Genomic DNA, 121,896 nt, shown 5'->3' with positions numbered 1-121,896 from the left:
AGTGCTTTCTTTCCTTCTCAGGATGTACCAAACTGTACATTTTGCCACTCCTAATATTGTAGCAATTTCTCGGATGGGTTTTTTCTGTTTTCGCAGCTTAAGGATGGCTTGTTTCACCTTCATGGAGAGCACTTTTGACCGCATGTTTACTTCACAGCAAAACCTTCCAAATGCAAGCACCACACCTCAAATCAACTCCAGGCCTTTTATCTGCTTAGTTGAGAATGACATAATGAAGGGATTGCCCACACCAGTCCATGAAATAGCCTTGGAGTCAATTGTCCAATTACTTTTGGTCCCTTTAAAAACAGGGTGGCACATGTTAAGGAGCTGAAACTCCTAAACTCTTCATCCAATTTTAATATGGATACCCTCAAATGAAAGCTGAAAGTCTGAACTTCAACTGCATCGGAATTGTTTTGTTTAAAATTAAATTGTGGTAATGTCTAGAACCAAAATGAGAAAAATGTTGTCTCTGTCCAAATATATGTGGACCTAACTGTATATATATATAATATGTCAGTGACTCATACATATATATGTGTTACATAGATAGATCGAAGAAAAGCCGGTAATTCATCTGCCATGTACTGTGAAATCACAGCAGGAGCAGACAGGATAGAAGAGGTGGATTACACACAGTAAATACAAATAGAATAGGTAAATATATACTGTAGCTGTCAGTGATAAATACAATTAGTACAATGTGTGTGCAAATTACTGTACATGTATTTAATAAAAGATTATTTTACTGAAAAAAATGGTGTGGGCTCCCGCGTAATTTTTGTAACTAGTAGAGGGAAAGGCGATGGCTGGGGGATGATGTTTATAGCCTGGGAAGGGGGTAATACCCATGGAGCTTTCCAGGCATGCGCGGTCAGAAAAGACGGGAACGACGCACCAAAAAATGTTACAAGCAACGTTTTTTGGTGGCGACGGTCGAACGCAACCGTCGCACGACGGTTGCGACGTGTGGCAATGCGTCGCACTGCGTCGCTAATAAAAGTCTATGGAGAAAAAACGTATCCTGCAAGCACTTTTGCAGGATGCGTTTTTTCGGCAAAACGACGCATAGCGACGTGCAGTGCACGACGCTAGTGTGAAAGTAGCCTAATCCATTCTTACAACCTCACCTAATTCCACCGAAGCCCTTGTTCTCCTGTAATAAACCAAAAATAAAAAAACAACAATATACCATACCTGTCCGTCGTTCTATCCCACGCCGTAATCCATGTCTGGGGGATAATTAGTTTTCAACCTGGACAGTGCCAAGATGTGACCATCCCGGCTGAAAGCCACTGGTGAATGAACAGCTGCGAGCGCAGTCTCCGTGAAAAGCAGTGACGTCACTGAGGCTCCATTCCTAGGTGGGATGAACTGCGGTGACCTCGGTGGGATCCCCGCTAGCACCGTGAGAAAGTCGCACGACATGGAGGCGAGTTCACCGCAGCAATAATTATTTTAAAAAAGCCCTTATGCATCAATTGTAAAAATATATCTAAAAAATTATTATTTTCAAAATATGTAAAATAATTAACAAGTGCATAACAATATTCTTAAAGGGAGACTAATTAAAAAAAAGACAGTTACAGTATATAGGGGATGTAGCCCCTATAGAAATCATATGAAGGCTATGTGCACACGTTCAGGATTTTTTGCCGAATTTTCCTGAACAAAACGGGACTTTTTCTGCAGGAAATCCGCATGCGTTTTTTTTTTTCGCGTTTGACGCGTTTTTGTGCGTTTTTTTCCCGGAGCTTCCCGATGCATTAAATAGTGGGAAAAACGCGAAAAATCCACAAAATTAATGAACATGCTGCTTTTTTTTACCGTGATGCGTTTCAAAACGCATCATGTGCGCAAAAATTGCAGAATGCATTAAAAATGATGGGATGCTTAATGTATGCGTTTTTTAAGCTTTTTATAGCATTTTTATTGCAAAAAAACGCGAATAATCCTCAACGTGTGCACACAGCCTAACAGTTAACATTTCATTGTTGCAATTAGTTTGTAAAATCTTAAAATTCCATATGCAAATGAGGGTGCACCCTTGGCGTGGCTGAGAGCTCCGTGCACCGTAACGTCTCCATCAATTCGCATACTGAGCAACGCCCTGACTCTGATTAACAGCGCTCCCTTGTCCAGACAGCAGCATTGATGATGCACACTGACTATGAAGGAGTTAGCGGCGCGCACACAGTGCGGGGATGGGCATGCTACACCCAGAAGTGCTAATATTGACCTATTCTGTGGATGCACTGAACACAGGAGGAACACAAAACTGATTTTTCCTCCTCTCTGAAGCCGCTCGCTACACTTATGGGCGTAGCAAACGGCGGCTACTGACATCTTTTCCATATTTAAACTATAATAGTATAAAAGAATGAATATTTTCAGACAAAAGGCAAACAGTAATATCGGACTCTTTTCTGGCATAGTCATCTTCGACACTAAGAGGAGTAAGACCTGAAGAACAATTTTGCATATTTTACAACAGAAACCTTAAACTGCCACTGAAGATGCAAATTGTAGAAAAAATGCCACAAATCAATAATAAAAAAAAGTGAGGAAACGGAATTAGTGGATCCGATTGTTTTAAAGTATGTCAGAGGAGAGGTGATTCAAGGGAAGGTGTCCTCAGAAAATGACCTCTTGTTTAATAAGGTTTTTGCGCTACATGTATTTTTTTTTTGTAAAGTGGAAATGTTTTTTTTTCCCCATATTATAATCTATGTTAAAAATAAAAATGAGAATTCTTGAAATTTTCACACCGGCCACTGGGGCTATTTTGGACTCTAACTTAGGGCTTATACTCGCTTGCGAGAAACTCGGATGAGTCTTGCACGGCAATACCCGGCACTGCACCTGGCACAGAGGAGCGGAGCGTGCGGCTGCATGTATTCCTATGTGGCCGCATGCTCCGATCTGAATGCAGGCAGCAGCGCCGGGTATTAACATGCGAGACTCATCCGAGTTTCGCGCAAGTGAGTATGAGCCCTTAGTGTTGTTTCAGGAAACAACACATGTATATAGCAACATGTACACAGCCTCTGATGATAAGGCAACTGATGAAATCTCTACCTGAAAGACTCTAAAAAGACTCGGAGGCCAATGTAAAAATGGTAAGATTACTAATTTTAATTTTAAAAATAACCAAAAACAACTGCTAAATTTAATTAAAAAAAACACAAAGAACTAATTTAAAGAATAGTTAATTTTCTAATAACACATTGACTCTAAGGATGAAAGAAAAGCCAGTAGTAGGTGTTCATCGTTCCTTGGCTAAAATTTTGATAAATTTTGTACAATTTGCACCTTTTTTTTCTGTCTTCCTCTGCAGACTGTGTTATGTTTCGGAGATCATATGTGTTACATTCATGAGACACTGAAATCATCTTCCATAGCTTCTTCTTTATTAGAAAGCAGATGTTCCTCCTACAGTTCTGCTCAGAAGTTTGTGCTCTTGCTCTCGGAGATAAACACTCCTCCAATATTTTCCTGTACATCTGCGGCACGCCAGACTCATCCGTCCTTGAATTATTGCTGAGAACATCTGATAGGGATTGAGAACTGAGAATATCTCCATAATAAAAGCAACTTCACACTTTCCTGATGGGTTTTTATGCAGAAAGAGATTAGTCTGACGCCAAAACCTTTCCATTGCACGGATGCAAATACCACTATTGTTCTGCGTCACTTGTCATCTAAAAATTATCCCAGCAATCCACATAGGTTTATCTCACAGTTATCTGTGCAAAACTTGGAATCTGTTCAGCTTGAGCCTCTTGGTTCATGAATAAAATTCCAGAGTTGCAGTAAAGACTGACATCGTCAAAGCATTAAAAAAAACAAGTGAGCCAAAAAGTATGCTAACGTTCTGGATGGTGATGATGGGTGATAGAAAATAATTTTTGGACTGGTTTTAGGTGTCAAACTTTTCATTGATATAGTGGTTAAAGAGTTTGTGCTTGTAAAGTTCTATGGAGAGCTCTAACTGTCATTTCAGATGAATGTTGGTGTCTTCCTCTAGCTCCTCCCTTCTCCATAGAATTTTAAAAGCACCAACTGTCATCTCCTAGCTAAATAATCGGACAATCTGTCTACACTGAATACAGATTTTACCCATGAACTGAGAGAGAATAATCAGTCCAGGAGGAGAACGAGGCAGATTTCTCTTATATGATTTATTACAAAGCTGCTTATTTTCATGTGCTCTATTGAATTATGAAATATTCTTTAATTACGTGATCATAATAGTGCTGGATGGAAACTTAGGGTAGGATAATTAGAAGGGTTCAGAGGGAGTTTTGCTTAATTTTTTTTAAAGGGCGGACATTGGAAAGCTGTGTACGCCTTAAAGGGGAACATTGTGTGTACAGTCCTGTCCTGCCAGGAGGTTATAGAGTAGAGGGGGCTGAGCAGAATGATATATAGGCTTGTCAAAAAAGATTCAGAATAACGAGTATTTAATTCGTGTAAACATTTGCTTTTGATAATCTTAGGAGTCCAGTGGGAGGCGGTCACTGATTAAGACCACCCACTTGACTCCTACACTGAGAAAGATCAGGACAAACTCAATATCTATCTATGTATCAATCTGCTCAGCTAGTCCTGCTCCATAACATGTCACCTGCGGATCAAGCAACATCTTCAACGAGACAAGTGTCCTTTAAGGTGACTCTATTTGATGGGCAGAGTCTGGGGCGCCATCAATGGTTTTCACCCACCATGTAGGAAACCAGGGTAACTCAGAAATGACTGAATAGAATGTTAAAAGACTTTCCACAATAGGACGACTCGCTGCTTTATGTCTCCAGTCTCTGTATTTTTATATGTTGATGTCAAGGGAGAAACGCTGTGTAACATTAAATCAGATGAATCGTCCTCTGCCTTTCACCAGCGCCGTTACTGTCTGTCTCTCTGCCTCCCACAACCATTGTGAATACTATCAACAGCGATATGTAAAAGATTTCGAATTATTGTTACAATGAAATAATCTTAAAAAGAAAAATAAAAAATGCAAAAAAAAAAAAAAAAGTTTTTATAGTTTTTTTTTTTTAAATAAATTAAAGTGTTACGGAACAAAAGTTAAAATTATTGACTATTTTACAGATTTAGTTTTAAATTGTCATCAAAAGACATAACTATCAATAGTTTGCAGGGGATTGGTCACATTGGGCGTGCCCTATTTGCGGGCAGCATGTTAGAGAGTAGGAGAATATATTGTTTTCCGGGCAGGACTCCTGTTGAACTTGTAATATATTGATTTACTTGTATGTGGGATTAGATCTGGGTGGGGGTCTTGCCAGGGCAAAGTATTTTGGTGCCATAGGGGCAGATGAAGCAAATGGGGTCCCTCAACCCAAAGTAAAGGAATGGCTCAGAGAACAGGACCCCTAATGCATATCCTTCCCCTCCGATGCGTTAGGTAGCAAAATCTGATGACCCCTTCCACTAGAATAGTTACCTTTTTCGCAAAAATAGGTTATCAAAAGTAAAAAGGAGTGGTAAAATGTAGGGATATGACTTAACAGGGAGCACAATTTCAAAGTTAGATACAGAATCATTTTTTTCTGACCATTTACCCAATACAGGGGAAAAATAGCGAGATTCATCCCTGACGTCCTGTATTTTCCATGTAGAACCCAAGGATAGTTATGGAAACTAATAAAGCGTAACTATAATAGGGGCTGTTTGCTTTCAATTAAGGTGTCCAGTATTTGGCAAATACCCTAACGGAAAAAAACAGACCCCCATTATAAATAAAGGGATATGTCTCATGGTTTTTGCACCCGTCATGCGACAAATACAGGTTGCACAAAACTGATGGTGGTTCTGGTGATGTATTCATGTAGTGATGGTTATTCTGGTGTTGTATTTATGTAAGGATGATGATTCTGGTGATATGTACATCATCACCAGAACATAAATATGAAGCCAAAATCATCATCAGTACATAATTAGAGCACCAGAGCCGTCAATAGTACATTAATATGGCATCAAAAATATCATCAGTTACTAAATACATCACCAGAACCACTATTCACGTCTGATAGACGCTAATGCGATTGAGACCAGGGAGGAAGTGATGGCCAGGTCTCAGGCAGAGAGAGAGGGGTGAGCTCTGTCAGTGACTGACACTGCTCGTCTTTGTGAACGTACCCCTTCATTCACCGTGCTGAAAATCTTCAGCCGCAGGAAGTTGTCAGGCGACCGCAGAAATTCAGTAATTTTTATTTTCAAACTGTGCTCCATTGGGGTAGGGAGGAGGTAGCACCCTAGGCAGGTGCCTACTCTGCCTACCCCTCGTCCCGGCCCTGGGTCTTACTCAGTGCACACTTGCAAAGAGAGGAGACTGTCACATAGGTGGAGCTTTCTTACTCATGGGTGGGAAAGCAATGACTTGATGCTATCACCTGGGCAGAGCTTTCCTACTCATGGGTGGGAGAAGCACACTTTGTATCGAAGGCAAATGATTTCAGAAGGCGGCCTATCATTTCTGGTACAAAAGTAAAAGAATATTTACCAGATGGACACTGACTCATTTCATTAATACCCTTTATCCTCCAACACCCAGAGTCCTTATTATTTATAGCACATACTCCCCATTTACCTGAATCCTCTCACTTCTCTGCTTTTTAATTGATTGTACAGAGAGTTAAAGGGAATACGTCAGCAGTTTTTTTATTTGTAATCTGAAAGAGTATAATGTAGGGGCAGAGACCCTGATTCCAGCGATGTGTCACTTACTAGGCTGTGTGTTGTTTCAATAAAGTCAGTGTTTTATCAACACAAGATTATCACTACAGGACTAGGTGTCTCGTGCCCCCTAGTCAACTGCTCTGTGTAACCCCACCCCCATCACTGACTGGCAGCTTTCTGCCTATGCATAGTGCATGCTACCACAGAAAGCTACCAATCCGTGATGTGGGGGTGGTTATACAGGGCTCAGACTTCAGAGAACTGCTGGATTTTCAGCAGAGAAAACAGGGATTGTATAAAAATGACAGCAAGCAGCCCAGTAAGTGACATATCACTGGAATCAGGGCCACTGCTATCAGATTACATAGCAAAAACCTGATGACTGATTCCCTTTAAAGGCAGAATGTTGTTTTTTATTTTTTTCAATCCCCTAAATGTGCAGCCCCACCCTAACTGGCACCATAGGCAGCTGCCTACTGTGTCCATGTTTTTGTTTTACCTTATTTCCACCAAGATAAATGTGATTGTGGTGGTTTGTTGTTTATTCATCATTTTGAGATTTTACGTCAATAGTTTATCAGATAATATTGGGTTTGGGCTTTAGTATTCACCAGACATTCACACCATACAGATAGTTGAATATCTAATTATATTGAGGTCTATTTACTTATTCCTTTTAAGGAAATCATCCGAATATGGTATATCCTCTTTTCACAAAAAACAGTTAAACTGTAATACAGTGAAACTTCATTGATTCAACTACCCCAACATTGCACTACACCAACACCGCTGTGTTAAACGCTTCTCTAGACGGGTGGTCTTCTCAAATTAGGATATAAGAGAATTGAAAAACTATCACAAAAACATTTTGTCTACATGATGGTCTTCTGGAGATGTTCAACCATATCTTACAGAGTTTATGTTCTTCTCTGACTTTCCTATGTTCCCATATTGTTTTTTAATAATTTGACCTTGACTTGTCAAGACCCATTGACAACAACCATGATGAATATAAGGGACAGTGCCACCACTAAAAAGCCCCATTGATTTATGACCAAGTACCAACTAATGTCTGTTCCAATTTCTTTTTTTATGTATGCAGATATTCTCTCAGCCATTAAACATGGATATCGTCTGTTCCTCATGCAGCAGTTGAAATCAATACAATCTAATCTTCTGTTCTTCAGCATCTACAGCCCAAATAGTTCCATGGTTCACAAGGACAGGACACAAGGAACACATGCCTTAACCAACTTTAGGACTTAGTGGTTAAGGACCAACGTCAACCCAACTTTTCGATCACCATTCATTGAGGTGGTTTATGAACTTTAGTCGGAGATTTCCAAATCTCCCAGTGAACAGGACAATGCACAATGGCAATAGCTGGAATAAGGGTTACATGGGGTCTGGAAAATACCCAATTTGTCGATCACCATTCATTGAGGTAGTGACGTGACCACAAATGCCATGGCCTTCTCGTCATCTGATGTTTATGAACGTTGGTCGGAGATCTCCAGAACTCTCAGAGAAGAGGACAATGCACAATAGCAATAGCTGGAATAATGGTTGCATGAGGTCTGGAATATACCCAACTTCTCGATCACCATTCATTGAGGTGGTGAAGTGACCATGCATGGACATGGCCTTCTCATTATCTGATGTTAATGAACATTGGTCAAAGATCTCCAAAACTCCCAGAGAAGAGGACAATGCACAATGGCAATAGCTGGAATAAGGGTTACATGGGGTCTGGAATATACCCAACTTCTCAATCACCATTCACTGAGGTGGTGAAGTGACCATGCAAGGACATGGCCTTCTTGTCATCTGATGTTTATGAACGTTGGTCAGAGATCTCCAAACCTCCCAGCGAACAGGACAATGCACAATGGCAATAGCTGGAATAAGGGTTACATGGGGTCTGGAATTTAGGTCTCCACCAGCCGTCCTCTTGTCTTGCTGATTGAGCATTCTCCAGATTGTTCCAAAGTCTAGAACCCACTACTCATCTCACGATTCATCTTGCCACATCCGCTTCCTTTAAAGTCAGTTCAAAAACTAAAGAACAAATCGAAACTTCTGTCTCTTTGATCGTGTTTAATCTGATCACTTGTCAAAAGTTTGAAGATGACAAGGAAAATGATTTCATATTCCGGTCTCGAGCCCCGCGATCCTTTATCTGTTAAATTCAAGTTCCATCTGACAAAAGTAACAATGTTCCATCCTCGTCGTTGGTTCTATCCCTCCCAGACCGAATTGCTCTGGTGACCAAATGCATCTCTATGTGTCTGAGACAGATAATGCCTCAAGAAGTGACAGAGGCAGAATGGGACAAATACAATATTTACAAATGAAAAGATGAAAAGCAACAGTCCAACCTTATCAGCCTGATGGAAAAGATTGCATGAAAGAAGCTGAATATTTCCCTTGCAGAAATTCTCTCCTGTAAGTTTATGGCTCGCTCTCCAAGGAAGCGGCGCTACTCGTATCTGACATTTCTCTTTAAATGGAACAATCAATAAATCTTTGTTTCTCAGTGTCAGGCTCTTTGACCTTATTGTGTTGCGGAGTTAAAAAATGAAAATAAAGGCAGACTGTGATAATAAAATGCCAAGCTGGGGCACGTAAAGCCGTCAGAAGCCGAGAATTTTTTGTTTGTCTTTTTTTTTTCCTTGTAACTTGTTGTTTGTGGCTCATTTCAGATTCTGAACCTCGTGTTATAAGTCACCTCGGGGCAATCATCATTCACATATAGACAAGGAAATGTCAGATGCGGTTGATTGTCAAGCTTGGCCCCCGAGTAGGAGCGTGAGACTGAAGGATCAATTTGTTTTCTTTAGCTAAATCTTCGCTGTCGTTAAACTTCTAATTGATCTCAGACGAGGGGATGATGTGAATATTTCCTATTCCGAGTATTCTTCCCTTTATTTCGTACTCACTAGAAAATGTATTTGTATTTGAAAAAATATATACTTCTTGTTTTTATAAATTTAGAAGTCTTAGAGAAAGAGAAGCTGAAGGTCCAAAATATCAGAGGATCAACCAAATCATGCATATCCACATGCGAAATATGCTACATGTACTATGCCTATACTGAGCATGTGCCTTAGAAATTGCAGCATTAAACGAGGCACTGTATTCCTGATGGCAGGGGCGGACATGCCATAGGTGCAGCCTGTGCAGCTGTACAATGGCCAAGAGGTAAGAAGACCACTGCCACCTCCAGAGAAGAAAACGGCTTCTGTCACAGATACATAATTGGACTGAAAAGGGCCCATATACTATTCTTACATAGGGACCCTCTTCTGCCCCACCTCATGGTAACGCATATCAGTAGATGGCACATGCCACTGGCATACGCCTGACATTTACTGGAAGCTGATGGTGGTAATCAGAGACTGGAGGATGCGAAAAATTAGCAACAGTGCAGTTTTAAAACTTAACTTTTACTAGTCGGTTCTTAAAAAAAGGTATAACACCTCTATAAAATTATGTGAAACAATGATATTGACACACAAATATAGTAACAAATAGCAGATTGTTCAACTCCCTTTTGGAAAATATTTATGACATTCGTCACAGCATAAGAAAGGTTTATGCAAAGGGCCCAAATCCCTGTCCGGGAGAAAATATCAAATAGGACTAACTTTACACATTGTTCACAAATAGAATGTAAATGCAGCAGTAGAGACTGGAGGAGGCCAATCTAGCCAGGAGCGGTGGAGTTAGAGCCAGGACTGCATGACTATTACTGATATGGACGCCACCAAGATGCCTTTTCATAAAGCATGGCATTTCATTAAATTATTTTTAATATTTGAATTGTTTATAAACAATATCACTTCATTTCATTAGGTATGGTGGCTGCAGGCAGTTCCTAGGCTCCCTCTAGTGGTGGCTGCAGGCAGTTACTAGGCTCCCTCTTGTGGTGTCTGCAGGCAGTTCCTAGACTCGCTCTAGTGGTGGCTACAGGCAGTTCCTAGGATGCCTCTAGCAGTGGCTGCAGATAGTTCCTAGGCTCCCTCTAGTGGTGGCTGCAGGCAATTTCTAGGCTCCCGCTAGTGGTGGCTGCAAACAGTTCCTAGGCTCCATCTAGTGGTGGCTGCAGGCAGTTCCTAGGCTCCCTCTAGTGTTGTCTGCAGGCAATTCCTAGGCTCCCTCTAGTGGTGTCTGCAGGCAGTTCCTAGGCTCCCTCTAGTGGTGGCTAATGTCAGATACTGACTCCCTCTAGTGGTGGCTGCAGGCAGTTCCTAGGCTCCCTCTAGTGGTGGCTGCAGGCAGTTCCTAGGCTCCCTCTAGTGGTGGCTGCAGGCAGTTCCTAGGCTCCCTCTAGTGGTGGCTGCAGGCAGTTCCTAGGCTCCCTCTAGTGTTGGCTGCAAACAGTTCCTAAGCTCCTTCTAGTGGTGGCTGCAGGCAGTTCCTAGGCTCCCTCTAGTGGTGGCTGCAGGCAGTTCCTAGGCTCCCTCTAGTGGTGGCTGCAGACAGTTCCTAGGCTCCCTCTAGTGGTGTCTGCAGGCAGTTCCTAGACTCGCTCTAGTGGTGGCTACAGGCAGTTCCTAGGATGCCTCTAGCAGTGGCTGCAGATAGTTCCTAGGCTCCCTCTAGTGGTGGCTGCAAACAGTTCCTAGGCTCCGTCTAGTGGTGGCTGCAGGCAGTTCCTAGGCTCCCTCTAGTGGTGGCTGCAGGCAGTTCCTAGGCTCCCTCTAGTGGTGTCTGCAGGCAATTCCTAGGCTCCCTCTAGTGGTGTCTGCAGGCAATTCCTAGGCTCCTTCTAGTGGTGTCTGCAGGCAGTTCCTAGGCTCCCTCTAGTGGTGGCTGAAGACAGATACTACCTCCCTCTAGTGGTGACTGCAGGCAGTTCCTAGACTCCCTCTAGTGGTGGCTGCAGGCAGTTCCTAGGCTTCCTCTTGTGCTGTCTGCAGGCAGTTCCTAGGCTCCCTCTAGTGGTGGCTGCCGTGTTTAACTGGGCGCATTCTGTTTAGGTTTATTGGGATTACAAAATAAAGGTGAAACCTCACTATCTGATGTTAGGAAGTTATCTAGAATTTTACAATTTGGTACTTTTTCCAAAGGAGAACTTAGTTTCTACAGATATTCAAGGAAACATCCTCTAAATGATAATAATAATCGCTGACCTTTTGCAAAAATATCCCCATGTTAATAGCAGACATGTGCGATAGGTACAGATAAATTATCATCTATTATGTTTCTATCTATCTATCTGTCTATTATCTATCTATCATCTATCTATCTATCTATCATCTATCTATCTATCATCTATTGATAGATGATAGATAGATAATAGATAGATAATAGATAGATTAGATAGATAGATGGATAGATAGATAGTAGATAGATAGATGATAGATAGATAATATATAGTAGATAGATAGATAGATACATAATAGACAGATAATAGAAAAGATAGATAATAGATAGATGATAGATAATAGCTAGATGATAGATAAAAGATAAGACATGTAGATAATAGATAAGACACAGATAGATAATAGATAGATGATAGATAAGACACAGGTAGATAATAGATAGATAGATAGATAATAGATAGATGATAGATAATAGATAGATAATACACAGATAGATAGATAATTGTTTGATAGATAGATAAATAGATAGATGATAGATAGATAATTGATAGATAGATAATAGATAGATAGATGATAGATAATAGATTGATAGATAATAGATAGATAATACACAGATAGATAGATAGATAGATAATTGTTTGATAGATAGATAGATAATAGATAGATAGATGATAGATAATAGATAGATAATACACAGATAGATAGATAGATAGATAATTGTTTGATAGATAGATAGATAGATAGATAGATAGATAGATAGATAATAGATAGATAGATAGATAGATAGATAATGCTGCAGCCTCCAGTGGAGCAGACTCTGCAGCCTTTCCCTGTTCTCTGCCTGGTTCTCCCTGGACTGAGGCTGCTCTGTGTGAATGAAGCTGACATTACAGCCCCGCTTTCCTTCGGAAGTCGCACACTGCCGGCAGCTCTCGGAGGAGCAGATATGAGGGCAGAAGATCTCCCAGGATTTGGGCACCGGGTCTCCCAGGCTTTTGATCTACAGGTGTTGGATCCCGCCGGCTCTGCGCGCAGTGTGACTGTGAGGATCCCCGGGAAGCCCTGTGCTGGGCTGGGAGGCAGGGATCTGCTCCATGCTGGAGTGGGCGACCAGCTCTGGGTACCACCCTCACCATCAATCTGCAGGAGATCCCCCTCCAGCTCAGAGCCGCTGCGGTGACCTCCACACTACAGAACCACCACCAAGAGCAGCAGGAAAGTTCCTGACAACTGGCAGAGTTTGCGAAAGAGGGGAAAGTCAATGACAATTAGGGATGTGCAGAAGCTGGGAGGTGCAGATCTGTGAAGGCTACACGTGGGCTTCTGGTTCTTGGAGGTGGGAGAAGTCTCACCATTGCCTTTGATGCTGACATCAGCTTCTTTTCCCATTCTTCTGTGAGGGATGATGAGACATTGCTGAACTGAGTGCATTAACTCTAATTAGGATTTAGACCACCTAGGGAGGAGGGAGACAAGAAGAGAAGAGACTGCTCTTGTCGGAAGCCCCTTGAGACTACACAGAGGAGAGACGACAAAGTTGGACAAGAGAAGTGGAGTCCTGGTGGCCAGAGCCAGAGCTGAGGAGGTCCAGTGCCAGGAGGCAGAGGAGGTTCAGCACCTTGGAGAGCTCCTAGCTTCAGGACCATCCTAGGCACAGGCTGGTCCTCACCTGACTTCCTTGGTCACTTCTTTTGGTCCATCTTATTTTTTACTTTTTGTTGGTGCCCAGAAAGGCTTCAAGATTTCGTCCAAAAGCAGGCAGGAGGAACGGCCAGCTCTGAGCCGGCTGGTGGCCAGGAAGCGGCTGGTGGCCGCAGGAGCTCTGGGGGTGGTCATGGTGCTGCTGCTGGTCATCCTTATTCCAGTTCTTGTGAACTCAGCTGGCACATCAGCACACTACGAGATGCTGGGCACCTGCCGCATGGTCTGCGACCCCTATGGCACCAAACCCCCCAGTACTGCTACTGCAGAGACGGTGCGGGAACATAGCCTTCTTCAGTCGTTACCCACCTTCATACAAGGACCCAAAGGGGAACCTGGGCGACCAGGAAAGGCTGGTCCTAGAGGACCTCCGGGAGAACCAGGACCTCCTGGACCAGTGGGACCTCCTGGAGAGAAAGGGGAGCCAGGGAGACCTGGTCTTCCTGGAGCTCCAGGGCTTAATGCTGCAGGAGCTATTAGCGCCGCCACCTACACCACTGTACCTAAGATTGCCTTCTATGCTGGGCTCAAGAGGCAGCATGAGGGTTATGAGCTGCTTAAGTTTGACGATGTAGTCACCAACTTGGGCAACCATTACGACCCGACTACAGGCAAATTCACCTGCTCCATCCCTGGCATTTATTTCTTCACCTACCATGTCCTGATGAGGGGTGGAGATGGCACCAGCATGTGGGCAGATCTCTGCAAGAACAACCAGGTGAGCAAGGAGAACCTTTGGGTGGGATTTAGCTCTTTCTAACGAACAGGGGGGTAGTTTGCAGTTATTTATACACAGTAGATCTATTTATGTTTGGGCAATAACCAGTTATGGAACCTCAGGATCACTCACCGGATAGTAACAAGTTAGATTTTAGGTGGTCCGTCTCTGGTTTGATGTCATACTGTGGTCTCCTACCTGTTGCAAAACTACAACTCCCAACATGCTCTGACTTCTGGAATCTGTTGTAGTTTTGTAAGAGATAGAAATCCAAGGATTGGGGAGCACTGCTCTACTCCATGGTATCACTTGTACTTCTCTCCATTGAGATTCATTGCTTCTGTTATTGTTACTTCTTTAGTTCCTAATTCTGATTGATGATAGGTCAGGAGGAGTACAGGTTATTCCTGTCTGTCTCTTCCAGAAGAACCTGACCTGGAAAGAGTCATTAGTTCTGCTTTGGGTTTGCAATGTTCATTGCTTCGTTATAGCCTGGGAGCAAATGCAAAATATTATCCGACAATTAAAGTCTTTAATTTGTAAGCTTAGGAGTAAGTGCAGGAAACAGGTCAAACGTATATAATGTAACCTGTGAATATATAGCACCAATGAAAGCAATGGAAGTCATTAATTTATACATTTAGGAGTCGGCAAAGGAAACAGGTCAAACGTATAGAAAGGAAAACAGACAGAAGAAATATCTCCGACAATTACAGTCTTTAGTTTGTAGCTTTAGAAGACACTATAGGAAAAATGTCTCATGGATATAAAGTAATCAATTAATAGGAGAAACTCAAGCAACACTGAAATCATTGATAAAAAGAATTAGCAGAGATAAGTGCCACTAAGTTTGGGAAGTTTTGGTGATTTTACTATGACCAAACATACATAGGACCATTGAGCAATAAAAGGGTTAAGTAACAAAGTCAGCTCTGCTGTATCTGCGTCTATGGCATTATCAAGTGGAGCCAATGGAGATAGGTGTTCAGCCTGTGACATAACAGAGGCTTAGAGGGATTGATCCATATTCACTTTTGCCATAATGAGGTTTATATAATAGACCTAATTATCAGGTTATATCATCATCTGTATCTGGGTCTTTATATAACTTGCTGTTATTTCATGAGACATTGTCCACAAAGACATTTTATTACTGTGTACTAGCATCATTCTAAAAAAAAAAAAAAATTTCAGTTATTGTCATTGTCGCAATTATATTTGGGTAATGAATTCTTATCCAATGGAAAATAACTTCTGCATGGTATTTATATGTCCTACACCTGATATGGGGGATTATCTCACAATTTCAGGACCATCTTTAGCTCTAGATCAGTGTTTTTCCAGTTGTAGTAACACTACAACCCTCAACATACCCAAACTACTGCAGGTAATGAGTGCATATCTGAGCAGAGGTAACTTTACCTTGGAGCTTGCATGATCTCCAGGATTCTTATGATCAATGGTTCTTCATCTGTCATAGACAATAACACCCAACTTGTCCTGATATCCTTTAGCTCTAGAACCCAGTCCTATAGTCTGCTAGTATTACTTTAGTACTTGTAATTCCAGTGTTCTGAGCTGTTTAGGTGGTCAATAACTTGATTGTTAAAAGTTAGAGTGTAGAGCTCTGCAGATGTGGTGGAACTAAAACTCCTACTATACTCTGACAGCTTTGATGACAAGTCCTGTTGGGAGTTGTAGTGTTCCAAATGTTAGAGGTTGATTTTTTTATGAGCCCATAAGGAACAACTGGAGTAAGTACATTCTCTGTACAGCCCTACAGACCATATCAGCACCAATGTTTGCTCTAAGGAATTTACTCCAAAAAGGAAAAGAGTTAAACTAAGATTTTAAGACATCCCACAAGCTCAGTAGCTCATTTCTGGGGTTTGTTGACTTCACAGTTTCTAAGAGAATGATACAAGTATCGAGCAATGTTGCATTAACCAAAGATTCTTGCCTAATTGGTGTTGTTTAACAATTTTGAAAAAGTTACAAAAACTTTATGAAAAAGAGTTAAGATGGGTGAAATCATGTGTAAATAGGTTCTTCTGTCTTTGAGGTCACCTTGTTTTGGGTAAGTAATTCCATGTTAGAAGATTGATCTCTGCTATCTGCTATGTCTGCCGCCCATTTATAAGCTCCCTTTAGCTTCTTCAGAAGAGACAGAAGGGCAATTTGTCTCCCTGAGAGGTGGAATAGTCAGACAAATTGATATTGTGTTTTAACAGTAAAAATGGAATTTCACTAGACCTGAGACATGGAGCGGAGAATTATCCTGTGCACATTGGGCTCTGCTTCATCTACACTCAGCACATGGACCTCTGCTCAGAGCCTGGACATTGGCTGATTGCATGCAACCCTAATTTGTTATCCCCCTCCTTTTTAGACACTCAAAAGGGGCCAGGATCACTGGTGAGGGTCATATTCCGGGGGAGCAGGTGGTCTCTGGGGTCTTCCTATCCTTTCACCCTGCAGTTACTGTTTCCTGGACCCTCTGTCAGTGTGAAATGAAGGGCAGGAGGGGTGAGGGGGTGAGGGTGGGATATTGGATGCAAGTGCAGTCAAGTCTGACTTTTTAGGTTATGAATTAAATAGATTTATTTACCATATGATAATATCTGGAATCACAGAACTACATCCTAATGTTATGTCACCTCACAGCACACCCCAAAACCAGCAAATAATTCACCTCTGCTAATCATATTGTTCTTTTTTTAAGTGATTGCTGGTAATTCCAGTAACTATCCTAACTCAGCTGGTTTCTAAGAGAATTCCTATCAATTATCTATTTATCTATGCAAAAAAACCTGACCAGCACCTCCTAAGTGTGAATAGGTGCAAGCTGTACTGACTGCAAATTATGTATAAAAAAGCACAGCAGCACTCTGTGAATGCCAAGAGACAACTGCAAAATGTTCCGTTTGTCTGATTTTTCTCTTTATAGGTATATTTTTGAGGGAAATGTAAATTGTTCTTTTAGTCTATAAACTTCTGACAACATGTCTCCGAATTTGCAAGCAATAAATTTTGTATTTTTGTTCTGACAAAGAAAAATGGTCAAAATTTAAAAAAAACCCAGTGCTTTAGACCTCAAATAATGCAAGGAAAACAAGTTCATAATCATTTAGAAACAACAATACTAATGTTTTATCTCAGGAAGAGTTCAGAAATCAATATTTTGTGGAATAACCATGATTTTTAATCCCAGCTTTCAGGCGTCTTGGCATGCTTTTCACCAGTCTTCCACACCGCTTCTGGGGCAGAAATGTAAGCAGTTCTTCTTTGTGTGATGGCTTGTGACTATCCATCATCATCTTAATTACATTCCAGAGGTTTTCACTGGGGTTCAGGTCTGGAGATTGGGCTGCACATAAATCAGGTCTGAACAGGGGCTTACCTAGAGTCGCCAACTCATATACAACCAAACAGATAAAGTAGCACTCTGTAGCGCCATAGCATACAAACATAAAATATGAAAAATGAATAGCACTACTGCACTAGAAATATGAAAAATTGAGAATGCTTAGCGCATAAATTGGCCAATTCATATGTACCTGGCATCCACATTAAGGCATTTCTCATTGCCAGGACCTAATGCCAATATCTATCTATCTATCTATCTATCTATCTATCTATCTATCTATCTATCTATCTATCTATCTATCTATTATCCATAAAAATGAAGGCAGCACTTCAATAGAAAAAATATGTGCGATTTATTGGCCCATGTGCAACGTTTCAAGCTTGAGAAAGGTCCACATCCTGGACTGAAACGTCGCACATGGGCCAATAAATCACACATATTTTTTCTATTGCAGTGCTGCCTTCATTTTTCTGGATAATAGCATGAGGTTTGGTACATACCTGGAAGGATTTTTTGCACCCTTTGTTTTCTTTTGGTGCTGCTTTGTTTTCTTTTTATCTATCTATCTATCTATCTATCTATCTATCTATCTATCTATCTATCTATCTATCTATCATAGCATTTGGTATTATTTATGGTCTTCCATAAGTGTACAATAGAATAATTTGGTGAACTTATATGGCCCGGCTTCTCCTCTCCTGTTCAGCCCTGCTGCTCCCCTCCTGTTCAGCCCGGCTGCTCCTCTCCTGTGTTGCCTGGCTGCTCCTCTCCTGTTCAGCGTGGCTGCTCCTCTCCTGTGTTGCCCGGCTACTTCTCTCCTGTTCGGCCCTGGCTGCTCCTCTCCTGTGTTGCCCGGCTGCCCCTCTTCTGTGCTGCCCGGCTACTTCTCTCCTGTTCGGCCCGGCTGCCCCTCTCCTGTACGGCTCTGCTGCTCCTCTCCAGGCTGTACAGCCTGGCTGCTCCTCTCCTGTGCTGTCTGGCTGCTCCTCTCCTGTACGGTCCGGCTGCTCCTCTCCTGTTCGGCCCATCTGCTCCTCTACTGTGCTGCCCGGCTGCCCCTCTCCTGTGCTGCCCGGCTACTTCTCTCCTGTGTTGCCCAGCTGCCCCTCTCCTGTACAGCCCTGCTGCCCCTCTCCTGTACGGCCCTGCTGCCCCTCTCCTGTACGGCCCTGCTGCCCCTCTCCTGTACGGCCCTGCTGCCCCTCTCCTGTGTTGCCCAGCTGCCCCTCTCCTGTACGGCCCTGCTGCCCCTCTCCTGTACGGCCCTGCTGCTCCTCTCCTGTACGGCCCTGCTGCCCCTCTCCTGTACGGCCCTGCTGCCCCTCTCCTGTGTTGCCCAGCTGCCCCTCTCCTGTACAGCCCTGCTGCCCCTCTCCTGTACGGCCCTGCTGCCCCTCTCCTGTACGGCCCTGCTGCCCCTCTCCTGTACGGCCCTGCTGCCCCTCTCCTGTGTTGCCCAGCTGCCCCTCTCCTGTACGGCCCTGCTGCCCCTCTCCTGTACGGCCCTGCTGCTCCTCTCCTGTACGGCCCTGCTGCCCCTCTCCTGTACGGCCCTGCTGCCCCTCTCCTGTGTTGCCCAGCTGCCCCTCTCCTGTACGGCCCTGCTGCCCCTCTCCTGTACGGCCCTGCTGCCCCTCTCCTGTATGGCCCTGCTGCCCCTCTCCTGTATGGCCCTGCTGCCCCTCTCCTGTACGGCCCTGCTGCCCCTCTCCTGTGTTGCCCAGCTGCCCCTCTCCTGTACGGCCCTGCTGCCCCTCTCCTGTACGGCCCTGCTGCCCCTCTCCTGTACGGCCCTGCTGCTCCTCTCCTGTACGGCCCTGCTGCTCCTCTCCTGTACGGCCCTGCTGCCCCTCTCCTGTACGGCCCTGCTGCCCCTCTCCTGTACGGCCCTGCTGCCCCTCTCCTGTATGGCCCTGCTGCCCCTCTCCTGTACGGCCCTGCTGCCCCTCTCCTGTGTTGCCCTGCTGCCCCTCTCCTGTACGGCCCTGCTGCTCCTCTCCTGTACGGCCCTGCTGCTCCTCTCCTGTGTTGCCCTGCTGCCCCTCTCCTGTACGGCCCTGCTGCTCCTCTCCTGTACGGCCCTGCTGCCCCTCTCCTGTGTTGCCCTGCTGCCCCTCTCCTGTACGGCCCTGCTGCCCCTCTCCTGTACGGCCCTGCTGCCCCTCTCCTGTACGGCCCTGCTGCCCCTCTCCTGTATGGCCCTGCTGCCCCTCTCCTGTACGGCCCTGCTGCCCCTCTCCTGTGTTGCCCTGCTGCCCCTCTCCTGTACGGCCCTGCTGCCCCTCTCCTGTGCAGCCCTGCTGCTCCTCTCCTGTGTTGCCCTGCTGCTCCTCTCCTGTACGGCCCTGCTGCTCCTCTCCTGTGTTGCCCTGCTGCCCCTCTCCTGTACGGCCCTGCTGCCCCTCTCCTGTACGGCCCTGCTGCCCCTCTCCTGTACGGCCCTGCTGCCCCTCTCCTGTACGGCCCTGCTGCCCCTCTCCTGTGTTGCCCAGCTGCCCCTCTCCTGTACGGCCCTGCTGCCCCTCTCCTGTACGGCCCTGCTGCTCCTCTCCTGTGTTGCCCTGCTGCCCCTCTCCTGTACGGCCCTGCTGCCCCTCTCCTGTACGGCCCTGCTGCCCCTCTCCTGTGTTGCCCTGCTGCCCCTCTCCTGTACGGCCCTGCTGCCCCTCTCCTGTACGGCCCTGCTGCTCCTCTCCTGTGTTGCCCTGCTGCCCCTCTCCTGTACGGCCCTGCTGCCCCTCTCCTGTACGGCCCTGCTGCCCCTCTCCTGTACGGCCCTGCTGCCCCTCTCCTGTACGGCCCTGCTGCCCCTCTCCTGTACGGCCCTGCTGCTCCTCTCCTGTACAGCCCTGCTGCCCCTCTCCTGTACGGCCCTGCTGCTCCTCTCCTGTGTTGCCCTGCTGCCCCTCTCCTGTACGGCCCTGCTGCCCCTCTCCTGTACAGCCCTGCTGCCCCTCTCCTGTACGGCCCTGCTGCCCCTCTCCTGTGTTGCCCTGCTGCCCCTCTCCTGTGCTGCCCGGCTGCTTCTCCCTGTACGGCCCTGCTGCCCCTCTCCTGTGTTGTCCTGCTGCCCCTCTCCTGTACGGCCCTGCTGCTCCTCTCCTGTACAGCCCTGCTGCCCCTCTCCTGTGTTGCCCTGCTGCCCCTCTCCTGTGTTGCCCTGCTGCTCCTCTCCTGTGTTGCCCTGCTGCCCCTCTCCTGTGCTGCCCGGCTGCTTCTCCCTGTACCTGCTGTGTCAGTATTGTTTGCTCGCAGTTAATGAGTGTGTACAGCGATAACAGCAATATTACACTACTGGTAATATTCACGATGAACAACCCCCAGTGTGCGGAGGCCCCGTCTGTGTGGGAGAAATGTCTTACAAGTATATTGTGTAATATGAGATTAGATAAGTAGACACTCAGTAATTAAACACTGACAGAGAATAGAAATATTTGCATATCTATCCATCCATCAATGTCATATTTATCTATTAGAAATGAGCCAATAACATCGCAGGACCCGGCCACAAGCCCTGCCGGCCACTGGTGATGTCATGTGTGCATTATGCCATAACAGTGACGTTGTATCAGGCCTAGTGATCATAAGAGGGGCCGGGTATACCAGCAGGTAGGGGGCGAGGGCAGGGTTCATGTCCAGCGGCCACAGAGTCCTGACCTGACCATGGAGCAGGCTCCTGCCGGTCACCTGGCTGATATCTGCTGTCTAACCATTCTATCTATCTATCTATCTATCTATCTATCTATCTATCTATCTATCTATCTATCATCTATCTATCTATCTATCTACTTGTCCATTAATCTATCCATCCATCCATATATCCATTATTCATCCATCCCATAAAATCTGTCCAGCACAGAATGAAGCATATGTGAACAGGTGCCAGCTGCTGACACTGCAGTATATACCATGTGGCCATTCTGTGCACTATATACCGCAGTTGTATCAGTCTTGTGTATAATGGCTGTAATGCCGTACACCTCGGTGCATACACTGTGTGCGCTAAGGTGTCTGCAAACACTGAATACATGGGATGTTCCCGGCATTGCCGCTACATGGACTAGGACCCTCACCATCCCCATCAGACTTGTTTCTACAGAGTCAAAAACCTTCATAATTAAAGGGCAGGAAGGATCCAGCAGGAATTAAGGGCGGCCTAAGGCTTCATTCACACATCCTTGTGAAATGTCCGTCCGCTGTCCAATTTTGTATCTTGCCACACAGATTCATAGAGTTTCATGGAAATAGACACATCTATGAAAATCATGGATCCGAGTGTGAGACTTGGAGCAGGTCCTAATCTGATCTGTGTTTGCTTTCTTGTCTTGCTGTAAGATCCTATGGAGAGGGGAGGAGGTGGGAGGAGCTAGAGGCGGAGCTCCTCCCCCTACATAGAATCTTATCAGCACCAACTGCCATCTCCTGTCTCAGGAATGTAACAATCCGTCTTCACTGAATATAGATTTTACCCGTGAATCGAGAATTTTAAGAATGAATATTCAGTTCAGGAAGAGAAAGAAGTGAATTTCTCTGATGAGATAAATTACAAAGTGACTTATTTTCACGTGGACTATTGATTTCTGAAATAAAAATGTAAACGGCGTTCTCTCTTTAAATCCCAATTAATAAGCAATGTAAAGGTCTCTTAGCTGGTTCCCTGTACATGGTCCCTACAGAAGTAGCAGAGCTGAGTTTGTCATTTACAGGAGCTTTTTTAAACACTTAGCTAATTTAATTATTTTTATGTTTTGTTAAAGTTGGTTTGCTGTGATGCCGGTGATACATGTACCATATTTAATTAAATATTATATGATATGTAGTACATGTTAGAAAAACCCAAGAAAAATAATAATAAAAAATTCCAAAAAAGCGCAAAAGCAATAATAAAAGTCACCCCTATGATTTGTGTCATTAGTATCATAACTCAGTGGCTTTATCTAAAGTCCCATGTAAAACCACAAATAAAACATTCCGATCTGATGAGCAGCACTAAATGACAAACTCATCACTGCTACATGTGACAAACTAGGATTGTTCTACTTAAAGGGAATCTGTCACCAGCGACCCTAATTCCAGCGATGTGTCACTTACTGGGCTGCTTGGTGCAGTTTTGACAGAATCCCAGTTTTCTCCGCTGTAGATCTAGCAGAGCTTTGAATGTTCAGCTGTGTATAACGCCGCCCACATCACTGATTGGCCGATTGTGAGCAATCTGCCAATCACTGGTGAAGGCGGAGTTATATAGATTAGCTTGACTTTCCGGCATGTGACACTTAGTCCTGCAGTGATAATCTCCTGCTGATAAAACACTGATTGTAACGATACTGCAGCAGACAGCCAAATAATTGACACATCACTAGAATCAGGCTCTCTGCCCCTACATAATACTGCTCTCAGATTAAATATCAAAAACTTGCAGACAGATTCCCTTTAACATGCACAGCACAGCAACAAAATACATTACCGTTACTCTATGTTGCCGCATTGTAGAATAAGTAACATAGAAGTAATCAAGAATAATAATAATATTGCTATGTATTGCCATATGGTAACACCACGTTCCACGGCTCCCTACAGAGAAGACTGCTCATTGGTTCCCAGTGGGTTGTCGAAGGAACCCAGAGAAAACCTGACTTCAGACTTCATATAATGTTATATGTTGTCATCTCTAGAATAATAATCGTCCTCTTACAGTATGCTATTGTCATGTAAATGAATCTTAGCATTATGCTATTGATACAGTATATAGAAAAATAATCATTGCTGTAAGTCGTTGCTATGCTGAATAATTGACGCTATATGTCGTCACTATGTAGAATAATTGCTGCTATGTACAATAATAATTGTCGCTAAATATTGTCTCTATGAGGACTAATAATCGCTAGATGTTGTCAATACGTAGAATAATCATTTGTGTTATGCTGTATATTTCATTGCTATATAGAATACTTGCAGTTTTGTTTCTATATAAAATGATAATTGCTGTTAAATGCTGTCGTTATGTAGAATAGTAATCGTCACTATATGGCGTCGCTATGTAGAATAATAATCATTGCTATATGTTGTTTCTAAGTAGAATAATTATTGTTGCTATGTCATTGCGATGTAGAATAATAATCGTTGCTATAGGTCGTTGCTATGTAGAATAATAATCATTGCTATATGTTGTTTCTATGTAGAATATTAGTCGTTGCTATGTAGAATAATAATCGTACTATAGGTCGTTGCTATGTAGAATAACGATCGTTGCTATAGGTCATTGCTATGTAGAATAATCGTTGCTATAGGTCATTGCTATGTAGAATAATGATCGTTGCTATAGGTCGTTGCTATGTAGAATAATAATCGTTGCTATAGGTCGTTGCTATGTAGAATTATAATCGTTGCTCTAGATCATTTCTTTGTAGAATAATGATCGTTGCTATAGGTTGTTGCTATGTAGAATAATAATTGTTGCTATAGGTCGTTGCTATGTAGAATAATAATCGTTGCTATAGGTCATTGCTATGTAGAATAATGATCGTTGCTATAGGTCGTTGCTATATAGAATAATGATCGTTGCTATAGGTCATTGCTATGTAGAATAATGATCGTTGCTATAGGTCGTTGCTATGTAGAATAATAATCGTTGCTCTAGGTCATGTCTATGTAGAATAATGATCGTTGGTATAGGTCGTTGCTATGTAGAATAATAATCATTGCTATGTTGTTTCTATGTAGAATAATGATCGTTGTTATAGGTTGTTTCTATGTAGAATAATCGTTGCTATAGGTCATTGCTATGTAGGATAATGATCGTTGCTATAGGTTGTTCCTATGTAGAATAATCGTTGCTATAGGTCGTTGCTATGTAGGATAATGATCGTTGCTATAGGTCGTTTCTATGTAGAATAATAATTGTTGCTATAGGTCATTGCTATGTAGAATAATAATCATTGCTATAGGTCATTTCTATGTAAAATAATGATCGTTGCTATATATCGTTGCTATGTGGAATAATGATCGCTGCTATAGGTCATTACTATGTAGAATAATAATCGTTGCTATAGGTCGTTGGTAGAATAATAATCGTTGCTATAGGTCCTTTCTATGTAGAATAATAATCGTTGCTATAGGTCGTTGGTAGAATAATAATCGTTGCTATAGGTCGTTTCTATGTAGATTAATGATTTTTGCTATAAGTCGTTGCTATGTAGAATAATAATCGTTGCTATAGGTCGTTGCTATGTTGAATAATAATCGTTGCTATAGGTCATTGCTATGTAGAATAATAATCGTTGCTATAGGTCGTTGCTATGTAGAATAATAATAATAATCGTTGCTATAGGTCGTTGCTATGTAGAATAATAATCGTTGCTATAGGTCATTTCTATGTAGAATAATAATCGTTGCTATAGGTTGTTGCTATGTAGAATAATAATCGTTGCTATAGGTCGTTGCTGTGTAGAATAATAATCGTTGCTATAGGTCGTTTCTATGTAGAATAATTATCGTTGCTATATGTCGTTGCTATGTAGAATAATGATCATTGCTATAGGTCATTGTTATGTAGAATAATGATCGTTGCTATAGGTCGTTGCTATGTAGAATAATCGTTGCTATAGGTGTTGCTCTGTAGAATAATAACCGTTGCTATAGGTCGTTTCTATGTAGAATAATGATCGTTGCTATGTAGAATAATAATTGTTGCTATAGGTTGTTGCTATGTAGAATAATCATTGCTATGTGTTGTGACTATGTAGAATAACGATAGTTGCGAAACGCCATCGCTATGTAGAATAATTATCGTTGCTATGCCGTCACTATGTAGAATAATTGTTGCTATGTCGTTGCTATGTAGAATTATAATCATTGCTATTTGTTGTCGCTACTTAGAATAGGAATTGTTGATGTATCTCGTTGCTATGTAGAATTACTTAGGTGTTGTAGCTATGAAGGACAGTAATCAGTTGAGATCTTGGGGAAATTGGAGACAGGTGATCACCTTGATCTTCGTGTCCTGCCATGAAGGTAGTTGTTTGTCAGTACAATGTTAGGTAGGTGATATGTGTCACATCCACATGATGCCAGCACCTAAGGTTTCCCAGCAGAATATTGCCCCGTCACGTTGCCTCCGCCGCCGGCTTGTCTTCTTCCCATAGTGCATCCTGGTGTTATCTCTTCCACCCGCTTCTTCCATTGCTACGTTGTCCTGTTGTCCTTAGGTGCCCGTTGTAGGTGGTTTCGCCGTGGAAAGGGGCCAGCATGGGCTCTCTGACTGGTCTTTGGCTACAGAGCCCCATACACTGCAAGCTGTGGTACATATATATATTTGTCTTTATAAGTCTGCGCGTCTGTGTTTCCATCAGAGCCGCCTGCATCAAGGGCACAGAGATAGTCGTACACCTGGCAACCAAGTAGTATAAATATTAATGTGATCTGGTGGATACAAGCGACTTTGTAGTCAGCGCCGTGACCAGGATCTCAGACCTTAGATGATACTTGTATTAGCGGGAATAGATACAGGTAGATGACAGCTACGGGCTGTAATATTAAATATATAGACTTATAGCAGCTTTTAGTTCCTCTACCTTTCTTTTTTCATTTCACAGATATCAAAATATTTAAAATGATTCATAAAAGGAGTGTATCATGAAAAAAATAAAAATATGTCAGCATAATAAATCAAAAATGGCCATTTTTTAACAAAGTTTCATGTTAAATATATTAAAAAAAAATGTTGGTGATTTTTTTTATATGTATTACTATTTACAGGATATACATGAAATCTTGCATTTTTCACATTGACCACTGAGCCTTGAAATAGACAATTCCTGATCATCACATTGGCCTAACAGCCATCGGGAGGAATATATATATATATAATGTATATATGTATCTGATCTCTAAGCAATTCCTTATCATCAGGGGCTGGAATATAGAGAAAAGTAACAGCTATGCATAAATAACACAGGGTCCACCATTCACAGTAGGTGGTCACAGCTCATCTCCTCCCCCTCTCTGCACAGTGACCTCTGCACAGGTCACAGAGCATGCCCACGACAGTGAGTCATCTCTGATCAATTTGTGTCTATGGTCCAATTCTAAATGCAGTTTAGACACCAGACAGTCCATGCTGACAGGATCCTGAGATGTAATTATGATACCGAGCACTGTTTATATGTAATACACACCTCCACTGCTGCTGCTGAACCTCTTTTTTGAAGAGTAAGACATACTTTCCTGCTCTGTATTGGTATGAAGTTTTCTTATTTCATTATTAAGATTAAGAGTATGTTACTATGATGTATCTTACTATAAGCTGAGATGTGAGTTGCGATGTTCCGCAGCAGCTGAGGCTTGTAATACAAAAGAGGGACACTGCAAATGTTCTTGTTCTCTAAACCACACCCTTAACTTTATGCAGTCCTCATGTATCCAACCGGAAATACCGCCTTTTATACAGCTGCCCATATTTCCTGCTGGTCTCCTCGTATCCGCTTGTACGTCAAGTGACCATTGCAGCCAACCAGCGGCCTCTGATTGACTGCAGCAGTCAAATAAGAGAAAAGACCAGCAGCGCACACGGGCAGCAGTTTTGAGGAATGGAGAAATGTGGTAGTTGAGTATATTATTTGTTTGTTGGTTTTTAAGATCATCATAAAAAATAGTGGACAAACCCTTTAAGGAATTTTTGGGTCGGAGTTTTAGACTATGTGTGCACAAAAATCTGCGTGAAATGCAATATCTGTTTGCTTTTCAAAACATTTTTTTTTTAAATTGCGTGGGCTCTCGCATAATTTTAATAACCAGCAGAGGGAAAGCCGACGGCTGAGGGCAGATGTTAATATTCTGGGAAGGAGCCAACAGCCAAAGGTTCCCAGGCTATTAATATCAGCTCACAGCTGTTTGCTTAGCTTTTATTGGCTAGTTTACAGGGTAACCCCAGAAAAAATTGACATGAGGTCCTCTTATAAAATCGAACCAGCAAAGGCTAGGCAGACAGCTGCGGGCTGATATTAATAGCCTGGGAAGGGGCCATGGATATTGGCATCCCCCAGGAAAAAACATCAGCTCTCAGACGCCCCAGAAATGGCGCATCTTATAGATGCGCCAGTTCTGGTACTTAGCAACGCTCTTTCCACTTGCCCTGTAGAGGTGGCAAGTGGGGTTCATATTTGTGGGGGTTGATGTCACCTTTGTATTGTCAGATGACATCAAGCCCACCGGTTAGTAATGGAGAGACATCTTTAAGACACCTATCCATTCCTAATCCTATAGTTACATGGTAAATAAAGACACAGACAGAATAAAGTCCGCCACTTTTGAATGTTTAAAAGTTTAGCGCTCTTTACAACTAGGAGGATTAGGCCATGTTGACACAGGACGCAAAATGCTGCAGATTTGCCTATTGGATTTGTGGTCCAAAAATCTGCGGTGGAATAAAGTATCAGTAAAATGGATGAGGTCTAAGTAAATCTTATTCTCATGCTGCTTTAATTTTTGCAGGATGCCAATTTCTGCTGCAAATGAAATAAGGATTTACTGGAGATTTTCCCAGTTTTCTTCACTAGAGCAATAAGAATGAGCAGTTAACTCCTTGCGCTGCAGATTGATGGCTTCTACTTCGAGTAGGGCATCAATGTGTGATCTGTCCAACTCCTCGTACACCCAGAAAGGACGGAGTCCCTGGCGCCTTACTGCAGTGCCCAGGACACAGTGACAGGACTGGATGTTGGCCCTCACAAATCAAACTTTGATAGCCTATCTAAAGATGAGAACTTAAAATTTCCTTTAATGCAAATTATCACCAATAGTGTTTTACTAATTAAAACTACCTGTCATTGTATAGAGGAGGAGGTCAGCTGTGATATCACCTCTTGTGGATCGGGTGTTATCTACTGTATATAGAGGTGTTATCAATCATTGTACAGGAGGAGGAAGAGGTGAGCTGTGACATCACCTATTGTGAATGGTGGATCCTGTGTTATCTACTGTATATAGAGGTGTTATCAATCATTGTACAGGAGGAGGAGGTGAGCTGTGACATCACCTATTGTGGATGGTGAATCCTGTGTTATCTACTGTATATAGAGGTGTTATCAGTCATTGCACAGGAGGAGGAGGTGAGCTGTGATATCACCTATTGTGAATGGTGGATCCTGTGTCATCTACTGTATATAGGTGTTATCAGTCATTGTACAGGAGGAGGAGGTGAGCTGTGACATCACCTATTGTGAATGGTGGGTCCTGTGTTATCTACTGTATATAGTGGTGTTATCAATCATTGCACAGGAGGAGGAGGAGGTGAGCTGTGATATCACCTATTGTGAATGGTGGATCAAGTGTTATCTACTGTATATAGAGGTGTTATCAGTCATTGTACAGGAGGAGGAGAAGGTGAGTTGTGACATCACCTGTAGTGAATGGTGGATCCTGTGTTATCTACTGTATATAGAGGTGTTATCAGTCATTGTACAGGGGGAGGAAGAGGTGAGCTGTGACATCACCTATTGTGAATGGTGGATCCTGTGTTATCTACTGTATATAGAGATGTTATCAGTCATTGTACAGGAGGAGGTGAGCTGTGACATCACCTATTGTGAATGGTGGATCCTGTGTTATCTACTGTATATAGAGGTGTTATAAATCCTTGCACAGGAGGAGGAGGTGAGCTGTGATATCATCTATTGTGAATGGTGGATCCTGTGTTATCTACTGTATATAGAGGTGTTATCAGTCATTGTACAGGCGGAGGAGGTGAGCTGCGACTTCACCTATTGTGAATGGTGGATCCTGTGTTATCTACTGTATATAGAGGTGTTATCAGTCATTGTACAGGAGGAGGAGGTGAGCTGTGACATCACCTATTGTGAATGGTGGATCCTGTGTTATCCACTGTATATAGAGGTGTTATCAGTCATTGTACAGGAGGAGGAGAAGGTGAGTTGTGACATCACCTGTAGTGAATGGTGGATCCTGTGTTATCTACTGTATATAGAGGTGTTATCAGTCATTGTACAGGAGGAGGAAGAGGTGAGCTGTGACATCACCTATTGTGAATGGTGGATCCTGTGTTATCTGTTGTGATTTTGCTTTTTGCTCCCTCTAGTGGTCATTAGTGATTTGACTCTGGAGCTTCTGTCTTTTCCTATATCCTCACCTGGGCCGTTAGTTCAGGGGCGTTGCTATATAAGCTCCCTGGACCTTCAGTTCAATGCCTGGCATCGTTGAAATCAGAGCTAATCTGTTGTGCTCTTGTCCTATGATCCTGGTTCCAGTATTTCAAGCTAAGTCTGCTTACTTGCTTTTTGCTTTTGTTTTGTTTGGTATTTTTGTCCAGCTTGTTCCAATCTGTATCCTGACCTTTGCTGGAAGCTCTAGGGGGCTGGTGTTCTCCCCCCGACCGTTAGACGGTTCGGGGGTTCTTGAATCTCCAGCGTGGATTTTTATAGGGTTTTTGTTGACCAGATAAGTTATCTTGCTATATTCTGCTATTAGTAAGCTGGCCTCTCTTTGCTGAACCTGGCTCATTTCTGTGTTTGTCATTTCCTCTTACCTCACCGTTATTATTTGTGGGGGGCTTGTATCTTGCTTTGGGGTCCCTTTCTCTGGAGGCAAGAGAGGTCTTTGTTTTCTTCTCCTAGGGGTAGTTAGATTCTCCGGCTGGCGCGAGTCATCTAGCGATCACCGTAGGCATGATCCCCGGCTACTTCTAGTGTTGGCGTTAGGAGTAGCTATTTGGTCAACCCAGTTACCACAGCCCTATGAGCTGGATTTTTGAATCTTGCAGACTTACACGTTCCTCTGAGACCCTGTCCACTGGGGTCATAACAGTATGCCAGGCCAGTATTAAATGTTTAATGCATTGCAGAAGTGGGATTATAAGAAAGAAAATTTTGAGTTTTTTTTTTCCCTCTCTCATTTTTTTTTTTTTTTTCTTTTCCCCTTTACCTCAGAGTGGCTTAAGCTTGCTGCAGACATGAATGTCCAGACCTTGATTACAAGTGTGGACCAGCTTGCCGCTCGTGTGCAGGGTATACAAGATTATGTTACCAGAAATCCTAGGTCTGAACCCAAGATTCCGATTCCTGAACTGTTTTCAGGAGACCGATTTAAGTTTAGGAATTTCAGGAATAATTGTAAATTGTTTTTGTCCCTGAAACCTTGTTCGTCTGGAGACTCTGCTCAACAAGTAAAAATTGTTATTTCATTCTTACGGGGTGACCCTCAAGATTGGGCTTTTTCGTTGGCGCCAGGAGATCCGGCATTGGCTGATATTGATGCGTTTTTTCTGGCGCTCGGTTTACTTTATGAGGAACCCAATCTTGAGATTCAGGCAGAGAAAGCCTTGCTGGCTATGTCTCAGGGCCAGGACGAGGCTGAGGTGTATTGCCAAAAATTTCGGAAATGGTCCGTGCTGACACATTGGAACGAGTGTGCACTGGCCGCTAATTTTAGAAATGGCCTTTCTGAGGCCATTAAGAATGTTATGGTGGGTTTTCCCATTCCCACAGGTCTGAATGATACCATGTCCCTGGCTATTCAAATTGACCGGCGGTTGCGGGAGCGCAAAACCGCAAATTCCCTCATGTTGTTGTCTGAACAGACACCTGATGTGATGCAATGTGATAGAAAAACCGCAAATTCCCTCATGGTGTTGTCTGAACGGACACCTGATTTGATGCAATGTGATAGAATCCTGACTAGAAATGAGAGGAAAATTCATAGACGCCGGAATGGCTTGTGCTACTACTGTGGTGATTCTACACATGTTATCTCAGCATGCTCTAAACGTATATCTAAGGTTGTTAGTCCTGTCACCGTTGGTAATTTGCATCCTAAGTTTATTCTGTCTGTAACTTTGATTTGCTCACTGTCATCTTATCCTGTCATGGCGTTTGTAGATTCAGGTGCTGCCCTGAGTCTTATGGATCTCTCATTTGCTAAGCGCTGTGGTTTTATTCTTGAACCATTAGAAAATCCTATCCCTCTTAGGGGTATTGATGCTACGCCATTAGCAGAAAATAAGCCGCAGTTTTGGACACAGGTTACCATGTGCATGACTCCTGAACACCACGAGGTGATACGTTTTCTCGTTCTACATAAAATGCATGATTTGGTTGTTTTGGGGCTGCCATGGTTACAGACCCATAATCCAGTCCTTGACTGGAAGGCTATGTCAGTGTCTAGTTGGGGCTGTCGTGGTATTCATGAGGATTCCCTGCCTGTGTCTATTGCTTCTTCTACGCCTTCGGAAGTTCCGGAGTATTTGTCTGATTATCAGGATGTCTTTAGCGAGTCCAGGTCCAGTGCATTGCCTCCTCATAGGGAATGTGACTGTGCAATAGATTTGATTCCAGGCAGTAAATTTCCTAAGGGAAGACTGTTTAATCTGTCGATACCTGAACTTACCGCTATGCGTTCATATATCAAGGAGTCTCTGGAGAAAGGACACATCCGTCCGTCTTCTTCCCCTCTTGGTGCGGGATTCTTTTTTGTGGCTAAAAAGGACGGATCTTTGAGGCCTTGTATTGACTATCGGCTTTTAAATAAGATCACTGTCAAATTTCAGTATCCTTTGCCGCTGTTGTCTGACTTGTTTGCCCGGATTAAAGGTGCCAAGTGGTTTACCAAGATAGACCTTCGTGGTGCGTACAACCTTGTGCGCATTAAGCAAGGGGATGAATGGAAAACCGCATTCAATACGCCCGAAGGTCATTTTGAGTACTTGGTGATGCCTTTTGGGCTCTCTAATGCCCCTTCAGTTTTTCAGTCCTTTATGCATGACATTTTCCGGAACTATCTGGATAAATTTTTGATCGTTTATCTGGATGATATTCTGTTTTTTTCTGATAATTGGGACTCGCATGTGGAGCAGGTCAGGATGGTCTTTAAAATTTTGCGTGAAAATTCTTTGTTTGTCAAGGGCTCAAAGTGTCTTTTTGGTGTACAGAAGGTTCCCTTTTTGGGGTTCATTTTTTCCCCTTCTGCTGTGGAGATGGACCCAGTCAAGGTCCGAGCTATTCTTGATTGGACTCAGCCCTCGTCAGTTAAGAGTCTTCAGAAGTTCTTGGGTTTCGCTAACTTCTACCGTCGTTTTATCGCTAACTTTTCTAGCATTGTGAAACCTTTGACGGATATGACCAAGAAGGGCTCCGATGTGGTTAATTGGGCTCCTGCTGCCGTGGAGGCTTTCCAGGAGTTGAAACGTCGGTTTACTTCGGCGCCTGTTTTGTGCCAGCCTGATGTCTCGCTTCCCTTTCAGGTTGAGGTGGATGCTTCAGAGATTGGAGCAGGGGCCGTTTTGTCGCAGAGAGGCCCTGGTTGCTCTGTTATGAGACCTTGCGCCTTTTTCTCTAGGAAGTTTTCACCTGCGGAGCGAAATTATGATGTGGGCAATCGGGAGTTGTTGGCCATGAAATGGGCATTTGAGGAGTGGCGTCATTGGCTCGAGGGTGCTAAGCATCGTGTGGTGGTCTTGACTGATCACAAAAATCTGATGTATCTCGAGTCTGCTAAACGCCTGAATCCTAGACAGGCCCGCTGGTCATTGTTTTTCTCCCGTTTTGACTTTGTTGTCTCGTATTTACCAGGTTCAAAAAATGTGAAGGCCGATGCTCTTTCCAGGAGCTTTGTGCCTGATGCTCCTGGAGTCGCTGAACCTGTTGGTATTCTTAAGGATGGTATTATCTTGTCAGCTATTTCTCCAGATCTGCGACGTGTGTTGCAGAGATTTCAGGCTGATAGGCCTGATTCTTGTCCACCTGACAGACTGTTTGTGCCTGATAAGTGGACCAGCAGAGTAATTTCCGAGGTTCATTCCTCGGTGTTGGCAGGTCACCCAGGAATTTTTGGCACCAGAGATCTGGTGGCCAGATCCTTTTGGTGGCCTTCCTTGTCTAGGGATGTGCGGTCATTTGTACAGTCCTGTGGGACTTGTGCTCGAGCTAAGCCTTGCTGTTCTCGTGCCAGCGGGTTGCTCTTGCCCTTGCCTGTCCCTAAGAGACCTTGGACACATATCTCCATGGATTTCATTTCTGATCTTCCGGTGTCTCAAGGCATGTCTGTTATCTGGGTGATATGTGATCGCTTCTCCAAGATGGTCCATTTGGTTCCTTTGCCTAAGCTGCCTTCCTCTTCCGATCTGGTTCCTGTGTTTTTCCAGAACGTGGTTCGTTTGCACGGCATCCCTGAGAATATTGTGTCAGACAGAGGATCCCAGTTCGTTTCCAGATTCTGGCGATCCTTTTGTAGTAGGATGGGCATTGACTTGTCGTTTTCGTCTGCTTTCCATCCTCAGACTAATGGACAGACGGAGCGAACTAATCAGACTTTGGAGGCTTATTTGAGGTGTTTTGTCTCTGCTGATCAGGACGATTGGGTGACCTTCTTGCCGTTGGCTGAGTTTGCCCTTAATAATCGGGCTAGTTCCGCCACCTTGGTTTCGCCGTTTTTCTGCAACTCTGGTTTCCACCCTCGTTTTTCTTCGGGTCATGTGGAACCTTCTGACTGCCCTGGGGTGGATTCTGTGGTGGATAGGTTGCAGCGGATCTGGAATCTTGTGGTGGACAACTTGAAGTTGTCACAGGAGAGGGCTCAGCGCTTTGCCAACCGCCGCCGCGGTGTGGGTCCCCGACTACGTGTTGGGGATTTGGTGTGGCTTTCTTCCCGCTTTGTTCCTATGAAGGTTTCCTCTCCCAAATTTAAACCTCGTTTTATTGGTCCTTACAAGATATTGGAAATCCTTAATCCTGTATCCTTTCGCCTGGATCTTCCTGTGTCGTTTGCTATCCACAACGTGTTTCATAGGTCCTTGTTGCGGCGGTACGTTGTGCCTGTGGTTCCTTCTGCTGAGCCTCCTGCTCCGGTGTTGGTTGAGGGCGAGTTGGAGTACGTGGTGGAGAAGATCTTGGATTCTCGTCTCTCCAGGCGGAGGCTTCAGTACCTGGTCAAGTGGAAGGGCTATGGTCAGGAAGATAATTCCTGGGTGGTCGCCTCTGATGTTCATGCGGCCGATTTAGTTCGTGCCTTTCACGCCGCTCGTCCTGATCGCCCTGGTGGTCGTGGTGAGGGTTCGGTGACCCCTCACTAAGGGGGGGGTACTGTTGTGATTTTGCTTTTTGCTCCCTCTAGTGGTCATTAGTGATTTGACTCTGGAGCTTCTGTCTTTTCCTATATCCTCACCTGGGCCGTTAGTTCAGGGGCGTTGCTATATAAGCTCCCTGGACCTTCAGTTCAATGCCTGGCATCGTTGAAATCAGAGCTAATCTGTTGTGCTCTTGTCCTATGATCCTGGTTCCAGTATTTCAAGCTAAGTCTGCTTCCTTGCTTTTTGCTTTTGTTTTGTTTGGTATTTTTGTCCAGCTTGTTCCAATCTGTATCCTGACCTTTGCTGGAAGCTCTAGGGGGCTGGTGTTCTCCCCCCGGACCGTTAGACGGTTCGGGGGTTCTTGAATCTCCAGCGTGGATTTTTATAGGGTTTTTGTTGACCAGATAAGTTATCTTGCTATATTCTGCTATTAGTAAGCTGGCCTCTCTTTGCTGAACCTGGATCATTTCTGTGTTTGTCATTTCCTCTTACCTCACCGTTATTATTTGTGGGGGGCTTGTATCTTGCTTTGGGGTCCCTTTCTCTGGAGGCAAGAGAGGTCTTTGTTTTCTTCTCCTAGGGGTAGTTAGATTCTCCGGCTGGCGCGAGTCATCTAGCGATCACCGTAGGCATGATCCCCGGCTACTTCTAGTGTTGGCGTTAGGAGTAGCTATTTGGTCAACCCAGTTACCACAGCCCTATGAGCTGGATTTTTGAATCTCGCAGACTTACACGTTCCTCTGAGACCCTGTCCACTGGGGTCATAACAGTTATCTACTGTATATAGAGATGTTATCAGTCATTGTACAGGAGGAGTAGGTGAGCTGTGACATCACCTTTTGTGAATGGTGTATCCTGTGTTATCTACTGTATATAGAGGTGTTATCAGTCATTGTACAGGAGGAGGTGAGCTGTGACATCACCTGTAGTGAATGGTGGATCCTGTGTTATCTACTGTATAAATCGGTGTTATCAGTCATTGTACAGGAGGAGGAGGTGAGCTGTGATATCACCTATTGTGAATGGTGGATCCTGTGTTATCTACTGTATATAGAGGTGTTATCAGTTATTGTACAGGAGGAGGAGGTGAGCTGTGACATCACCTATTGTGAATGGTGGATCCTGTGTTATCTACTCTATATAGAGGTCTTATCAGTCATTGTACAGGAGGAGGTGAGCTGTGACATCACCTGTAGTGAATGGTGGATCCTGTGTTATCTACTGTATATAGAGGTGTTATCAGTCATTGTACAGGAGAAGGAGGTGAGCTGTGACATCACCTGTAGTGAATGGTGGATCCTGTGTTATCTACTCTATATAGAGGTCTTATCAGTTATTGTACAGGAGGAGGAGGTGAGCTGTGACATCACCTATTGTGAATGGTGGATCCTGTGTTATCTACTGTATATAGAGGCGTTATCAGTCATTGTACAGGAGGAGGAGGTGAGCTGTGACATCACCTATTGTGAATGATGGATCCTGTGTTATCTACTGTATATAGAGGTGTTATCAGTCATTGAACAGGAGGAGGAGGAGGTGAGCTGTGACATCACCTATTGTGAATGGTGGATCCTGTGTTATCTACTGTATATATAGAGGTGTTATCAGTCATTGTACAAGAGAAGGAGGTGAGCTGTGGCATCACCTATTCTGAATTGTTGATCCTGTGTCAGATGCGCTACCTGTCACTTAAATCTTGCCTGTGATGATAATGAGATGATTGCTGAGAAATGACCTCTACAGAATAGAAACCAGCAGTCTGATCAGTGGCCAGAATGAAAACTAGGATTTTTTTTCATTTAAAGGGAACCTGTCACCCCCAATATCGGGGGTGAGGTAAGCCCACCGGCATCAGGGGCTTATCTACAGCATTCTATAATGCTGTAGATAAGCCGCCGATGTAACCTAAAAGATGAGAGAAAAAGACGTTAGATTATACTCACCCAGGGGCGTTCCCGCTGCTGGTCCGGGTCTGGCGCCTCCCATCTTACGATGACGTCCTCTTCTTGACTTCACGCTGCAGCTCCGGCGCAGGCGTGCTTTGTCTGCCCTGTTGAGGGCAGAGCAAAGTACTGCAGTGCGCATTCGCTGGGCTTCCTTGACCTTTCCCGACGCCTGCGCACTGCAGTACTTTGCTCTGCCCTCAACAGGGCAGACAAAGTACGCCTGCGCCGGAGCAGCAGCGTGAAAACCAGAAGAGGACGTCATCTCATGAAGATGGAAGGCACCGGACCCGGACCGCCACGGGACCGCCCCTGGGTGAGTATAATCTAACGTCTTTTTCTCATCTTTTAGGATACATCGGGTGCTTATCTACAGCATTACAGAATGCTGTAGATAAGCCCCTGATGCCGGTGGGCTTACCTCACCCCCGATTTTGGGGGTGACAGGTTCCCTTTAATCACAAAAGGTTCTGAAAGAGACTTTATTCCTATGAAAATCATACATCTACTGTAGATTTTAGCAAATTAGTTGTATATAACACCAATTTTATTATATATGTAAGTGATTGGACTTCGGTGCACCGATGGGGTGGCCAAGGGCTTGGTGCATCTTTATGTCCCCTCAACTACCATCCTCCACCTCTCAGTGATTGACAGCTGTCTCTATGGAGCACTGCCTGATAAAAATATCCATCCCTGCACATACTGACACAGCAGGAGCCGAGCGTGCACTCACACAGTGTCAGTGTGTGCAGGTGCGTTCTCATCCCTCTCCTGTGTGTAGCGGCTGCTCGTTGCACACAGAATCATAAAGCAGAGGGATGAAAATGTTGACAGTAGAGGGGATGAGAACACGCACAGTGTGTGTGTGCCCTTATCTACCTCTCCTGTGTGCAGCGTCCGCCCGCTGCTGTGTGGGTCTGAGTGCAGCGAGCGGCTGTCAAACACAGGAGAGGGATGAGAACGAACCTGCACACAGTGTCAGGCGCTAACGCACAACGGTGCACCGAGGCTTTAACAGTGTCATTGGTGCATCGTAGACCCATCCTATTTTTATAAAAATAAAAAATAAAAAAAATAACACTAAATTGCAAAACTCTACGGTGCAAGTATTACTTTTATAGTGGCTAAGTCCATTTTATGACATAGCTCAATTTCAGATGGGGCGACAGACTCCCTGTAAAAACCGGTTTTACATAAAAACTTAAAAGTTAATTTTCTGGTAACACATTCCCCTTAAAACAGAGCTTTACCCTTAAGGACTTTTTTTTAACCTACACTACACAACTGGCAGCAGCGAGTAAATTACTTCTTTGCGTTCCCTTATAATATTTATTTCCTAAGCAATAAAAAAAAATCATTTTCTGGCATTTTTCTTGGAAGGGGCAGAAAGCTTTTTGCTGATATCTGCAGCCTTTGCCGGGCGACGTAATGACCTTATAAGCTGCAAAATTACAACTTTTGTTTTCTTAGTGTGAGAGTAAATAGGCTCCATGAAAAAAAAATGCAGTCGCTTCTTCAAATTTCCATTATTATGCACGAAAAAAAAAAGCTAAAATATAAAATAACTTTCACAAAGCTTCACATTCTCCGCACTGTGTAGTGCATGGCGCTGCCGCATTTCAGATGTTTCATGATCATTACAGGAGAACAGAACCGGGCGGCACAGTGGAAGTGATGAGCCCACACTTATGCTAATAAGGCACATAGAAAGAAAAGCTAAATTATTTATGTCTGGGAACATGGGAAAATATCTACAAAAAACGACTGCAGTGCATGCTGGGAATACTACATTGGTAAATTTATAGAATAAACTGAGAACACGGTTTTCTACCTTTAGGGTCAATTTTTTTTTTTGTTTTATACCTATCACCAGGCCATAAGTGACAGTTTTTGCTCCTGATTATGGAGTTTTATTTTTTTTTTAATCCAACCCAAATTTTTTTTATTTTCACAAGGGGTTTACAGGAAAAAATGGACCCCAAAATTTGTTGTGCAATTTATCTTGATCATGCTGATACCCCATATGTGAGGGAAACCACTGTTTGGTTGCACGGAAGTGTTCGGAAGGGAAGGAGCGTCATTTGACTTTTTGAGAGCCAAATTTCCTGGAAAAATTAACAGACGCCATGTTGTGTTTGTAGAACCCCTGATGTGACTAAACAGGGGAAGACCCACACCAGTGACCCCATTTTGGAACCCAGACCCCTCAAGAAATGTATCTAGATGTGTAGTGAGCACCTTGAACCCCGGGTGCTTCACAGACGTTTATAAAATTGAGTCATGAAAATAAAGAAAATCAATATTTTTCTCACAAAAATGTTTTTTGAGCCCAAAATTTTGCATTTTCACAAGGGAAACAGGAGAATTTGCCCCTTATAATTTGTTGTGCAATTTCTCCTGAGTACGCTGATACCCAATATGCGGGGGAAAACAGCTGTTTGGGCGCACAGCAGGGTTTGGAAGGAAAGGAGCGGCATTTGACGTTTTGAAAGCAAAATTTGCTGGAATAATTAGTTGACGTCATATCGTGTTTGGAGAGCCATTCCCATTTGGAAGCTAGACCCATCAGGGAACTTATTGATATGTGTGCTGAGCACCTTGAACACCCAGGAGTTTCACTGAAGTTAATAAGGTAGAACTGTGAAAATAAAAAAAAAATTACATTTATCTTGTGCTCCCAGCTGAGCACTTATTTTGGAGTTTCCATCTAAATCTCCGAGTGATGTAATTACAATGAAATCCCTGAGGGATCCATTCACTATAATGTGGCTGGATTCTGTCTGGCCTCTATTCAGTGGTGTCCTTCTTTTCAGAAGTGCACAAAACTGTAGCGGACCACTCTTTTATACACACCTAAGAAGACGAACACCGCCGGATCACAGATCAGACGGCATCCACGGTGTCTCCATCTGCCTCACTATAGGGAATCTTCTTCCAGGGGATCAATCTGAATCATGTATTTCAGAGATTTACACAGAAACCCCGATGTAAGCGCTCATCGTAGAGCGCAGGATAAATGTGAGCTGAGCCTAACTACGATCTTTGGGAGGTAGAATAAACAAATCAGAGTAATTGATATAGTATGGATGCTCAACTGTAATGTATACTGCGCTCAGAAGTAAAATAGAACAATAATGATTAGAAAAAAGTTGGAACACAAGAATGATAAGTTGAAAGTGTTTTTAATCAAAAATGACCCAGTGGCGGAACAAATTTTATCCAAAGGAGAACAGATAATATTCATTCGATGTTTCGGCCTGGCACTGCCTTTTTCAAGAAATATCTGTAATAGGTGTCTCCATAGGATATCTATAAGAATGCGTGGGTCTGAGAACAAAGTGTCAGGGTGCTTGGAAGGAAAGGAGTGCCATTTCACTTTTTTAAAGCAAAATTTGCTAGAATAATTAGCATTCTTATTCTTATTTTTTACACTGTTTCTCGTGCGGTATAAGTGATTGGGCGACTTTATTCTTCGGGTCGGTGCGATTACAGCGATACCAGAGTTATTTCGGGTTTTTATGTTTGGCTGCTGTTACACAGTAAAAGACGCTTATTTTTTCAAAAACTAGTCTTTGCATCGTCATCTTTAGATAGCTATAATTTTTCCATATTTTGGCCGACAGAGTCATTTGACTGCTTGTGTTTTGCGGGACCAGTTAACATTTTTATTGGCTCCATTTACAGACACATGACATTTTTTGATCGCTTTCTATTCTGATTTTTGGGAGGCAGAATGGACAAAAACAGCAATTTAAATTGTTTTTTTATGCTGTTCGGCTTGTGGTAAAATTGATAATGCAGCTTTATTCTTCTGGTCAATACGATTACAGCAATTCCACAGTTATATCTTTTTTTTTAATGTTTTTGGCACTTTCCACAAAAAACTATTTTATAGAAAAAATAATTATTTTTGCACCGCTTTATTCTGAGAGCTATAACTTTTTTATTTTTGTGCTGATGGAGCTGTATGGCAGCTTGTTTTTTGTGGGACAAGATGACATTTTGAGCGATACCATTTTTATTTACATTCATCTTTTTGATCGCATTTTATTCTACTTTTTGTTCAGCGGTATGATGAAAAAACATAGTTTTTTACCCCTTCTTTTAATTATTATTTTTTTCCGGTGTTCACTTAATGGGTTAACTAGTAAGACAGTTTTAAAGGTTGAGAAGTTCCAAATGTGGTGATATCAAAATATGGGTAGGTTTTTCTTTTTAAAAAAAATATGTATTTATGGATGCAATTGCAGCGCCCCAGAGTCCTGGTCGTTGCAGTACTATTGCTCCGCCGCTAAGGGGGGCTATGGTACGTCTGATGGCACTGAAGGAGTTCATCTGACCAGGTATCACATACACCAATACACTTCACAGTCTGGCCTCCAGGGGGAGCTAAGGGTTCTATGTATTAGGCCACTCCTCACAGTCTGGTAAAACTGGGGGTTAGGCAGGAAGTTAAAAAGAAAGCTGACTGGGTTGGAACCAGGCAACACCTTGTGGCAGAGGGTGTTGTAGGGGGAAGATTCAGAGGGGTCCCTGTCAGGGGTGGGATCCTGACAGAGGCCTAGCAACCAGAGAGAACGTTACGGGACCGCGCCTGCACGATATAGCGGCAGTACCCCAAGAAAGGACAAGAAGCGAGGTTTATTGTGCTGAGTGAGAAACGAGATCAACGCAACAGAGAAATACCAGTAGGAGTCGTGCTGACAGACCGAGGCAACAATCCTATTGAGGCGCAAATAACCGGTGGCCGGAACGCCGAGGAAGTATAGAACTCCAAGCATTACTTCAAACCTACGGCAGGATAGTCAGTTATAGGCTGGCTGTCTCACCTAAATCACCTAGGAAGACATAGGGGGCAACGTTGGAGAGGGGCGACTCTAGGGTCCCGGAAGAGCTCCGAGCCTACCCGTCATACGGGTACGTCCTCACCATAGCATCTGGGGGACGGAGAAGAAGAACATCATAGAATCGAGTTGTGAGGGAACACGAGAAACAGACACAACAGTTGTGGGGACTATCCCGTGAGCACAGCAGGGGAGGACCACAACACACAAGCGCTAGGGGGAAGGCACAGATTTCCACCTGCAAAGGGTACTCTGGAGGTGCCATCGGACCGGCCGAACTTGCGTAGCCTGGTTAACCGTACTTCGGATTGAGGACCCTGAGACCTTCAGTAAAGAGGTAAAGAGACTGCAACCTGGTGTCCTCGTTATTTACTGCGACCTGCACTGCACCGCACCATAACGTCACCCTCCTACACCACCACTATCTCCACCTATTATTGGGCGCCCGACGGCAGGGTCACGGACCGGGTCTAGCCACCGTGACAACCCCAGAACAGAGACTCAGAGGCCCGGTACCGGGTACCCCTCGGCCCTGCAGCAGTGGGGGCGCTGCACAATATTTATTTTTTTTACATTATTTTTTGTTTTTGTTTTTTACACTTTCTTCACTTTCTTTTTAACTTTTTTACTTTGTCCAACTATGGGACTTTTACTTTTTGCAGACTGATCACTTATAAAGCATAGCAAAACCTTGTTATGCTTTACAAACTGTCAGCGCTGCACTGATAAAGAAACTTGGTCCATCATGGTGACCCAGATGTCGTCATGATGACGTTATGGGGGCGCTGATCGGAGAGCAGAAGGGTCTCTCTCCCTCTGCTTGCCTGCTAAATACAGTATATAGAGGGCTAATGTGCCGGTAGCAGTGCCCGCACTGTGCCTGAATCAGCTGACACCCAGCGGCAATCACGCGCGCACAGACTCTGTGCTTGAATAATCGCCATGACGTATCCATACTTTATAGGTCAGTAGGTACCAGCCAACCATGACCTATGGATATGTCCAAAGTCGGGAAAAGGTTAAAGGGAATCTGTCAGTAGGATCAATCTTTCTAAGCCATCTACATAGGCATGCAGGTCTTAGGAAGTTTAATAAAATGATACCTTGATATCTGCAATCCGATTTTTTATACCAGAGAGCACACTTTTAAAAAATAAGTAAATGAGCTGTTAAGATCTATAGGCCAGGCATAGATCTCCCGGAGAATCTGCCTCCAGAGCTTATTTTAAATGAAAGAAGGCAATACCAGTGTGAGACATGTAGATCAGGAGAGCAGACTGTATGTCATTACATGTCTCATACTGGTATTGCCCCTTTCATTTACAATTATCTCTGGAGACAGATTCTCGCTGAGATCTAGGTCCTGCCCATAGATCTTAACAGCTCATTTACATATTTTTTAAAAGCATGGTTTTCTTATCAGATCTTAGATATCAAGGTTATTTTATTCAGCTTCCTATGATATATTGTACCTGCCTATATAGATGGCTTAGGAGGACTGATCCTACTGACAGATTTCCTTTAACTTGTTCTTCAGCCAGCAATAGACAGTGCAACAAGGACTGTGTAAGGTAAGTTGTGCAAAATTATTGAAGAAACCCAAATTGTCCACTTTAATTCCTTCCCAATATTTAACATAAGTTTACGTCATGGCGATCATGCAGGCACTGGAGCTAGGTAAAAAACAGTTAAAAGAATGGAAAAAATATTTTAAATAAATGGTAAAATAAATTAAAAAAAATATGAAACCAATAAATAGATATATTTACGTAAAGAAAACAACAACAAAAAACCAACATATTTGGTATTGCTGCATTCGGAAAGAATCAATCTATAAAATGGTCACACTAGTTAACCCCTTCTCTGAACTCTGCAAAACACATTAATAAAAAACATGGCAAAAAACTATGCCTTTCATCATACAGTGAAAAAAAATGGAATAAAATGTGATAAAAAGTTGAATGCAAAAAAAAATGATATAGCTGAAAACACTGTTTTGTCCCGCAAAAAACAAGCCGCGGTACATCTTCGTCAGCGGAGAAATAAAAAAAGTTATAGCACTCAGAATATAGTGATGCAAAAACAATTATTTAAAAAAAAAAATAGTTTTTATTATATAAACCCAACAAAACATAAAAAAATTATACAAATGAGGTATTGCTGTAATCGTACTGACCCGAACAACAAAACTGCCTTATCAATTTTACCACATGGTGCATGGCATAAAAAAATTAATAAATTGCTGGTTTTTGTTTATTCTGCTTCCCAAAAAATCGAAATAGAAAGTGATAAAAAAAAATTATGTGCCCGAAAATGATGTCAATAAAAATGTCAGCTCGTCCCGCAAAAATGAAGTTGTCAGATGACTCTGTCAGCAGAAATATAGAAAAAGTATAGCACTCAGAATATGACGATACTAAATCTTTATTTTGCAAAAATAAGTCTTTTTTAGTGTGTGACAGCAGCCAAACATAAAACACGGATATAAATCTGGTATCGCTGTAATCGCACCGACCCGAAGAATAAAAACATCGAATCACTTGTGCCACACGAAACAGCATAAAAAATTAATAAAACTAGTTTTTCACCTGCTGTTGATATGTCAATTCTGTCTCCCAGAGATCTCAGTAAGGCTCGGTGCACATTTATCCTGCGCACTGCTCTGAGCGCTTACACTGTGGTTTTCATATATATCTCTGAAATACGTAATTTGACAGAATCCCTGTAATGAGGCAGATCGAGGCACTGTGGACAATGTCTGGCCTATGACCAGGCGGTGTCAATGTTTATAGGAGTACATAAAAGCGCGGTCCGCAGGGTTAGACATATCATTGGTTCAACCTGTACGGACGCACAGGGGCCCAAGAGGTATGGGGGACCATTTCAACCTCCAAAGCAGGTGAAATGTTGGGCTGCAAAGGGCTCATGCATTTTTCTTGCACAGGAGCCCTCTTCTGTCTGTGTCCGCCAATGGAGGTCAACCACAGTTTTGTGCACCTCTGAAAAGAAAGACACTGCTGAACAGAGGCCTGACAGAGTCCAGAGTAACTCTGCTGCCTCATTATAGCAAACGGATCCTTCAGAGGTTTCATCTGAATCACGTCATTTTGAGATTTAGATGGAAACCCTGGTGTAAGTGCTCAGTGTAGAGTGCCGGATAAATGTGATCTAAAATCTTATGTACAATGTTCCCAATAAAAGCTTCAACTCAAGCCACAAAAAAAGCAAGTCCCCACTTAGGTCCATCATTTGTCAAAGGAAATGTTGGGGCTTCTATGTTACTGGTAGCACAAAGGCTCTGGAAAAGCAAAATGGCTCCTCGTCCCCCAAAACTCATCTAACTCTGCACTCCCAAATCCAAATCCCTCTCGCTTCTGAGCCCCTGTGTGCCTAAACCACATTTAGTGTCCACGTGTTTGGCATTCCTGTAGTGACGAGAGCGCGCTTAAATTACAGGTGCCTATCTCCAGAAGCATGAGCTGGGCATAATGTATTGGCACTACAATGTACTGGGCACTGGAGTTTATGGGCAATACAATGGTAGATTTACAAATTTCACTCGACAACATGCATTGCTGCTTATTTCTGGAAAACACTCATTGAATCAAAATCGTCACTACAGCTGTAAATAAATTCCCTGTGGGGTATAATTCCCAAAATGGAGTCACTTGAGGGGGGACTCTGCTCTTTTGGTACTTAAGGGCTCTGTATGTGGAGTCCGCAAACTGTTCTACAATTTGTTCTCCAAGAGTCAAATAGCACTCCGTTCCTCCCGAGTCTTGCTGTGTAGCTAAGTAGTACTGTACAGCCACATATGAGGTAGGGCCAAGTTCAGCAGAAATTGTGTGACAACTTTTGGGGCCAATTATCCCCATTTCCCCATGTGAAAATGTAAAAGTTGGGGCTGAAATTACATTTTTGTGGTAAGAATGTGATTATTTTTTCCTCACTTCACAATGGTATAAAATTCTCTGACACACGCTTGTTGTGAATATGATCACTACACACTCAGATGAATTCAATGAGAGGTGTAGTTTGTAAAATGGGGTCACTTATGGGGGGTTCTGCTGTGCTGGCAATTCAGGACCTCTTCCAGTGGGACATGGCACCAGCAAAACATAACAACAAAACTGCACTACAATATGGCGCTTCTTCCCTTCTGAGCTTTCCACAGTGCCTGAAAAGTATTCCTCAATTACATTGCACAACAAACTGAACTGAGAGCCCTTATAATAAAATAAAAACTTGGGGCTAAAACAAAATTTTAGTGCTAAAAATGTAATTATTCTAACTTCTCCACACAATGGTATAAAATTCTGTGAGGCATATGTGGTGCAACATGCTCACTGCACCCATAGACAAGTTCATTGGGGGTGAAGTTTGCAAAATGGGGTCACTTATGGGGGGTTTCTGCTGTTCTGGCACCTCAGGGGCTCTGCCAATGTGACATGGCACCCTCAAACCATTACAGCCACTTCAGAACTCCAGTAAGGTAATAAGATGCTCCTTCCCTTCTGACCTTTGCACTGTGCCTCAAAAATTACTTTTTGACCACACATGGGGTATCGTGTACTCCGGACGAATTGCGTAGAAAATGATACCATTCATTTTCTCCTATTATCTTTTTTAAAAGTTGAAAACTTGGGGCCAAAGCAACATTTTAGTGGAAAAAATGGTAATTTTCCATTCACTCAACACAATATTATACAATTCTGTGAATCGCCTGAGGCTTAAAAATACTCACTACAGTCGTAGACGAATTCCCCAAGAGGTATAGTTTTCAATATGGGGCCACTTGTTTGGGTTTCTGCTGTTTTAACATGTCAGGGGCTCTTCAGATGTGTTATGGCATCCACAATTTATTCCAGCCAAAATTGTGCTCTTAAATTCAATTGGTGCTCATTCTCTTCTGAACACTGTCGTGCGCCCAAACAGTAGTTTTCCCCCACATATGGGTTATCAGTGTTCTCAGGAGAAATTGCATAACAAATTGTATGGTCCATTTTCTTCTGTACCCTTGTGAAAATAATAAATTTGGGGCTGAAGCAACAATTTTGCGGGAATAATGTATTTTTTCAATTTTACAGCTCAACTTTATAAAAGCACCTGTGAGTTTTTAACCTTCTGAACACACCTCTAGATAAGTTAATTGAGGGGTGTAGTTTAAAAAATGGGGTCACTTGTGGGGTGTTTAAACTGTTTAGGCGCATTAAAGACTCTGCAAACAAGACATGTCATCCCCTATCTACTGTATTTCAGCCAATTTTGCATTTTAAAAGTCAATTGGCGCTTCTTCCCTACCGAGCCCTGGTGTTTGCCCAGATAGTACTTTTCCACCACATATGGGGTATCGCTGTACTCAGTAGAAATTGAACAACACATTGTACAGTCCATTTTCTCCTGTTACCCTTGTGAAAATGGAAAATGTGGGGCTAAATCAACATTTTTGTGTGAAAAAATAAAATTTAAATTTTTTCCTTCCACATTGCTTCAATTTCTGTCAAGCACCTGAAGGGATAATAAACTTCTTGAATGTGGTTTTGATCACTTTGAGGGGTGTCAGTTTTTAAAATGGTGTCACTTTTGGGTATTTTCTGTCATATAGGCCTTTCAAAGTCACCTCAAATGTGATAAGGTCCGTAAAAAATTTGATGTTGTAAATTTTGTTGGAAAATTGAGAAATTGCTGATAAATCTTTAACCCGCCTAACTTCCTAAAAAAATTATGTTTCTAAAATGATGCTGATAAAAAGTAGACATGTGGGAAATGTCATTAACTATTTTTTGTGGTATAACTCTCTGGTTTAAGGGCATGAAAATTAAAAGTTTGAAAATTGTTAAATTTTACCAAAATTTAAACGTGAACAATATTGACCTCTATTTACCACTAACACGAAGTTCAATGTGTCTCAAAAAGATAATCTCAGGATCACTGGGATACGGTAAGGCGTTCCAGAGTCATTACCACATAAGGTGACCCTGGTCAGAATTGTAAAATTTGGCCTGGTCAAGAAGGTGAAAACTAACTTGGGGGTGAATGAGTTAAAGGGTTTATCCATCCATGAGTACATTTCTGGCATGCCATAGCAGCTTGCCAAATCGTTGTAGTGTGCAATATACACACTGTTAGGATTCAGCTCCTCTTGCCGTTTCATGCGATCGTCATCCGATTGCAAAAATGCCGTTTTCATACTTGCAGTCACATGCCAACTAGAGTCTCCACCGCTTTCCTCCGCCACATACTTGCAGTCGCGTGAGAACGACTGGCACCGCCAAGCAGTGTTGAATTCTTAAATTTGCCAAAAATGTATTAATTGTGGACAATCCCTTTAATATATATCTGTGGAAACAAATTTCTCTACAATTTGAATATCAATCAACTCCCTCACTTTGTGGACAATTTTTACATTTTCTCTTTCGTTTTTTTCCTTCCAAAAATTATAACTTATTAATTTTTCCTTTGAAATACCCATATGATTCTTCAGGTTAGTATGATTATGGCTGTAACAAACATATATATATATAAATATATATATATATATATATATATATATATATATATATATATATATATATATATATATATATATATATATATTTTACTGGTTCAAAAATTTGTTTTGTCGCCTCAAAGCTTTTTTATTTTCCCATTGATGGAGCTGTGTGATGGCTTGTTTTATTGTTTGGCGAGCTATAGTTTTCATTGGTACCATGTTTGGGTAATTATGATTTTATGGTTTTATTTGCTTTTTATTACAATTTTTGAGGTGCAAAAATCTAATTGGCAATCCTTACATTTTTTAGGCTCTTACAGCATTCATTGTACAGGTCAAACAATTTTATACCTTGATAGATCGGACTTTAGCAGATGTGTCGATGCCAAATATTTCTTTTTTTTTTAATGTAACTAATAACTTTTTTATTTTTCCTTCAATATGGCCATGTGATGACTTGTCCTTTGCGGAATGAGTTGTAATTTTGAACAGCTGCATTGGTTTTGCCATATTGTGTACTGGAAAATAGGGAAAAACTTCAAAGTGCGGTGAAGTTGCAAAAAAAGTGCAATTCCACAATAGTTTTTGGTTTTGTTTTTTTACCATGTTCACTAAATGCTAAAACTGACCTGCCATTATGATTCTCCAGGTCATTACGAGTTTGTAGATATCAAACATATATTGGTTGTTTTTTATTTAAGTGGTGAAAAAAAAAAAAAAGTTTCTAAAAAATTTTTTTGTAAAAGTTGACATTTTCCGAGACCTGTAGCATCTCCATTTTTCAGGATCTGGGGTTGGGTGTGGGCTTATTTTTTGTGTGCCGAGCTGGCGTTTTTAATGATACCATTTTGGTGTGGATATGATCTTTTGATTGCCTTTGTTCCATTATTGCATTTTAATGCAATGTTGCGGCGACCAAAAAAACCTTAATTCTGGGGTCTTGATTTTTTTTCTCGCTACGCCGTTTATCAATCGGATTAATTCTTTTTATACATTGATAGATTGGGCGATTCTGAAAGCGGTGATACTACGGTAAATATGTGTAATTTTTTAAGAGTTTGATTTTGTTTTTAAAATTAATTAGCATGCGCAATGAATGCTGTAATAAGTAAATAGTAATATCGGAAATGCCATTTTATGGTCAACTTTCTTTCGCCCCAAAAAATGGTACAAAAAGCAATCGAAAACTCGTGCATGTGATCCTTAGGTATTTCAATTACAAAGCACAGTAAGGGTATGCGCACACGACGCCTTTTTCAGGTGGATTCCAACTAGATCCTGCATGAAAAAGCGCTATAAAACCACTGCAAAAAAATAACAATCCACTGAAATGTAAAAGCTACATTACTGTGCACATGTTCAGTCTTTTGTTGCTATTTTTAATCCTTTCAGAACCTTGCGATTTTCCATTTTATCGTTTTTGTTTTTTCCTCCTCTTCATCCAAAACCCGTAACTTCTTTTTCAATATAGTCGTATGGGAGCTTGTTTTTTTTCGTGGGTAAGTTGTACTTTGAATTACATCATTAATTTTATCATGTAATGTAATGGAAAGCAGAAAAAAAATTCCAAGTCGGTCAAAAATTGCAAAAATAGTGCAATTTCACTATTTTTTTTTGTAATTTATTTACTATGTTCACTATAATTTAAAACTGACCTGACAGTATGATTCTCCTGGTCAGTACAAGTACGAAGATACCAAACAAGTATAGGTTTTTAATTTTTTCACTTTTTAATGTATTTATTAGTCCCCCTAGGGGACTTGAAGCTGCGATTGTGTGATTGCTTGTGCTATACATTGTAGTGTGTCAGCACCAGATGTATATCTAGGCTTTTTGGCTCAAGAATTAAATTTGCCCCCCCAAAAAGCGCATGTGCGATTTGCACACATAGTCTGGTGTGGAGCAGCTTCTTCCACTAATTCGTTCAATGTTCAGTTAAAAACTGAGAGAAGCAGGAAGAGAAGCTCGTTGTCACGTGACCGTAAGAATGAAATCCGTATATGAGTGAAGGGGCCATGTGATGACTGCTGGAGAGCTGGATCCTGACAGTGAGAATATTACACGCTGTTAGGATTGACATGCTACGCTCTATGTGACTGTAAGCTTCTGGATTCTCACAGCGCGTGCACTGCACACATTTAGGATTCTCCCTTGTCAGTGGCAAGAGCAGACGGTCATGTCAGCACAAGCATGTGATTTATATACCGGCCACATTCTGATAGGACATGCCTTGCTCTATTCATTTTTATTGAGCGAGACCACACATGTCTAGTCGGCATGTGACTGTATGTATGCAAATCGCCGGCACAAGAGAATCCTGGCAGCATGCAGTGCTCATTGTGAGAATTCAGAAGACTGCAGTCACATAGAATGACTGCAGACTAATCACACACTTGGACAACCCCTTTAATGCTCCTAACGTAAATAAAAATATGAGAATTAGTATCACAAAAAACATTTACATACAGGTACCTGATAGGTGACGTCGTCTCTGATTGGAGTCGTCTTTCTTTTCTTCATCTTGTCCAGACTCCATGATGACTTTTCTCATCCACAGCTCTTCTCTGCAGACTCCCATCTTCTCTGGTCTTCTGCAGCACATCCCCACACGATGCCCTTAAAGATAGAAGTGTCATTATAATGCTCCTGAGTAAAAAATATCTGCTCTATGTTGTACCCCTGAATAAATATTTTCCCCTCACTATTTTCCCCCACAAAATATGACCCCCCCCCGTCCTTCTTATGGTACATGTCATCAACATTGCCCTCTACTTTCTATACTGGGCTCCCTCTTCACATTGTCCATCACACTCCTCCTCCTTGGCTTACTGTTCCCTCCTGGCTGTGACCTTACACTGTCTCCCCATGCTACACCCTCACACTACTCAGTCTTCTGTATCCACTCACACTCCTCCCCATAATGTCTCCTCACACTATACCCCTCAATAGTCTCCTCACATATTCCCATCCCTCCTCATACTATCTCCTCATCCCCCCCTGCTAAGCATACTGTCTTCACATATATTCACCCCTCACTCTCCATATTGCCTCCTAACACATCCCTCCGACTCCCCATACTGTGTCTTCACACATCTCATCTTCCTCACTCCCCATTCTGTATCCACACCCATCCTATCACCCTCGCTTCTCATACTGTGTCCGCATACATTCTTGTTCTCGCTCCTCATACTGTGTCCGCACCCATCCACCCACTCACCATACTGTTTCTGCACCCATCCCCCAATAGTGCTTACTTGTATATGCCCCATCTCCCCCTTGCTCCACATACTGTGTCTTCAAATTTCTTCCGCTCCCCATATTGTGCCTGCATCTGTCCCTTCATTGCTCCCCAAACGTGTGTCCTCAAATCTTCCTCTGTCACACTAAATCTTCCCCACCCCACTCCCACACTAAATCTCCCCCACACTTTAAATTTACCACACACACTAAATACCTGAACACACTAAATCAACCCCCCCGTTACACTTAATCTTCGGTATCTTCAGCTCCGCTGGTCTGGAGCACTTACCACCAATGTTCTGTATGACAGCAAGTGACCTGATCACTCTGCTGGCATCGCCCTAATCCGACGGTCAGAGCTTCAATTGCAATCACATCTGAAAGACACAAGTACAATTGTTTATTGGGAGCCGACGCTGCATCTTCTGTGAGGCCGGCGTCACACTAGCGTATTGCATCCGATGCGAGAGCATCGGATGCGATATGCTAATGACACTCGGCTCCTGCTCGCAGCAGAGCAGGAGCCGAGTGTCATGTGTCTGTGCTCCGATTCTCTTGCACAGGGAGGATCGGAGCACAGCTGCGGAGGAGGCGGAGAAATGAATTTCTCCATCTCCTCCATTGCTGGGGTCCGCTTTTAACGCACGTCACTCGGATGATGTCCGAGTGGTGTGCGCTGTCTCACTCGCACCCATAGGCTTATATGGGTGCGAGTGAGCCCAGAGTTTTCCTCGGTCCGAGACAATCGCAGCATGCTGCGATTGTCTCGGACCGAAGAAAACGGCCGACAAAAAGTCGGCTGGTGGGAGCTGCCCCATAGCTGAACATTGGTCCGAGTGCAATGCGATTTTTTTATCGCATTGCACTCGGCCGTTTAAAACGCCAGTGTGACGCCGGCCTGAGACGGCTGTCAGCTTGACAGCCAGCTTAGACAACTGCCGTTTCCCAGTTTGAGGAGCAGCAAAATGAAGAGACTCCCAGGGCAGATGCCTCTCCTGACCCCCACTGGTCAACCTTACGAGATATAGCAAAAATCACAATCTAATATGAACACCAGCTAAAGAATGGCTTTCATAGGAGGATCGTAAGGACAGGCACAGGGGTCTTCAGCAGACCCCTAGCTCTCATAACAACCCATTGCCGCACCGCGATCACGTCATATTAAATGCCGCTCTAAGAGTTTGACAGTGGTAATTAACAGGTTAACACCTGTCGATGCAGCTCCACTCCACCCGCGGCTGTTAGAGGCACATGTTGGTTGATTATTATAGCCATCATGTGCCGGTAAAGACATGGTGGCCGGTTCAGGCTCAGATCAATCACATGACGTACGTCAAATGTCCGTAAGGGGTTAACTACTTCAGAGTTTGGAAAAGGTGAAGCGGTTAGAAGTATGTACAATCCGCTAGCAGCTAGGTGTAGTAGCGAAAAAGTACGTCAAAACTGCTTCAGCGAAAACACCGCCGGCTTTCTCCTGGAGCGGCTTCGCCTAAGGCTACGTTCACACGATCCGGATTTTGATCCGGATCCGTAGCGGATTTTCAGCTGCGGATCCGGATCAGTTTTCCATGTTGGTTACAGTACAATGTAACCCAATGGAAAACCAAAACCGCTGTGCTAACGATCCGTTTTTCCGCTGGAAAATCCGCGCGGATTTTCCAGCGGAAAAAAGAAGTAGCATGTCAATTCTTTCAGCGGATTCCGCACCGGTTTTCCAGCAGCTCCAATAGGAAACTGCTATTGGAAACCCGCAGTGGAAAACGCTGAAGAAAAAGGATCAGAAAACGCAGCTCAAATTCACTGCGGAATTTAGCTGCCGTTTTCCAAAAACGGGCAGGAAAAAAAAAGGATGTAAATCCTGATCGTGTGAACGTAGCCTAAGAGTGGGCTCTTGAAGATGTCATGTGCTCAGACTTGTAAGGGACTCAGACAACTGCAGAGAAAAAAAGTTATTTTTACTGCACAGTGAACACTATGTAATGAAACCAGAGCAGAAATAGAACAATTTGCTGATACGCTCCTACTTTAAACCACAAAGAACTTTTTGTTAATAGGGTATATGATAAAATGAAAAGGAGGCTATTAAAGAACTAAACTCATCCAAAAGAATTATATGGATGAGTCCTACTATGGTTATATTGACAGAAGAATAAGACTATTATGGGTAAGTAAAAAAAACAATGACAAATGGCTGCAGCTGGACAGGGGTTCATTCATGCAGTCAGACTTCCACCAGTCACATCTCAGTCCTTTCTTTTGGAGACATGGGACTATTCTGCGGCACAAGTCACCAATACTTTACTATTGGAAGATATACTTAGAATAGAGAAAAGAAGAGATGACTCCATCTGGTCCCAAGAAACGTGTGACGTTCAGCCGGGGATCGAATAAAGTTGTCATGTAGCCCAGGTCCAAAGGGAATCACTCTGATTCCGATAACATGAATGATAGAACTCTTTAATATAAGCCAGTTGGAACAAAGTAATGCGTATCTGGGTATATAAATCAACTTCCATAGGAAACAGTTGTGGACATGCTCTGTGACCTGCGCAGAGTTCACTGTGCAGAGAGGGGAAGGAGGTGAGCTGTAATACATATAAGAATATTTTTTTATTTTTTTCCGATGGTGAATTTTTTAAATTCCATTTTCTGCTAATGACTGTGTGGATGGCTATCTTTCCTAAGCTTCTGTTAATAGCATTCAGAGATGTTTTCAATCAGCCAAAAGAACCATGGGAACCAGGTGTTTGTAGATTGTAATTGGCTTTTATGGGAGAGAGTGGTGGCCTTACTTTATAACCTGTGCATAGCTCACTGTGAAGGGAGGACGAGAAGGTGAGCTGTGACATCACCTATTGTGAATGGTGGATCCTGTGTTATCTACTGTATATAGAGGTGTTATCAGTCATTGTACAGGAGGGGGAGGTGAGCTGTGACATCACCTATTGTGAATGGTGGATCCTGTGTTATCTACTGTATATAGAGGTGTTATCAGTCATTGTACAGGAGGAGTAGGTGAGCTGTGACATCACCTATTGTGAATGGTGGATCCTGTGTTATCTACTGTATATAGAGGTGTCATCAGTCATTGTACAGGAGGAGGAGGTGAGCTGTGACATCACCTATTGTGAATGGTGGATCCTGTGTTATTTACTGTATATAGAGGTGTTATCAGTCATTGTACAGGAGGAGTAGGTGAGCTGTGACATCACCTATTGTGAATGGTGGATCCTGTGTTATCTACTGTATATAGAGGTGTCATCAGTCATTGTACAGGAGGAGGAGGTGAGCTGTGACATCACCTATTGTGAATGGTGGATCCTGTGTTATCTACTGTATATAGAGGTGTTATCAGTCATTGTACACAAGGAGGAGGAGGTGAGCTGTGACATCACCTATTGTGAATGATGGATCCTGTGTTATCTACTATATATAGAGGTGTTATGAGTCATTGTACAGGAGGAGGAGGTGAGCTGTGACATCACCTATTGTGAATGGTGGATCCTGTGTTATCTACTGTATATAGAGGTGTTATCAGTCATTGTACAGGAGGAGGAGGTGAGCTGTGACATCACCTATTGTGAATGGTGGATCCTGTGTTATCTACTGTATGTAGAGGTGTTATCAGTCATTGAACAGGAGGAGGAGGAGGTGAGCTGTGACATCACCTATTGTGAATGGTGGATCCTGTGTTATCTACTGTATATAGAGGTGTTATCAGTCATTGTACAGGAGGAGTAGGTGAGCTGTGACATCACCTATTGTGAATGGTGGATCCTGTGTTATCTGTTGTGAAATTGGATTCTGGGCTCCCCCGGTGGCCACTTGTGGAATTGTACTTGTGTGCATCATCCCCTCTGTTCACCTGCTCCTATCAGGATGTGGGAGTCGCTATATAACCTTGCTCCTCTGTCAGTTTCATGCCGGTCAACAATGTAATCAGAAGCCTTCTGTGCATGTTCCTGCTACTAGACAACTCCTAGCTAAGTTGGACTTTTGTCCTTGTGTGTTTTTGCATTTTGTTCCTGTTCACAGCTGCTGTTTCGTTACTGTGTCTGGAAAGCTCTTGTAAGCGGAAATTGCCACTCTGGTGTTATGAGTTAATGCTAGAGTCTTAAAGTAATTTCTGGATGGTGTTTTGATAGGGTTTTCTGCTGACCATGAAAGTGCCCTTTCTGTCTTCATGCTATCTAGTAAGCGGACCTCGATTTTGCTAAACCTATTTTCATACTACGTTTGTCATTTCATCTAAAATCACCGCCAATATATGTGGGGGCCTCTGTCTGCCTTTTGGGAAAATTTCTCTAGAGGTGAGCCAGGACTGTCTTTTCCTCTGCTAGGATTAGGTAGTTCTCCGGCTGGCGCTGGGCATCTAGGGATAAAAAACGTAGGCATGCTACCCGGCCACTTCTAGTTGTGCGGCAGGTTTAGTTCATGGTCAGTATAGTTTCCATCTTCCAAGAGCTAGTTCTCATATATGCTGGGCTATGTTCTCTCGCCATTGAGAATCATGACAGTTATCTACTGTATATAGAGGTGTCATCAGTCATTGTACAGGAGGAGGAGGTGAGCTGTGATATCACCTATTGTGAATGGTGGATCCTGTGTTATCTACTGTATATAGAGGTGTTATCAGTCATTGTACAGGAGGAGGAGGTGAGCTGTGACATCACCTATTGTGAATGGCGGATCCTGTGTTATCTACTGTATATAGAGGTGTTATCAGTCATTGTACAGGAGGAGGAGGTGAGCTGTGACATCACCTATTGTGAATGATGGATCCTGTGTTATCTACTATATATAGAGGTGTTATGAGTCATTGTACAGGAGGAGGAGGTGAGCTGTGACATCACCTATTGTGAATGGTGGATCCTGTGTTATCTACTGTATATAGAGGTGTTATCAGTCATTGTACAGGAGGAGGAGGTGAGCTGTGACATCACCTATTGTGAATGGTGGATCCTGTGTTATCTACTGTATGTAGAGGTGTTATCAGTCATTGAACAGGAGGAGGAGGAGGTGAGCTGTGACATCACCTATTGTGAATGGTGGATCCTGTGTTATCTACTGTATATAGAGGTGTTATCAGTCATTGTACAGGAGGAGTAGGTGAGCTGTGACATCACCTATTGTGAATGGTGGATCCTGTGTTATCTACTGTATATAGAGGTGTCATCAGTCATTGTACAGGAGGAGGAGGTGAGCTGTGATATCACCTATTGTGAATGGTGGATCCTGCGTTATCTACTGTATATAGAGGTGTTATCAGTCATTGTACAGGAGGAGGAGGTGAGCTGTGACATCACCTATTGTGAATGGCGGATCCTGTGTTATCTACTGTATATAGAGGTGTTATCAGTCATTGTACAGGAGGAGGAGGTGAGCTGTGACATCACCTATTGTGAATGGTGGATCCTGTGTTACATCACCCGTCCTTATGCAAAGTATTTTTTACATAAAACTTGGATTAGATAATCAGTAACGGTTTTTATGAGAATTTTTTTTTTAGAATTCGTACCACTTTAGTCGACCGTCAGATTGTGGCAGTTCCCACCTTATCAAGAGAATTGTCAGATGTGAAGCTTTATCAATGTTTCAAATGTAATTTTACATTTTGTGAAATTTTAATCTAAATCCAAATTTGTAATTTTTAGAGGTTCTTTGCTTTACTGTTTCGTTCCATTTTCTGTGGCACTTTATTAAAAGTTCTGCTGATCATATTTGGAACCATCTGTTAATTTCCCCCTGTTGTCAGACATATGACATAACAGCTGAGCTCCAACGTTATCAATGGCATCTGAGCTCCCATAATGCACTGCTCTTTGGTAAGAGGAATCCTGCAAAATTCTAAAAAGTAAAGTTTTTACAAAGTCCCTGCAGAATTCAAAGGTTTATACTATTACATGTTGCTGATATGCAAATTAGCTCTCTCAGTAGAAAAACTCGAGCAAGTCAGTATTTTACTTCTGGAGAGAGCTAATTTGCATGTTTTTTTTCCCATCAAGCATTGCCAATAAGCAAATTCAACTCATCTTCTTAAACTTTTTGTTACCCCATCTCAGAGCAGCATGATGTAGGGGCAGAAACCCAGATTCCAGTGATGTATCTCCGACTGGGCTGCTTTCTGCAGTTTTGATAAAATTCCTAATTTATCTTCTTCAGATCTAGCAATGTTCTGTCTGAATGCTGAGCTGAGTATAACCCCACCCAAACCAATGATTGGCAGCTCTCTGTGTACACTGTGCATAGGCAGAAAGCCATTCAGTAGTGGAGGCGGGGTTATGTGAAGAATAGGAGACTACACAGCATCAGGTTTACTAGTGATAATCTCCTGCTAATAAAACTGTAATTTTATCAAAACGACAGCAGGCAGCCCAGTAAGTGACACATCGCTAGTATCGGGATCTCTACCTCTATTTTATGATACTAGGGGGCAAACACCAGGTTACAGATTCCCTTTAAGGAGAGCCAGTCCTCCTCTCTCCAAGCCTTTGTCCGGAAGTAAACCCTTGACTCCATAACACAATATCTCCAAAGAGTGGCATTAAAAATTGTCACCAAGGGCCTCTCCATGACACCTTCAGCACAAACTAAATAAAAAGTGGCTTGTGATTCAAGAATATTGAATATTGAATTAGATGTATAAAATGTATATGCAAGAGAGGCAACATTGATAATGAACGTTGGGTCCCCGGAGAGATAGGACCACGTCTCAGATTGGCCTGACCAACCTTCTACCTCAGGGGTGGGGAACCTCAGACCCGGGGGCTATTTACGGCCCCCAATGACCTTTTATACGGCCCTTGGACAGATTCCTGGAGACCGAAATGCTTGGGCCAGAAGCTGCATTTTGATGGCCACCAGCCCATTACTTTCTTCTTGCTCTGTGATTATGCACACACAGTGTGCACTACTGAATGCTGAGGTGCGTGTGCAGCGCCCCAGAGTTCTGGCCGTTGCAGTAATGTCGTTCTTCCACCAGGTGGAGTGATGTTACGTCTGAAGGCAATAAAGGAGATCTTCCTATCAGGTATCACAACCCATACACCACACTTCACACTCCAGTCCGCCAGGGGGAGCCTTGCTCCTATCTACTAGGGCACTTCTCACATTTAGGTAAAACTGGTGGGCTGGATAGAAAGTCAGTCAGAAGCTGACTGGGTTTCACCCAGGCAGTACCTGTCAGGCAGACAGGGGGAAAGAGGAACATCAGAGCTGCAGATGCAGCGCCCCAGAGTCCTGGTCGTTGCAGTACTGTGGATCCGCCACTATGGGGAGCCATGGTGCGTTCGATGGCACTGAAGGAGTTCCTCTGAGCAGGTATCACAGACACCAATATGTTTCACAGCAGGGCCTCCGGGGGGAGCTAAGGGTTCTATTCATTAGGCCACTCCCCACCATAGTGGGTAAACTGGGGGTCAGGCAGGAAGTTAGAGGAGAAAGCTGACTGGATTGAACGAAGCAACACCTTGTGGCAGAGGGTGTTGTGGAGGAAGAGACAGTAGGGTCTCTGTCAGGGGTGGGATCCTGACAGAGGCTTGGCATTAGAAAGAACGTAACGGGACCGTGCCTGCTCAGCATAGCGGCGGTGCCCAAGAAAGGACTAGAAGCGAGATAGATTGTGCTGAGTGAGAAATGAGATCAAGCAAAAAGGAGAATACCAGTAGGGGTCATGCTGTAGGACCGGAGCAACATCCTACTGAGGCGCATTACCGGTGGCCGGAACACCGAGGGAGTGGAATAGCATACAGCTTCAAGCCATACTCCAAACCGGCAGGGCAGTCAGTTTAAGGCGGGCTGTCTACCACATATCACCTATGAAGTCTTGGGGGGCAATTGCGGGAGAGGGGCGTCTCTAGGGTCCCGGAAGAACTCCAGGCCTACCTGACAAACGGGTGCCGTTCCAACCTGAATAACAGGGAGGGATGGAATACGAGAAGAACATCAGTGAATCGAGTTGTGAGGGAACTTAAGAAACAGACACAACAGATGTGGGGTACTTTCCGTGAGCACAGCAGGGAAGGACTACAACACATAGCGCTAAGAAGGAGGGCACTGATTTCCACCTGTGAGGAGAACTCTGGAAGTGCCATCGGACCGACCGGACTTGCGCAGCCTGGTGAACCGTATTCTGGACTGCGGACTGAGAGATCTCCAGTAAAGAGGTAAAGAGACTGCAACCTGGTGTCCTCGTTATTTACCGCGACCTGCACCCCACAACTGCACCGCTACACCACCGTTACTGCACCATCATCATCACTTATTCTACCGGACGTCCCCCACTGACAGACAGGGCCACGGACCGGGTCTAGCCACCGTGACAACCCCAGGACTGAGACCCAGAGGCCCGGCTCCGGGTACCCCTAGGCCCTGCGGCGGTGTGGGGGCGCTCCAACTTGGCGTCACGAACAGGATCTACTTAAGCCTGAAGAATCAGGTCATGTGTGCCTTGGAACTGTGATTTATCGTGCTTGGACTGTGCTTTATTACAAGGACTGTGTGTTGCCACTTGCCGCCAGGAGTTCCCGCCAAAACCGCCGCCATTACAGCGCTAAGGAGAGCGCAGGAGAAGAAGAAGGGCGTGGAAGTGGGCGTGAACAAGCTGAAGAGCGCGAAAGACAATGGCCGCCCAGTCTAAATATCTCGGCCCCTTGAAGACGTGTCCGTCAGCAGCCGAGATCCGCCTCCTGATCCTCAACGGTGGGCAGAGACAGAGAAAACGAAACCGCCCACGAAGGAGAGAGCGGGAAAAGGACCAGGAAGAAGAAGTCAGAGACATGGAGGATGCCATGGCGAGCCACCCGGAGCCGGAGCGTGGGGTCGGAGCCGAGGACTCCCCCAGCTACCCGGAGGGGCACCGCAACCAGGCCTCCACCGCTGACGCTGAATTCCTGCAGGCCGGAGTGGACGAGCTCGGCGACCGCCCCCGGCGGACGCAGCTGAGCACCGAGGCCGGGTGGAAGAAGGCCATCATCAGGAGCCTCACCGGACATCTGTCGGCAGCCTCATCTGGTCCGAAGCTGGAAAGCAAGGCGCTGCCGGGAAGGGGTATGCTGCGAGCAGAGATGACAACGCCGCAGCACAAGGTCCCGCAACCAGCGTTCCAGACCCCAGTGGAGACGGAGCAGACCGGCACCGGAGGGACCGCATCTGAAGCAGGTATGAAGGACGACCCTGCCCTGACAACTGACACCACTCCCGTGACTGCTGGTGCCACAGCTGCTGACCCCGTTCCAGTGACTGATCTTGCAGCAGCCTCTACCTCTGCTGCAACAAATGCCCCTACTCAAGCTGCGCAGATCTCCATCGCTGCGCATGATTTAACCATACATGAAAGACGGATTAACGGCGTTTGTCCAGCACTGGGTGTAACCCTGGACCTCACTTTTCCCAGGCCGAGAAGGGTTAAGTGCCAGGTGCAGCCCTGGAAGCCGTCCAACTAAGCCTCGGAAACCTGAAACTGTAAATAGTTAACTGTTTATTTCCTTGCTGTTTTGCTGCTAAAACCCGTCCTGGGTTAACTCTTAAAGGGATCCCTTTGTTTACCCGGGATCCCTATTGCTTTTTATTTTTGCTTTCATTTTCATTTTTGCTTTTTTGTTCCACAATGTTATAAAAACTGCTGAATCATGAACAGTGCATGATACAAACTGCTTGTAAATAGTTTGCACCTTCTTAAAGGGAACCTGTCACCACGTTTTTGGAAGATGGGATAAAAATAGCGTTAAATAGGGGCAGAGGTGGGCGTTACATTAGTGTGTTTGTTATGCGTTTATTACCCACCTAAGTTGCCGAAATACCTTTGCAAAGTCTCCGTTTTCGCCTGTCAATCAGGCTGGTCTGGTCAAAAGGGCGTTGTCTTCCCCCAGATTTTGCGTAGTTTTCCGTTGGTGGCGTAGTGGTGTGCGCATGCCCAAGGTCCCGAATCCACTGCCAGGGGATTTAAAAGAGCGCGCTGTTCGTTATTTCCTTGGTGATCGGTGGGCGCGGCCATCTTCCTTTGGCCGCGCGTGCGCAGAAGCGGCGCTCTGCTGGCCGCGGCTTCAGGAAAATGGCCGCCGCGATATCCATCTGCGCACGCGCGGCATCCCGCAGCCATTTTCCTGAAGCCGCGGCCAGCAGAGCGCCGCTTCTGCGCACGCGCGGCCAAAGGAAGATGGCCGCGCCCACCGATCACCAATGAAATCACGAACAGCGCGCTTTTTTAAATCCCCTGGCAGAGGATTCGGGACCTTGGGCATGCGCACACCACTACGCCACCAACGGAAAACTACGCAAAATCTGGGGGAAGACAACACGCCCTTTTGACCAGACCAGCCTGATTGACAGGCGAAAACGGAGACTTTGCAAAGGTATTTCGGCAACTTAGGTGGGTAATAAACGCATAACAAACACACTAATGTAACGCCCACCTCTGCCCCTATTTAACGCTATTTTTATCCCATCTTCCAAAAACGTGGTGACAGGTTCCCTTTAAAGGAGCTTCCTACTGGTTTTACTTAAACAAAGACTCTTTGTGAAGATACCGTACCGGAACCTTTGTTGAGCATGGACTGGTAGTCTGAGAAGACGAACTACCTCAGAAAGACTTGATCCTCTCTTAAAGGGGATGTTCATTTGTTGATAATGCTTTAAGGCCAATAGCTATAATGCTGATAAAGAAAAGTGATGATAACGTTTACATGTAAAAGTTATGTGTATGCAATTAGTTAAATGTAAAGAAATGCTGATAATGTTTTTGGAAAGAAGAAAGTGAAAGGTAATGGAAGGATGCAGTGGACCCGTAGAGGTAGACGTGGTGTCCAGCATGCATAGTAGAGAGCAAGTTTAACGTTATGAAAAGAAGATAGTTAATAATGTTGGTAAGAAAAAGAAGGGGGGGATAGAAGGTAGACCCTGCGTTCCCCATCGAAAGTTAATAATGTGTTACTAAGGACAGAAAGTGAACCCGTAGGGGTTAGTGAATGAGTCCTTCTAGGAGCCAAGTAGAGCCGGCTCAGTGTTCTCAAACTGAAAGAAAAGTTATGTTCTATACTGTGTATAGTAGTTGAAAAGGCAGAAGGCCCTGGCTGAACGGGGCGGTCCTGTAACAGAAAGGAGAGGCAGTAGGTCTGGTGCCGATAGGACAGGCGGTCCTGCAGATCCAAAGTAGGAGAATGAAAAAGTTAAAGTGCCTTATAATGTGATTATAGGAAGGTCTTTAGTGGATTTAGAGTGTGAGTCCTTAAAGGCAATGTTAAATTATTGTTCGACAATTTTGCACTTAGTAGAATACCCGGTTGGGTAACAGGAGTTATTTATAGCCTGTAATTTATAATGTTAACCATGTTTGTAACGTTTAAGTGTCCTCACCTCCCATAAAGGGAAGCCTGTTCAAGTATACTTATTGTTTTGCACTCAACAAAATTGTATGTCTTTTTGCTAACCTGTATTGTTGTTTTCTTCCCAGTCCCGGAGTACTGTGTTTAACCAGGGGGGAGTGCAGCGCCCCAGAGTCCTGGTCGTTGCAGTACTGTGGCTCCGCCACTATGGGGAGCCATGGTGCGTCCGATGGCACTGAAGGAGTTCCTCTGAGCAGGTATCACAGACACCAATATGTTTCACAGCAGGGCCTCCGGGGGGAGCTAAGGGTTCTATTCATTAGGCCACTCCCCACCATAGTGGGTAAACTGGGGGTCAGGCAGGAAGTTAGAGGAGAAAGCTGACTGGATTGAACGAAGCAACACCTTGTGGCAGAGGGTGTTGTGGAGGAAGAGACAGTAGGGTCTCTGTCAGGGGTGGGATCCTGACAGAGGCTTGGCATTAGAAAGAACGTAACGGGACCGTGCCTGCTCAGCATAGCGGCGGTGCCCAAGAAAGGACTAGAAGCGAGATAGATTGTGCTGAGTGAGAAACGAGATCAAGCAAAAAGGAGAATACCAGTAGGGGTCATGCTGTAGGACCGGAGCAACATCCTACTGAGGCGCATTACCGGTGGCCGGAACGCCGAGGGAGTGGAATAGCATACAGCTTCAAGCCATACTCCAAACAGCGGCAGGGCAGTCAGTTTAAGGCGGGCTGTCTACCACATATCACCTATGAAGTCTTGGGGGGCAATTGCGGGAGAGGGGCGTCTCTAGTGTCCCGGAAGAACTCCAGGCCTACCTGACAAACGGGTGCCGTTCCAACCTGAATAACAGGGAGGGATGGAATACGAGAAGAACATCAGTGAATCGAGTTGTGAGGGAACTTAAGAAACAGACACAACAGTTGTGGGGTACTTTCCGTGAGCACAGCAGGGAAGGACTACAACACATAGCGCTAAGAAGGAGGGCACTGATTTCCACCTGTGAGGAGAACTCTGGAAGTGCCATCGGACCGACCGGACTTGCGCAGCCTGGTGAACCGTATTCTGGACTGCGGACTGAGAGATCTCCAGTAAAGAGGTAAAGAGACTGCAACCTGGTGTCCTCGTTATTTACCGCGACCTGCACCCCACAACTGCACCGCTACACCACCGTTACTGCACCATCATCATCACTTATTCTACCGGACGTCCCCCACTGACAGACAGGGCCACGGACCGGGTCTAGCCACCGTGACAACCCCAGGACTGAGACCCAGAGGCCCGGCTCCGGGTACCCCTAGGCCCTGCGGCGGTGTGGGGGCGCTCCACAGACAGAGAGGTCCCTGACAGGGGTGGGATCCTGTCAGAGGCCTGGATAGAAGGCTACGGAGCTGCGCCTGCCCCATGTGCGGCAGCATCCTAAGGAAGGACACAAAGAGAACTGTATTGTAGCTGGTGAGAAACAAAGTCATAGCACAAGGAGAGAAAACCAGAGGGAGTTCTGCCCTGTAAAAGGCTGCCTCCTTCTGAGGCGCAGAAGCCGGTGGCCAGAACACCGAGGGAGCAATCGTCTTCAAGCCTTGCTTCAGAGACCGGCAGGATAGTCAATTCCACGTTGGCTGCCCGACCATATACCCAGGAGGCACGGTGGCAACTTGTGGGGGCTGGGGCATCTCTAGAGTCCCTGTAAAAAGCCTCAGGCCACCAGTCATACGGGTATGTCCTATCCACACCATCTGGGGGACAGAGAGGAAGACATAACATCTACAATAGTTGTGAGGACCTTACCGAGAAGCTCAGCAGGGAGGTACTACAACACACAGGCGCTAGAGGAAGGCTACTGATTTCCACCTGGATAAGGAGACTCTGGATTTGCCTTCGGACTGGCCGGACTCTGCCTACCCTGTGGTCCGTACCCTGGACTGTGGATGCTGAAATCTTCAGTAAAGGTAAAGAGACTGCAACCTTGTGTCCTCGTTCTTCACTGCGCCTTACATCGTCCACCATCACCATCTACACTTCTGGGAAGCCCTGGGGACATACTTCACCTGTGGGAAGATATACCATCTAGCTGCCATAACATCACCCCAGCGGACCCCAAAACAGCGTCGGTCACCCTGACCGAATACCACAGGTGGCGTCACGAACATTATCCCTTTAAAGACCTTCCCCATAAGAACTATTCCTTTTTTTGGACACCCCTCCAAGGGCCACGGACCGGGTTGGGCCACCGTGACATCCTCCGAACTGAAGGACCCTCTGCCGAGTACCCCATTGCCCTTATGTGGGGTCGCTCCACGTGCAATAAAACAGTATGTCCTGATATCAGTGCCAGCGTCAGTACGTTCTTTGTGGGCGGAGTTAGTGAGTGATTTGTACGGCCCCTGAGGGATGGTATGAATATCCAAATGGCCCTTAGCAGAAAAAAAGATTCATCACCCATGCAACATTATTTTGCGTTGCGGCACATGCAGCTTACTAATCAGGGGAGGCATTGGGGATGGCACAAGTATGGGATGATTTAGCCATGGACTTCCATGGTACCTATGAGTGGCATATGATGTGATAAATCCGGGCACAGTTGTTCTTATACTCGGAGGTACAATATGGATCCACATGCACAAGCCCTTGGTGCACAATGGCAGCTCACCTGCAGGATTACAGTAGATTCCCTTTAATATTGATCACAGCCGTTGATATCGGACAGAAGCGATGAAAGGCACATGTCTGATACGTGACCTAGTTACAGGCACAGCCTTCCATCTGCAGTGTGGGTAACACCGCATACATGGAGAGGGATGAAAGCCAGAGACAGCGATACATCTTCGCCGAGTGTGTTCTGAACTCGTCTCCTATTACTTTGACTTGCGCGCTGGCAGGAAAGTTGAAGTGTGCGCACAACATGAGATATTTTTTGAAAATGCCTCAGAATCCAGATACTTTTATCAGACTTTCTAAGTTTAGTATTAAAGGGGGGGTGCGTTGTTTGGATTTTTTTTTTCTCAATCCCTTTTTTTTGTCCAGCAAACCTAATTACTATAGTAAATGTAATGTGCTCCAGCCACGACAGCCGAATTCGGCCTTGTTTAAGAATAGATGGATTTCTCCGAAGGTCCCATCGGACTCTTTTCTTCAGTTTCTTTCCCCCTTAACAAAGTATCAAGCGGTGATCATAGATAGAGAAAAGATGTTCCAAGTTGCCTCTTAGTTTCTAAAGAAGGAGGCCAATATAGTTTCTTAAGGTTGAAACAATTCCACCAGGATCAACCTATAAACCCTCCACATTGATCCAGAGGAAGTTAAAACCCCCATGAGGCAGAGGCTTATTGCCACATATTTGGGGAAATTTCCTTCCCGACTCCACAAGGCAATCAGACTAGTTCCTTGGATCAGCGTCTCATCATACGGCAGAGAGTGTCATAGTCTCACTACTCGTAAAGTAAAGAATAAATAGTCCAAAGAAGGTGTAAAGTGATTGGTACTACAATTGCACCTCCTGAAATAATGCACTCCTGTTTAATAAAAGTAACACGCTGCAGCCAAAAATTACCCCAATCTTCAGGTGCCGACCCAAGAAAAAACAACAGTACTAAATGTCCATGCAATGAGAATGAAGGGTGGCACTCCCCAGAATAAAATCCAACGTTTTATTGAGTCACCTGTAAAACATCTTCGGATAAGCAGTGGGACAGTGGACAGTGGAGTGTGAGGACGACGGCCGTTTCGTGCAAATGCGCTTCTACAGGTCACATAGGATCGCATTTGCGCGAAACGACCGTTGTCCTCACACTCCATTGTTCACTGTCCCACTGCTTATCCGAAGATGTTTTAAAGAATAAATACCATCACTGCTCCTACAGTGAAGAATTCATAATTGCACTGCTCTTACAGTAAAGAATCCATAGTCTCACTGCTTGTATAATAAAGAATCCATAGTTACACTGCTTCTACAGTAAGTAATTCATAGGTTCACTTCTTGTACAGTAAATAATGAATGTTTTAATAGCTCTTACAGTAAAGAATTTGTAATCTCACTGGTTTACAGTAAAGAATCCATAGTCTCACTACTTGTACAAAAAAGAATCCATAGACTCGTTCTTTGTACAAAAAAGAATCCATAGACTCATACCTTGTACAATAAAGAATCCATAGTTCCACTGCATCTACAGTTAATCATTCATATTTTAACTGCTCTTACAGTAAAGAATCCATAATCTCAGTAAAGAATCCATAGTTCCACTGGTTCTATAGTATAGAATTCAGAGTTCCGCTATTTTAGAGTAAAGAATCTATAATATCATATCTCTAACAGTAAAGCACATAGAAAATACATTGCTTGAGCAGTAAAGAATCCAGTCTCACTGCTTGTATTATAAATGATGTTTGTCAGCCTTCCCTCTAGATGTAGAGGATGTTCCCTTTTCACCGCGCATCCCTAGGTGTAAAATGATCATTATACAGATCTCTGTACTGTCCCATCTTAAATTTGTACATTGTAATAAGATCGTCGCTAAGTCTTCGTTTTTCCAAACTGATTAACCCAAATTTTGATAACCCGTCTTCTGCAGATCACCTGTTCCCTTAATAACCTTGGTCGCTCTTCTCTGCACCCGCTCTAGTTCCACTATGTTGTTCTTCTACACCGGAGACCAATATTATACCCATTACCCTAAGTGTGGCTGCACTAGTGAATTGTATGGAGGCAAAACTATGATCTTGTCATGGCACTCTGGCTCTTTTTATGCATCCCATCATTTTATTTTCCTTGGCAGCAGCTGCCTGGCACTGGTCACTAAAGTTGAGTGTGCTGTCGTCAACCCATACACCCGAATCTTTTTCAGTTGCGATATACTTGCCGTTTTAGTTCCTATAGGCAGTGATCCCTTTAAGCTGAATGGCCGACAGTTTACCACCCACCTGTACCCCGCACTGAGGGGACGTCTGATCCTCCGCTCTCTCCTGTGAGCGATCACACAGAACTTAGGCCCCATCAATTCATCAATGTGTTTGCTCTTTTTTTTCGGGAGTAAAACATTTCTAATAGTGACTTTTATGTTTGCTTCCCTTCCCTTCCCCACCAGGGATGTCGCTGATTTTAAAACATTTACTAGTCTGGACCACAAGAGATTCAGCCATAAACGTCTTCTCTGCCCCAAAGCAACACAAATCTGGCCATCAAACCCTTTACTGTTCTTACACAACAGGAATATTGGCTTAAATACTGTAACATGGCTGATTTCACACTCACGCCGAGACGTCTTATAGGGGACATCGTCTACAGGGAGAATATCACACCGCAGGTAAAGCTAAGGGCACATATCGCCCCAGCTTACCCTGTGATATTTATGACCTTGTTTACTCAGGCTTGATTGTATGCATCTGGTCCACTCTTAATTCTCTGACCAAGATGAGCAGAGACCACTCCTCTTTGCTTCACACCTGACCGCACTTAGTTTTCCATATATTGCATAGCACAAGTCTGCAGGACTTTAGTCTGCAGTGTGATTTCTAGAAGTGTGTTCTAAAAGTGTGGATTACATTAGAATTAAAACCTGAATTGAAACTGAAGGGAACTGAAGGTAACTGGCCAGTCACTGCAAACAATGTTTCAGTTTGTTTTCACTTTTACCCCTATAATCTTTCACTTTCTGCTACCTCCCCCAATCCCCACACCAAGTAAGGAACTGTTCATCTCCTCTTCAATCCTCCCCATCCATCTCACCTCCTCCTCAGAACTGTTCCTTAACATACAATCCTCTGTCTCAAAGCACAGGCAGCCCCCTCACGCCCTCTCCTCCTCCCACCTGCTAACACTATCTCTGCTCCTTCTCACTGCTGGTGATATCTCTCCAAATCCTGGTCCTCCTCACCATATTCCCACAGTCATTTCTACCTCCCATCCATGCTCCATCACAAACTTCCGTAACCTCTCTAACCTTATACCCATTCGCCCAGCCACCGCTTCCCCTGTCCCACTAACAGGAGCTCTGTGGAACGCTCGCTCTGTCTGCAACAAGCTTTCCTACATCCATGATCTTTTTGTTACTACCAAACTATCCTTCCTCGCCATCACCGAAACCTGGCGCACCCCTTCTGACACAGCCTCCCCTGCTGCACTCTCTTACGGTGGCTTCCACCTTTCTCACACACCCCGCCCCAGCAGCAAGCATGGCGGAGGAGTTGGTTTTCTCCTGTCAGATAACTGCTCCTTCACCCCAATCCCACTGCCACCCTCTGTTACCCTCCCTTCCTTTGAGGTGCACTCTGTGCGCATCTACTCCCCCTCCAACCTCCAACTGGCTGCCATTTACCGCCCCCCAGGGCCAGCCACCACCTTCTTTGACCACTTCACCACCTGGCTACTTCATTTCCTTTCTGCGGACATCCCCACTATCATCATGGGCGATTTCAACATCCCCATTGACACTTCCCTCTCAGCTGCCACTAAACTTCTATATCTCACTTCCTCCTTCGGCCTCACTCAATGGTCTTCTGCAGCCACTCACAAAGATGGTCACACACTGGACCTCATCTTCACCCGCCTCTGCTCCCTATCTAACCTCTCTAACTCACCTCTTCCACTCTCTGACCACAACCTTCTCACATTCTCATCTGTCTCCACTCCATGTCTACAATCCCCACCCCACAAACTTTCACACCCTCGCAGAAATCTTAAACATCTTGACCTACATTCATTCTCTGAATCCCTCCTCCCTCTCACAGACATAAGTTCCATACACAATGCGGATGACGCTGACGCTCTATATAACACCACAATAGCTGTAGCTTTGGAATCTGCTGCCCCACTTACACATACCAAAGCTCGCAAAATCAGCAGACAGCCCTGGCACACCAGCCTGACCAAAGAACTGAGGCGAGCTTCCAGGGCTGCTGAGCGCAGATGGAAAAGATCCCACTCCAACGAGCACTTCATCGTATTCAAACAGTCCCTCACTACTTTCAAGACCACACTCGCCACAGCTAAACAAACCTACTTCTCATCTCTCATATCCTCCCTGTCTCACAACCCTAAACAGTTATTCAACACCTTCAATTCTCTCCTCCGTCCCCCAGCACCTCCTCCCTCCCCACTTATCTCCGCTGAAGACTTTGCCTCATTTTTCAAGCAGAAGATTGATAGCATCAGAGACAATTTTGGTCAACAATCCCCAGAGCCCTTCCTCCCGACTTCCCAGCCCTCCACCTCCAAAACCAACTTCTCCACCATTACAGAAGATCAACTCTCCACTATACTCTCAAAATCGCATCTCACCACCTGTGCACTTGACCTGCTCCCATCCCACCTCATCCCAAACCTCACCACAGTCTTCATCCCAACCCTAACCCATCTCTTCAACCTATCACTAACAACTGGTGTTTTCCCCTCAAGCTTTAAACATGCCTCCATCACACCTATCCTCAAAAAGCCCTCTCTTGACCCAACCTCTGTATCTAGCTATCGCCCTATATCACTTCTCCCTCATGCCTCCAAACTACTGGAACAACACTTTTACCTTGAACTGTCCTCCCATCTCTCTTCTTGCTCCCTCTTTGACCGCTTACAATCAGGCTTCCGGTCACACCATTCCACTGAAACTGTCCTAACTAAGGTCACCAACGACCTCTTAACCGCCAAGAGCAAGCGACACTACTCTGTCCTCTTCCTCCTCGACCTGTCGGCTGCCTTTGACACAGTGGATCATTCCCTATTACTACAGACCCTCTCATCTCTTGGCATCACAGACTTGGCCCTATCCTAGATCTCATCATACCTAACAGACCGGACATTCAGCGTCTCCCACTCACACACCACCTCCTCACCTCGCCCCCTATCTGTCGGAGTCCCACAAGGTTCAGTCCTTGGGCCCCTGCTCTTCTCCATTTACACCTTTGGCCTGGGACGGCTCATAGAATCTCATGGCTTTCAGTATCACCTCTATGCTGATGACACACAGATCTACATCTCTGGACCAGATATCACCTCCCTACTAACCAGAATCCCACAATGTCTGTCCACTATTTCATCCTTCTTCTCCGCTAGATTTCTGAAACTTAACATGGACAAAACAGAATTCATCATCTTTCCCCCATCTCTCGCGACCCCCCCAACGAACCTAACCATTACAGTAAATGGCTGCCCACTCTCCCCAGTCCCACAAGCTCGCTGCCTCGGGGTAATCCTTGACGCTGATCTCTCCTTCAAACCACATATCCAAGCCCTTTCCACTTCCTGCCGACTTCAACTCAAAAATATTTCACGAATCCGTTCATTCCTCAACCAAGAATCTGCAAAAACCCTAGTCCATGCCCTCATCATCTCTCGCCTTGACTACTGCAACCTCCTGCTCTGTGGCCTCCCCTCGAACACTCTCGCACCCCTCCAATCTATTCTAAACTCTGCTGCCCGACTAATCCACCTGTCCCCCCGCTATTCCCCGGCCTCTCCCCTCTGTCAATCCTTTCACTGGCTCCCCATTGCCCAGAGACTCCAGTACAAAACCCTAACCGTGACATACAAAGCCATCCACAACCTGTCTCCTCCATACATCTGTGACCTCGTCTCCCGGTACTTACCTACACGCAACCTCCGATCCTCACAAGATCTCCTTCTCTACTCCCCGCTTATCTCCTCTTCCCACAATCGTATACAAGATTTCTCTCGCGTATCACCCCTACTCTGGAACCCTCTACCACAACACATCAGACTCTCGCCTACCATTGAAATCTTCAAAAAGAACCTGAAGACCCACCTCTTCCGACAAGTCTACAACCTGCAGTAACCACCGATCGACCAAACCGCTGCATGACCAGCTCTATCCTCACCTACTGTATTCTCACCCATCCCTTGTAGATTGTGAGCCTTCGCGGGCAGGGTCCTCACTCCTCCTGTACCAGTTATGACTTGTATTGTTTAAGATTATTGTACTTGTTTTTATTATGTATACCCCTCCTCACATGTAAAGCGCCATGGAATAAATGGCGCTATAACAATAAATAATAATAATAATAATAATAATAGCTGTCAGCCGGACCACCATTAGTCTACAGCTGTCTCCCCCCACTCCGCCACAGACACGCATACATACACACACTTACACATACCCACACACATACACCGTTTCCAAATTATTATGCAAATTGGATTTCAGTGTCATAAAGATTTAATTGTTTTGTTTTTCAAATAAACTCGTGGATGGTATTGTGTCTCAGGGCCCAATGGTTCACTGAAATCAATCTTAAACACATGTGATAATTAGTTTTCCAGGTGATTCTAAGTAAAGGAAAACTACTTAAAAATGATGTTCCACATTATTAAGCAGGTCACAGTTTTCAAGTAACATGGGAAATAAAAAGGATCTCTGTGCTACTGAAAAGCATTAAATGGTGCAATGCCTTGCAATGAAAACATTAGATATTTCACGAAAACTTAACAGTGATCATCATACTGTGAAGAGATTTGTGACTGAAACAGAGCACAGACAGAGTTCATGCAGATAAAGGCATAATGAGGAAGGTTTCTGCCAAATTCATTGGATTAAGAGAGCAGCTGCCAAAATACCATTACAAAGCAGCAAACAGATATTTGAAGCTGCTGGTGCCTCTGGAGTCCCTCGTACCTCAAGGTGTGGGATCCTTCAAAGGCTTTCTGTGGTGCATAAACCTACTATTCGGCCACCCCTAAACAGTGTTCACAAGAATAAATGGTTGCAGTGGGTGCAGACATACATGAAGACTAATTTCCAAACAGTCTTGTTTACTGATGAGTGTCGAGCAACCCTGGATGGTCCAGATGGATGGAGTAGTGGATGGTTGGTGGATGGCGACCATGTCCCAACAAAGCTGTGACGTCAGCAAGGAGGTGGAGGAGTCATGTTTTGGGCCGGAATCATGGGGAAACATCTGGTAGGGCCCTTTAAGGTTCCTGAAGGTGTGAAAATGACGTCTGCAAAGTATATAGAGTTTCTGACTGACAACTTTCTTCCATGGTATAAAAAGCATCTTCAGGAGCAAAATCATCTTCATGCATGACAATGCACCATCTCATGCTGCAAAGAAAACGTCTGAGTCATTGGCTGCTATGGGCATAAAAGGAGATAAACTCATGGTGTGGCCACCATCTTCCCCTGACCTCAACCCTATAGAGAACCTTTGGAGTATCATCAAGCAAAAGATCTATGAGTGTGGGAGGCCGTTCACATCAAAACAGCAGCTCTGGGAGGGAAGAAATACAAGCAGAAACTCTCCAAAAACTCACAAGTTCAATGGATGCAAGAATGGTGAAGGTGATATCAAAGAAGGGTCCTATGTTAACATGTAACTTGGCCTGTTAGGATGTTTTGGAGTTAAATAGCTTTTTTGTTCAGTGAATGTGACCTCCTTAGGGTATGTGTCCACGTTCAGGAAACGCTGCGTGTTTGACGCTGTGCAGAGCCGCAGCGTCAAACACGCAGCGTCCAGATGTTACAGCATAGTGGAGGGAATTTTATGAAATCCCGTCTCCACTATGCGTGGTAACACGCACCCAGCGGCCCTGCGATTCCAGACATGCTGCGTGTCTTTTAAGATCGCAGCATGTCCGTGTACCTTGCGGCGACGCTACGCCGCCGCAAGGTATATCACAGGGCCCTATGTGTGGGGTGCGATGATGCCGGATGTGTGCAATGAACACATCCGGCATCATCACGTCACAGAAGGGGGCGGGGCCTAGGGCGGAGCGGGTTTGCCGCTCCGTCCAAACCGCCGGCCATCCTGAAAGTGGAAACATACCCTAATGCTGGAAATTCCACAAATGAGCATTTTCAGTTCTTTAAAACATATCAAATGTTTAGACATTCTACTGTGCCTAATAATTTGGAACAGTGCATTTTGAGTTTTTATTCATTTTGGAGATTATACTGTTATCATTGGGAGGTTTCTTCAGTAAAATTCGATGTATACTCTAACGGGTGATGACTTTTATTAGACTGACTGTCATTTGCACCGACCATTTAGGAACATCTGAGAAAAATGTCATTTGCATAATAATTTGGAACATGGTGTACGCACCTATACAGTGTATGTACACACTAGCATACACACATACACACACATCTATAATACACACACACACTTATACACACACGTACTCGCAAATACCTACACACATACACATACCCATACACACCTATAGACATACACAAACATCTACACACACACCTGAAGACACACACCTACACTTACACACACACACACATACTTGCACAGATATACACACAAACTTACACACATAAACACACAGCTACACACACTTATACAGACTCACAGCACCATCACAGTAATCTATACCAGGGGTGTCAAACTGCATTCCTCAAGGGCTGCAAACAGGTCATGTATTCAGGATTTCCTTGTATTGCGCAGGTGATCATTTAATCACCTGCACAGAATGATTCCAGCACCTTGTGCAATGAGAAGGAAATCTGGAAAACACGCATGGTTTGAGGCCCTCGAGGAATGCAGTTTGACACCCCTGATCTATACAATAGATAGTGCAACTAAATGTGTAATAAAAAAAAGTTAAGTTGCCTTTTGCACTTCATATATTCTGGCATTTGCTTATTGGCATAGTTTTCAGGACGGCACGATCATTCTGCTTTCTGTGGATAATTTGATTGCTATTTGCTGCCATCATTTGTCCATAGATTTAGATATTGCTGCTGGTATTGGTGTCTGTTTGGGTTATTGCACCCTATGTCTACGTTTTCTAGGCCTCTCATATTTCAGGTTTGTTTAATTGCTTTTATCCGTGTTTTGTTTGTTTTATGCTTATGGAGCGCCCGCTAGGACCGTGGGGTACTCGGTGCCGGGCCGGTTCTTAAAGGGGAGATCACAGTGGCAGTGACCCGGTCCGTGGCCCAGTAAAAGGAGATGAGTGGAAGTGGAGAATAAGTCTATAAAGGATAATTCGTGACGCCACCCATGGTATTCGGCCAGGGATGGCCGACACTCCTTAAAGGGGTCCACTGGGGCTGATGGAGTTGCAGCAGAGTTGGTATAGCTCCCACAGGTAGAGCTTAGTCCCCAGTTGGTAAGAGGGATGATTGACGGCGGGGCGCAGGACTGAGGGTGCAGGAAATAACTGAAGGACATAGGGATAGCAGTTTCCTTTACCTTTTACTGATGAAATACAGGTACAGTCCAGGGTACAGGTAGCAGTTGGTGATGGGGTCTGGGCAGCCTGGAAACAGCTTGGGATCCACCTAACCAGGTGGGTTCGGAGGCCTTCCCTCTGCGCTTTGTACTCTGACCCTTGCTGCCTGAAGCTCTGCACAAGTCCTCTCAGTGTCTGTGAAGCGATGGCTGGGGGACCACCACTGTGCAGGAAGACTACTGTACACAAGATGAGGTGCAAACAACAAAGGGTAGATTTATTGGGAGGCAAGGAAGGAAGGGTATGAGGAAGATGCAAACAGGGGTTAACAATAGCAAAAGACAATATAAATGAGTAATCTTGTCCGTAAAATAGCACGGTGCTCCAACAATTACAGACTCAGAATTTGTCTCACAAGCAACTTTAAACAATAAAACCAATAACGAAGCTACTCTATGTTTAACCTCCCTGGCCTTTACTAAGCAGGCCACACGGCTCCTGTGTTCTGACTACTGAAGCCTGCACTAGGCCCTAACAGGTGCACCATACAGGAACAGACTCACGGTGATGTTGGGGACTCAGGTCCAGTCCCAAGGGGGCCCCCAGCAGTCTATACGGTGGTGCGCACGGCTTTCTGTCAGCTCTGTGAAGCGTGGTCTTCTCCTTGATTCTGGATCTAGGGGTGCTCCTGGAAACTGTAAGTCCCCTTCTCAGTATCTTCGTGGCTTCACAAACTAGCACAGAACAGCCACCTTTGCTGCAACCCGGAAAAGTCTTGCAAATTTCAGAAGTAAACTCTGTCCCAGCCTGGGATCTTTCTTGTAGCAAACAGCAGGCAGTTCTCTCTCTCTAGAAGCTTCTGCTCACACACGCAGTCCAGGCTCAACCCCTCCCCTAAAGCTAGGGCAGTTCATCTTTACAGCCTAAAGCAGGGGAAAAGCAGAACATTCCATCTCACACTAGACAAGGGGGTGCAGTCTCTTAAAGTGACAGCGTGTTCCTTACTGTCCATAACAGCACCACCCTCTTACATGCCTCCCTTCTTAATGATGGTCGTCCTCGGCCATCACAGCATCAGGGTCAAAGTGCAATGGAGGAACATGTAATGCGGAAACAGCACCTATAGGGGAGGCAACAAAGGTGTAAAAACAGACAGAGCACACTGTTCTACATATCGGACTGGTGGAACCCCTGCATTAGACCTCTGGGATCTCCAAAGCTCTTGGCTGTCAGGCAAGGCTTGACTATCTTACAGAGGAACACTTGTTGCAGGGAACATTGTGAGCTCTTGTCTGGTCTCATCCTCGCATGGCGGTACTGGTACATCCATGGGATTACCGTTTCTGGGCGGCTGAGGACCCCCTACTGTGTCGGGGACGGTCCACCACTCCTCATCGATTTGGCCATCAGGCATGACAGATTCAGGAAGTGGAGTGGTGCCTTCAGGCGACAATGGCGTAGAACAGACCTCAGACCGGCAAGGCCGCAGCATATTTCTGTGAAGTACTCTAGGGGTGGATGCCCCATTCTCAATCTGTACCTTGTAGACAGGGCTGTTAGCATACACTCACTCGATAACCTTGTACGGCTGTACTTCCCATCTCTCACTTAGTTTTCCCTTAGGGCGTTTCTCTCTGACCAATACTCGGTCTCCTGGTTGGAGCCGTAACTCTTGAGTCGGTTTGCGGGCCGTATGTTCTTTTTCTTGCAGTTGCTGACCCGCCAACCGCCGTATAGTTTGCAATCGTTGCCGATGCTCTTTCACCCATGAGGTGACAGTTCGCTCCATCAGCTCCTCTGGCTGTTCCAAATTCAGCTCAATGATCTCTCGTCCAGCTCTTCCAAACAACAGTAGATAGGGGGTATAACCCATGGTGGAGTGGACCCGATTGTTGTAGGTCCAGACCAATTCTGGCAGATAGTCTGGCCAACATACCTTCTTATCCTCCTCCAATGTTCTCAGCATCTGAAGCAAGGTTCTGTTGAAGCGTTCACAAGCTCCATTGCCTTGAGGGTGATAAGGGGTGGTCCGGGACCGCTCGATGCCATACATGCGATACAATTCTTCCATCACCTTGCCTTGAAAACATGCGCCTTGGTCAGAGTGGATGCCCTTTGGGCACCCATACACCCGGATGAAGTCTTGACAGATGGCTTGCGCCGCCGATTCCGCAGTCTGGTCTCTAGTCGGAGTAACTACTGCGAACTTAGAGAAATGATCGCTCATCACCAAACAGTATTGCAGCCCCCGGACCGAGTGTCCCACGAGGAGATAGTCGATCATCAAGACTTCTAGCGGTTCCTTAGTTTGTATGGTCTGGATGGGTGCCCTCTGTTCAGTACTCTTAATGAGGTCACATACTCGACATTGCCGGCAAACCTCTTCCACCACAAGCTCCAACCGGGGGCAATACACATACCGCTGCAACCATTGGTAGGTCTTTGCGGGACCGAAGTGCGCTCTGAATTCGTGGGCTTCTTTAGCTATTTCTTGACCCATTCTTCCTGGAATGACCACTTGCCACCTTACTTCCATATCTTTTGGCTGTTGCCTCTTACGATATAGTACTGACTCTCGCACTTCCAGTCTATCCCACTGGTGCAACACACTCCTCATTTCAGAGTCCAGATCATCTCTCTCTTGTTTGCCAGGCTTCCGCTTTTGCGTTACCCACCATTTCATCTGTCTCAGTCCTTCGTCGTTGTCCTGAATGTGTCCCCATTCCTCATTGGTTCTCCCCAGGGACTGGGGTAATGCGCAGGCCTCCCTTCTTGACTGGGCCACAACCATTGGGGGCTTAAACTTATTAAAGTCTGGGGTTTCCTCCTCTTCGAGTTGCTCATCAAGATCCCCCACTGGAGTCTCCACGGGCACTCTTGACAGCCCATCCGCATTTGCGTTTTCGGTAGCAGAGCGATAACGGATGGTAAAGTCGAACTTGGCTAGGCGAGCCATCCACCGTTGTTCTAAGGCCCCCAATTTAGCATTCTCAAGGTGGGCCAGGGGATTATTGTCTGTTCGAACTTGAATCTTGGTACCTGTCAGGAAGCCTGCAAACTTTTCTGTCATGGCCCACACCAGGGACAGGAGCTCTAACCGGAAGGAGCTGTAATTGTGAGGGTTTCTTTCACTGTCTCGCAGGGACCTGCTAGCATACCCGATGACTCTCTCATGTCCATCCTGTATCTGAGAAAGTACTGCACCGAGTCCATGAAGGCTACCATCGGTGTACAACAGGAACGGTTGATCGAAGTCTGCGTAGGCCAAAATCGGGGCCAAAGTAAGGGCACTCTTTATAGCCTGGAAGGCCTCGTGTTGTCCCTGTGCCCAGGGGATGCGCTGGGTCTTCGGCACTCCAGCGGTCCCCCTCAGCAACTCATTGAGAGGACCTGCCACCTTCACGAAGTCTTTAACAAACCGGCGGCAGTACCCAGCGAGTCCCAGGAAGGCCTGGAGTTCTCTCACTGTTTGAGGGACTGGCCACTTCTGGATAGCAGCCACTTTTTCTGGCGAGGGTAGAACTCCATCTTGTGACACTATGTGGCCTAGGTACTCGATCTCCCTCTTGAAGAGGTGGCACTTCTTTGGCTTCACCTTCAGGTTATGGGCCCGCAGTCTTCCGAGTACTTGTCCAAGCCGGGCAAGGTGTTCTTCGAATGAGGCTGAAAACACAATGATGTCATCCAGATAGATCAGGGTAGCCTCAAAATTTAAATCTCCCAAACACTTTTCCATCAGCCGTTGAAAGGTGCCTGGAGCATTGGAGAGCCCGAAGGGCATCCGGTTAAACTCGAACAGCCCCATAGGGAGGATGAAGACGGTTTTCTCTCTGTCTTTCTCTGCCACGGCTACTTGCCAGTATCCGCTTGCTAGGTCCAGGGTGGAGAAGTACTTGGCTTTCCCCAACGCTGTCAAGGATTCCTCGATGCGGGGCAACGGATACGAGTCTCGAACAGTGCAGGCATTGAGTTTCCTGTAATCTACACAGAACCGGATAGTCCCATCCTTTTTCTTGACAAGCACCACCGAGGCTGCTCAAGGGCTCTGACTACTCTGCACCACTCCTGAATCCAGCATCTGCCTCAGTAATGTCTTCACCTCTTGATACATCTTGGGCGGGATCTGCCGGTATCGTTCATGAATTGGACGAGCTTCCCCAGTCGGTATCTCATGCGTGATGGCTTCAGTACAGCTGAAATCTTCGGCGTGACGGGCAAATGCAGCCTGATTTTCCCACAGCATAGCTTCTATTGCTTGTACACGCTCAGGGCCCATAGCCTTCACATCCACTTCCATTTGATCAAGGATGACCAGTCCACTCCACTCCGGGGATGTTTTCTCTTCGTCTCCTGCAGCAACTGCTAGGGTCCACCCCACGCCTTCTTTCGGTGACAAAGACATCTCCTTCTGACTCACCACTTCACCCTTATGTAGGTACACCAGGGCCAGATCTGTCCCTCGCGGCAAGGTGACCTCCCTGGGGCTCACATTCAAAGCTCTTATGGGGACATGTCCTCGCTGGACCACAGCTATCGTATGAGCTATCATGACTTCTTGGTCCACTCCTCCGCCTACCACAGGCTGAACAACGACTTCCAACCCATCAAGGTTGCGGTGAGTCCCCACTGGAAGGTATACTATAGTTTCTTGCTCGGGAGGTATGATTACAGGTCCTTTACCAGGAGCCCTGATGACCCCTACCGTCTGATAAGATGGCACACTCTTCTGCGTCCCACAGACGCGGATCAGTCGTTGAAGGGCTTCCTGAGTAGGCTTATGTGGAGTAGCCTTCTTCCAATATCCAGGTCCCCGTTTGGTAAACATAATCTGATCGAGTTCACGTAGGATATTCATTCCCAGTACTACAGGCACATCTTCCTTGATAGGCTCAGGGACTAGCAGGATCCCTTTTCTCCCAACTTCTTGCCCACAGATTCGAATATTCATCCACACGACCCCTGTGTCTGGGATCGGTTGTTGGTTGGCAGCAAACAACCAGATCAATGTCTCTTTTTCTGGCTTGGCCAGGTCCTGGAAATGCTGCTTGAAGTACGCTTCTGGCATCGTTGTCACTTGTGAACCGGTATCTACCAGGCAATCCACTAGAACTCCCTCAAATTCAGCACGTAGGATGGGACTCCCAGCAATCAAGTGTTCGTTATGATATGGGGCGGCCTCTCTCCTCACCTCCCCCGCAGAGTGCCGCACTACTGCGGGGGTTGGTAGTTTAACGGCGGCTTCCGCTGGCCTTGAGTATAGTTCCGGCAGTCTCTAGCAAGGTGCCCCCGTCCTCCACATTCCCAGCATTGGATGCCTCCTCCTCGCAGGGGGGCACCTCGAGCCTGTCCTCGTGCCTCCGATGCCTGACGGGAGGGGGCTTGTTCCCACTGATCCCTTGTCGATCGGGTTGAAGAATGGTTGCATGAGTGTGGTGGGTCAGGCTCTCGTAGTTCCCCCACTCTTCGCTCCAACTGGGTCAGTTTCTCTTGCACATTAACCAGGGACCGCTGCAAGTCTTGCACTACCTGGACCAGCACCTCTTGATGGTTTGGGTCCTCTTTGGAATTGGCGCCCTGGACACGCATCACCCCAGATGCATAGCTCTCTTCTTTACTGCGGGCCACTGTTTCCACCAGGATTTGACGAAACGTAAGGGCCGGATCTGCCCGGACCCATTCTGACAGTGCTCGCCTCAAGGATGTGCTGTGAAGTCCCAGAATTAATTGCTCCCGGAGTATCCGGTCTTTAGAGCCCATGCCGCCAAATCCGTCTGCCTCCTTTCTCTGCACCTCTGCGAACACTTCTTGCAGTGCTGTTGCATACTGAGAAATTCCTTCTTCTTCCTGCTGCAGCCTAGAGAAAAATTTGGCGCGAAGGTGTCCCGCGCTAGCAGTCTCGCCGTAGATCTCCTCCAGGAACTTCACTAGCTCCTTTAGGGTACTGTGGGTGAGTTCTGGTTGTAGGCAGACGTTTCTGCGGGTTCCCCCTCTAGGGCAGTTAAAGCGATGTCCGCTTCAAGGTCTGGGCTGATGTTATAAATCTTCAGGGTGCTCTGCAGCCGGGACACCCAGTCTGACAGTGGCATATTCTTGGTATAGCTCCCACAGGTAGAGCTTAGTCCCCAGGTACAGTTGGTGAGAGGGATGATTGACGGCGGGGTGCAGGAATGAGGGTGCAGGAAGTAACTGGTCGTAGGGATAGCAGTTTCCTTTACCTTTTAACATAGTAGAAAACAGGGTGCACTCAAGCCGTATATAAAATAAAATAAATTGAGGGCGTGCAGAGCCAAGTCCACTAATGTGTAATTGAAGAAAAAGAAGAGGAAATGGACTACAAGAAGGCTCGCACAGCCATGTATATTATGAAGATGCAAAACATATGTTTATTCAAAATACCACAACACAACAAATAAAAACATTTAAAAACACACAATATCTAATATACCTCACCCACATGCAGTTGTATGAATCAAAATAGGAGAAAGAAACCCCTAAGTAATTGTATCCTGCATATCATGTCACGGACCCAATCAACCACCAGGTATAATACCTCAAGTATCATGACGGCTGACGATCCCCCATAAATATAGTCATACCTAATGGCACAAAGACATCCCTCAGTAGGACCTAGATAAATAAACCATACCAAGGTATGAACCTATAAGAATGTATAGGGTGATGTAGCGCAAAATAGTCGGTCTATGTGGCTGAGTAGCAAAAATGAGCAAAATGCATCACCCAAACCTCAATATACCATGAGGTCTTACATGAGGGTCCAAGTCAGCTGTCCGGCATGTGGATACAAGAAAATAGGGTGATGGACAGAAACCCCACGCGTATCGCCGCCGCAGCGGCTTCGTCAGGGGAAGTGGGTGTAGTGGATATAAGAACTTACATATATATACACATGCCAATCGTCCTCCGGAGTGCCTGCAGCTGGGTCACCGCCATGCAGGAGGCGGAAGTAGGAAGGAACGTGCTAGCCGCACAGAGGGGAGAATGCAGACCGGAAGTGTGTGGGGTCTCCATGGAGATGAACGGCGTCTGTGCAAAGCCGACTCATAATTGAGTCGGATTGCGCAAGCGTCAGGGGGAATGTGCCCAGACCTGGGAAAATGAACCTGCCGAAGCAGGGATAGAGATTACGCAAGCGTCAGGGAGAATGTGCCCAGACCTGGGGAAATGAACCTGCCGAAGCAGGGATGGAGAAGGAGGGGAAGAAAATAGAGGAGAAGGGAGATACGGAAAATGGATGAATAGATAAAAGAGGGGGGGGCATAAGGACTATATGGAGAGTGTAATGGCTGGAGCGATCCCAAAAGACAATCTAACCATAGAGTCAGTGGGACACCTAAAGGCAAATATCAGGTTAGACAAAAGATTATATGTCAACTAGAATATGCATATATGTAGACATGGCAACATATGGACATGGGGCGTAATCCAAACAGCCCGTACAGAACTGAAATACGCAACAAAGATATAATCAGGATACATATAGTATCCATATAATATATACAAGTGGATAAACATATCTCATATGCAGCCATGTCTGCCAGAAAAACCACAGTATAATAAACATAGCCACATACAATCATCTCGTGTTATCCAATTATGAATAGTCAGAAAGCACCACACGAATAGTCCATAAATATTGTCCCAAAGAGAACTCATCAGTTCCTCCATAATCCGATACGACGTCAGAGAGGGTCCAAGGCACAAAAATACCAAACAGGTCATGTACACGAATGAAATATCCAGCCCAATTCCACAGATGTAGCGTCCCGATATAAAAGTTTTAGAGCCATCCAAAGGTAGAGAGGTAGCTTGTCACATGGTCCACAGTCACTCCACCCGTTCTGGAGTCCAGAGGCCTATTCCAATACCCCCCGATCCAATACCAAGATGTTGAGGGAATAAATGACGAAGGCTATCTCAGCCAATAATGCCAACCTAAGGGAAGGATTGTCACATATCAGTCACATGTATTAAACGCCCAGGACAAGGAATAAACATAATATAGAAAGGGCCAAAATTCAACAGCCGAGGAATCCTGTGAAGAGAAGTTCCTCATTCAGTCCAAGGGGAGCCACAGTTTGTAATTGAAAGATCCACCTGGATTCCACCTGTAGAAGATTCTTGTGCTTATCCCCTCCCCTCTCGTTGCGGGTGATCTTTTGTAAACCGACCACCTGCAGATTCGCAGAGGAACCGCCGTGATGTTCCAAAAAATGTTGGGACACTGGGGTAAGGGCCCTTCCTTTCCTTGCGTCTGGAGCAGCCAAATGTATCGTAGATACATGCTTCTGGACCCGTTTCCTAAGCTCTTGTGACGTCTGTCCCACGTATACCTTTTTACATGGACAGATAAGGGCATAGATGACATCCCTAGACTTACAATTAATATATGCTCTCAGAGGGTGCCTACTCAAACGAGTGGGATGGATAAAGATGTCCCGTGTGGCTACCATGTGGGGACAGATATTGCAATCCCCACACGGAAACGAACCCCTAAGGACAATGCCTCTGTTAAGTCTCGTTGTAGGTCTATTAAAGTGACTTCTAGTAATCAGATCCCTCAGATTTGGAGCTCGTCTCGCTGTCATAAGGGGTCGCTCACTGGTAATTTCTGCTGTTTGGGCATCTATTCGTAGAATCTGCCAATGTTTGGCTAAGATGTTACTGACCTGCGTCCAACTACTGTTGAAGTCAGTGATGAATCTGGTTTGTGTCTCCTGACGCCGTTGTCTGGGGACTAAAAGGGATCTCTGATCCTGGCTTCTTGCTCTTTGATAGGCCGTAGAGATAACACGTTTTGGATAACCTCTCTGCTGAAAGCGATCCGTTAAATCCCGAGCCTGAGTGGAAAAATCAGAGTCGCGACTCGAGTACAGTTACGCCTGACACGTAGGAATTGTCCTGTGGGGACACCCACCTTAGTATGCCAGGGGTGGAAGCTTGTGAATGCCAACAACGAGTTCGTTGCAGTTGGCTTGCGATAGAGGCTCGTCACCAAGCCATTCCCCTGAGGAAAGATCTTCAGGTCCAAGAAGGTGATCTCACTAGTAGAGAAGGAATATGTGAGATAAATGTTATAAGGATTGGAATTAAGATTGTTAAAAAAATCCACACAATCCTCTACAGTGCCCTTCCACAGGATAAAAACGTCATCTATGAAGCGAAACCAGGCGTGCACGTGGGTCGCGAATGCCGGCAACGGGTATACACAGGTCTCCTCCCACCAGCCCAAGAAGATGTTCGCATAGGCTGGTGCACATTTCGCGCCCATCGCCACGCCTGATCGCTGAAGATAGTACACCCTGTCAAAAAGAAAAAAATTGTGATGAAGAATAAAGGTCAACAGGTCAAGTAAAAAGGAGTCATGGCCTCTATCCATAGAACTGTTTTTATTTAGAAAGTATGCAACCGCCTCCGTCCCCTCTTTATGACCAATGTTAGAATACAGCGACTCAACATCGCACGTAACTAGAAGATACTTTTCCGGAAGATCAATCTGTCCACAAATGTCAATGAAATGCGAGGAGTCGCGAATGAAAGAGGGAAGGGATGAGGCGATAGGTTGAAGGAAGAAGTCCAGATACTCACATGCTTTCTCGCACATGCTGCCTATACTGGAGACAATAGGTCTACCAGGAGGTATATTTCTATCCTTGTGGATTTTCGGCAGCATGTAGAAAGTGGCTGTAGTCGGATTGGCTACCCAAAGATATTGTTTCTCCTGTTGGGTAATGATGGAAAACTGTAAAGCCCTGCAGAGAAGTTTTTCATATTTGGAGAGAAACAGAGAGGTTGGGTCAGACGGGAGTCTTTGATAATATTGGGTATTATTAAGCTGCCTTTTGGCCTCAGCTTCATATTACATAGTTACATAGTTATTAAGGTTGAAGGAAGACTAAGTCCATCTAGTTCAACCCATAGCCTAGCATGCCCTAACATGTTGATCCAGGGGAAGGCAAAAAAACCCCATGTGGTAAGAGTAAGCTCCATCATGGGGAAAAAAATTCCTTCCCGACCCCACATACGGCAATCAGACTAGTTCCCTGGATCAACGCCTTATCAAGGAATCTAATATATATACCCTGTAATATTATACTTTTCCAGAAAGGTATCCAGTCCCCTCTTAAATTGAAGCAATGAGTCACTCATTACAACATCATACGGCAGAGAGTTCCATAGTCTCACTGCTCTTACAGTAAAGAATCCGCGTCTGTTATTATGCTTAAACCTTTTTTCCTCCAGACGTAGAGGATGCCCCCTTGTCCCTGTCTCAGGTCTATGATTAAAAAGATCAGCAGAAAGGTCTTTGTACTGTCCCCTCATATATTTATACATTAACATAAGATCACCCCTTAGTCTTCGTTTTTCCAAACTAAATAGCCCCAAGTGTAATAACCTATCTTGGTATTGCAGACCCCCCAGTCCTCTAATAACCTTGGTTGCTCTTCTCTGCACCCGCTCCAGTTCAGCTATGTCTTTCTTATACACCGGAGACCAGAACTGTGCACAGTATTCTAAGTGTGGTCGAACTAGTGACTTGTATAGAGGTAAAATTATGTTCTCCTCATGAGCATCTATGCCTCTTTTAATGCATCCCATTATTTTATTTGCCTTTGTAGCAGCTGCCTGACACTGGCCACTGAATATGAGTTTGTCATCCACCCATACACCCAGGTCTTTTTCATTGACGGTTTTGCCCAGAGTTTTAGAATTAAGCACATAGTTATACATCTTATTACTTCTACCCAAGTGCATGACCTTACATTTATCCCCATATATATAATTGCACAGACCATAATACCACATTACCCCCTTTGTCTGCCTCTTTGATAGTAAAATCCCTATTTTCCCGTAGAGCTGTTAAGGCTCGTTTTTCCTCCATATATATATATATATATATGTATATTTCATTCGTGTACATGACCTGTTTGGTATTTTTGTGCCTTGGACCCTCTCTGACGTCGTATCGGATTATGGAGGAACTGATGAGTTCTCTTTGGGACAATATTTATGGACTATTCGTGTGGTGCTTTCTGACTATTCATAATTGGATAACACGAGATGATTGTATGTGGCTATGTTTATTATACTGTGGTTTTTCTGGCAGACATGGCTGCATATGAGATATGTTTATCCACTTGTATATATTATATGGATACTATATGTATCCTGATTATATCTTTGTTGCGTATTTCAGTTCTGTACGGGCTGTTTGGATTACGCCCCATGTCCATATGTTGCCATGTCTACATATATGCATATTCTAGTTGACATATAATCTTTTGTCTAACCTGATATTTGCCTTTAGGTGTCCCACTGACTCTATGGTTAGATTGTCTTTTGGGATCGCTCCAGCCATTACACTCTCCATATGGTCCTTATGCCCCCCCCTCTTTTATCTATTCATCCATTTTCCGTATCTCCCTTCTCCTCTATTTTCTTCCCCTCCTTCTCCATCCCTGCTTCGGCAGGTTCATTTCCCCAGGTCTGGGCACATTCTCCCTGACGCTTGCGTAATCTCTATCCCTGCTTCGGCAGGTTCATTTTCCCAGGTCTGGGCACATTCCCCCTGACGCTTGCGCAATCCGACTCAATTATGAGTCGGCTTTGCACAGACGCCGTTCATCTCCATGGAGACCCCACACACTTCCGGTCTGCATTCTCCCCTCTGTGCGGCTAGCACGTTCCTTCCTACTTCCGCCTCCTGCATGGCGGTGACCCAGCTGCAGGCACTCCGGAGGACGATTGGCATGTGTATATATATGTAAGTTCTTATATCCACTACACCCACTTCCCCTGACGAAGCCGCTGCGGCGGCGATACGCGTGGGGTTTCTGTCCATCACCCTATTTTCTTGTATCCACATGCCGGACAGCTGACTTGGACCCTCATGTAAGACCTCATGGTATATTGAGGTTTGGGTGATGCATTTTGCTCATTTTTGCTACTCAGCCACATAGACCGACTATTTTGCGCTACATCACCCTATACATTCTTATAGGTTCATACCTTGGTATGGTTTATTTATCTAGGTCCTACTGAGGGATGTCTTTGTGCCATTAGGTATGACTATATTTATGGGGGATCGTCAGCCGTCATGATACTTGAGGTATTATACCTGGTGGTTGATTGGGTCCGTGACATGATATGCAGGATACAATTACTTAGGGGTTTCTTTCTCCTATTTTGATTCATACAACTGCATGTGGGTGAGGTATATTAGATATTGTGTGTTTTTAAATGTTTTTATTTGTTGTGTTGTGGTATTTTGAATAAACATATGTTTTGCATCTTCATAATATACATGGCTGTGCGAGCCTTCTTGTAGTCCATTTCCTCTTCTTTTTCTTCCTTTACCTTTTACTGATGAAATACAGGTACAGTCCAGGGTACAGGTAGCAGTTGGTGATGGGGTCTGGGCAGCCTGGAAACAGCTTGGGATCCACCTAACCAGGTGGGTTCGGAGGCCTTCCCTCTGCGCTTTGTACTCTGACCCTTTCTGCCTGAAGCTCTGCACAAGTCCTCTCAGTGTCTGTGAAGCGATGGCCGGGGGACCACCACTGTGCAGGAAGACTACTGTACACAAGATGAGGTGCAAACAACAAAGGGTAGATTTATTGGGAGGCAAGGAATGAAGGGAATGAGGAAGATGCAAACAGGGGTTAACAATAGCAAAAGACAATATAAATGAGTAATCTTGTCCGTAAAATAGCACGGTGCTCCAACAATTACAGACTCAGAATTTGTCTCACAAGCAACTTTAAACAATAAAACCAATAACGAAGCTACTCTATGTATAACCTCCCTGACCTTTACTAAGCAGGCCACACGGCTCCCGTGTTCTGACTACTGAAGCCTGCACTAGGCCCTAACAGGTGCACCATACAGGAACAGACTCACGGTGATGTTGGGGACTCAGGTCCAGTCCCAGGGGGGCCCCCAGCAGTCTATATGGTGGTGCGCACGGCTTTCTGTCAGCTCTGTGAAGCGTGGTCTTCTCCTTGATTCTGGATCTAGGGGTGCTCCTGGAAACTGTAAGTCCCCTTCTCAGTATCTTCGTGGCTTCACAAACTAGCACGGAACAGCCACCTTTGCTGCAACCCGGAAAAGTCTTGCAAATTTCAGAAGTAAACTCTGTCCCAGCCTGGGATCTTTCTTGTAGCAAACAGCAGGCAGTTCTCTCTCTCTAGAAGCTTCTGCTCACACACGCAGTCCAGGCTCAACCCCTCCCCTAAAGCTAGGGCAGTTCATCTTCACAGCCTAAAGCAGGGGAAAAGCAGAACATTCCATCTCACACCAGACAAGGGGGTGCAGTTTCTTAAAGTGACAGCGTGTTCCTTACTGTCCATAACAGCACCACCCTCTTACATCTGTACTTCCAATCCATATGGCTGACAGCCTGAGCCTGCCTTGGGCACTGCCTTCTCACTGGCAGCTCCAGACTCCTGACCTGCTGTGTTGCCTCCGGATGTCAGTTGGGGCCAGGAGACTTTGAATCTCCTGTCATCCGGATTCGGTGGCTGAGTATGCAATCCTTTCACCACCACGGACTCTGGTGTCCGGTCTCTTTATGCTTTATCTTTGTGTGAGCCCAATCGCAGCTCCAGACCCCAGGCTCCTCTCTCTTGCTTCCTCTCCCTTCACTGTCTCACACTAAACTCCCTAACCTCGCCTCCAGACCAGAACTTATAGGGAAGCTACCCTGAAACCGGGTTTAGAGATCCCCCTTCTAGTCTGGAGTTAGGAAGGCGTTGTATGTTTGTATTACCTGATTAGGGAATCCCTCCTTGTATCCAGGCATGACATCCCCCTCCCCCACATGAGGAAGGCAATTGCAATGGCATTGTTGCAACCGGACTCCTGGGGTGCCACACACAATGAAATAACAATCTTTATATATATATTTGGATGTGCACTTTTTGTTGTGTAGTTCCTTCTCTGATTTCTACACACAGACTCACATACACACACTGAGCTGTTACTTCCTGTAACTTCCTGTTGGTTACATGGATATTAGCAGCAATATACTGACTGATACCCTATATATTTGTATAGAATTATTATCTCAGCATGCTCTCATCAGTGCAAAGGTCATTATGAAGGAAAAGAGAGGAGGTGAGCTGTGACATCACCTATTGGGAATTATGGATCCTGTGTTATCTACTGTATATAGAGGTGTTATCAGTCATTGTGCAGGAGGAGGAGGTGAGCTGTGACATCACCTATTGTGAATGGTGGATCCTGTGTTATCTACTGTATATAGAGGTGTTATCAGTCATTGTACAGGAGGAGGAGGTGAGCTGTGACATCACCTATTGGGAATGATGGATCCTGTGTTATCTACTCTATATAGAGGTGTTATCAGTCATTGTGCAGGAGGAGGAGGTGAGCTGTGACATCACCTATTGTGAATGGTGGATCCTGTGTTATCTACTGTATATAGAGGTGTTATCAGTCATTGTACAGGAGGAGGAGGTGAGCTGTGACATCATCTATTGTGAATGGTGGATCCTGTGTTATCTACTCTATATGGAGGTGTTATCAGTCATTGTACAGGAGGAGGAGGTGAGCTGTGACATCACCTATTGTGAATGATGGATCCTGTGTTATCTACTGTATATAGAGGTGTTATCAGTCATTGTACAGGAGGAGGAGGTGAGCTGTGACATCATCTATTGTGAATGGTGGATCCTGTGTTATCTACTCTATATGGAGGTGTTATCAGTCATTGTACAGGAGGAGGAGGTGAGCTGTGACATCACCTATTGTGAATGATGGATCCTGTGTTATCTACTGTATATAGAGGTGTTATCAGTCATTGTACAGGAGGAGGAGGTGAGCTGTGACATCATCTATTGTGAATGGTGGATCCTGTGTTATCTACTGTATATAGAGGAGTTATCAGTCATTGTGCAGGAGGAGGAGGTGAGCTGTGACATCACCTATTGCGAATGGTGGATCCTGTGTTATCTACTGTATATAGAGGTGTTATCAGTCATTGTACAGGAGGAGGAGGTGAGCTGTGACATCATCTATTGTGAATGGTGGATCCTGTGTTATCTACTGTATATAGAGGAGTTATCAGTCATTGTGCAGGAGGAGGAGGTGAGCTGTGACATCACCTATTGCGAATGGTGGATCCTGTGTTATCTACTGTATATAGAGGTGTTATCAGTCATTGTACAGGAGGAGGAGGTGAGCTGTGACATCACCTATTGTGAATGGTGGATCCTGTGTTATCTACTCTATATAGAGGTGTTATCAGTCATTGTACAGGAGGAGGAGGTGAGCTGTGACATCACCTATTGTGAATGATGGATCCTGTGTTATCTACTCTATATAGAGGTGTTATCAGTCATTGTACAGGAGGAGGAGGTGAGCTGTGACATCACCTATTGTGAATGATGGATCCTGTGTTATCTACTCTATATAGAGGTGTTATCAGTCATTGTACAGGAGGAGGAGGTGAGCTGTGACATCACCAATTGTGAATGTTGGATCCTATGTTGTCTACTTTTTATCAGTCATTGTCATCCTGTGTTTAATGATAATAACAAGACTGCTGAAAAGTCCTTTTTACAGAACAGGAAGTTTGAGTCTAGTATTATGCTTAGTGGCCTTGGTGAAATTCTCAAGATTTCAGATTTTCTTTTTATAAAACTAGTGATATGAAAAATTTTAAAAACAAGCAAAACCTTCAGACATAAAAGTTACAACTAAGAGTATGGCAGCCCATCAGGGGTCGTTCTTCTAATATTGATACTGTATAACATGATGGTTCAGTGATCTTGATTATAATTCGTACTGCTAGTGAGAACAGTGACTGATTGGTTTCTATTGAAGCACCATAAATGAAGCAAATAAAGTATTTACAGTTCTGATTGTTTAGCTCTAAAGTTAGTAAAGTAATTTATAGTTACTGAAATTGAATATAATTCCAAAAATTGTTTTCTTTTTGCCTTCCTCCTTTACTTTTTTCCTTTAGTTTTTTTTTTAATCAATTCTCATGAATACTGAGTATATTTCCATCATGTATGTCAAATATTTATTCTTTTTAACATTTGTACCTGTATTCAGGCTGTCTAGCAGCTGCAAATCATGTAGCTGCAGTGACTCAAACATAATCTACGAGCACGCCCAAGATACTGGGAGAACACCCGAGCATGCTCGGAAATCTCGAGTAACAAGCACACTCGCTCATCACTACTACTGATCCATCACTGCCATCATCTGTACTCCTATTGAGTATGTCGTGAAATCAATGCAGTTGAAGGCAGGGAAATAGACTGGGGAAAAGCCAGGGTTTGGATGCTGCTTACATTCCTTTTTTTTTACAGGACAGAAAACAAATCCTCCAATAAAGTGATTTGCAAAGTTGGCCAAAATAATTTAAAAATAAATAATGAAAGTTTAGTTACTATTTTAGTATTTTTCACCGTGTAAAAAAATGAAAAGACGGCGTCCATGTCATTGTATCCCTATAAACACTGATATTACGTTGGATTTCTGTACATTTACAGCTTGATTCATTCTTGTTCTTCTCTCGCGCAGGTCCGGGCTAGCGCAATCGCACAGGATGCTGACCAGAACTACGACTATGCCAGTAACAGTGTGGTCCTACACCTAGAGCCTGGCGATGAAATATATATAAAACTGGATGGTGGCAAAGCCCATGGCGGTAACAATAACAAATACAGCACATTCTCGGGATTTATCATCTACGCTGACTGAGGATACCGCTCCGATGGAGAGAGACTCGTATCTGCCCATATGGAGCCCCGTCGTGACAGATTCTTTGGGCTACAGACTCTTAAGTGCTGGAAAGACACTTATTATGGACCCTATACAGTATGGAGATCCACCGCTACCTAATTAACCTCTGTACACCTCAACAACCTATACATTATACATATATACATATATGTCGTACAAGTTACACAGATGTGACACCCCTTACCACCAAAGCCAAAATTCCCCGTCTGTGCCCGTGTGAATGAAATCCTATACAATGCCCATTTTATATACAAAAAAAAAAGATAAAAAAGCAACCTTAAATATATGGTATCAGTATCCTATATCCTTGCTGTTATACCCATGTGTCCGCTTTGGACTTTGTGAGTTGCCTGCCGGTGTTACGCTTGGACTTCATTAGTGCTATGGCGAGCGGGAGGTCATCCTTGTTTACTTATGAGAGGGCCAAGTATGGGGACAAAGGAGGAAGAGCTGGAGAGAGACCAATGGGAGGAAAGATGATAAAACTGTGAAGCTCCTATATATTCTGTTAATAATCATATTTTAAATGCATATATTGAAAAAATAAGAAGCGTCTACACCCGTTCATATAAAGTTTATATTTAATACTCAGAAAGTGCCTTGTTTTATTCTATAGCCGATGCATATAGTAATAACTTATGTACTAATAATCCTGGAGGCTAGTGGGTAGGTGGGTGTAGGGGTAATTGAAGTTGCTGGGCCATAATAAAAAATTTGTAATAGCTTCTTCCATCATTTATCACGTATTAGTTGTCAAGATCAGTACAAGCTTCCTTCTTAGTGAACAGTGACAGTGCACTCTCTTGACCGGCTCTAATGAGAAGCGACGAGCCGGTAAGAGAGTGCACTGTCAATGTACATTGTAAGAATAGAATCAAGCAAAGACTAGCCCTGACCCTGAAAATGCCATCTGTTTCATGGGGAGGGCTGGTCTGTGCTTGCCGCATATTCTCTCCTAATAATGTGCAATGACAGTGTGCTTTTTTACCAGATCGTCACTTCTATTTAGAGCCGGTCAAGGAAGCGCACTGTCACTGTGCACTCAGAAGAATATCATACAGTAAGAAGAGGTGATGCTGAGCATACATTGGAATTGGCAACCAACACATGCTTAGTAGAGCAGGGACCAGCCCAACCCCAGCAACAGACTTCACTGATGACGCTGGGAGGGGGAAAGGGCTGCTGTAATGACCACAGCATCTGAGACCTGATGACATATTTTTGAGTATCTAAGAATGCACTTGGGAATTCTAGAACAAGGCGTCATCAAAATGAAAGCAGGTAAATAAATAAATAAATCCGTTAGATTAGAGAGAAGGGCAGGGACTTTTTAATTAAACCATATTAAAAAAAATATTATATAATTAAGATTGATATAAACATTTAGGATAAAAAACAATATTATTTTCGGACCACCCCTTTCAGGAATTACAGAGGACCTGTCACCAGGTTGAAAGTGTCCAGTTTTCGCTCTTATTTTATTTTTGCAGCTCTCCTGAGCATTCAGGCTTTTATTTGTTTATTCCAACCCTGCCATATGGGTCCAGAAATATGGCTCTTTTTATTTAGTGCTAATTTTTATGTCTTTTTTTCAAGGAAGCATGGCTCACAGGACAATAATAATGCAGAACAGCCTAAAGTCACGCCCCTGAGGATCCTGCTAGCCACGCCACCTTAGCAATGACTATAAAAACTAGCACTTAATGAAAAAGCTGAAATGTTTTATTTGGAGGGTCACCATTCTCACAAATAAGATGCAATAAGTTACATAAGAAATAGAGCAAAGATCTGTTGGAACAACTTTTTGTTGCTGTGTGATTACTCTCTGGACACTGTAATTGCGTCCATTATTATATGTCATCCAGTATTGGATATCCACAATATTGAACCAAAGGATGACTCGGCATTTTTCTTTATTTTTGCTAATATACTGTATATCACTGAGTGAAACCCTATAAAGGAAGGTCTGGAGATGAAGCCTCAGAAACAAAGGCTTTGGTGAATTTTTCATGTCTGTACAGAACTTTGATCGATATCCCACTGTCCTGGAAGGAGAAGCTGCCGGGTTATAATGCGGATACAGAAGTGCAGCTGAAAATTACTCTTCTGAGCCGACCGAGGAGATAGTCACATGCTATTTTCAATGTTTTAATGAGGGCAAGAAGTAGGTTGCCTCGTACGCAGCGTCTTGCTCTTTCATTTTGAGTTGTTTGCCCATTTTAGTTATTCTTTTCCAGATGCATATAAAATAACTGATGGAATAAGAGCCTCAATCCAGCTTTTCTAGTGTTCTGAATGACGAAATGTCTTGTTTTTAAGGGGATGGGTAAGGTGCCTCTGCTGCTAAGAGGTGCAAAGTAGGGGAGAAAAGTTTAGAAATGGCAGCCAGATGTGGCTAAGAAACTGCTGTAAATGATTGTTAACTTAGAGGGAAAACCTAAAATACACACTATTTTAATTGCATTATGTTAGATAAATAGGGCTAAAATTCTGTGCTGGTAAATTCTTGATATCATTATGCAAGGAGAGCTGTTTTTTTTATATACAGAACCTGTGTATATAAAGAGTTAGAATTTTAATTTATCTCTTTGCAGCCACCACTAGAGGGAGCTCAGGAACTGAATGCATACAAGTGCTCCTGAGCTCCCTCTAGTGGTGACCTGCAGCAGCAAAAATTTAATTACGGTACTTCAAATTATTTATTAGTTTGAAAGTAAAATGGCCTTTAATGTTTGATCTGCTTGAAAATAACAATATCAGCCTTACTTCTATTACCACTCCACTGACCGTTGGGCCACTCTACTTTCAATCCAGTCAACCATTTTACAATGGAATAGAGACATTTCTTAAGTTTTAATTAATGGATGTCTGGGTGCTAAGATGCCCATTGATTGCTACAATGAAGGAGCCGAAGTGCTCGGTTTAGCGCTGCTCCCCTCCAAGACTGAAGGTGGGCTCAATATGTGCAGTAGTCAATCAGCCCAACTTCAATTAATTAGAAGAGAATTTTTTTTTTGTCTTAATGTTCATTTTTACCATTTTGAATGAAGTAAAACATTGTATATTTTGCAACAAAAATTGCGCAAAATTTTGGTCATAGATAAAATCAGTTCACTCAAGACTGCAAAAATTTGCTGCAGTTGAAATCAATGAGGCAAAAAACACCTGGAAAGCCAAAAATCTCGCTCTCAATGGTGAAGTAAAAAAAAAAAAAAGAGGAAAAAAGAGACAAAAACAGACATACAAATAAATAAAGAAACAAATAAAAAAATTACTTTAAAGAAAGATGCAAACAAAAAGAAGATCAATATGGTGATCTTAAAAAAAAAACAGGCATAAGACACACAAAAAACCCCCAGAAAACAAAAGTCCCTAAATGTTTTTGGTGGTCTATGTAAATTTTTGGGTAAAAAAAAATTGCGTCCCTGTGTTCTTAGGTGATACATGCTCTATTTATGATAAAATAATGTTCTGTTATGATTTGCAAGTTCCACTTTAAATGTATAGTAATGTAAGTGGCTTTAGGAAGAATGCTGTTAGTTCTGACAATATTTGGAGGTCTAGAGGTTTATTTGAGGGGTGGGTGAATAGGGGAGTGAAGACATTAATATTAACATTGCTGGTTATCATTTTAGTGCTGTAGTGCAAGAAATTAATAGTAATAACGAAGAGTTTGACAGTGCTATTCTCGGTTTGGTGAAGAAAAAAAACAGGTAAAGACCCTGGTGGTCTAGAGTTGTGAAGAAATAAATGGTAATACCCTTTGGTGGTCAAGAGTCAAAGTCGGAAAGATAATATCCATTGTGTCTAGAATGGTGAAAAAAATTTAGTATTAGCCCTGATAATCAAGAATTGTTAAGAAATAAATGGTAATAGCCCTGGTGTCCAAGAGTCATGAAGGTTGAATCCCTGGTGTCTAGAATCGTGAACAAAAGTAGGTAATAACCTTGGTGGCATGAAAAGGCTTAAAAACTAAATGTTAATATTCTTAGATATGTGAATACTTTCATGGTGAAGAAATACTGTAAAGGGTAATAACCCTGGTGGTCAAGAGTAATATCCCTTGTGTCTAGGGCGCTGTACAAATAATCCTGGTGTTCAGGAATTGTGAAGAAATAAATGGTAATAACCCAGATGGTGAAAAGTTCTGAAGGTTGAACGTGTCTAAAATGGTGAACAAAAGTAGGTAACAACCCTGATGGCCAAGAGTCATGAAGGCTGATTGTTACTATTCCTACTGGTCTAGAGAGAGTAATACATTAATGATAATAATCCTTGATTAATGATAATTAATCCTTGTCTAGAATTGTTGAGAGATAAATAATAATATAGCCGGTCTACGGTATTTCAGAGAACCCTGGCTTTTTATTGTGGCAGGGAAGGGCAGTGTTCTTGGGCCCCCGAATCAGTAGTGTAGTTACCGGAGGGGGCAGAGGACGCGGTTGCCCCTGGCCTTCTCTCACATTGGCTTACCCAGAGCTACAGCCACTCTAAACTCTATCGGCGTGTGCGCTGCGCACTAATACAGCTCAACTCTGCGGCAGTGCGGGGAGAGACGATCTCCTTCATTACCGCTCATCCTTAACGATCTGTTGACCACAGGTTGACTGGCAGGCACTGTACTGCCTTAAGGAGAATGCCTCTGACTGCGGTGCCCTCCCCTATGGCTAATATGGCACGCTCCTGCTCTTTCCCACCCACTATTAGGTAAAGGGGGTGGTTATTAAGCGGTGGGGCCAATGAAAACGGGAAGTGTCTAGTACAGCCCCTTCCTGGTGCTTAAAAGGGGGCATTGTGCCGTTTCTCTTCCTCTTCCCGCTGTTCGGGTCCCGGAGGTGCTTCGCCCACCCTCCCTCCCATTTTTATGGTTGTATTTTTATGATTGTTAAAATATGTTGTTGTTTTTTTTCTAGAATTCAAGTCACAGCGGTAAATGAAAGAAAGGACACATGGTTACGGCTCGTCGGCTGACTTGCCTGTGAATATGCAACAGGGCATTTGGCGTCGAGCGCGGTTTAGTAAGTTTAAGTGCCTTTCTAATGGTTGAAATAAATACTTTAATAAAGCGGTGACCGACCTTCACCCATCACTTCGTGCTATTGTTTTATTTCATATGGGGTAGTAGTTGGTTGGAAGTTGTGCCAGTGAGTTTATTCCGGGTCGCCGGAGTCTTAACCTGCGGTCTACAGAAAAGAAGGAAGACACACGGACGAGGAGTGCGGTGAGGCGGCTGACTTCTCAGGATCCATGGTTAGGTGAGTATTATGTGGGGCTACTGGGGTCATGCGTACTGTGTGAGGGGGCTACTGGGGTCATGCGTACTGTGTGAGGGGGCTACTGGGGCTGTGCATACAGTGTAGGGGAGGCTATTGGGGGCCATGCACACAATGTGGGGGGCTACTGTGGTGCCATGCATACAGTGTATGGGGACTACTGGAGGCCATGCATACAGTGAGGGGGTTGGGCTACTGGGGGCCATGCAGTGTGGAGTGACTACTGGGGGCCATGCATAGTGTGGGGGACTACTAGAATACTGGTGGCCATGCATACAGTGTGGAGGGACTACTGGGAGCAAATGTATACAGTGTGGGGGGACTACTGGAGACCATGCATACAGTATGGGGGAATATTGGACTACTTGGACCATGCACATAGTGTGTGGGGTCAAATGGGGGCCAAGCATACAGCGTTGAAGGACTTCTGGGGGCTATCTTACACTGTGGGGGACTACTGTGGGCCTTCTTACAGTGTGGGGGTACAACTGGTGGCCATCATACAGTGGAAGGGCTACTGGGGGCCATGTTACAGTGGGGGGGCTACTGGAGGCTGTCATGCAGTGGGGATGGGCTACTTTGGGCCCTATCATACTGTATATGGGAGCATCATGCTGTGTAAACGGGAACTATACAGGGGGATTTGGGACATTATGGGGGGCTACTGGGGGCCGTGCATACAGTGTGGGGGACTAATTCATAATGTGTTTGTAGGGCTAATGTAGGGCCATGCATACAATGTGGAGGGCTATTGGAGGCCATGCATACAGTGTGAGGGAAGCTACTGGAGGCCATGCATACAGTGTAGAGGACTACTGGAATACTTCAGCACCATGCTCAAAATCTGGGGGGCTACTGGGGGCCCTGCATACACTGTGGGGGCTACTGAGGGCCATTGGTACAGTGTGAGTGGCTACTTGGGGCCATGCATACAATGAGGAGGCCTACTGGAATACTGCAGCACCATGCATACAATATGGGGGGCTTCAGGGGGACATGCATATAATGTGGGGGACTACTGGGGTCAAGCATACAGTGTGTGGGGGACTACTGGGAACGATACATACAGTGTTGAGGGACTACTCGGGGCCATGCACACAGTGTGGGGGGAATATTGGACTACTTAGGGCCATGCATGCAGTGTGTGGGGGACTACTGGGGGCCAAGCATATATTGTTCAGGGACTATGGGGGGTCACTATGGGGGACTATAGGGGGCAATTATACAGTGAGGGAACTACAGGGGCCATCATGCAGTGTAGCGGGACTACTGGGGGCCATTTTACAGGGTGGTAGACTACTGGGAGCCATCATACAGTGGTGAATGTCATACGGTGTGGGGGAGCTACTTGGTGCTGTCATACAGTTGGAGGGGCTACTGTGGGGCCCATCATGCTGTACATCGGGGGATGTGGGCCTAACATGCTGTGTACATGGGAGCTGTGGGGGGCCTCATACTGTGTAGAGGGGAACTATATATGGAGCGACTCGGGAAATTATTACATTTCCCGAGTTGGCACTTAAGAAGCATAATTGTTATAGGGCACTAATGGTATTGAGAATCAACTGGAGTCATTTTTACTTTCTAGGGGCAAAATGTATTCTATGGCACTTGCACAGGGCATTATTAATTTCTTGGGCACAATTTTACCATTCAAAGGGCACAAAGGAGGCATTATTAACAGGTAATGGGCACAGTGCTGGGTATTATTATGTTCCCCTATACCTATGCTTAGGCTGCACCACCGCCATTGCAATCAGGGTTACCTGGTTAAGGGTCACTCAGGTGTCCCCCCTCCCCCCCCTCCAGCCCACCCGAGCTGGACCCCTAGCTACTTCTCTGTCCTGAATAATTTGGTCTCATACCTCCTAAGTCTTAATAAATTTGAGACAAATCATATGCTAAATACGTTTTAAGATTGAGATAATTAAATAATTGATAATTAATTGTTGTTGCCCATGACTATAAATAGGAGATAATTTGCAACTTGTCTTTTTTTAAATTCTCATTGGACCAAGCGCTATTTCAGAAGACCCCCATAGACTGCAGTGAGACACCGGATTTGCCGACTGATGAACATTAGGTCTTATTTTGGGAAATTGACCCTTTCAGTGCCCTTTTATGTTCCTCTTGCATCTTTCCTTGTACTTCCTCAATCTGCTCATACTCAACCTCCAATGTCATCAACACCCAGATAGGAGGAGACCACCATGACCAAGATGGAGCCACCACCCCAAATGAAATTGCCAGCATAGATAAGTCTGGAAAGATGTCGCAGGATTTGAACAATTCCTCCAGGATACTGAATATACCCAGGTGGTAGCAGTTTCCCGTAATTAGGGGTTAATACCAAAACCAACAAATGTGGTGGTGTATGGTGAGGCAGGACGTGTTGGTGAGGCTCCGCGGGGGAGGCACTTGTGACCGAGATGATCATACAGTATGTTGCACCGTCCTTTCTCTTGCAGCACAACATACCAGAACGACTGCCCTTATGTGCCCATGTTAATAGCAATCTGGATACAGTAGGCACAAAAAATATAAACTGAGGCAATAGCTGTATATTTTAGCAATTCTAGGAATTGACCCTTGGTACAGCCGTGGCATCACCATATGCTGGCTGGTGAGAAGCCCTGAACTACTGAAAAAATTCACTGCTGAACTGAATGGGTAATGGCAATATCCCTGGTGGCCTAGGGAAGTAAAAGGGTTAAATATCCATTCCCATCACTAAATGTCTAAGGTAGTGATGTAATACCACTCATTGTCTAGGGTACTGATAGGGTTGATTATAATACCACTCATTGTCTAGGGTACTGATAGGGTTGATTATAATACCACTCGTGGTCTAGTGTAGTTATTGGAAATAAATCCCTGGTGGTCTAGAGTGGTGTTGGTGGGGGGGGGGGGGTGCTATAATATCCTTGTAATGGTTTTGTTATAATATCCCTGGTGATGTGTAGCAGTAAAGGTTTTTTTTTAATAACTTTGGTGTTCTAGAGTAGTGAAAAAGGTTGGATATAATATCCTTAACAGTCTAAGGTAGTGATGGGGCTGATATCCCTTGAGGTCTAGAGTAGTAAACATTTACTATAATAGCCCTGGTGGTGCAGGGGAACCATGGAGTTGATTATGCTATTGCATCTCTAGTGGTCTAGGGTAATGATAAGGTTGGGATCCCTGGAGATCTAGAGTAGCGAAAGTGTTAAACTCCACCAGCACTTAGGATGATGGCTGCACGAGGCACAAACAACAGCCCTCTTTTTGCTTATGCCTCCCAAGATCATCACCTGTCTGCCAATCACAGAAAATCTCTGATTTCTCCAGTAGTGAAAGGGTTGAGTATAATATCTCTCATGATATTGGGTAGTGATGATGGTCTACAGTAGTAAGGATTTATTATATCCCTGGTGGTCTAGGGGAATCGTGGGGTTGATTATAATACTGTATCTTTAGTGATCTAACATTGATATCCCTGGTGGTCTGGAATAGTAGGGGGTTTGTTATTTTATCTGTAGTAGTCTATAAGAGTAAAACATTTTTTTATAATATCCTTGATAGTCTAGGATAGTCATGGGTCTAAGGTAATGATACGGTTGGTATGGTTGGGCTAGAGTAATTATTTTTATAATATCCCTGGTGGGCTAGAGTGATTTTTTATAATATCCCTGGTGGGCTAGAGTAATTTTATATAATATCCCTGGTGGGCTAGAGTGATTTTTTATAATATCCCAGGTGGGCTAGAGTATTTTTTTTTATAATATCCCAGGTGGGCTAGAGTATTTTTTTTTATAATATCCGAGGTGGGCTAGAGTAGTGAAGTGATTAAACCCCAGCAGCAGTTATGATGATGAAAGCTGCAGAACGAACAGAGTACAGCCGTTTCCTTCTTCCTTCCTCCGAGGATCATCACCTTTCAGACAATAGTAGTGAGTAGTGATAGGGAATGGGAGGAGCAGGATGGTAGTAATTCTGTGTTAGCACAATGAATGGACCTCGTCCTTCTCTGCCATTGCTCTACGTGTGCCCCAGTTTATATACATATATCTTATACAGACTTGTCCACAGTCTTTAATTAAAAGGTAGCGTCCTAAGGTTTTGCCAGAAAGTAATTTAAATGGCTATGTTCCATATCAAGCATTAATTAAAGAACAGCGGGATAATTACAAGCATCATCAATATTACAAGGAACATCAAATTGTTCCAGAGGGGAGTCATTTAATTGGAATCACTTTACTTTTCTACAACTTGTGCATTATTATTATTACTTGCTTCAGAGTAGTCGTGATTAGCGCCGCTTGTAGAAATTCAATTCATTCTTTTCAGAGACAATTGTTTAAGTGTTTATTACCGGGCTGGAAAGAAATCCAGTCATTACTGAGTTTACATTTACACACATCAGAAACTATTTATTTTTTTGTGTTAATATATTTTATTAAAGGATTTATCTAACAATTGTGGAATGGAAAGAAAAGAGCAGAAAGAATTTCGAAAGCCCAACAATAAATAATCATCTCAAAGACAAGAAAAAAAAATCAACTTGATATTGAGTACAGGTAGGGTGCCGGCATCATTCAAAAACTATGCAATACAAAAATAAAATGTTAGAAAAATCAGACTCAGAGTCTTCTCTGGGGGCGTACCCAATCACCCCTCCCTCCTAGGTGTCGCCAATCACAGCGTCTGACACTGGTAGACTACTAAATCAGCTGACCATCTGTGATTGGTAGCATCTGAGAGGAAGGTAAGCGTGAAAGCACTGCGCCCCAGAGGAGAATCTGAAGAAACGCCCAGTTGCGCTACAAACAAAGATTTCACATGCTGCGCTCCAAAAACAACAAGTATGAATATCTCCGTAATGGAGAAAGGCAGCGCAAAAACGAAAAGAGTGGCAGAATCAGTGGAGCTTGGGGACTTTTACAAGGTATTCAACTCTATTTTTTTAGCAATTGATAGATCAGCTATTCTAGTTTCATGTGTTTTAGTTTCTGTTCATCTCAAAGTTATGTTTTACCTTCAGCACATACAGAATGTACCAAAATTATACATGAAGCTGTATACCATTGCATAGGTCAACTAAATAGGTGCAGTAGAAATTAGCAAATCATTGAAATTTGAATTTAACAGCTTCGCTTAACTTTTCCCTATAATTGCCCTAAATAGTTGTGGATGACCCTACTCTCTTTTTCTTACTGCTGTGAGGACACACACACACTATCTGTCCATCTTCTTCAGTGTTTTATGGCTTTCTCTTCTTATCTCTATGGTTACGCTGTAACATCCTCTCAATATCCAGATTCATCATAAAATGGCTGCTGCATTCCCTGCCTCTGCTTTTATACAGATTATTATAGTCCCTACTAATTGATTGTACTATACCATGTGATGTGATTGCAGCAAGTCATCATGAAGCCTGTGTGGTCATTCCTGAGGTCATGTTAGACTTCTGTAACTGATAGCATCATCTGCAATGTGCAACGGCATAACTAGAAGTTGATGGGCCGGAGTACAAAATCTCCAAAAGGTCCCTAAATTACTATGCGTGTGTAATAATATTGGTCTTCTAATATGGGCCAAAGATACTTTTGGCCTCTTAAGCTCCAGAGCCCAATGGGTAAAATTTAGGAGGCAATTTTAGGCGAGTCACATGAAACAAACTGTAAATCATTAAATTTTGTAGAGTTTGGTAAACTCCCAAAGATTCTATACAAATTCGATTTGCATCAAATTGCTGTGTACATCTCTGCAGAACAAGAACTGTGCAACAGAACAAAAAACAAGGTATGACAGAGTCCAGAAGATGCCAACGGGTCTTGGCAAATTGGTCTTGGGGCAGGTTGGATATCATTGACCGCCAGCCAAGACAAACTCAATGGAGCTTACAAATTCTCGCGAATGCCCTTCCCATCAGTCAGTTACGGTATGTCTCACATTAAATCTGGCAAATTACAGATGATTTGTCCAGATCAACCAACCGTCATAATAGGCAACACTACAGGGGTTCTATGACTGCTGCCGATCTGCTTCTCCACAACGTCATCAAGTCACTCGATTGAGTCGGATCGGCTGCTGGCAATACCGTACATATTTTACCAGACAACATCTACCCAGAAACTGTTTTTTTTTAAATAAAAAACAGGTAAAAATGCTAAAAGAAGAGAACGTTTTTAAAAAATAAATTTTTGTGTAATCTCAAACCAATAAAATAATATTTGTAATCTTAATCAGGCAATAAATATCTATGAAAAAATAGAGAATATCAAATTACTGAAAAGCACAGGATACACTGCTTCCAGGCTCCTAATATCCACTTTTATTTTATTTTTTATTGTAATTACAGACTTATACATTGTTCAATAGTTATTTTAACTTTATCTTGTTTTTATTAGTTTTTGTTTCGTGTCTAGAATAATTTAAATGTCTATTTTGGTTTTCTTCAGCAATTTTAATCTTTCCGCTTTCATTGGTAGTTAACTCTCCGTATTTATAAGCTTGATCAAAAATTATATATAACCCAAATAAAATACACTTTCTGGCAATTACTTGCATCCTTTACTTAAACGTCAGCCACCTCTTGGGGTTCTCTAACAGTATTTTATCGATGTTCTGCTGGGAGATGCCTCTCAAGAGCATTTTGGGGACAATATTGTTGAGGATGTGCGAGTATCCGTGTCCTCCATACTTTACCAGCCTGTTCTTGGTGTGTATATCATGGGAAATGACTATACGTTCGTTGTAGCCCTCGTTGATCATAGAGCGGATCCTGCGAAACATAAAGACTTTAGCAGTCATATAACTCGGAACCTATAAATTAATCATCGTGAAGAATAATATGTCATGATCAAAGAGAGACCAAGGGGAAAAATTTACAATATCATAATCTGGAAAATGTTACAAAAAGTTATGTCCAGTATTCTATGCTCCATTATTTTGTGTCGAGAGCCATTGGTGGACATTTACCAAGCAAAAAAAAAAAAATTCTTACATTCTTTGCACCACATTTATTTATTTTCTGTTTTGGACACTTTTTGCACCTCACTCAACAAAGAGGAGTAGCTTAGTGAAACTACATACATTTTGCATATTTTAGACTGGTCATAGAAGTCTTAAAAAAAGGCATGGGACAAATACATTTATACTGCAATCATTTTAAAATGTAATAAAAGGGTCACAATTTGCACAAAATTTTAAATTAACGTGCGATAGTTGACACACTGGTCTAGAGCTATTTTCTAACATTAGTTACTGTTCTAATTAACATATTTAAAAGTCAAAATTTGAGCAAAAACATAAAAATTATAAATTAAAAAAAGTCAAAATTTGCAGTTTGTACAAATTTTTCATCATTAAAAGGGACACAGATTATAAAAAGTTGAATATAATGATACATTGATATTTGTGTTCTGTTTTATTCCCAAGAGATCCACATTTTTTTAATAAGTAAATGAGCTGTTAAGATCTATGGGCTGGAGATAGATCTCCCTGAAAATCTGCCTCCAGAGATTGTTTTAAATGAAAGAGGGTGTTGCCAGTGCGATACATGTACTGTAGATCAGGAGAGCAGACTGTCAGTCAGTACATGTCTCATATTGGTAATGCCCGCTCTCATTTAAAATAATCTCTGGAGGCAGATTCTCAGTCAAAATAATGGACAATGTTATTCTTACATCATTAGTAAAATGGAGAGCACAGGTAGAGTGGAAAACAAAGATGGGACAGTAAGTTTAATAATAAAAAAACATTCAATATGTTCTTAGTAGAACACACAATAAAAGAATACAAGTATCTTCAGCCAAGGTAAAAGCTAGAGATTCTACTAGAAGAAAAAAAAGTGGAATTCATGTGGGAGTATCAAGGTGGAAACTGGTACTATCAAACAGTACCCTACATCAGATGAAGAACTCATGCCATGCTTGCCACTTTGGATGTATCGGAAATTTTTTTTGGCAAGGGAGCTGTGGAATGATGACTATCACACACATAAGACACCAACACCTCGTCTATGCTCCACTAGGGGATTTTGGAGGTTGTCACTGTCACTGGAGCCGTGGAGACTCATTAGGGTGCTGATGTTAGGGTCTCCGTTAATAGGGCATCACAGTGCCATCTGTAAATCACAGTATGGAAAAAAAGTCACAAGCAACTTACTACCACAAATTTAAATTTGTTTGTTTGTGCATTTATACAGACCCAAGAGCATAATATGAGGAGGGTTAGGGAAAGCGCGAAACATCATGACATCATGACAAAACTGCCCCGGCTTCATCACAGTCAGAAGGCTCGGCTCACTATTATTTCAGTGCGAGTAATGGGGATCAGAATATACGATGAAGACCGAACGGGTGACAGGGAGAAGCCATAAAAGTGATCAGTAAGGCATGTAGAAAGATTTTTTTATTTTTTATATTTACTTTTTTAAGGGACCTTATGGTTCAGAAAAATGACGAATGTGAATTTTTGAAAAATCTCATCCCCTATTGCAACTGACCACATCAGTCTTTTTGTGATGTTCACAAAGCTAGGCACAAAACTTTTTGTAAACTGCATATTTATATTTTGTATATATATTTTACGACCGTTTGTTATAGTTCGCAAGCGGAAAACTGGGAAACTGTCAGTACAATGACACATTATATGAATGTGCCTCACTAACAGGGTGGATTACTGACTGTTTAGCGACTAAGTGGCAGCCATTGATAAATTTACAGTCGGTAGCTGTGCTGAAAGATACCAACAAGTCAATAAAAGAAGAATCTCGCCATTAATCAAGTTAATTAGCAAGAATAAGTGCTGGAATTGACTGCCAGAGATGCTGTGATGGGTGAACATCCTCTAAACCCTTCAATTAGCCACAGCGCTCAATACAGTTAAATTATAGACAAGAGTCCGGGGTAGTAAATGTTTTAATAAACAGCCAATCACGTCTGACTGAATAGGAAAAATAAATAATAATAATATAATTAAAAAAAAATTCTTGAATTTTGCAGAGCTGTATAATTAAGGGAGGCAGAAACATGCAAAAGGATAAGTGATAAAGAGTAAGAAAACTAGTAGTAAAGCAAACGGACAGAGCTTTTTTATAAGATCTTACAATCTGAAACGGAAACACGTGAAGTACACTTCCATCTAAAGGGGTGGTCCGAAACTAAAATTTATTTTAATCCTATGTAATAGATCATAATCTAATCTACTTTCTAATCTACTTAAATTAAAAATTCACTACCATTCACTCACTACTCTAAATGCTTGATTTTTTTTACTACTTCCTCTATGATGACGCTACGTTTGAGAATCCCTGGTGCATGCTGGGATAGTCAAACTAGGCATCATCGGGGGTCACTGGCACAGCCTCTGTCCCTTCCCTGAAACAAAGCATCATCATCATGCTCCATAAAGTTCTTGTCACTCTGTACAGTTCTTCTCAATGCACAGTGACAGTGCGCTCTCTCACCAGCTCTGTCAGAAGTGATGAGTTGTCAATGGAGCTCACATGTCATTGCACATTGTAAGCAAAGAACTATCGAGCAGAGACCAGTACTGACCAAGTGATGTCATTTGCAGGGGCAGTGCTGGTTTCTGCTTCTCCTGCAAACCAGGTATTCTTACAACACACACTGACAATGCGCTCTCTTGCCCTCTCATTACTCTTGAGCAGAGCCAGAGAGCGAACTTTCACTATGCATATTGGGATTTAAATACATTTTAGTTTTGGACCACCGTTTTAAGACTTACTCATTTTAAAGAAAGAAATAAACCACACAACACTGTCCAAGGCCAGATTTTCATGTTCATGATGCAAAGTCTTTTGAAAGTCCCTATTACAGCTGCAATTTTACTGATCCTCAAAAATATATCGTGATCCGGTTTAGTACAATTGCTGTGGCTGTTTTGGCTGCTGTAGTGACGTCTCTTAGACAGCACCCATCACCACTGTAGCCAATCGCTGATCTCAGCAGCTCATGCTGTTTATTTCGGAACAGCCATAACCACTTGTCCATATGCCTTATTAAAGACAGGTGGGTCGTTAACTTAGGACCTCCTATTGTAAAGTCAGAATTGAGAGGTGCCGACAAGAAGCTAAAGGTAAAATCACTCCCTTGAAGTGCCCACAGCACATGGAATCTGCCGCTTGGCAAAAAAGCCACTTGTTGAACTGAAATTACATAATCCCCTTTAAGTGGTTAAACTCATATGAAAAGGTTCAGTTTAGTTTTAGTTTTAGAAAATGACTAGACCCGTCTAAGCGCCAACACTTACGCTCTGATCCTGTCGTTATCACTGGGCATATCCACTGCTGTATTAAACTGGTAGTTCAGCATTTCCGTCCCAAACAAATCATATTCCAGGTACGACCCGAGTTCGGCAAACTCCAGCAGTATTTTCTCATCAAATATCGTCCTAGGACAAAGAAGAAGCCATGGTTTTATTATTTCTATGTTGACATTAGTTACTTTCTATTAAGAAGGATTAAATCTCTCTATGCAAACAGACGGGCAGTGATTACATAATATGGTCACTTTCTGCGCTCCAAGATTAATTACATAGAAATTTTTCATCAGGCTGGTCGCGACTCGTGCACTTTCTCTGTAGGAATATTCACACTGGACATACAGAATATTTAATTTCCCCTGCTAATTTTATTCATAGTTGTCTGTAAATTTATAGTCAGTAAAGTGTATGTAGCAGATAGTGAACTAAATACTGTGACCGCTAACGATAATCGATCCACCGAAAATCGAATTCACCAAATTAACTTTGTCCAGAACTTACCTCTCCGCAGGCCTCAATTGTCTCACTGCACAGCTTCCTTGGACTCCAATCACTTCTCAGGACTCTTTCATAACTCTGGTACTGACTAAACCTTACAACGTGATGAGTCAATGCACAAAATCACAACGCAGGTCGGAACACATCACTGGTCAAAGTACATCATGACATTGCAGGCCAACTCACATCACTGGTCAATGTACATCATGACATTGCAGGCCAACTCACATCACTGGTCAACGTACATCATGACATTGCAGGCCAACTCACATCATTGGTCAACATAGATCATGACGTTGCAGGCCAACTCACATCGTTGGTCAACGTACATCATGACATTGCAGGCCAACTCACATCATTGGTCAACATAGATCATGACGTTGCAGGCCAACTCACATCACTGGTCAATGTACATCATGACATTGCAGGCCAACTCACATAACGGGTCAACGTACATCATGACTTTGCAGGTCAACCAACATCATGGGTCAATGCACATCACCACGACGCAGGCCATCTCACATCACGGGTCAACATACATCACGACGACACAGGCCAACTCACATCATTGGTCAACGTACATCATGATATTGTGGGGCAAAACATGTCATATACATAGTAACATAGTTAGCAAAGCTGAAAAAAAAAAGACATTTGTCCATCCAGTTCAGCCTATATTCCATCAGAATAAATCCCCAGATCTACGTCCTTCTAAAGAATCTAATAACTGTAAGATACAATATTGTTACGCTCCAGGAAGACATCCAGGCCTCTCTTGAACCCCTCGACTGAGTTCGCCATCACCACCTCATGATGTTGCATGAAGTCTAATCAGCACCAAACCTCCATGAAAAGTGATCTATGTGTTGGGACAGGTGAGGGCAGGGGGAGAGGTGAGTGTTATATTTATTTCTTTTGCACTCCTTGCCAATTTCAAAAAGGAATCCAGAAAAATGTCAGCCAATGACAAGCAAAATGAATTACCGTACATTTTTCATAAATCCAGCTATTTTTGTGAAATTTGAAACAGATTTGTTTCTAAACAATTCGGGGAGTTTGGGATGTGCACAACACATCTGCAACTTATCTGGTGATCCATCATGTCTTTATATATGCTTCAACAAGCCCCTTCAGAACTATACCACCCCTAATGGACGAACCACTTGGAGTGGCGATACACGTGGGGTTCTGGGCTTATCCTCCCTTTTACTGGTCACAAGCATGGGTGATATATATATATATATATATATATATATATATATATATATATTTTTTTTTTTTTTTTTTGTCTTTCATATTGATTCTTCAATCATACTTCCATCTCTCCAGCAGCATAGACAATATAGGTGTTTATCTGTTTATCAGACTCTCTGTGTTACGCTTTTGGTCGATTTGCATGTGTGTTATATTTCATAGCACATAAACCTGTGCATCTTACCATCATCATTGCTTATGTTTGCAATTTGCACATTTTTTTTTTTTGCCACTTTGCATATTGATCGTGGATACATCAATGTGTGCTATTCCATTGCATACTCGTCTGGGTATTTTATTGCCTTTGCTTGCTTATATTTGCAGTTTGCACATCTTTGCTCATTTGCACATTTATCTTTAGCATCTCTTTGAACACATGATCATACCTGAGGCAATACCTACTTTAACTACTTTGGTGTCTAGCTGATGTTCAACTACCATGCGAATATATGTTGTTTGAGTGACCATTTATAAGGCTGTGACTTTGGACACAACACTGTCAAGTCCCCAGTTGCTACGTGCAATGTTTTTTAAAGTGTTTTTAAATGTATTTTTGTCTTGTTGTTAATAAAATCATTTTCTTTTCATCTGGTGATCACTCTCCCATACATCATGTCTTTCCTGTCTCTTACTCTTGTTTTACTATTTGGTCACAGAATTTTTCATAGGAGTACACAGTGAACGAAATCCAGGAGAAGGAATCATAGACTTTACAGCAACCCCTGAGGAAGCATTTGTGAAACGCGCGTCGGGGTGTTTGGTGAGTGAATTGCATATTATCAATTACACCTTGTATTTACTTTCATCATTCTTGGAGTTTCTTTGCGAGATTGACATTGCTTGTGTCTCCATCATTATATTGTTATAATTAAAGTATTATCTTATTTTAACCATTGATACATTTTTGATTCATACTTAACTATTTATTCTATATATATACATTATCTATGATTAGGGACTTTTACTACTGAGGTTACCCGCACTCGCTCTCCTACTAATTTGTCTCTATGGTGGTATCTTTTTTTCATCATTTTAAATATTTTGTACTTAATTAGTTTAAAAGGTTTTTAAACTTTATTATTTCTTGGTGATGAAGATGGTTCATTAATATTGCAAATTTATTTTATTTAAATTTATAATATTTTTTTCTGGATACAATTTGGGTGATTTAGTAGTTACAGTAACTAGTTTTGTCATATACAAGTACATAGACAAGAAGAGCATTAAAAAAAAAAAAAAATACAAAATGACCACACGGCTTATACTACAGTACCTATCAAGATGAGACATCACAGTCTTGGAGACATCAGCCCCGGCCTCCTGCAGAATGCGCACAATCTGGAAGGGAGCCTCGCTGTTTCTGCCAGGATGAATATTCACAGGACATCCAAGCTGTGTCTGAGCCTCAGCAGTCGCCCGGAGAATTTTCTTTTCACTGTCAGTGAGTGGCCACGAGCATCCAATCTCTCCGATTATTCCACATTTTATATCTGTCCCATCTGCTCCCCGGAGAACTTCATCAACTAAAACCTCAGTCAGCTAATAAGAAGACGTCGTAGAAATATAGAGAAAAGGATTTTAGAAAAAAAAGGCAAAAATGAAAGTTCCAAACGGCGGCAATAAGTAATCAAAACGACAAAATATTTATAGAATTTCATTTATGCATCCGATAGTCCAGATTTATTTTCATTAATTGCCTGGATTCTAGAAATAAACAATCTTGGTTGTGGCTGAAACATGTGTTGCATTGTCTTCATGGGGAGTTACATGCATTTTTTTTATAAACAAGGGGTTGTCCAGGTGAAACAAGTCATCACTTATCCACCGGACAGGTGATAACCTGATGATTGGTGGGTGTCCCATTGATGGGACCCGGTAGATAGGTGAATTTTTATCTTCAATGAGGCACTTTAAACCCCGTTAGAATGGAGAGTAAGTGCGCGAGTGCAACCTGCCCTCCATTCATTCTTTATGGGGATGCTGAAAAAAGCTGAGCACAGTGTTCCTCACCTCCATAGGAAATGAACGTAGTGCGGGATCACTGTACTGTAAAGTACCCCTTCTGTCAATCAGTGCAGATCTGAGCAGTTGGACCCCACCAATCAACAATTTATCACCTACACTATGGATAAGGGACAATAACTTGACAACACCTCTTAGGGCGCAGCTGTATAACTCGGCTGAGGATCACATCGCAATGCTCGGACTGGTGGTCGGCTCTCCTGAGCCAAGCATGACAGCATGTATTTCTATATAGCTGTTACGGAGAGCAAAAGGCCGGTCAAAGAATTGTGAAGCCATCCTTGACTGCGCCCTAAGTAAGAGTGAGTCTTAAGGCACGTCTAGTGGCCAGTGTGAAAAATTATACATTTATAAGTCTGATTTACACAATAGGTCATTTTCTGATGACATGTAAGAGTGGTGGACTGTACTATTGTGTTCCTGCCCCTGAGAACACCTATCGCGCTGTGCTGTATATGATAATTTGAGCAGTGTTATGCGGTTTTAGATATATTCAGTAATGTATAGAATGTGTTAAGCATTCACCAGGTTACCGCTATAATGTATAATGGGGAACAAGCATAGCTAGTATAATATGCATAGGGTGCAGTAGGAATACAAGAAGTGTAAAGTATAAAGATAAGTGATATAATACATAGGTTAGATTTTAGGACATAAGGTAGTGATAGGTTTTGGTAAGCAGTATAAATGGAACTTGTTTAATGTTTGAAAATACAGTACATAGTGTAGATAAAAGTATATCTGTCAGCTACCGACATAGGGATAGAAATAGTTTCGGTTCTGGACCAGCCCTTATTGGGAGGTTGCAAGCTCCAGTAAAAATGGACTGCTTCCTGACAGCAGATTAAATAGGGACGTACAGGAACCAAGGTCAAGTTGCAGTGGGCAAGCATCTATCGTTCGGGGCAGTGGAAGGCCTTACTGGATCCACTGAGGCTCAAGGGTCGGTACAGGTACTATGAAGATTGCCTCATACAGGGGAGCGATGGACGTGGAGCTACGTGAAAGGAAGGTAACGGATCCTAGGTAAACTGCGGTACTGGACAGGAAATCCCTGGGCCTGACAGAGCCAGTAAATATAGGGATAGTCCAGGAGGAACAGATAGTAATGCTGAAGACATACTGTCCTAAGGAAACAAGAACTAAGATGTGTTGCGCCCAATAGTGTGTGTTACAGTCTGATGAACTTCAACTGTCCAGTAAACCTTTGCTTGATGAAATGAACTGTGCGTCCCATGAGTTATGTGTGGTGGCTCCTGAAGATGGAGCCCTGGAGAAAGCAGAGGCCTGCAGCCTACAAGTGAATGTGATGCACCCCACACCTGACAGCACATTGCGACTGGGACACAATTTTCCTGTAAAGTGCCAGGGCGTTATGGAGCAGCAGCTCGTCCATGACTACTGCCCTCGGTCACTTTAGAGACACATTCCCTTTAATTTTGCAACTTATTTAAGGTAGTTTTCATAACTATATACATTTATTGCCCATCCACAGGATAGTTCAAAGGTGATAGATCGCTGGGTTTCCCTCTAGACCAGGCTTAGACTCTCCCACCAGAAAACTGAAGATCCTCCAGTAGGCCAGACACTGCACAGCACATAAAGAGGATCTGTATCATTATAAGAAGTGGAACTATCATGTCAATTATTTGGATTTTCTCAATTACCATAATTGGATTTTTTTTAAAACCATGTTCATGGTACCAGAGTATCTTCTATTTTATATAAAAGTAGAGAATAAAAGTCGATGGATCGGGAAACGTCCTCTTCGAGCGACATTATGTTACCTACTAATAGGAAAATCATTGTCTAACAGACTGAAAAGAAGAACAGGGAAGATCCTGTCATTCTCAGCCCAGAACATATAGTTTATAGAGTAGACAATCCATATTTTACTGAATGTGTTGAATTGGAATGGATCTTTAGCATGTACACATCTCAATGCTAATAGAGATTGGAGAATTTAGAATGAGTGGAATTGAATTCTATAACAATCTGTATTATCTACTGTAGAACGACGATTTTTTTTGCAATTCAATCTCTTTTTGTATAGGGCTCTCAAAAGTATAAAAAAATAAATAAAATAAAAAAATCACTTAACTTCTCCTGACATTTCTGCTGCTCACCTATCCCCATACAATCCTCGGTGCATCTACGTATGGCCGCCAAGCAACATCTTCACACTAGGTCAGGACTTCCAGCTGCAACTAGGCCCAGGACAACCCTACACATACACAAGGCCATCTCGGGCCTAGTAGTGGTCGGAAGTCCTGGTCTAGAGTGCGTGTAGTAAGGTCATGATGTCCAACAACATTACTACACTTAAGTGCAAAGATGTCTCAGGCCTAGCTGCACACTCTAGGTCAGGACTCCTGCTATGACATCTATGCGTATTGCAAGGTCATGGCGATATTGCCACAATATGCGCTGCAGCCTTACGATGTGCACTCTAGGCCTGAACATTCGGCTGAAGCTAAGCCTAGGACGACAGTGCGCATACCAGTATGAGGATGCATGGTGCGGCAGCAAGAAGATGTGCCGAAGAACTAAAGGGGACATTGAGCAGCGGAGGTGATCGGTAAGGTATTTTTTGTAAAAAAAAACAAACAAACTTGTAAGAACTTGGAGGCACAGTATTAACCTGCCATGAGGGGTCTGTTAGTGGTAGCCTGCAAACTTTAATAGCGCTTCCACAGAAAGAATTAGGGAGGGTTTCTCCATTTTACAGACCCCAGGGGTTGACATGGCCCTCACCTTTTAATCCCTATATAGGAATCTGGACTTACAAAGGGCCTCTGGGTTGGGTCCATGGAGTGGCTGCTGGCCAATGAAGAGGGTTTGTGTAGCGCCCCCACTGCCGCAGGGCCGAGGGGTACCCGGTACCGGGCCTGTGAGTCTCTGCTCTGGGGTTGTCACGGTGGCTAGGCCCGGTCCGTGACCCTGCTGAGGGGCATACAGTAATAAATGTAGGTGGTAGTGTTGTAGCGGTGCAGTTGTGGGGTGCAGGTCGCGGTAAATAACGAGGACACCAGGTTGCAGTCTCTTTACCTCTTTACTGGAGATCTCTGAGTCCTCAGTCCAGAATACGGTTCACCAGGCTGCGCAAGTCCGGCCGGTCCAATGGCACCTCCAGAGTTCACTTCACAGGTGGAAATCGGTGCCTTCCTTCTTAGCGCTATGTGTTGTAGTCCTTCCCTGCTGTGCTTACGGAAAGTACCCCACAACCGTTGTGTCTGTTTCTTAAGTTCCCTCACAACTCGATTAAATGATGTTCTTCTAATCTTCCGTCCCTTCCTGATGTTACAGTTAGAATGGCACCCGTTTGTCGGATAGGCCTGGAGTTCTTCCGGGACCCTAGAGACGCCCCTCTCCCGCAATTGCCTCCCAAGACTTCATAGGTGATATGTGTTAGACAGCCCGCCTTAAACTGACTGTCCTGCCGCTGTTTAGAGTATTGCTTGAAGCTGAATGTTATAAAACTCCCTCGGCGTTCCGGCCACCGGTAGTGCGCCTCAGTAGGGTGTTGCTCCGGTCTTACAGCACGACCCCTACTGGAATTCTCCTATTGCTTGATCTCGTTTCTCACTCAGCACAATCTATCTCGCTTCTAGTCCTTTCTTGGGTCCCGCCGCTTCCCGGAGCTGGCGCGGACCCGTTACGTTCTTTTCAATGCCAAGCCTCTGTCAGGATCCCACCCCTGACAGAGACCCTACTGTCTCTTCCTCCACAACACCCTCTGCCACTAGGTGTTGCTTCGTCCAATCCAGTCAGCTTTCTGATCTAACTTCCTGCCTGACCCCCAGTTTACCCACTATGGTGGGGAGTGGCCTAATGAATAGCACCCTTAGCTCCCCCCGGAGGCCCGGCTGTGAAATGTATTGGTGTCTGTGATACCTGATCAGATGAACTCCTTCAGTGCCATCGGACGCACCATAGCTCCCCATAGTGGCGGAGCCACAGTACTGCAACGACCAGGACTCTGGGGCGCTGCACTTGCAGAAAACTGCATCAATACCAGGAGGTCAGGAATAGGTAGATCAAGCAAAAGGATAGTCTAAACAGGGGTCAATGTCAGAAACCGTAATCATCGAGCTGGGCAGTGGCAGAAGCAAAGCAAGATGAGTGAACCAGAGCAAGGGAACTTACAACTAAATGGTAGGAAGCTAGGGTCTAAATCATGTGAACCCATTCCAAGGTTAACAGATGGAAGTCAATTCGATGACCAAGAATGAAATTAACACCCAAGCTCCCTGTATGACTAGCATCACAATATCAACCCAAACTGCTGCACTGTCGCCCATTACGAAGGCGCCACGCAATTCAGTGACAGAAGCAGAAAGAATGAGCACAGAATGTTGTATTATGAAGCTTTACAATCCACATTTGTAATACAGTTATAGTATGTGTATCAGCCATTTAGCTGGCCATAAATTCGAGATCACTGGGAATCTGTGAAGGTTTTTGTTGCAAATTAGAGACCAATGTCTGCCATGGCCTATGACCTGGTCTGGACTTCCATTGGGATACAGATTTTTTTCATTTGGCATGAACAACATTTCAACTCCAGAACAAAAATATGCCAATGCGGCAGATCGATGCCAAATATTTTATTGACTACCAATTGGACATTGTCATGAAAAAGCACCCATGGTCGTCAGATAATGGTCTAAATTGCCATTTGCCTCATCCGAAATCTCTATTGTATGGTCAACTTTAGACCCTACTGGAAGGCGGTCAGGTCAGAGATTATATTGTGTGTCAAAGTATGATATAACCACTAGAAGTTAAGTTATATTTTTTACAATTTTTAATCTATGCAACTAAATATCCCAAAAGCCTAAAAAGCCCATTCAGAAAAATTATAATTATTGGCTACCTGCTCGACAGACATCGCCCGAGTTTCAGGACTATGGGTCGCATCCACGTAGAATCCAGCACCTGAAACAATATGGACGCCAGCTTCCTGTGAAAGCCATTTAAGCATCTTTACGTCTCTACTGATTCCAGTAGTTGTGTTTTCCACGATGCAGCCTCCACCTGCTGCCTTAAAGGCAATGAGTTCTTCTTTTACTGCATCCACCTCCTGATCCAGGAGAAGATTTTCTCTATGACTGTATGGATTTTGCTTTAGCCAGAACAGGTTCTTCATAACGATGGGTCCATCAGCCAAGTTGGCTTGAAATGCGGGTGGTGGACAATAACAACATTCAAAAGTCATTGTCAAGTGCTCATGGGTCAGGGTATATCCAAGCTGGTCCGGGGGGATGGACCCCAAAACAGTCTGTATTTTGCCGCTTAGAGATGACATTTTCTATCCCCCAAAAAATACTATGAGAAAACAAAAAATAAATGAGAAAAGAAACACGTATCCAAAACCATAACTACAACTAAAGCTGAACAACTGATTTATTTATTTTTATTTTGAAGAACTTTATCTCATTTTAAGCATATTTGCCTTGAAGAATTATTAGGTATTTTTTTTCAGGAGGACAAAAAGTGAATGAACTAATATGTCCATGGGAATGTCAATAGATTTTTGGAAAAAAGTACAAAATATATATTGGGGATTTGGAACATTGGGATACCATTAACACCGCAAAGTGAAATATAACTAAATACTAATGGATAGAAAAATCTATAAAAAAAAAAAAAAAAAAATTTCCCCTCAATAAAGAGACGTTTCAAGAAATGGAAAAATACTGATTGTTTATTCTTCACATAGGAGGAAATATAAGAGAATGTAGAGACTTTTACATACACGACTTCATACAAAACAGGAAACCAAAAAGGTGCCTGGGAAGCCTTGTCCACTCTCAAAGACGGATCAGTCGTAAAGCCATCCCGTTGGCACCACAACTCGCTACTTTAGTGTTGTTTTTTACCTTTTGCCTGAAGATGAAAATTCACTATCATTCTGTTAATCTTTGACACCAACTCCATTTAATCTGGCTATGAATTTCTACATGCCCTTGAGACTTCCGCAAATGTCACCACCAGCTTCCCAAAAAAATTATGCTTGCTACCAGTAGTAAAAAAAAAAAAAAAAAATCTAGACTAAAAGGGAATATTCCATTTATTGTGTCCTCCCTCAAATACATCCACTAGGCGCACTTGCAGTTTTGATAAATTTAGTGAATTCTGCAATCTGCAAATGTCAAAAAGAAACGGAAAAGTAGATTTTTTTTTTCCCCGAAGAATATTGCACTACTCCTTCATGCCATCAATGTTTACGATGCCGAATAAGGTTTTATAACTGAGCCAGAGGACTTCATTCTGGGAGCTGAACATTTTACAGCCTGAGATGAATGTGTTTATAACCAGGTCTATAGATGGAATGTATCTGAAACTCTCGGCAAGTAAGAAGCCAAACTTTTTCGACAAGTTTTAATACAGGTACCGAAACTTTACATCTTCCATTAGGAAGCAACAGAACAGGGATGATCATAAATATCCAAATGACCAAGAAGCTGAAAAATAGTCACAAACTACTTTTACGTTTCAGTAAATATAGAAAAATTTACTTGAGACTCACCCGAGTCGTAATTTGGCCGCATTTTAGAGTTTGCATTAAGGCAGTAAAATCAGGCACGGTTGTTGTGCTATCTTATGTGGGAAAGTTGCAATCTCAGAATTTTGCAAAGTGTCATGAAACTTTCTTTACAGTAAAAATCTGCGAGAATCTACAGCAGAACAGTCGTTTGAGTTAAAGACTCACAATGCAAAAACTCCATTATGGCAAACAAAGTTGTTTTTTTTAATGAGGATTTTTCTGTCTTAAAAATCGGGCTGGAAAACGTGAAACTTTTCATGCTTTTCTGACAATGTCCTTTCCTTATATTAAAAAAAGTAAATAAAAAAAAAAGTAATAAAAAAATGAAAACATGAAAACATTTATAAATAATGCCAATAAATCTGCAGTTTTTGCAAACATAATAATAATCAGTTGGTATCGCTGTGTTTGTAAAAACCATAGCTATAAAACGGTCACACAGAATGGCTAAAAATAAAATATATGTATAAATTAAACATGGCAAAGTTTAGTTTTTTCATCATATTAATGCACACAAATAAATTGAATGATGAAAAGGATCAAACATCAGGAACTAAAATACTCTTATTGGGGCTATGAAATGTCAGACTGGTCCAAACTAGCTGTGATGGGAAGAGCATGAAGTGGTTTTGATGTGGATTTCGGAGCAGAATCTGCTTCAATATCGACACGTAAAAAATAGGTGTCAACATATCCTTTTGGTGTGTTCACTTTGAAGTGTTTTTTTTCCCTAGGTTTTTAGAAGAGTGTTTTTTGGAGAGTTTCTGCTCCAAGTACCAAGCACAGTTTTTGGAGCAGGAACGCCAAAAACCACAAATTTTGATTGGAGAGTTGAAGTATGTGACAATACAGAGAAAAGACACAGTGGGTAGGGAAAAAAAACATCGTTTATACATATACCTGGAGGGATCCTGTTCCAAAAACTCTTGAAAAGCACAGTTTGAACACGCTCTTACTAAAAAAAAGTTACAAAAGAATGAACATAGGATACAGCAATGTTCAACTAACAATAAAAGCTGCAACAACGATAGACAAGATGATGAAGAAGACCCTTCATGAAAAACACCACCTGCTCCTGAATTGTCTTTGCCTTGAAAAACTTGAGAATTAATTAAAGAGGTCTTGTGCACTTAGCTTTAGTAAGTTAGTTAGTTCACGCTGAGTCTCTTTGCTGAGTTTTTGAAGCTGAAACTCCAAGATTTTGAGGAGGTTTGCATTTTTCAGGAGGATATGAAGAATTTCCTCTTGGTTTCTGCACCAAAAACTCATCGAAGTGGTCCATGTGGCTACGTGTGTACTGAGTCTTCTTGTAGTCTTTTTGTAGCTGAAACTCCAAGATTTTGAGGAGTTTTGAGTTTTTTAGAAGGATTTTGAACATTTCCAACCAGTTTCTGCTCCAAAAACTCCTCAAAAAACTACAGGGACGATTCATCAAGACCTGCGATTCTTTTGCTAGTCTTGATGAGAAGGTATTTTTGGGCGTATGCTCCTGATTTATTAAAGGGAACCTGTCACCCCCAAATCTACAATGAGCTAAGCCCACCGTCATCAGGGGCTTATCTACAGCATTCTGTAATGCTGTAGATATGCCCCCGATGTATCCTGAAAGATAAGAAAAAGAGGTTAGATTATACTCTACCAGGGGCGGTCCTGCTGCGGTCCGATGGGCATCGCGGTCCGGTCCAGCGCCTCCTATCTTCTTACAATGACGTCCTCTTCTTGTCTTCATGCTGCGGCTCCGGCGCAGGCGTACTTTGTCTATTGAGGGCAGAGCAAAGTACTGCAGTGCGCAGGCGCCGGGAAAGGACAGAGAGGCTTGGCGCCTGCGCACTGCAGTACTTTGCTCTGCCCTCAACAGGACAGACAAAGTACGCCTGCGCCAGAGCCGCAGCGTGAAGACAAAAAGAGGACGTCATTGTAAGAAGATGGGAGGCCCTGGACCGGACCGCCCCTGGGTGAGTATAATATAACCTCTTTTTCTTACCTTTCAGGATACATCGGGGGCTTATCTACAGCATTCCAGAATGCTGTAGATTAGCCCTGATGCTGGTGGGCTTAGCTCATCGTCGATTTTGGGGGTGACAGGTTCCCTTTAAGAGGTGCATGCCTCTTGATGAATCAGGTGAGGCGCGTAGTAGTGTGCCCTAGTGATGAGTGAACATGCTCGGATAAGGTGTTATCCATGCTTGGGTGCTAACCAAGTGTCTTCGGCGTGCTCGAATACTATGTTTGACTCACCATGTCTGCATGTCTACGGCTGTTCGACAGCCACAACACATGTGGGGGATTGCCTAACAAACTGGAAATCCCTGCATATTTTGCGGTTGTTGAACAGCCACGAGACATGCAGGCACGGGGAGTCAAACATATTTTTCTAGCATGCCGAAGACACTCGGTTACCACATGAGAATGCTCGGATGACACCTGGTCCCAGGACGTTCGCTCATCACTAGTGTGCGCTTTTGTATGGCCTGAATTTTACGAGTGTGGTTTTCCAAGCTCCATCATGTCCACTTTGTTGGATCTTTGGTGAAAAAAAGACGTGAAAATAATAGACGTTGCATTTTTTTGTACATCTCCTGTTGTACAAAAAATTGTACAATTTTTCAAAGCTTTTTTTTCTTCAGAAATCTGGCGGAAAAAAACTTTGATGAATTTTCCTTATGTGCATGTGTTTTTCTTAACGCTAGCGGTTATGCTGTCGAGTTTTGCCCTGAAGCGGTTAAAAGTAGTAACAAAAGACTGAACATGTGCACATCAATGTTGTTTGCACATTATTAGGTATTATGCTCATTTTTTTGGTAGAGGTTTTGTGACTTTTTTTCAAGGTACATTCCTTGTGGAATCCGCCTAAAAAAAAATACTTAGGCTATGTGCACTCGGCATCAGAGTTTTCCCAGGCGAAGCCACGTCAGGAAAAGCCGGCTGTTCTTTTTTTTTGAGGAGGCTCCGCATGCAGCTTTTTTCCTACACTGTGAAGTACAGAGAGCGGACAAGTTTCTGCTCAGAAGCCGCCCGAAGAATGATCATGTCATGGCTTTTCATCACTTTAGGGTTTCCGAACCCTGAAAACGATTAAAAGAAGCGACTTAAGATGGAACATTTTGTTTGACTTTTTATGCTGCGCTTTTTCTGGCAGATTCTTGGTGGAATTCTCCTGAAAAAAGACGCTGTGTGCACGTAGTCCTAGACTTTAATCACACCAGGAGTTTGAGGGGTTTTTCTTCTGCAGATTTCTGAGAAAAAGCCAGGAGTGAATATGATCAAAATGGGATATATAAAATATAATTTTAGATCCTTCCTGTAGGATGAACTTCTGGCTGAGGCAAAAAAAATGCAAAAAACAACTGCATCTTTCTAATTGCAACGCTCTAACGATCTATTCACACATTGCTGAAAGTTCTGCCTCTTTCCCAAAAGTTCTGCCTCTTTCCCAACGACCTCATACAGATGAATCCAACCCATTTTCAGCTGAGGAAATTTCAGTGAGGAAATTTCAGTAAGGAAATACAGAGTGTGAAATATTCCTCCAGATACAATCTACGCAGCTGCTCCTTACACCCCCCTCCCCAGCAACATCCCCTACAGGACACACAAGAGTTGTCAGCTGCTCCACAAGGTCTGCACTTACTGAATGTTTGCTGCCTGCAAGGAAAGTGAAGGATCAGAGAAGATCTGTGCAAAGTCTGAGATCCATAATGTAAATCCCCGAGTGATTGGTGGATATACTGTCAGTGAGGATTGGTCAGTGTTGTCCCTGCAGTTTGTACTTTGGCCCTGATAGGATTGTGGTGTAACGTATGCGCACGGCTCGTGTGACAATCAGCAGGAAGGAGCCGTCTACACTTTCTACTAAACCAGCTGCATGTGAAATGCTCCATATGAGACTTATTACTACTGCACTGATCCTGGTAGATTGCAGCCTGATGTTTCACATTTACCGCTTAGTTGCATTTGTAATTTAAATTTTTTTTTTTTTGCAATGTTGAATTTTTTTTGCAATATCAAAATTGGGAGTGAATCGAAGATCTTGTCCAGAGGCACAATCCGTGGTGTGAACCCCCGACTACACTGGTGGATCACAATACATAGATAAACAATTGTCTGATTTTCATCCGGAAAAAAATGAACAATTGTTTTCATCTATATTGTCATTTGTATGGCATTCTTATTTATACATCAGCCGTAAATGAATATTTACAATGCTAATAATTGCAAGGTATTAGTGATGAGCGAGTGTAATCGTTGCTCGGGTTTTCCAGAGCACGCTCGGGTGACCTCCGAGTATTTGTTAGTGCTCGGAGATTTAGTTTTCATTGCAGCAGCTGAATGATTTACAGCTACTACCCAGCCTGAGTACATGTGGGGGTTGCCTGGTTGCTAGGGAATCCCCACATGTACTCAGCCTGGCTAATAGCTGTAAATTATTCAGCTGCGTGATGAAAACTAAATCTCCGAGCAGTCATAAATTATGAAAATACTCGGAGATCACCCGAGCATGCTCTGGAAAACCCGAGCAACGAGTATATTCGCTCATCACTACAAGGTATCCATAAAAATCGGATGCTATGTATTTGATGTGCATAGGATCTGATT

General features: G+C 43.7%; 2 protein-coding genes across 3 annotated transcripts; one reads left to right on the top strand and one right to left on the bottom strand.

Moving 5' to 3' along the window:
* Positions 1 to 12,693: 12,693 nt before the first annotated feature.
* C1QL3 (complement C1q like 3) lies at positions 12,694 to 92,026 on the top strand. Its single transcript, XM_077268283.1, has 2 exons — positions 12,694 to 14,229; positions 91,213 to 92,026. Exons 1-2 carry the CDS (start codon positions 13,645 to 13,647, stop codon positions 91,390 to 91,392), a joined length of 765 nt encoding a protein of 254 aa, XP_077124398.1. The 5' UTR covers positions 12,694 to 13,644; the 3' UTR covers positions 91,393 to 92,026.
* A 9,004-nt stretch (positions 92,027 to 101,030) lies between these two features.
* Positions 101,031 to 121,007, bottom strand: PTER (phosphotriesterase related). 2 transcript variants are annotated; one of them, XM_077268281.1, is made up of 6 exons: positions 120,932 to 121,001; positions 118,201 to 118,255; positions 115,627 to 116,078; positions 110,002 to 110,267; positions 106,965 to 107,105; positions 101,031 to 103,470 (listed from the first exon to the last, which is right to left on the bottom strand). In XM_077268281.1, the coding sequence occupies exons 3-6, from the start codon at positions 116,056 to 116,058 to the stop codon at positions 103,260 to 103,262; spliced, it is 1,050 nt and encodes a 349-aa protein (XP_077124396.1). In that variant the 5' UTR covers positions 116,059 to 116,078; positions 118,201 to 118,255; positions 120,932 to 121,001; the 3' UTR covers positions 101,031 to 103,259. The 2 variants fall into 2 exon arrangements, with proteins under 2 accessions (XP_077124396.1, XP_077124395.1); XM_077268280.1 differs by lacking the exon at positions 118,201 to 118,255 and having other exon boundaries at positions 101,130 to 103,470; positions 120,932 to 121,007.
* Between the last annotated feature and the right edge of the window lie 889 nt (positions 121,008 to 121,896).

The sequence above is a fragment of the Ranitomeya variabilis genome, chromosome 6 (genome assembly GCF_051348905.1).
Source record: "Ranitomeya variabilis isolate aRanVar5 chromosome 6, aRanVar5.hap1, whole genome shotgun sequence".
NCBI lineage: Eukaryota > Metazoa > Chordata > Amphibia > Anura > Dendrobatidae > Ranitomeya > Ranitomeya variabilis.
The sequence above is the reverse complement of the archived record's forward strand: the minus strand, read 5'-3'. Positions and strand labels throughout refer to the sequence as shown.

Coding starts and splice junctions, on each gene's coding strand:
- C1QL3 (XM_077268283.1), top strand. CDS start 13,645: ATGGTGCTGCTGCTGGTCATCCTTATTCCAGTTCTTGTGAACTCAGCT. Junction 14,230..91,212: donor ATCTCTGCAAGAACAACCAG/GTGAGCAAGGAG, acceptor TCTCTCGCGCAG/GTCCGGGCTAGCGCAATCGC.
- PTER (XM_077268280.1), bottom strand. CDS start 116,058: ATGTCATCTCTAAGCGGCAAAATACAGACTGTTTTGGGGTCCATCCCC. Junction 107,106..110,001: donor GTGATGTCTCATCTTGATAG/GTACTGTAGTAT, acceptor TCTTTGTCCTAG/GACGATATTTGATGAGAAAA. Junction 103,471..106,964: donor GATAACGACAGGATCAGAGC/GTAAGTGTTGGC, acceptor TATGTTTCGCAG/GATCCGCTCTATGATCAACG.